Here is a 144,179-nt window from a genome sequence, read left to right as displayed (position 1 = left end):
GGGCCTCAAACAAATATTAAAACATATTTATCAAAGTAAAGGCAATTAGCTTCTTGGCAGGTATGGAAACATTAATTGTGCATCTAAGTGACCTGCTTACTTCTCTTTTCTCGTATTTGGAATTCACCCAAAATATAACTGGCAGATAACTCTTTATAATTATAATGTTTGAGCCACTTCCCTGTACAAGGACTTAAATTTGTCCTGAAATGTTTCCAGCATCAACTGTAGCCCTTATTCCTGGATGTATGATACATAATTTGTTCTAATCATACCTTAATAATAATCTAGCCTACTCCTAAAGAATTTTATTCCATATAGCTCTCCTAAACAATATCCACTTTGATTAGAGTCTTAACTTTTCCCCTTATTCTATTCATGTCTCCAGGCTCAGAATAATATTGCTTTATCTCTTCATAATGCTTTCCCTTATCTATCACTTAAATCTCAACCAATGTAAGAACTCTTCTTTCCTAGTGATCATCAGCTTCGAGGTCATGAGATAAGTGAGGGAAGGCAGATAGAGATCTGGTTTCAAGAATTTCAATAATTTAATTGGTCTTATGACTCTCCCATCAACAGAGCAAGCAATGAAATGGCCCAGCTGCAGTACAAATGCACTCCCGTGCAGCATATAAGATTATTTTTTCCATTGTCATCAAAGTTGATCCCTCTATAATTTTCTCTCTGAAGTCTCATCTATGACTAATAGAGTCACCATTAGTCATTAAAAACACATATCCGTAGATTTTCGATATGCCCAGTGATCTTTAAGGCACAGAAATTCACTGGTGATCAAGAAAGACCCCATCTTTGTCCTTCTGGAGCTAACATTTAATGGAAAGAAACAGAACAAATATATAAATAGGATAATCTCAAGGCAATTGTTATCTAATAAAGAGGGTGATACAATAAACATCAAGTTGGATAAAGGAGAGGTAACTCATTTAGTCACGAGGGCAGGATTTCTAAGGCTGTCTAATGCAAGCCAAGGCTTAAAAGAGAAGACACAGCATTTCTGGGACAGAATATTCTAAGTAATAGGACTAAGAAAAATAAAAATCCTGACTTTGAAGGACATTGGCATATTTGGGTAATAAGAGAAGTTCCAGTAGAGTCACAACTAGTAAGAAAAAGAAAAAGTATCATACGTAGAGGTAGGAAAGAAGGCAGGGACAAATTACCCAGGACCTTCTGGATCATGGTATAAGATATAGATTTCATCTTAAGGAAAATGGGAGGATGTCAATAGGAGATTGACCTCTAGCTTTCATGTCAAAATTACTGTGTTTCTTCCATGGAGAAGGCAGAAGAGAAAAGACAGTAATCACATCAATTCCACCTCGCTCCTACTTCAGACATAGGCTCTTGAAAAAAAATATTTAAAGATTTAGAATAAGATGGTCTTTACTGTTTGCCAGCAATTGCTAGAAAGTTTCTGGGCGGACTCACATTCTCTTGACATCTAATAAGCACTAAAGGTTTTTCCTGGGAAGTATCCCTCTTCTAACATCCATCTATCAAATGACTACCAAACATTCAAAATTACATATACAAGCAGATGAAGAAAAAAAATATCAAAACTGGAGTTTGAGATGAAACCAGATTCTCTACTTCTGCTGGCAGGTAGAGTCTGTATAAGTCACAGGCCTCTGCAGCTAAGAAAGCCTGTTTAATGTTAGCAACTAATCTCAGCTGGGATTGACTCTTGGTGTCAGCTCCAAGGGACACAGCTGGTAAAGTTGATTGTTCTCCACTACTATCGAGTGGTGGCTTATTGCAGCTCCTACTGGCGAGCTATGTCCTCCAGTGCTGCAGCAGATCCCAGCATGTCACCATTAATTTCTTTCTAGGTTCTTGTCTTGTGAATTCAAAGACTGAAATCCACAGATAAGGAAGAGTGCGCGTAAAACAGGATTTATTCAAGTGGGAGGAAAAGAGAGAACCTTCCCGAAAAAGAGGGACCCTATAATCTCCTTGAGTGTGCTAATCTAGGGAGTTATATAGCTCCTGGGTCAACACTACTGGTCCAAATTATGCTAATCATGTTTTGGGAAAGTACCAGTGCTACTGGTCAGCCCTTGAGTAACTTTCCTGCAATCTTCATTCAGGGCTGCCTTCATTTCTGTTTTCTCACTGCTCATAAGCCCTGACTAGGCCATCATGGTTGACAGGTGTGCATTTCCTGGTTTACCTTGGCCCTAGTTTGCTTTGGCCCTGCCTTACTGTGTTGGCATGGCCAGTGCTGTCATGGTGGGCTCTGCAAACCTGTAGCATGTACTCGCTGCCTGCCCTCCAGCCTGCCAGGGCTGCTGCTCTGCTGCTGTGAGACAAGGGTTTGGCTCTAATATAAAGAAGTTCAAATTACTATTGGGTGGACCAACTTACTGTATAAGAAAGTAACAGTGCAGAAATAATGCTTAATTGCAGAAGCATTGGCTAGGGCAATTTTAGCTCTAATTGGAGACCACAACATAGCTTCCCCTCTTCTGATTTACTTCCTTTCTACTACCCAAGATCTCCTTCATTCTGCAAGGTCTAAGTTAGATGCCACTGCTTTTATTAAGTTTCATCTTGTGTTTACAAACATTATCATAGTATGTAATGTTTTATGACTCTTAAAATGTATCTGATTTTAGTTTTAAGTCTCCATCTAATTTGGCATTTCCTTTATAAGGAAAATAAAAAATATTCCTTTATGAGGAATAGAAGAATGATAGACAAGCAAGGTAGAATTTAGTAAATATTTGATCTGTTGCATTTAAACTGATTAGATATGCATTCTTAAATTCATTGACTCATTTAACAAAATACAAAAATAATGCAATTTTTGGAAATTATTTTTGTGTGAAGCATTAGAGAAGAAAATTATGCCTATTGCAACATTCCAGAAAGTAAAATTAAGAATTTTGACAATTTGCTTTTGGCTTTGTATTGTCTCTCTCTTTATAATGTTCTGCTTACCAGTGCAGATTATATTCAGTAAAAGAAGTGAGCAAGGTTGCATTCAATCTGTTCAAACATGTTGAGAAAATAACATAATCCTACTAGGAAATCAGTACAAAATGCTGAATGACTATATTTGGCAAGATATTAAGCACAAAAGAGGGAAAAATATTAGAAAACTATCTCAGCTATGTAAGACCTAATATAAATGGGAACAGCAGTAAGATAGAACAGGCTAATAAAAATAATTTCTAACATCAATGGTTATTAACCTGATGAATAGAATGTAGGCAGACCCAAATGAATATAACCAATGGAACTTAAAGTTGATATTTTGCTTGGTTTTTCAGTTTCCTAATATCCAAACTCCTACTTCCTATTATCAGTTTATCTGCCTGTCATCAAAGCCCTATTATGTAGAGCTTTGATAAAAGGTAGTGCCCAGCCCCAGCAATGCCAAAGGGGATGATATTTCTTATTCCATATCACCATAGCAAGAGAAAGCTTGTAATTTGGAATTAATCAATTTGACTTTGGGGATCTTGACATAGTGAGTCTTGGTCGCATTCACTACCTAGTTTATATTCTCTGAAGTGGTCAGCTTCACATCATTAAAAGAATCTTGATATGCTTCCATTATCAAGCTTCTAGATCTCCCTTGGTCTTTGTCCATTTACCAAATCAAATTGTCCATGTTGCATAAACTTTGTGAGCCTCCAGTGTTTTCCAATAACTGTTTTGCTTTATTATCACCAAAATTTGGTTCTGATGTTTGAAAACAAGAAATATGATTAATACTTATCCAGGCAATATAAAATTTTATTTCCTCAGTGTCCAAACTCCCTTCAATCCTTCCCAATCCCCTTTCCCTTTTAGTGGAGTTATCTTCTATGCTTCCTACATCACCTCTTCTTCATCCCCAGACCTAAGACTAGGATATCGTACACTTCTTCTAACTTAGAACCTTCCACTAGGGCACAAAACAATGAGAATACTGAAGCCCAAGTTAGAAGAGCTACACTTAATTTTAGTATTCTTAAAGCAAGATGATGTATATAAAAAGCATGTTCTCTTGGGCTGGGAGTATAGCTCAGTAGTATAGCACTTACCTGTATTGTGCAAGGCTCTGGGTTCAATCCAGTACCTGAAGAAGAACGAAAGAAAGAAAGGAAGGAAGGAAGGAAGGAAGGAAGGAAGGAAGGAAGGAAGGAAGGAAGGAAGGAAGAGGGGGGAGGGAGGAAGGAAAAAAAGAAAACAAAGTGGTATCTGAGATTTTTAAGTGAATTATGGGGGAAGCCCAGAAATTGGTATCTTTTGCAAGAGTAACAGAATCAAGGAATTACTGTTCTATTGATATGTGTACCTATCTGTCTCCATTTGACTTAAAAGGAAAAAAATCCAACAATTCACAGTCAGGTGGTTCTCTCCTCCTCCACACTTCACTTCCGTTTATCTCACAGACTGATTTCTTGTACAATATGTGATTTCTTTGGCCTTCAATGTACAGCTTGCTATGATTTGTCTGTGTCTTGCTGGACATTTCTTGTGAGCCTTTAAAGTTTATTTGTTTATCTCATTGAAGTTTCTTTCTTCTTTCAATCAATTTTTGAGCATTTTGCAAAGGTCAGTCTAGTCACTGCTCTATTGAAACAGTATAAATTTTCCTGCTCAAAGAGTCCTCCCTTTAAGATTGGAGAATGGCAAACATTTGTCATTGGCAACCACTTGCCAGAAAGTCCTGTTAATAACTGAAAAATGTTCACTGGTTCAGAAGCATATAGAGCCCACAAATGGGTGTTTCCTCTTACTCCACCAAAAATGTAGATGATGGAAAACAAAGCATTTTCAAAGCAAATTAAAATCAAGCTAATTTTTTTAATAATCAAGTATTTGTTTTTCTAATAGAATTTCTGTGTAGAAGATAAAAAAATAAAAACATTTTTACTAAAATTCATATGATTTTCATATTAATTTTATTATATAAACACTACTAGTGGGGAATTGAAAATATAATTTTTAACCACAATGGTAATTTTTTTAAAAATCTAAGAATGTATTCAATTTTCTTACCTATTAGATATTATTCTCCCTGCCCTTCTTATACAACTACATGACAGAATAAAGCTTTGTAAACTATTAAAACACTCCAAAGCAGAAAATGCATGTAGTTATTATATATATGATTATATATATATATGGTACAAATATTGTCACAAAAATAATGCATCATTCAGTTTATTTGGCACTATTCTGAACATTGTATGTGTGTGTGTATATATATACAGAAAGGGAGTGAGAAAGAGAAGAGATGGAGATAGAAAGAGACACTAATTTAACACTCAAAACCATCCTGTGAAAATCATATTATTATCCTCAATTTTCAGATGGAAAAGCTAAAGCACAAAGAATTTGAATAACCTGCCAAAGGTCCCTCAGATATTCATAAGTATTTTGCACAAGTGCAGCAAGAATTTCAAAATAGTTTTTTAAATGAATCATATCATTGTGCACAAACATTTTAGAAATGACCTTGGTATCTTAATAGTATCATAAGATGAATATACATTTTTCTCCTTATGAAATTCAACAAAATATATGTGTGAGATTTTTTTAATATATTTTAAGAAGAATCTGTACTATTCTCACTTCGCCTTCACATCCTATGATTCCAAGATGATTGCCTGCGTTTACGCAGATAGCAAAAATAGCCAACTGGAATGCCATGCAATTGCTGGAATTTTAATTGGCTGGGAAAGAGAAGCATAAAATAGCATTATAGTCAAAGCCAGCACAGATTTAAAGCCAGTGACTATATAACTCTGTGATTTATGAGGCTCCTCTCTGATGTGTGCTCCTTCTTCAGAATCCTTCACCAGAGAACAACACTTCTACATCTTTTCTTACCTCGTCTTAAATTCCTACATCTAACATCATTTTTAACGTCACATCTTTTTACCAGATTTTTCTGGTTTAAGACATGAAAATCATGTTCATTATGTAGCACTGAATTTCTGATTAATATTAACCAGAAAATTATACTTTTGATAATTTTGTGATAAATTATTTTGGGCTGCTAGGCCATAACATTTAGCAAAGTCTTAGCAAAAAAATAGTTAAAAATATAAAATTTTATTTGTCACTTTTATTTCTGTCTTAAAATGAAATAATGATTGCCACTGTTGAATGAGCTACAAGAATAGTCAAGCTCAACAGGGGACATACTGAGTTCCAAGAGATGTCCTTAAAGGGAAGAGAAGAGAAGCCTGCTCTTTCTGTTTACTGAGCACCCACCAATAATGATTGCTTTCCATACTTTACAAGTTTACCCTTAACTGAAGCATGGAAGATTTGGTCCTAAGCATCTGAGACCAATACACCAATCCCAAATCTTAATTGGAGAGGAGGTAAAGGTACCTGGGTAGCTACACGAGGGTCCCAAGCAAAGGATGCCAGACTCAGTTGGGCACATAAATGAAGGCCTGTGGGCTGTGGGTCAGCACAAGGAGGTCAATATGAGGAAGCAGGAACATATTCAGAGAAAAAAGCCACTCTGAAATGAGATGTGTCCCAGACTCGGGGAATTTGACAGAGCGAGGAAAATTAAATAATTGTCACTTTTAGCTAGCTATATATAAGGCATTTAATTTTTGGCAAATTGTTTGCGATGAATTTCATTCTCATGGAATATTTTTCCACATGGAAGCCTTTTTTTATTTGGAATAGCTTTCCTAATATCTTCCTACTCATTGGGCAAGTACAATTTAATGATTAGTGAGTTTGTGAGGCAGAAATGATCAAGCTCAGCTCACATACTTGGGATCTCTCTCTTCCATACCTGTCTGCTTTTGGAGAGTGATTTACCTCATCTTTTTTTAATGACATAATAAATGGTCCCCACTTGCCCCTAAAGAAGAAGACTGTGGTCTTGCGTCTCATGACTAGAAGCATGTATGTATTTACAGAATAAAACATTAGAAGGCACATAGTGGCCACTTATCAAGGTCTCATTATCTCCTTCAGTCTTAGCAGTAATAACACTAGCATTCTAAATTTTCCATTTGTCTTGTGTGTCTTCTTTTCAGTCCTATATCTGAGAGATGAAATGGATATGATTTACTCCCTAAAACCCTCATACTTGTCAATTTCTTTAGTTCTTGTAATAGTATGTGTAGTAGTATTTTTTGTTGCTGCCATCCAGAAGATGTCTCAAACCAGCAATAGCACATGGAACCCTTTCAATTCTTTGAGTTTCTGACTTGCTTCTTCTCTACCTTTTTTTCTCTTATTTCTGGGGATCCAGTCTAGGGCCTTAAGCATGATAGGCCAGGGCTCTACCACTGGGCTGCATGCTCAGCTTGTGCCTTAAAAGTCTTGAGTGACTAGATTGGATGAATTTACATAATTCAGATCAACCTTCCAAACTTAAGCCCAAGATATTAGTAAGCTGAATTACATCCTGAAAGTCCCTTTTGTCATATAACGTAACATATTCAGGTGTATAACATCAAGGAGCCACAATCATAGAGAGCAAATTTCTGTTTGTCCCAGTTAAGTAGCTCCATTTTCACTTTGGAAATTAAAAAGTTGAGATTAAGAAAATATAAAGAACTTGCCAAAAAATTACAAAGATAATAAATGGCAAAGCTAGAATTAAAAGCCAAATCCATTTATGTTCAGGTTCAGTGTGCTACCTATGATCCTAGAACTCCCCACCCCTCCCTCCATTCATACTGGAAAACAGATACAGTCTCTGTGTTGTCAACACAGCTTAGAGGGACACACTCTGTATAATAGGGAAGACAAAGGCATGCTTATTGTACATCACACACGCCTCTTTCTCCACCTCATTTTTTTTTTTTTTTGTTCTACCTCCATTTCGCAAACTTTCCCTCTTCCTCAGAAAGGAGAAACAGAAAGAGGGTAAAAGGCAGATTTAAAACAAAACAAACAAACAATTAAAACACAAAAATAAAGATATTGAAATACTCAGAATTACATACTCACTGTCACCCAGAATATTGGTTCTCACTGAATGATTACTTAAAAACTTACCCAGTACTTGTTGCTCTGTTGGCCTCATGACTTGAGTTACCTACATCGTCTCTTTTGGATGAGTACTGATCATACCAAAAACAACTTCCCATAACATTCTGTCTGCATTCCTAGGCAGAGTCTGCTCATGGTTGACTAGGTCCCAAATAGACCGTACAAACTGGCATTAAACCTCAAAACAGTCTTTAACCACTTTATTATGTAAATAATTTGGGACCAGAATTTTTGCTTGAGGTCAGTCCATCCCACTTTGTGTCTCCTCCTGGTCCTATTTAACCACAGGCTTTAGTGAAAATTTCTGCCCCTTTCATTGTAGTGGCAATACAACTTTGCCCTGTCCTCCTTCTTCTGCTCCCTAGTCCCCACACTTGTTTGTTTTGTTTTGTTTTCTTATTACACCTTTCCCTTTTGTCTCCTGCAAGCCCCATTTCCTTGGAAATATATCCTCAACCATTTTTGGTTTTAACAGAATGTTCCCACTGCAGGCAGATCTCTCCAAATATGAATTCCTTTCACTACTTAGTATGTGGAGACACTGTTCGAGGGCCAGGAAAACAAAAATATTAAAGGACATGGTCATTGTCTTTGAAGATATTATAGTCTGACCATTAGGTAAGATAGCAAATGTAATGTGGTTAAAGATAATAAGAGTCACCATGATTTTCTTGCCCTCCATTGCCATCTCAGACCACCATGCCACCTCCAATAAAATCCCTTTCTTCAAATGCAGGGAATGCCAGCATATGAGGTCTACCCTCAGTTCTACCAGATAACATTCTAAATATCTCCAGTGCACTAATTTCTCTTTTCTTCTTGGGATTTTTTTGAGCTCTTTTAATTAGTTCAGACTGCTACAAAACACCATAAACTGGGTGGCTTACATACAACAGAAATTTCTTTCTCACTCTTCTGGAGTGAAGAAATCTAAAATCAAGGCAGCAGCAAATCTGGCCTCTGGTGAGGGCCCCCTTTCTTGTTAATAATGGCACCCTGTGGCTGCATCTTTAAATGGTAGAAGGGGCAAGAGATCTCTCTGGGGTTTTAATTATGAGGACATTAATCCCATTCATGAAGGCTATACTCTCATGACCTCTTAAAAGACCCCATCTCCTAGTACTATCAGGTTGGGAGTTAGGATTTCAACATATGAATTGGAGGTGGGGTCACAAACATTTGGACAATGTATCAATTTTTTATCCTCCTTATGACTACCTTCACTCCAGTCCTATCTATTTCATTCTCCCAGGTACTTAAACATTCTCTTCTCCACCACATAAAATAACTTAAATTATATTTGTACATATCCTTTTTTACTTCCCTCTTTTCTTATTGTAAAATAATCCTCTCTACCACAGTAAGGATAATTCTTCCTCCTGTTCTTTATATTTTATTGCATTTTACTTCTTAAAGCTGTGATTCATCATCAATCTCTGTTTCCTTCTTTGTGCAACATTTAAATATTGCCAAGTCCTGCCTATTCTTTAAAAACAAAACAAAACAAAACAGGTTAAAGAGTATACAAAATTTATTGAGTGTCCATGGTTTGGGAATGTTACACTTCCCACCTATCTTAAATATCATGTCTTTGATCCCAATTACGCCTGAGTCAGCTCCTCATCTCTTTCTTATAGTTTGCAATATCTCTTTTTAACAAAGTAGTATTCACTGCTTTCATTGCTACCTCAGCTCAAATTTGATCTAAAAACAAGATAGCGTAACTAATAATACTTCACCAAAACTGCAGTAGATGTGACTCCATAACTAGAGAGAGACACAAATACAGAGAAAATGGAACATCTAAGCTGGGCAGGGTGGCCCACGCTTGTAATCTCAGCAGCTCAGGAGGCAGAGGCAGGAGGATTTCAAGTTCAAAGCCAGCCTCAGCAAAAGTGAGGTTTTAAGCTACCCAGTAAGACCCTGTCTCTAAATAAAATACAAAATAGGGCTAGCAATGTAGTGCCGTGGTCACTCAGTGTGCCCGAGTTCAATCCCTGGTACCAAAAAAAAAAAAAAAAGAAAGAAAGAAAATCTCTTCATTTCTTCCAATGACCATTATTCAATAAAATTATAAGTCTCCAGGCAGCCAGGGTGTTGGGATGGCAGTTTTGCTTCCCAGGTTCACAATGAATCATAGGTTTATGGGATGCCTGGGAAACAACGTCTTTACCTATGTAAGTTTTTGCTTTTTTCTAGAATACCTCCTAATTTCTTACAATGATTTGGACATCTGTCTATCACTGCCATCGCATTTTGTATAAAATCTTATGCAACTATTACTAGATTCTGTGATTGGAATGGAGAATGCTAGGTCCCCAAAGAAGTTATGATTTAAAGGTGAATATAAGGTAGGAAAATAGATAATTGCAATGATGTATGTGATGTTTAGTATGAAGAATAATAGCAGAATCTAACAGGAAATTTTTAAAAATAGTTAACATTTGTTTAGTGTGTCACCTGTCTCATAATATCCTACATATTTTATATTTGTTATTGCATCTCATTTTTAACCCAAACTGTGAGGAAGAAAATATATGCCCATTTTATAGAAGAGGGAACTAAGACACAAATTTAGTGACTTGTCAAAGGAGTTGCAGTTAATAAGAAGTGAAGCCTTTTACCCAAGTGAGTCTGACTTTACAACATACTCTATTAACAAGCATATACTATTCTACTATGCTTAATAGTCTTTACTGAATGGTCAGATCAGCACCAACTAAGATCTTAGAGCTAAGAAGAGATGATTAGTTCAGAGTCCAGGAGTAAAGAGGATAGAAACTGAGGAGTGGTGAGAAATGAGGCTTCAAAGGTAAGGAGTGGGCCGATATAGAGATACTGGAAAATTTCCATAAGAAGTTTGCATTTCTGCATGGTAGCTATGGGCAGGCAAATAGGAGGCTGTGAATACGGTCTGATCAAAGAGGCAGAGAGAAGTAAATGGACCTGAGGTTAAATCAACTGCACTTGGTGACAGAGAATATGGAGTGTGGAAAAGAGAATGAGAAGTCTCCAAGTTCTTGTTAAACTAATGGCTGAAAGGTGATGCTTTTGCTGAGACAGAAGACCTGAGAACAGGAGCTGATCCCTAAGAAGAGAAGATAGTATCCATTTTTGACATGTTGAGCTTAGATGTGGTCTTTCTAAATGTCCAGAAAACAATATAACTATTTATGATAAAATTAGTACAAAGGAATTATTGATATCTGGAAGCCATCCATTACATGGATGAGAACTTCCTTTGATGGTAACCAGAGGCAAATCAACTCTAAGGAATACAAAGAGCAAGAGAATCTACCGTAGAGATTTAAAGAAGGCAGGATTTTTGTACCTATAATATCCCCTTTCAGTTTGCAAAAATCAGATAAATCATGATGGTTGATGATGCATTGTCACAAATTTAAACAAATAGTAGTCTCAATTGCAGCTGTTATGCCCGACAAAGTGTTTTTAGGGCAATTAACAGAGCCTCTGGTACAGGCTATGTAACTGTGAACTGGGTACATCCTTCCTTTCTCATTCATATAAGAAATAGGATGGGGCAGTTCAAATTCTATGTGATGGACAGATGGACAAAATTATACATTTATGATCTTGCTCCAAAGCACTGTTAATTCTCCTGCTATCATAATATAATCTGAAGAAACCTGAGCTTTCCAGACATTTCACAAATATATTATTTTAATCTGATGGGATAAGCAAGCAGTAAACAGTGTGCTGGAAGCTTAGTAACACATGCACTTCTTAGGACGGGAAATAAACCTCACATGTTTTAACAAATTGCCTTTCCAGTAAACATTTTATGAATCCAGTAATCTTGGATGTATGTCAGCATGTCCTCTCCAAAATAAAAAGCAACCTATTACATGTGCACCTTCTACCACGAAAAAACAAAACAAAACAAAACAAAAAAAAAACAACTTTGTCACATTTAGTAACTATTTGCAAACATGGAAACTGGAAATACTACTTGAATCCAGTCACTATGTGGCATGAAAAGTTCTCATCATTTAGTGAAGACAAGAACAGGACAGACTTTTGCAGGAAAGAACAAATGCAGGCTTTGGGACCAGCAACCCTGTCATTCTGGCCATACAACATGAAACTCTCTGGTTGTAGAACATATACCATGTGAATTTTATAGTAAGCCAACAGCAAAAAGCATCTAATTCTGAACCATCAAGTGACCACAAGGCCAGAGTTTTCCTCACAAGCTTCATTCTGTCAGAATCATCCACTCATAAGCTGGGAAGGGCCCTACAGCAATCTACTGTTAAGACGGAATTGGCATATTTGGAATTGAGCATAACAAGCTCAGCAAGAACAAGCAAGCCACATGCATGTGATCCAGATCCCCAGGCATTTTCCCTTGGCTCACTCCTTTAGCCTCATAGAAAGCCCTTTCAGACAACTACAGAGAAGTAAAAAAGGACAAGCATTAATCCAATGGAAGGATCAGTTGCTACAGTGAGTTCAAAAGTAAAAGTGGAAGGTTCTGCCTACACTCTGACTCAGGGCTGGCCTGCAAGTCACTGGTGACAGGAAATTCTTCCAGTGGGCAGACGTCCTGGTGGTGGGCCTGATTAGCCCTTTCCCTGGTGGAGAGAAATTATTTAGGAAGCAAGTGATTGTGAGACTCTCAAAGCACTATATGGCTCCAGTACTATCTACCCAGACTCTCTCTGTGGAGCCAATGACCTCATTTCTTCTATGGGAATTGCCATTCATCAAGGGAGGTGCCCTCAGTGGCAGAGAACTGCTGCACATGGGGCAACCTAGGCCAATGCCTGTCTGATGTTGGGTGTGAAGACCTGGTCCCTTCGTCTCAATGGGAAGAATTTGTTATGCCACTATAAGACCCACCAAGAGCGCAGTAGAAACCACATAGTAGATGCCCTCTTCCCTGCCTCCCTCACTTCCTCACTAATGTATCTTGTTCCAAAAAGCCTTTGGCATGAATTCTCTGTTTCAGAATCTATTTGCAGGGACCCAACTGAAGACATGGGGGCAAAAGACAAGCTGCTGTCAATGGAAGAGTAAGTGTGTGGGGGGCGGGGGGGTGGGGGGGGGTGGGGGGGGTGGGGGGGGAAATGCAAAAGGTAACTGGCAGCTCTTTCAATCAAAGGGAGGAAGGAACTACGTGGTAGTTCCAAGAAGCTGGTGAGGTTGAACTTTCTTATTGAAAGTTATAAATTATTAAAGTTAGGAGAGACTTAAGTATGCTTAAATGTTGATAGAACAGAAAGGGAAAAGCCGAAAGTATGGAAAGAAAAAAAAAAAGGTGAGGAAAATAAGGTTACAGAATTGAAAGGAGGGTGGGAATCATTTGCTGGAGTGGTAAGTTAACTTTGTTCTATGGTGTGATTTAGAAATCTGACAATATTTTGCAAGTAGCTAGTCATTCACATCAACCCTGTTCTCGACTAGTTCATTTTTTGTCCAATAAATACTGTTTTTATTACAAACTAAATCCTCATACATTCAGGAGCTTGTTTTTAGATGCTGCTATTTCATAGCTTCTTTATCCCTCATCCAATATTAAACTGATAAATAACTATAGTTTTTTATGTCATTTTGTATGCAGGCTGGCCCTAGAAGGGGTATGCCTTGGGCCAGGTGACTCACTGCATATGAGGCAATTCCTGGAGATTGCTGAGGCCTGAGGTTTGTTGATGGGGTGGCACACCCAGTCACTTTCCTGGCAGATGTGGAAATGTGTCACGTCTGAAAAAAGACCTGGGGGGGTTATCACATTATTCATCGCATTTCATATGTGAAAGTTGAGAGCATTTTTATGATTGTGCTTTTCTCCCATTTCTACTTCTTCTCCACTTTGGGGCTACATTGCATAATGTTTGTTTTGGTCTTTTATCAATAAATTATTTTTGTTATGTAGCTTTATTCCAAGAATTATGACTTCTATACTATTTTCTGTAATGATGTTCTGTATTGTTTTAGTATTCACTTTATGCTTTAATGAATTAAATATTCATAACTGGTATTTTTACATAATGACTTAAAATTAATGGTTATATATGTATTGGTGTATTATTTAGGAACACATGCATAATGTATATTTTGAGTACTTGCTCATTGAAGGATGTGTTTTTGAAAACTTAGTATCACATTTTTGTGAAATTTTTTCCTTCATTGTGTATCACTTCATTGATTTTTGATATAAAAATGGAGCTGAGAAGATATCTAAAGTGAAGGGAATTATGAAAATGTCTAAATAATCAACTCTTCTGGATCTAATATTTTAATATTTAAAACATAAATCTTTTATATTTGTAAAACAAAGGGTTCATTTAGGATTTGAGTGGAACTAAAGTATATAAAGTAAAAAGTTCAAGCCCTGGGGCTCTTACCTTCCTCACCCCAAAATGTACCATTTCACTAGTTTAATGTATCTCTCTCCATTTTCATGTTTAAGTCTATAAAATGTGATTATAGCACACATATTATGCTATAATCTATCAGAGGCATTTTCTCTTCCAATCCATGTAATTATTTTTTTAGTTTTTAACATAAACAAAATTTTAATGTAGTCACATCTATGTTTAATTATTTTGTGGTTTATTCCACCCAATTATTTATAAATACTTACATGGAAGGCACAATGTGTTTAAAAATTTCAGCAACATGGGACATTTGCTTAACTATTGAGAACAAAGAATATTGCTTTTTTATTTCCCTAAAATATAACTAAGATAAGAATTCAAGAGAAAATTGAAAAGAACCTAGTGTTTGAAAATCTGGTTCTGTGCTACTGTGATTATCTGGTTATGCTGAGCCACCAAAATTAATGATGGATTCAATGTTCTTGTTTAGTGCTATTTGTAAAGCTGAATATTTTATATCAGAGATATTCTCTATTTTAATACTTATTTTTGAAAGTGGCATCTGGCAGAAGAGGGTGAAGCTAACTGGAATCTTAATAATATACCTCTTTCTGTTTACTGAACTATTTAAGTACCATGCTTTTTGCCTTAGCTGCTATTTTCTCTCTGGGTTATGCCTTTAGCAGTCATGTATGTCTCTTGTCTCTAAGTATATTGTGTTTTTTTTATCATTACACAGCAGTGCATTCATTTGCCTGGTCAATGTGACATTTCCCTCTGTATGTTCTGATTAGATTTCAGTCTTCTTGACTTTTGCATTCTCTGCTGAAGCATGTCTTCTTCTCTTCAAGCTTCTTCTTACCCAACACAGATTTGGAAGTTCTTTTGTGATCTGTTTTTGCTTCCAAAGCCTACTCTTTTTACTATCATGTACACATATAAGGATAGTTTTCAGATACCCAGGCTTTTTGTTGGCTTCTGTTTACATGCATTGCCCCCAAACAAGGACTCCTTCACTCATCATCACCTTTCGTTTTGGCTTTACAAAGCCTCCTGATTTTATCCTTTTATTAGCCACATTAAACAATCTGATCTTATCCTGATCATTTCAACCCTATTTTTTTTTCTTTCTTTTAGTTCTCTTATTTTGTGTTCCTTTTCCCAGATCCTACTAACCCTACATATTTGGAATATGGCCAGGATTTAACTGATTCCTATGGCTTGGAACAAACTCTACAAAAAGCTTACCTGCACATCTTTGCTTCTATATGCATTAGAACTCAATTTTGCCTAGTCCAGTCCACTCCAGCTGTAGCTTCAAACCAACCATGGTACCAGCTAGAAGCCTGAGAATTCCACTTACTAGAACCACTACCAGGAGGAGTCAATTCAACTAATCAGAAGCACCTGCTCAAGATGTGAAAGAATTAAGTGAAGGGCATATTATCATTATTGGGTCAACAGAAAGCAAGTGTGTGGATATTGGCAGCAAAGTTGCAGCAGCTTCTAGGAATTTCTCCTGTGAATTCCCTGCCCAACCAGCACACCATAATCTAGCCCAGAAGTTCTCAAAGTGTCATTCCTGAATAAGAGCAGCAGGGGCAGCACCTGGAAACTCAATGGGGATGGCCCCACTCCAGACCTAGCCATTCAGGAGATGGGGCCTGACAACTTACAGAGCCCCCTAATTGACTCTACACACCAAAGCTGAGAACCACTGAAACTTTCTGATTCAACAGACCACAGCTGAGCTTTCAAATTGGGTTGGTTAATAGAATTACCAGGAGTGATTCTGAAACCTACAGATTCCTGGATCCCAGTACACACCTCCATATAAATAAGAATTGTCAGGTAATTCTGTATTTTGCCCATATCCCCAAATGAATCTAAATATTACTAATTAAGTGTAAGAAGTTAACCACAAGTATTGTTCTGTGGTCTTCCCAGTTTGTTGAAGCAACATTTTCTTCTACTTAGAATGGCAAAGGAAGGGAAAAGCAATTCCATTTGAATGAAAAAAAAAAAAAAAAAACTGAGTTGTTGGAAAAGTGTACTCCCTCAGCATAAACTCTCTTTCTTGGGATTTTATTTTATCTATAGTTTTGTATTTCTTAATCTTAACTAATGATGAACATGCATCACAAACATTGCAAGCACCTGTTGAGACTGCAGATATCTGGGTCCCAATCAGACTTATTGGACAGAATCTCTGGGCAATAGTGGACAAATTAGCCATCAATAAGCATTTTCCTATTTTATATTATACAAGGAGTATATCGGCAGACATGCTTTTTGTGCATTAGGAGTAAATATGATAAAGATATACCTACATTTTTGGTGTTAGCTTTGGGCTTCAGGTTCTTCATGTTAAAGTGAGTGTGTTGAATGATTTCTTGTTAAAAAATGCTAATTAAATTACTCATTTATGAATCTATACACATAGCTACTTTGAAGAAACAATGTTGAATGGTATTCCTCTGGGCTCTTAACTGTGTCATTTAAAATAGTGGCTAGAGGCCAATATTAAAGTTTATTACCCTTGTTGGCACAAAATAAGGGAGGATGAGAATGATGCTTTAAATATTTCATGTGTACTCTGATCTACTTATCGCAAATTTGTTAATTTTTTTTTTTTACTACAGGTATTCAAAACAATGATTACATTCTTGGGCAATCTTAGATGACTTAATTACTTCCTTTTACTTCCAAAGGCAAATATCAAATACTTAGCAACAAAAATTAATATGTAATAATATGTAATAAAAATTAATATGTAATACTGTGACAAAATACCTGAGATAATTAACTTTTAAAGAGGAAATGTTTATTATGTCTTACAGTTTTAGAGTTTTCCATCCATGGTCACTTGTCCTCATTGCCTCTGGGCCTATGACAAGGAAGCACATTTTGATGGGGAGGGTGTGGCAGAGAAAGCTTCTCACCTAAGACGCTTGAAGAGAAGAAGGCATGCTTCAACAGAGAATTCAAGAGTGGGAAGCAAAGAAAGACATAGGAAGGACCAGGTACTCATCTCAGTACCCACCTCAAGGGCACACACCCAATGACATAATTTTCTTTTACTAGGCCCCACCTGCTAAAGGTTCTACCAACTTAGAATTGTGCCACAGACTGGGATTAAACCTTCAACACATGAGCCTTTGGGAAGCATTCAAAATCAAGCTATAGCAATCCCATTTTATTTCAATGTCTTAATCACAAGTTTTCCTTGTTCTTTATTATAAAAATGCAATCTCTATAAATATATTAACAACCTAAGCTGTAATAATCAACCTAACCTGATTGCATGTTTAGTCATTCAGGTCTGGTAATACAGAGTTAAACAATGTCTTTTTAACCTATGAATAAGCATTGAGAGTGAAACCAAATCTATGCTGATTAGCATGTAGCCTATGCTTAATTGATAATCCTTGACTGGTGGTTAAGTACTCCATGAATTCTGGCATAAATAATGGTTTATAAAAATACTGTTTGCATGATTTAAATGATCATCAGTAAACTTTTCCAAAGGCTTATGGAGGCTTCATTGCATAGTTCTAAGATATCTTAAAATAATTTCTAATTACCTTGAAAAGTTGAACTTGCTCTGAGTAAATTATGAGTTCTTAGGGCATGTCCTTGGGGCATGTTCTCATAATAATTGGATTGCATAAAGGACATTATTTCTTTCATAATGGAATTTTCATAAGTACAGGGAGATCTTATTGAAGAAGGGTATGTCAGGAAAAACTGGGGTAAACATGAAATTTAGAGACACTCAAAATTTATTAAAAGTTCTTGTGTTGTTTGGTGAGTTAATGTGAAATGATAAAGTAAAAAGTGCCAGATTGTTTGCTTTTTCTTCCAGTTTTTAAGATGTACTCAAAAGCTAATTAAATAGTCACTTTATTTTTAGAGCATTCCAATCTGGTAAAATGTTATGAGTTAATAAAAAGGAAAGGACAAAACCATGGCCAGAGGTTATGGTCCACTAAAGCCAGGTCTGTGGACCTCAGTGTTCAGCGTACCATTCATCTCTTTAGCCAGATTCTTCCTAAATGAGGAGAAATCAATTAATGCCTTAATTCCATAATTGCATCAGTTTGTATCATTTGGATGGTTTATTTTTATATGTATAGTTTGATATCAGTGTAGTTCTAGAAGTAAAATGTATACTGAATAATTGTTTGGTGCTCTCTGAGTAGATTTCATTTTGTTACTAGTAAAAATAATACCAATGAAAGAAAATGTATGTATGTGAAAAGCATGCCATACTTATTTTGAAACATTTTTGTTTAAATTATTTAGTATCAAAATGCCTTGCTACCCATTACACTTTTTTTTCTTCACCAGTAGACATAAGAAATGTTATTAATGTGCTAAGCAGAAAGATAATATTAAGACCTAAGTAATTTGACATTTTGGCACTTACATATTTTCAAGAATGAGTTATTTTATGAAAAAAAATATTAAATTCCTGATCTAAATTATATTGGATGTGATTAAAAAATAGATTTTACTTTTAACAAAAACTTTGAGATGAAAGGTGTGCATTTAGAAATAAATCAGAATTGACTATAACACCAAGTTTTCCTTGGTAATATTTTCCATAAGAAAAGGAGTCTTTTATAAATTAGCCAAAGTTCTTGGCGAATCATAACAACAGAACAATTGTGCCATGTAACAGTAATTCTTAACATAATCAGACCAGATTATACTGGATTCTGATCCTGAGCTTGAGGACAGCAGCACAGTGGCTCTGGGTTTTGTCATGGTTTCAGACTCATTTCAGCAAGAACGCAGGTCAGACGATAATGAAGGATGAGCTTTTCCTAAGGTAGGAACAGTGGTGAACGTTTAGATTATTTTAAATGTTCTCTAACTGTACATGCCTTATTCTAAAAGTATGGGTTTCCTTCCTTATTTGAATCAGAATAAAATGTTTTAAAAGAAGGTGCTCAGCATAGAAAGTATGTTGAGGAAATTCTTCAAAGTCCTGTATTTCCTTCTCAAATATATAGTAAAATAGAAACACATCAGTTTCCTAATCTTTGTTTCCTTTAGTGTTTTTACAGCTCATATGGGTGAAACAAAAAAAGACTATCTATCCAAAAAATAAAAGAAGATCCTCCAGCAAAAAGGAAATTTTTCTTAAAGTTCTCATTTCCAAAATGATAACCTTATACCATTAAACTATTGGTTCTAATGCCTGGGCTGTGGAACAGCAGCAGTATCACCCAAACACTTGTTACAAATGTGTATTTTCAGGTCCCACAAGACCTACCAAAATATAAACTCTCAGAGTGGGTGTATCATTTGGTTTATTTTGCTTTTATATGTATAGTTTGATATCGGTTTAGTTTTAGAAGTAAAATGAGTTTTGACAAGGCTTCCATGTAATTCTGATGTCTACCGAAGTTTGAAAACCTTTGACTATTGGAGGTAAAATAGATAGGTCTGCTACAGGTGACACCTGAGGATGTTTTCAAGACACTAGTCCAGATAAATGGACTCAGAATCTCTGGCCTAGTGTCAGCATTTAAAACCTTCCTGGTGGGTCTCATGAAGGGGCAGGAGAGAGACCTGGTGAGGAGATGCACACACTTGTTCTCAGACTAACCCCCCGCCTTGCATTTACCTATTTTGTCCCATTGTCCCAGCTGAACAATATACCACTTTGCTAACTTTGAAATATTTATTTTTAGAGGTCTACTCCTTGGAGAAAAGTAATAGGTGAATGATTAGAGTGTTGGAAAAAATATATTTTTATATAAATATAAATGTATATATAAAGGATATATAAGCATTAAATTATGATTTCCAACCTATTTCAATGCACCTGCATCAATTTTGTTGGAATATTTGCAAAACTGAAAGCTTGGGACTTATTGGGTAGGGAATACCTGTTGCCCCTGCTTCCCTGCCACTCCATTAGCTGAAGCTGGGAGACAAAGGGTGTGGATCTTAAAGGTATGCTCATACATTTGCTTTTATTTATACACCTAGTTACTAGAGTGGTTTTCATAAATCGATCCCATTTTAGAAATGTGTTTAAAAACCAGCCTGCTGTCCTCCATTGGATTATTTAACAGACCCCCTTCCCAAATATTGCTTTCCATTTTATCCCTTTTCATTTTTCGTTGTAGTAAGCGGAATCTTTCTAAAATGTGAATCTGATCAAGTCTAAATCCTTAAAAGATAACTGACATGGCCTTGTGTAATATTCTTACTCCATCTATCCACTACCCTCTCCCCTAATCCCTCTTATGATGTTGTGTCACTAAATGCTGCATCTCCTGACACTAGTATCCTCTCTGTCTGCTCCTATGGGCAGAACATGTTGTTCTGTTTACTAGGAACACCACTTCTGACAATGTCACCTCACCTTCATGGCTTTTATGATTTCTTCCAGGGAAACCTACCTGATTGTGCAAAGTTGAGATGACATTTTCTGAGGACCCATAGGATCATCTTCCTAAAGACGTTTTGTTAGAGCTTGTTTACCTTTTTGAAATTCCCAGTGAACTGAAAGATTGTAAAAAGGCATTTTCTTATATCTATTGTTAATTTTATTCCTGACTAGAGCCTGCTCATAATATGTTTTCAATGAAGTAAATGAAAAGAACAGATTTAAAACAACCTAAAAACAGGTGATGCAGCCAATAAGAAAAAGAAACCATCAAGAAACAAAACAAACAACAAAGTAAAATAGAATCAGGAATGAAAGCAGTGCATTAAATGTGCTGTGATAGACGTGGGGCCTGGATGACTGGTCTCCTGGGTCTTTTTTCTTATAGGGTAACAACCTAAGACTGTAGTCCTTTGCTTTTTATCATGCCTAGAGCAACCATCTTCTGGCAAACCCTTTCAGAAGTGCTCTCACTAAAAGAATGTCTACACCTCTTAAATTTTTCAGCATTTCCTATTTGTGTTTCTTATGCAGCTGATCTGTAAGATGTTATTAGATGTTTCATAGTAAAGTCTGTCTGATCAAACAAGTTTGGGAAGTGCTGAGATAAATAGGCAGCCTTCTTTGATGCAGATTCAGAATCTTTATTATGCTAATATGTTTTGTAAATCTTCAAAAGGGAAAACAGTAAGCATTTCTTTGAAATATTTATAAAAAGACATCTTGCAGAATTGTCAGTGAAACAGTAAAGAAACAGCTTAAATGAATAAGTAAATTCCTCACTCTAAGAAAATGGAGTAAAATAGGGATGTCTCAGAGACCTTTCTCCTTTCAGAAAACTGATAGTTCTGAATGATTTTCTGAAGTTTATAAATTTTATGAGCTTAAAAAAAGAAAACTAGAACTTATTTATATATTTTCAAGGCTATTTTAGGTTTATATTAAATGCATATGTAAAAGTAGTCTACCTCATGCCTTGAATATAGTCAAGGATGGTTCCAGAAGATCTAAGAAATGGCTATCTCCCAAATTAACAAGTGAATCATAACCCCTCACAGAGAACACCTGAAATGAATCACTTCTTTAAAAACTCTCTGTTCTCCAGGGTGGGCAGAATCACAGCCTCTGGGACAGGAGTCCTCTGTGCTTCACCTTTGCTTGCAAAGCAATAAAACTTCCTTTTCATTTTTCTCAAAAACATGCCCTCATTATTGAATTGGTATCAGGGACAAGGACTAAGCTTTCAGTAACACATCCAGCATGAAATATGATATACATAAGGTATGGCTCGCTCTATAACTGCACTTTCTTGTTGAATATACAGTAGACTGTGATGTACATTTGTTTTGAATTGTAAAGACTATCTATACATAACAGTTCAAGGAAAAGTAACAATTTTAGCTGAAATAAACATAGAAAAGTTAAATATATAAGAGAGTCCTAAATACATCCTGAAGGAAAACAGCATGGGACTTTATTAGAGCCTTGGAACTTGGGGCTCAGATTATACTGAACTATGGAATGAGATTTTATTCATTTCCAAAATTAGGATCTGTGAGCTAGTGGGTGGGTTTAGTGGGCACCCCACCCCATGCGTGCATTTATATTTAGGAGCCTTTTTGGGGAAATAGCACTGACAATATGAGTCAATACTTTGTGCGTTTTATATAGTTACTTATTTAATTATTTAAGCTGGTTTGAGTTGGCATTTGATATTATTTTTTACTAAGAGGATTTTAACTAATGAACAGACTGTCCTTCTCACAGAGCCATGGATTTGATGCAGCACTGACTGATGTTTCATCAGAAACTTGTGGAGCATGTGAGACAGTTAGTGGCACATTCAGGAAGAAGTGAGTGACTTTCAGGTGAGCCATAGACTTGCAAAATTGCTAGGGCTTCCAGCAAAATTTGCAGTGACATTTTATGTCCAGTTGAATGAACCACGATGAAGAACAGTAATCAATCAAGCAAAATTTTGTTTGCAAAACTATATGAACCATGGTCAATGGTTGGAAGAAAGAGGGGGGCTAGAAATGGAGTTTGACCTCTAGGAACTTTATTTGAAGGCTTGCTCCCTTGGAGTTATGAAGGTAAGAGCAATGAGAAATATTTCATAATTCATCACAAGGAAATGTTGGAAACAACTAGAAAAGGGAAGTACTTGAAACTACAGGAATTTCAGTAAGCAAGGTCAGTGGGGGCTTGCAGCTCCTGTGATCTAAGATACAGTTGTTAAGTGCAACCTCAAACTACTCGTTTCAGAGAAGGAAGAGAGGTCATCCAGAGAAAGGAAAACATTTGCAATATATTGTGGCCTCTTCACAAGGCTAAACTGATGAGACAAGGTGAAATTTTGAACAGGTTTATAAGAAATATGTCTGGCTAGTTATAAAAAGCTTTTATATAACTTGTCAAAAAAAGTTTAAGTGGATTTAGTGTGAAATAGGAGGCAAAAACAATATTTTTATATTACCTTATAAAATGGACTTAGCATCACTTTATTTGCTTGCAGTATAAATACAATCAGACCTCTTGTTTTCCAGTCAATTTGAATTTTCCTTATATAACATGAGGTCCCCTATTTTCCTTTTTAAGATATCCTCACATACCCACACCCTAACCCCCAACTGACTTGTCCAAAGAACCAAGAGACTAACTCAATAAAATTAGATGATTCTACTTCCAAACACCAGACAGGAAAGGTGAACTGTGTGGTCAATTAGTCCACATCCACCATTGATTTGGTCTGTGCCTGTTCTTCCTGCTTGAATGCCCTTGCCCATCCAGATACCTGCACAGAATGGAGTGACTCCCATAATCCTGCTGTAAGGATACAGGTTTTAGGTACTTATGTTCTCAAATTGCTTCCTAAACCAGGACAGTATAGTAAGCTTGCTGGGTCTGAAAACTTGCAGACTCACAGGGAAGCAGCACAGATACCTTCCTAGAGGGGAAACTCAAATTTCCAACAAGCTCTATCTCCTAGAAGCTAATCAGGGAGCAAACTTTGCTGCCTTGCTTCAAATTGACTACAAGTTGAACAATAGCAAGTGTTCTTAATGATGTGAATAAACTGAAAATTTTATAAAATGCTAGTAGGAGAACCAATTATTAAACCCACCTTGAAACACAATTTCACATCCAGCAAAGTTTAGGTGTGAATGTTTGTGCCCAACAATTCTACTCTCTATCTGCTCAAGATGAGTGTGTTCATGTCAGTATTGCCCCCCCCATAGAAAAAATGATCAAAATGTCCAGTAATAGAAAAAGACCAAATTGTGATATAGCCATGCAATAAATTAAAGTTTGCCAATAAAATAAATGAAGCACAACACATGGCAACAGGTACAACTTTCAAATGATATCAAACAATTAAAAAAGCAAGTCATAGAAGAACACCTAAAGCTGAAAGCAAATATCAATGTTCAAAAATATGAGAAGTTGAATAATAAAGAATATGTATGCATGTAATAGGTCAATAAACACAAGTGAATGATGACCACAAACTTCAGGGTCCTGGTTAGCTCCACAGGGGACAGAGAGGTATGATCAGGTATAGATTCAAGGAGGGCTCCAAACTTATTTTAATTTTATATAACACAGAGAACATGTGTTTCTTTTATTATTCTTTAAATCATGCAGTACATATTTCACATACACATACATATATACCACATACTTTATATGTATCATGCATACCCAACCACACATATAATTTCATAATTAATTACTGTAAAGACCCACTTAAGTGGGCTCTTGAATCATGTAAGTGCAAGTCCAGTCAATCTTCATGACTTTCTCTAGACTCTCTGCCTCTTAACACTCTAAGGAGGTGAAGGCTGACAGAGGAGGAACAAACACCAGTTCTTTCCTAGCTGTCCTCTACAAACCACAGAATTTGTGACCTAATTAGTAAACATGGGCTATCTCCTCCTATAGGCTGTCCTGCAAATGACCTCTGGCCACTCTGGCTCCAGAGCACAGCCATCTACTCTGCACCTTTTGAATACTTCTTTTGTCTCCTTCTCTTCCTTTTTTCACTTTCCTATTTTTTCCCCTTCATTCCTTTCTTGCCAAGTTCTTAAACTCAAAATAATAAAAATGGTTAGAAAAAAGAAAAGTAAGCACTTTTTTTTTTTTTTTTTTTTTTGGTACCGGGGATTGAAGCAGGGGCACTTAACTACTGAATCACATCCCCAGACCCTTTTTTTGTGTTTTATTTTGAGATAGGTCTTGCTAAATTTAGGGCCTTGCTAAATTGCTGAGGCTGGCTTTGAACTTGTGATCCTTCTGGCTCAGTCTCCTAAGCCACTGGGATTACAAGTATGCACCATCACATTGGTGAAGTAAGCACTTTTAAAAAAACCTTTTTTTTTTTTTTTTTTTGATAGCAAGACTTATCAGACTCTTTAGAATTCTGAAGGATCTAGTAAACTGTTTATTTTCAAATTTGTTTGATTAAGCATTTCCCTGGTCTTCAAATACCTAATCTTGAAAAAGACTGTGTTCAGTGGAAAAAAAAAAAAAAAGAAAAGAAAAGAAAATGCTGAGTTTGAATTACTAACAAGAATGTTCTTAAATGTAAAGATAAGATAATGCTATTTTTTCTACATTAAATCTTAGTAATAAAATATTTTTATTGAATTATGGCACTCAACAATGAGTTCTTTGTTGATATGAATATAACAAATTCTCTAGGGTAAATATTACAATTAAAAGCAAATGATCTTTTAACATAACTGTTTTCCTAAACAGTTTACATTTTGCTTTCTTCCCCAAAACTTACTGTGTGCCTATTGTATAAGAGATTCTGTCTTAGTGCTTGGGACACAATTGTGAACAAGGTAGACAGCTATTTCCTGTAAAAAGTTTATTTGTAGGAAAATTAGAATTTAGAAATTAATCACCTCTCTATTAAAGGTAAAATAAGAAACATAATTTTAAGCTTGATTTAATGTGCTTTAATCCCTTGTTTTTTTCCCCCAAATTATTATAACATCATTCAAATTAAAGGTTGATTGGTTATTTGATTATTTACTATTTGAGCTCCTCATTGTAAAAAAATTATACAGAAAGAAAAAAGTTACATGATAAAAATTTCATTTAGAACTTTTGATTCAGTTAGTCTCTGCTCAAACATCCCTCCCTTATTACTAGAACATAGCTTCACCAATACTGCAACATCTTTGCTCTTCCAAGCTTTAATTATACTTGTGTAGTATTATCTGATGTATTGTGATTGAAACTATGAAATAAAATTAGAAATATTATTGTCAAAAGTAAAATTATAAATGTTAACATAGGATTTCACATAAATGAGGAAAATAATGTTGGATCTAGTCCCATAAGGAAATGAAGATCTGGTAGAATCAAAATTGTTAAAGAAAAAATTTTATAAGAATAAAGTAGAATATTCAGAAATAACTCTTTGTTATTTTCAGAAATAACTCTTTGTGATTATTCCACGAAAGCCAAATATGAGGGCAGTGATGCTCTATCACACTTAAAAAAAATATGATACCTAAAGATTCAATCTGCTTTATTCTTTGTTCAAGAAATTGGAACACATTTGGAGTTAAATTTGGTTGAACATAAGATATTCTACTATTTTTTTTTTAATTTGAAGATTCATATGCCAAAAATCAGTCAACCTTGTTTATCATTATTTATTTTAGATTTTTCCCCCTATTTTAAGAGATCGTTTTGATTTCCAGGAAGTTTCAGGTAATGAGAATTTCTTGCATTGGTATTCTCCTAGTTTAAACATACATTTAAAAAGTCACATTGAAGTTTTGAGCCCTATTTTCTCAGTGAGTTCCCAATTCTGGTTTTGGAAATTGGAGCTAAGTGACTTATTCTGTTCCTCAGATTGTTAAAATATCAAAGCTTTCAGTTTTAATAGAATGCCTTTGACTCTGAATACTCTGCTTTTGATACCAGAGCCATGAAAGCATGAGTCTCTGTGGCAGGTGGAATAATGACCCCCCAAAATGTTCACTTTCTCATCCTTGGAAGCAGTGGCTATGTTAACTTTACGTTGCAAATATGATTTTGACAAGTGGATTTAAATTAAGGATTTTAAATGGGGAGATTATCCTGGATTATGTAGGTGAGCCCAATGCAATCACAAGCAAAAATACTTGGTGGGCAGTCCCAACCCAGGGCTGTTTTTCAATGTAAATTTTTTTCAAATTTAGCAAAAGTATTCACTTAAGAAGCCATATAAGCTCTTTTCTAATTAAATGTTATCCCTCTTGTCCACAAATCTGTGGCAAAAATGCCCTTTCTGTTTACTGTCAAGGACAGTCAGGAAGGATTTGATCTGTTAAGGAAAACAGCCCTTCGCTCTTGAAAGAGAGAAGGAAACCGATTTCTTTCCTAGGTTTCAAGATAATGTGAAGTGCCATAGACCTGTTTTAGACTTCTACCTCACAGAACTTAAAAGGATAAAATTTGTATCACTTTAAGTCACTAATTTTCTGGTAATTTGTTATAGCAGCAAGAGGAAACTCACAGAATGTAATCTGGAACTTTTGCTTTCTATTTGGATAAAAACTCACCCTGCCAGTTCTTTTTAGTAGGAAGTGGCAAGGAACAGAGAATGGCTTTCTTTCTCTACCAGTCAGTTCCCAAGTCTTTTCCTCTATGAGACGTGAAATCCAAACTCTGGCCTCTGGTATCAGCCTGCTTTTATTGACAGTAACTTCAGGCCCTCTCTGAACAGGCAGTGGGATGGAAACAATTATGCTAGGACAACAGGGATATATTGAAACTGTGCTGTATCCCTTCTTATGTTTCTTATGTTTCTACTAAAGTACCCACTTCACTTTGCCTTTAATCACAATTAATTGCTTACATTACCTGTCCCCTCGTCTCCTCTTCATCTCTATTCTTCATGATATGTTCCTGATCATAGCTGCCATCCCTATCATGAAAATTATAACAACTAAAAATTTCCATCAGGATGTTGCCAGTCACATTATGTATCTTACAGAAATAGCTCATTTAATCCTTGCAACAGCCACTGGAAGATGGCCCTAATGTTACCCTCATTTTATAGAGAAATATTAAGCTGTGCAGAGGTCAAGTTGCTCAAGGTCACACAGTAGGCAGTGACAGGGCCAGGGTTCAGTTTAGAACAAACTAGTTATCCCTATTTTTCTCTCCAAATAGTACTTTTCATCTAGATAGTGCTAACTGTTGTTGTGAAATGCAAAGGACACTTAGGTTCACATGTTTACACACCCAATCCCAAATATTAGTGGAAAAAAGGACACAAACAATAATGTCAATAGTTTGTGTTCTATCCAAACATTTGTGGCAAACTATTAAAAAAAAAAAAAGCTATTCACAGAAAATGTTGTCCTTGGTCTTTTCAGATCTAAATTACAATTACTAGAATTTATTTAGGAAAATAAGAGTTATTGGAGGAAATACATACCTTTTAAAGTCGCTTTTTGATTACAGCTTTACCACAGTGTCTATAAGTGGAGCTGGCAGCTGTGTTTCCTTAACAGGTCAAATGCTTCCCGACTGTCCTTGACAGTAAACAGAAAGGGCATTTTTTTTTTTTTTTTTTTTTGCCAAGGATTTGTGGACAAGAGGGATAACATTTAATTAGAAAGGATAGAGCATTTTTATGGCTTCTTAAGTGAACACTTTTGCTAAATTTAAAAAAAAGTCACGTTGCAAAATAGCCCTGGGTTGGGACTGCCTGCCAAGTATTTTTGCTATTTAGCAAACAGAATAACATTGATTTTGATTATCCACACCCTTATGCCAAGAGAAATCACAGGCCTAAAAGATAAAGTTGGAGTCTAAGAAGTAAAGTTACAGCATTGATGCTGCTGTTTTCCCATGAAAACTTCTACTTCTCATGTGACTCATGATGTAATTAAACAAAGGTAAGTTACATTCTACTTATTTAATGATATGAGGGGTAAAAAAATAGTGGAATTACTTAAATGATGACATAAATACGAGCATGATGATTTGAGAAAGAAAAGATGATTTTCAAATATTAGATTCTTTGGTATAAAAATGTAATTGACTCTTAAGGCCTTTATAGGATAAATAATTGCTTAATAAAATGAGAACTGAGTTAACATAAAATCTTCTGTTTTTAATAACTGTTAGAAACTATCCAGGTTAATCATTTAGCCACTTTAAAACTTGAATAGACTTTTTTATTTGAGGCACATCTTCTCAGGTTGAAAATCATCATAGTTCCTGTAGTGTATTTACCTACCTACCTTCGTACAAGTATATGCACATATAAATATTAACTGTTCCATTAAACAAATAAACTCAAATTACGAAGTTTGAGAATCTAGTAAGCTTCATTTATGGAGTTTAGTAAATATGACTATTCAACCTTCAAGAACAAACCATTTGCAGTCTTCTGTCTTTATTGAAAAACACACCATGCCTCTAAGACCTAGGGATATTTGATACTCTGTCCTGAATTTAGATTCTGCAGACTACCTAATTCCTGTCCTCCTCCACAGCTCCTGGGAGCTGCTCTTTGTGAAAAAAAAGTTTAGAAGCTTTTTTCATGCATGACTGTATTCAGTCCGGTACTGTGGGAGGTGTAGAGGAAGAAAGGAATTTGGCTGAGGGAATTGAAACATATTAAGAAAACAAAACACAACTTAATAATAACACTTAAAAAATACCCAAAAAACTAATCTTGTGATTTGACTAAAGAGCATGAAGAGATAGGTTTGTAAAGTAGAGCTTAGTAACTTTCCAGTACCCCATGGGTCCACTCTCACTGTATTAGAACTAAAAATTTCAAACCTCACTTCTATAATATAGATTTTCAAATGAGCTTTGTCTCTTCTATTTCAGCTGAAAAATTTGAAGTGAAAAAGGGATTCATTTTTCCTTTTCAGTAAAGGACATATATTGAACCAAACAACAGCACTGAGAACTGGAATTGTCCAACCCTTCATTTGGGTCCACCATTTTCCAAGGGAGTCACTAAAGTAGTGAGTTATTCAAGGCACCAAGACCCAGATCTCCTACATTCAAATTTTAGCTTTTAATTTATTGTGTTTCCCTAAAATGTGAGAACTTTCCCATGAAATGCAAATAGAGTTGTTGTGGGATGGGAAAAAAAAGTATTCCCCTTTCTAAATAGAAATACCATGCAAGATACATGAATAATTATTTCTTCTAGTAACCACATTTAAAAAAAAATGTAAAAAGAAACAGGTGGGTTGGGCCTGGTGGCGCATGCATGCCTGTTATCCCAGAGGCTTGGGAAGCTGAGGCAGGAGGACCTCAAGTTCAAAGCCAGCCTCAGCAACTTAGCAAAATCCTGTCTTTAAATAAAAAGAGTGTGGGTTAGTTTGCTGGGAATGTGGCTCAGAGGTTGAGGGCCTCTGCATTCAATCCTTGGCACCAAAATAAATAAACAGAAACAGGTGGAATTTAAAATGTTTAACTTAATCCAATATGTCAAAAACACTCTCAGCTCAACATGTACATTTTTTTTTAAAGTCTTTGAACTCTTGTGTGTATGTCACACAAGAAACAGCACAAATTTGGACTAGCAACAATTCAAGTGCTGCTGTTGAGTACACCTCCAGTGTTGTGAAACATGGTTAATACCTATTAATTTCTTTACTGCTGGACTTTCCAGTCATTGATGTGCTCAAGTACATCAGGCATACTTATTTACATCTGCTCAAGCAACACAAATGGACTCATACTAAACTATGTGGTGTCCCTAGGAGAAGCTTCTTCATGCACCAGACTTTGAAGACAAAACTAACAAAGGACTTACATTTCTGTATTTCACTCCTATCTGTGACACTTTCTAGGTAGCCAACACTGAGTAATCTATTAATCTCTCTTAAATTTTTGTCCATATCTGGAAAATGGAAATTTTACTGACACTGCAGTACTACCTTAAAGAATAAATGAGAACATTAACAAGGAGAAGCCAGAAAAGTACCTGGTACAGGGCTGGCACAGAATGAATATATTATACACGCATTTTAATCTATATATTAAAGACACCACAAGTGACAGAGTACCTGTACTATATTTGAAACTATGTATGAGTTTATAGTTTTGAATGAATTATCTTTTATTGTAAAAATTTCAAGGGACTTTGGAACTATGTTGTTTCAAATCTGCACCTAGAAGCCTCAAGTGCAGTACATCAGAGGTGGGTCTTAGAGAAGAAAGGGCACATTATATGGGCTCCATGCTTCCACTCTTAACTTTAGTCAGAAAAATTCTTGAAGTCCTTAGGTAAGTTTCCATTTGAAAGAAAATATCCTTTTAAAGTTAATTTATAATCTATAATAGAAAATTTAAGGATGAAATAGAATGTACTCTCAAGTCTGAAAAAAGGTTCTATTTATTAAAGGTAAACTGCCTTATGAAGTAGATTGCTAGAACTGGTCACTATGGAATGGTAATGACTTGTATTTCGAAGTAAGGGAAACATATCTACTACTACAGTGGAGTGTTGCAAAGAAAGTCCTGTGCAAATCACCTTAGTGAATATTCTGCTGGTATAGTCCATGTTCTGCAAAACTGACAATGCAACACTATTTAGTAAATGAAAATTAAAGGCAGAATTGTTTGGAAGTAGCTTTGACTTGTCTTTTTTTGATTTTGAAAAGTGGGGCAAGGAGCACATTCTATAAAGTTTCCACAAAAATCATTATAATTCAAGAGTGTATAACAAAATTCCAAGTAATATCTGATCTTCACAGTGGTTTATTTTGAAGACTAGATTTCAGTGAAATAGCACAAGCATTTGCCAATTTAGTAAAACTAACTACTATACATCTCATTTAACAAAAACAGGAAATCCTGGTAAGACAGAGAATATACCCAGTGTGTTCCCACAGGAGTAAAATTTTATGAATCCTTTTTGCTACTTTAACAGAATGCTGAGAAGGGGGAATGCAGAATAAAGACTTACTTCTTACAGTTCTGCAGACTGGGAAGTCCAATGTCAAGGTGGTGGCCTGAGAGTCAGGTGCTGGAGCTCAGATCTCCTTTTTTTCTTCTTATAAAGTCATTAATCCCGTGATGGGGGCCCCACCCTCATGATATTATCTGACCCTGCATTCAAATATCAGACATATTTGAATTTGGGGATTAGTTTCCAGAACACTGACTTTTGATAAGACTTTTGACTCAGTTTGGGTCACACATCATAGCACCCTTCATAGAGAATGCAGTTGGGTAAAGAAGTTTATTAAAGCCTTTGGTGTCTTGGGATTCCCCTCTATGTACCTTCTTTTAAGTGATGCAGTACAGTAGCATTCAGGAAGAAACAGCACATTCCTTTATTAAAAGTGGCTAAAATAGTCCCCGCCTAGATTAGTCTTCGATGCATGTTTTCCTTAAATTATATCATTTAAAATCCATTACAATGCATTGTTAATCAGAAGAATGATCTCTTTGAAACCACAGTGTTTCATCCCCTTTATAGATGAAGACCCAGGAGGAAGGGAAAAAATTCAAAGAAGCTGGAAATTACTTGACCTTATGCATGGTGCTTGAGAAGGTTTATCACACATACTGGGGTTGTTCTAGTCAAGCAACCTCAGTTCTGTCCTGTACAACCACAGCCAATCCCTGTCTGTGCATATTTGGGTGTCTCTTGACTTGATTAAATGTGTTTCCTAACTTCTAATGTAACTAAAAAAATCCCAGTAAATAAAAGAAATCACAACAAACACCAAAGCAAGCAGTTATTGGTTAAGGAAAAAATGCCTGGGAAACAGGCCAGTGGAGTTGTGAAATATAAAACTCTTTTGATATAAATACATTTTAGCTGTTAAGACAGGGTTTTGAAGTGCAACTAAGAAAATTTCCCAAACTAACATTAAAATAAGTTTTCCTATAGTTATGGTTACCTTAAAATTACAGGGAAGCATCCTAAAGTTGATGCATTTTTCCCTTATTCACATGTTCCAGTATTTCTACCAGTGTGAGATGCTCCACAGTTTTAACTAAAGATGAAATGTGATAGCTATTTTGGTTTTGAGGCATTTCATACAAAATGCATATCAGTAACTTTCTTGGTAAATACAGATTACATCTAAGGTATTGTAAAAACAAATATTCTTTATAGTCACCACCAGCAAAATGTATTGACAGTGTACTACATGCCATGCTCCCTTCTAATCGCTGCACATGCACTGTGAACTTAAGACTGACTATAACCATTAAGATGGGCTACTGAATCCTATTTTTCTCAGATAATAAAAAGGAGGTACAGCATAATTAAATAACTTGCTTGAGGTTCACCAATTAAGAGAGTACCAGGATTTGAACCCATTCTGGGTGCTGAGATCTAGGATTTTCACCATTATTTTCTACTCCAAAATGACACACTAAGAAATGACCATGCTAAACATCTACAATATCGGTCAGGCTAATATCTGTAATATTGATCACATTATTCAATATATTCATTATGCAAGGCACCAAGGGTAGTTTTGCAGACAAAAAATGATATAAAAATTCATATAACTGTGCTCTCAAGTAGCTTCAAAATCTAATGGATGTTAAGATAACACAAACAGCTTTGATATAGCACATAATATGTACTTTTTTAAATGTAAAATTCAAATAAACTCAGAAAGGCTGAGTGAGATAGATGAAAGATCACGTGTACATTTTCTGGAAAAAAGAAGCATTCTTTGGAGTCCTCTGGCAGACAGGGGGTTAAAAGTCTTAAGTTTGAAACCTTCATCATGCTCAAGTTAACCTCTCTGAGCCTCTTTGATCTGTCTCACAGTTATTGTCAGCATTTAACAAGCATCCAATATCCATTCTATCCAACACTTTTCAGTTAAATTAAACATGATTGAAATAGATCAAGCATAAAAATAATTTTTTCAGAAAGGTACTACAATGAAGGGAACTATAGATACCACAAGAGTGTTAGGGACTTTAGGAATGGAAACTGGGGCTTTCTTTTCTTAATAGGTTTTTTTTAAAAGAAAATCAGTCTTTATTTTTAAGAGTGAGAGTAAGAAGATACAGAGATTTCTCAAATAACACTGCCCCACGCATGCACAGCCTCTGCCATTATTAATATTCCCATCAGAGTGGTACATTTGTTACACTTGATGAGCCAAGGGAATTAAAAAGAAATTGGGACTTTTGACTCAGTTTGGGGAACCTGGACCGGTCTGGCCTGCCATGTACAGCCAGGGAACTGAGAAATGTGACTGGCAACTCTACATAGAGGACCAAGTACTTCTCTCAAAAGGACAGAACAGATACCAGTGAAATCTAAAAGAGGTATCACAAACAAAAGTACTGATGAATAAAATAAAATTATTAACAGATATGAATGAAGACTTCATATGCACCAGGCAGTTTCAAAGCATATAACATGTACCATGTGGTATAATTCTTAGAGGAGAGAGCCTGGGCGATGAACAGAGCACTACTTGGATGTAGTATAGGAGGAGAACAGGGAGTAATGAAGTGGGCTCAGATGATGGAGAGCACTGAATGGGAGGCTAAGTTATATTTCATTTTATTGACATGTCAGAGACAATGCAGGTGACTGCACAGAATGCAAAACAGTCACAGCTCTTCATTAACTAATCTGAGTTAGAGGAGGAAGAAGTGGGAGATGGAATTTAATTTAGTTTGTCATCTCAATTGGGAAGTTCAGCAAAGACCTGAGTTCATCAGGTTGCTATGGGAATGGAAAACAGAAAAACAAAATAAAAAAGCCCAAAACATTAAAAGATGTCCTTGAGGGTATGCCCCAAATGACTAAGGACCTCTCAATAGTACCCAGCTTTCAGAGATTCTACCACCTCCCAATAGCACCATCCAGAGACCCATGACTTTAAGGATGGACTTTTGTGGGACACTCAACATCCAAACTACAGCAGTAGCTAAAATATCAAAATAAAGGGTGACAACTGGATTCGGAGGAGAATGATGATGAATTTAGTTTGGGGCACACTGAGCTGGGGCAGGTGACGAATTCTCAAAAGACTTTCAAGCAGGTAATCCCAAACATGGCATCATATTTCAATATGAGAACAAGTGGGGCAGGCAAACTCAAGCTTCTGAAATAGAATTGCAAAAAGAGCACTGTGAAAGAAGAAATGAATATACAATACAATGATACTTAAATTCTAATGCATATTGGGTTTAGCCAACAGGTTTGTAAAATTTTAAAAATTTAGATTTATTAGGATTTATTAGTAACACAATCACAGAGAATAAAGTTCAAGAATTCACCAATGATGGTCACCAGTATGTGCTTCTTTGTGGCTTTTAAAACCATATTCCTCATCATTCAAATTTATTCATAATTTAAATTTCATAGATAGCTTCACAATGTGGATCTTACAGGTCTTCCATCAGTAAAATTAATGAAAACATATCTTTCATGAAAGGCACATAAAGAATCTAAACTAACACATTTAAGGAATTTCGCTAACTTTGAATTTCTTTACAAAGGAAAAAAAATCCCCTAATGAAACAGATATGAATGTAGTTCATGGTTACCCATACACACACATATACACATACTTCAACAAACATACTTGAACAAAATGACAACACATAACTAAACTCAAGAACCACTTACCAGCAACACTTACTGAAAGACTTAGTTTTTCAGGATGAGTAAAAAAAAAAAAAAAAAGCAGGGGGCGGGGGAACGGGAGCAGGGAGTGGTGTTCATTTGGTTAAAACAAGGTCACAGAGACACCTTGTAAATAATCGAAAGAAAAATGATTCTACCAATGTTCAATATCTAGCTGATAATGTAACACTTATTTGACCATACACACAATCACTGATTCTGTTAAATACTATTACTCATTTTCTAGATGTTACTGTCCATTTAATTGTCAGAAATAACAGTATAATTTAAAAAGAAAAAAATATAAATTTCAACAAGAGAATTTGAGTATCTAAGAAAAAAAGTCATTTTAACATAGTGTTATAATTAAATTGGAAACAAGTTACATGTGTGAATTTAAAGCTTACATAAAATATCAGCAATAGAGTATTCAAAGATCTTTTGTGTTATCCTGCAAACAAGAAACTATTATGTATGCTAAGTACAAGGGATTTCCCAAAGGAAATACACAAATGAATGTCTCAAAATTCATTATGCTAAATTATTTTTTTACCCACAAAATGCTCTCAACATCCACCTAAACTCAGTTATAAATAAAAATGTAGTTATTTAAAGTGTATAAAATTAATCTGGCATCACCTTTAAGGTAATGCATGAATACTATCCAGATATTAAAATTCAAAGTGAAAACAAACCAAATGAATAAAAATTATGTGTTTATAAGTCTAAGATAGTATATCCTCAAAAATCTGAAGTTTTAGTTTTTCAAACTAAATCTAAGGTAGAATCAGAGCAGCATGCACTCATTAAATAAAAGAATGATTAAAATGCATACATATTGAAATAATTGATCCAAATGCAGGTATACTCATCCTTTTTAAGAACGTTTCAATAAAACACATTAAATTCAAAGAACAAATCATGTTATTAAAATAGTCTGTGCAATGTTTGTACAAATAACATTTTTATGAATCCAAGTATACATATAATCAAGATAAGGGGCTGTGACATTTTCTAATATCAATTATTGTATCTAAAAATTATAGGACATGAACATAAATAAAGCTTTTTAAAACTGGCAAATACAGTAAAAGTCTGTCATTCAGTACAAGGTACTTAATATTTATGTTATTTCCAAAGCCATCACACTAGAATTATAAGTTGCCACTCTTAAACCTAAAAGTAATGTGGGAAATAAAAGTTATAAATACATTATACATACATTTGCATATTTACACTTACACAGAAATCAATATACTAGAGCCCAGCGTTAACACTGTCCTTCATTTTCACATTCAGGACCATATTTCACAATTAAGAAAGGTCCTTCTGTTACTTTCAGGTAAAGAAACAAAACAGAACCACTTTGGTCAGATCCCAGATGCATCTGCTGTATAACTACATTCTGTGTTGCTGCAAGACTCTAGTCTAGAGAGATCCATACATAAGTACTCATTTGGTTTGAAAATGCATTTTACTATTAACTGCAAAACTTAGAAGAGACCACAATCTTTTAGATTATTTTTTATGATGACATCTGTTACAGCATCAAAAACAAACTGCACGTTCTTAGTATCTGTGGCACATGTGAAGTGGGTGTATATTTCCTTTGTGTCCTTTCTTTTATTGAGGTCTTCAAACTGACATTGAATATATGCAGCTGCTTCTTCATATGTATTTGATCCTGAGATGGGAAAAGCAAAGAAACAATGTAAAAAGTTAAAGTACTTACACTGCTAAGCAAAAGGGATCTTAGAATATAAAATTTTGACTCTGTAACTGCATTTTGCCTTAGAGAATGAGAGGACTTTTCTAAATGAAAAACACCTAACAACCTTTAAGGACTATAAGTTATCCTTAAAACTAAAATCTCCTTTGCACAGTATTCTATATTTGTTGTGATCTTTGTTCTGACCTCAATCTCCAAATGCCCAATCTTCTTTTTACTCTTATCCTCTATCATCTACAGCCCAAACTGAATCACTAGAGTGCCTGATGGTGTCATGCTATTGCAGTTCTAGTCCAGTGGCAGATCAATAATGCTGACAGAATGCTGATTTTTCTACCCCCTTTCTTATTTACACATTAACTAACATTTATCATTTTTTCTTTATTCAAAAATCATACAAACATGTACAATGTAGCTTAAGGCTGAGATTACAAATAGTGAATGACACACTCCTACTTTCAAGTTACTGACTAAAGACTTCAGAAATTGTTTGGCAATACTAAAGAAAACTGCATGCATGCTCTAACCCAGCAAGTTTAGTATACACTAGATACTACTATCTGTACATATTCATTAGAAGACATATGAAAAACACTCATAGTGGTACTAAAGTTCGTCAACTGTAGCTGGCTAATAAATTCTGGTATATTCATACAACATGTTGCCATACAGAAATGAGTGATGAGAACAAAAGTACCACAGGAACACAGAGTAACACAGATCAATCTTCTTAATGTTTTGTTCAACAAAAGAAGCTAGAAACAAAAACACTACATACTGTGTGATCCCACAAGTGTTTAGAAAATATTCAAAATACACAGAAGAGGACAAAAGTCAAGATAATGATTACTCTGCGACTGGAAGGATGAGAGGGAGGTACTTGATCAGTTAAGGCTGGGAGGAGGCATGAAAGGGCTTCTGTGACCCTCCAATAGTCTCCTAACTCCAGTGGTGGATGTTACTTCTCCACTTTTCACTTTGCAAGTTCACTTTTAAAAATCCAATACTTTACTTGTACTGTCTATATACATATAATGGTACTGCAATAAAATATATTAATAAATACAATATGATAAATAAAATAGTTGAATAAAATGGTCCTTTGAATACATAATTTAAATCCCTATTTAGTACTAATAATCCAAGATTATATGTCTGGCTTTCAAGGTCCTCTGTTACCCAGTCTGTTTTGGATTGCTATTCTGAGGCCCTCTACTCCCCATCTGACGCTCCCTTTGTTTCAGAAGGACCCAATATACAAACTGCCCCTTGTGTTGCTGAACGTTTTCCTCTGCACTGTCCTGTACCACCTGATTTCCCCAACCAGGCTTTCAGGTTTGCTCACGATTATCACTACATCTAACTTCCTAATTACCCCAATTCAGATGGGCTCTGTATCATTAAAACCCCCTAAAGACTGTGGAAACACTCTATTTCAGTTTTTGTTACATTGTTTTAACAGGGTCTCAAATTCCTTTTCAGCATTATGTCTCCTAACCAAGAATGTGAACACATCAAAGATAAACATCGTCTTCTATAGCTTGCTCAGTTCCTTTCATGTCTTACATGATACTCTGTAAATGAAGCATGACAAAATCCATAGGGATGCTGGGCTTACAGAACTCATTATATAAAGGACAAAGAAGTAGTAAAACTTGAATAAGTTTACATTTGAATTCTGATGTTGCTAGAAGATAATCATATATTTTAACAAATCAATTTTTATCTTATTAAAGCATAATAAGGTTAGTGCTCTGAAATTTTGAAGCAATGAACAGTGTCTGCTTGGACCAAGGAAATTACTATAACCCCTTCATTAAAAATATGTTTTGGAGAAAGAGCTTACACTAAGTGCTCATTAACTATAAATATTTAGTGTAGTTGGTTAAATTACTATACCAAAGAGCTACAAGTTACAGGACTGAGCCAATGAGCACATTTCTTAATCTGACTTTAAGTCTTAAGAAAATGACAGCAAAGTGTGTGCTTCAAGGTGATAGGTATTTTTGAACGTGTGACGGAACTTTCCTAACAAAAATGAGTATACAAAAAAGGAATAAGAACATTTTTAAGAATGAAGAACTGAGAAGCTGATGATATAATTAAAAGGGATCTGAGTAAAAAATATGAGCTTAGTTTGAATTTCAGGTGCTAAGAAATGTAGAGGGAACCCAGCAGTTGTTAATTCGAGCCTGGGGCTCCAGAGAGAAATTCAAGTTGACAAGAATGTGTCAGAGAACAGATAAGTCTGTGAAAAGGCAGAGTGCTGAAGGACTGCAGGACTGCAGATGGAAGCCAGTGAAATGGCAACACAGGAAAAAGAGGTAGAGGAAGAGAGCACAGGAGCAGGCAGAGGCTGGAGACACAAATGAGGGTGTGGCTTGGGGGCCAGATAGGCTTGTTCCATAGGAAGCAACAGCCATAAGAATGAGAGCTGAGGCTGAAGTAAGCAGCAACTGAATCAATACTTATAGCATGCAGTGCAGATTTTAAATTATAATCTTAACACTGAAAATATGAAATAATGATCTAATAAATCTTTGTGGGCAAAGATTCTGAAATCAGGAATTCTTGCTAATTTGACAACATAAGCAAAAATTCTTGAACACATTGTATACGTGGCAAGGAAAGGGCTAACAAGTACATGCTTGGTTGCTGTAAAATTGCTATAGGTATACAATATTTATGGACTAATTTGGATACTTTTTTATGAATTAATACATAATAGCTACTTCAACGTAAAAAAACAATAAAAAATAAACTGAAGAACATGTTCAAGTAAGGGAAAACTGAGCTACCTTATTCTGAATTACTCCAATCTTGGAATTTGAACAATAAATAATTTTATTCCTAATAAGCACTAAAAATCTTTCTGAATAAGGTAACTTAGGATAACGTGACTTTCCAAAAGCAAACAAGTTTTTAAGCAAGTCACTGTATAAAATTATTGTGAACCAAAGTATAGCTTCACAACACATAAAAAAGTGCTGTAATAATGAGCAGCATTTCCCTTTTGCTTCCACAGAGAATTTGATTAAATGTAGCCTCATTATTAGTGGTCTGGATGCAGGAGAGCAATCGACTTGGGTCTGGAACTAGCCTCTATGGGTTTGTCAAGCTCAAGCATTCACACTTATATGAACTGAGCAATCCAAGTACTGACATACTGGATTGCCTAATATTGCCTGGAAATGGCAGTTATTAATGGTACAACTATTAATTATTATTAAGATAGACTAAAAATGTTGTTTATAGTGAAATAGTTCTTGAGATTTCTTTTTTTTTTTTTTAAGCAGGAAAGACTAGACAAGGGTAAGTAATAAACTCTTCAGAATATTTCCATTTAGAGATCATTTAAGTCAGTGGTAGCTATAACTTTTGCAATTAAAGCACAGAGTTCTCTTTACTAAAATAAAATCTTATTCAGAAGCCCAATGTGTAAAACAGATGAGAACTGAATTACTCTGTAAGAGAGGAGCTGTAAGATGGTAAGTGTGGGAGGGTAAGTAGCTCTATTCCCAGTGCTCGCTCCTGATTGCAGGTTAGGAGGGGCCAGACTAGATTCAAAACAATGTATGAACCCAATTCCTGATTTTACAGATGGTATACTGAAGCCTAGATAAATTGTAAGTCTTGTTCAACGTCAAGGAGCTTGTTTTGAAAAAGCTAGGATTGTACTTCAAGTCTATTTTTTTTTCACTCCCAGTGCTTTTCCCATGGTAGTAAAATTAAAGCATCATCAACAGTCTCGTTATTGAAGTTTAGATTTCATAAGAAACCTTCTCTGATGAACCTTCTCTGATGGAACCAGAGTCAGCTGTCTCGCCGATTATTCCTTATACGAATGCCCATGTTCCTTCTTAGTGGTATGGTGCACTGCTCTTGTCTGTTTATGAGTATGTCAGTCTTTGAGTTCAGACAGAGAACAGAGACATGTTTTATTTATGTGCATCCCACAATACCTCTCATGGGATATGTTTCCTGGATGAACAAACCAATATTTTAACTTTATGAAGACTTGTAGTCATCACTGAAAATTATCTATCAATCCGCTTTTCCATAAAATGAACACATTTTCAGTAATCTCATCCACATCTTGTGCTCAAATGCAGTTTGATAAATAATATCCCCTCAAGGTATAAGGATTACCAAGTTGAGAGATTTAAATCAACTGAAATCTTGCCGTAGGGGAAGCTTTACTTAGAAATATATGACATGTTAAGTTATTCAAAGAAAAGCAAAATACCTGCGTATTCTGGATAGCATATAGTGAGGGGGCTCTTTTTGATTTTTTCTTCAAAGAGATCCTTCTTGTTTAGAAACAGTATAATGGATGTATCTGTAAACCACTTGTTGTTACATATGCTGTCGAATAATTTCATGCTTTCATGCATTCGATTCTATAATAAAAAATAAAATCAAGTTTTTATTAACAGCAAGGATCTGGATGACTATTTTTAGAAAACACAATGTTCAACAAAACAGGGCTTTTTAGTTGAAAAAGAGGTAACTCTCCACTAAAATGAATTTCTACCATTTCAGAACAAGCACACTTTGATGTTAGGCGAGACAGGTGTCTCATGGCTTTTTGCACTCAATAATTACTTGCTGAGTGTTCGCTGTGAGTTCTGTGCTATGCCTGGAAACATCCTGCTGCAGGATGTTATAATCTGATGCCCAACAGTGAACATCTGAAAAGAATTCATGATTATAGAGGTCATCTCTGTTTTCATTAAGAGGTAAGTGGAGCTTTTAAAGATTAATAAATTAAATTTAACAAGTGAAATTCAATTAGTCTAACACTCCAAAGAAAGAAGACTTCCAATTCTTGTTTCTTGCCCTTCCAGGGTCTGTATTCAGCAGGGACACTGAGATATTTCATAGAGCTGAAATGAAAGAAAGTATAGTGTTGCACTGTACCTACTGCATTATAATTGTATATACTTGATTTTAAAAACACAAACTGAGCCTATCTCTTTTTTATTTCCCCCATGTTGCATTAAAGTTAATTTAAAGTAATAGTTTAAATTTCTATTTCTACTTCTCCAAATTAATGGCAATGAAACATATCTAAAAATTACAAAGCATAGCACACATCAAAGATTACTAAACTGCCAGAAATAACAAGAAAAAATGAGTCTTGGATTATCATGGACCTAACTTTACTTTCATTTAGTCTGTAAGTACAGCATATTGGAAATGCACAGTTAAACATACAGGGTTGAGGTAAAATTGACTCTCAATCTCTTCCTTAAGATGCATCTGTGATTCTTTAGCATTCTTTCCTTAAATGCAAACAGAAAAGTTGAAGAAAAGAGCCTGAACTTTCAAATAATTTAGGCATAAGCAAGAATTTCTCAAGAATTTTTCTCAGAAAAGTTCTTGGCAACACCATCTCCAGCTCTGCATATTTCATGCTCCAGCTTCAAAAAGGGTTGTACTTGCCATTTCTTCATCTTCAGCTAGAACCAGGTCATAGTCACTCAGGGCCACACAGAAGATAATGGCTGTCACTCCCTCGAAGCAGTGGATCCACTTCTTCCGCTCAGACCTCTGACCTCCCACATCAAACATTCTGCAAGAGCAAAAATCATGGGTTGACATCCCTTACATGTTCAAAAGCTCTGAGGGGCTCTGTAAAAATGCTCCAAACAGCTGGAGGAATGTGGGATGGGAAGAAAGGAGAAAAGGACTGAGTGGGAGGAAAACAATGTCACAAATTGGTTTTCTCAAAGGGAAAAATGTCTGTTTTTTTTTTTTTTACATCTTTGATTGCAAAGTGGGTATCTCTAATAAAAATAAACACCCTCAACAAACAAGACATTCATTAACATATGAGAACACTTAGGACATTAAAGCAAATACAAATGAAAGGACTGTCCTACATGTAAACACTGAGAAGTCACATGAAGCAACTGGGGAATACAAAGATCAAAGAGTACAAATTCAATTTGCCAGTCATGGAACATTAGGGGCAGAGGGCATGACTTCCACTTCCTACTGTGAGTTTCTCTCAGAGGCAAGAGCTAGTATGTTATTACTTTCATGTAAAGGAGAAACAATTCCAGGTAGGAAAATGTAGGATAAGCAAATCAAATTCAAATAAGGGCAAAAAACTTGCCTAGATGAAAAAATAAAATTATGGTATGAAAAAAACGAGAACTGAAAATATGAAACAAATGGTGGACCTACTGAATAGTCATGGAATTTGGAGTGGGAAAAAAAAAAAAAAACCCTAAGCTTTTACACAATATACAATAGCGGACCATTACAGGTAAGTGAAGGAGGTAATAACACTATCAAACTGCATAGCGACAGTGGCCTTTTCCTCTTTTTCCTGGCAAGAGATTATAAAGTTAAGCAAAAGTTTAAATTTGCATAGACTACATTATGCAACCTAGAAATAACCACTTATATAATGGAAACACCATGCAAACTGGTACATTTTTAAAAGCTCCATTTATCTAGATGGTGCACTAATTAAAACAGTCCCTTGTTTAATTCCCAGGCAAAAAGAAGTTTCCCTACAGAGCAGTATTGGCCTATAAACCAACTCTGAGCACATCAACTACTATTGTTACTTATATCATCATTTAAAAATGCAGCCTTTGTTTTGGTTAGCCAGAAATTTTTCATTAAAGTGTGCCACATAACAAAAGAATTCTACCACATAAGTCAAAATGGATAAGAAACAACAGCAACAAAAAAGGATAGAATACAAAATGGATAAGATGCAAAAAAACGGCAATAGAGGTCAAACAAGAATAAAGTAAAAGAAAATATATTTATCTTAATTGCATAAACATTTGTAACATTGCTTTAGAACATGACTTGAAAATAATAGATAACCAGAGAGCTAGCCTTTTCTTAGAAAACTACTCTGATCAAATGTTACCTATTCTCTGTCTTTTCATTATAACAATCCACCTCAACCCATCCCACATTTTCTCTCTGTGCTGGTGACTTTTGTGTTATCACCTTGACTAAACTATTACAGTTATTTAATCAAACACTCCTCTAGGTGCGGCTGTGAAGGAATGTTCTGGGTGCAGTTAACATCTATAATCAGCTGACTTTAGGTCAAGAAGACTGTCCTCAATAATATGGACAAGTCTCTTGCAATCAAGTCAAAAGGGGCTAAGGGCAAAAACTGAGGTTTCTCAGAATAAAATGAAACTCTTCCACAAGACTGCACAATAGCCTGTCTCTGAGCCTGTAAACCTGCACTACAGGCCATCAGCATCACCACATGGAAGTCAATTCCTTGAAATAAACACAACTTATTGGTTCTGTTTCTCCAGAGAATACCAAAACTGGTACCAAGACAGGGGTGCTAAAAATGTGTAAGTAGCTTTGGAATTGGAAGATGAACAGCAAGTAGAAGAATCCTGAAGCACTTCACAGGGGGAAAAAAAGAAAAGAAAAAAAAAATCTAGACTATTTTGAAGATATGGGTAATAGAAATACAGGTATTAAAGACTCAGATGGAAGTGAACAGTGGGAAAGCTTTCATTGTTTTAGGGAATGCATATATTGCCATGAACAGAATGCTGGTAGACAGATCAACCTTGAGGCTGTTTTTAATGAGGTCTTAAAAAGAAATAAAAACACATTATATCTTGTAATCCCAGTGGCTTGGGAGGCTGAGGATCAAAAGTTTAAAGCCAGCAACTTAATGAGGCCCAAAGCAATTTAGTGTTACCTGGTACCAAAGGTGGGCTGTTGGACATGTTATACATTGTAAAATGACAACCAGTTGGCTGAATTGGGTAGAAGACAGAACTTGTAAGCAATGATTGTAGATGTACAGTGGAAGATATTTATAAAGAAAAGTGTGAAAGGTTCAATTCTATTTTTCTATTTTTCTCTGGTGCTCACAGTAAAACAAGAGCAGAAAGGTAAGCTGAGCAATGAATTATTAAGCAAAAAGGAACCACACACACACACACACACACACACACACACACACACAGGGAAGAAGGACTCCTGAAAACAGGTAAATATTGGAGTGACATAGCTACAAGCCAAGAAATGCCATGAATTGCCAGCCACTACCAGCAACTAGCTAGGAAGAGGAGAGGAGATTCTTTCTTAGAGCTTTGAAAGGGCACAAGGCCTAGCTGACATATTGATTCCAACTTTCTAGCTCCCAGAACTGGGAGAAGATAAATTTCTACTTGTTTTGGCACCTAGTTTATGGTAATTTGTCATGGCAGCCTGGGAAGTGAGCAGATCCTCTTACCAAGTATTTTTTTTTCCTATAAATTATTCTTTTCCCTATTGCTCTTCTCATCTCATAAATATTCAATTTGTATAATTTATTTTCTCTTCCACACCCCAGTTCTACCCCAAGAATGTAAAGATGAAGAATTTTTTTTTTTCTCTTTTTTGTTCACTTTACATCCGAACATTGAACACACATAGCAAGTACTTCACAAATCTTTATGGTCTGAATGAATAAACCATGCCTAAAGAATATTAACACTTTAAAGGAATAATAGACTTTGTTATGTTCAAAATGTAGATCTACCAGTTACTTTGTGGAAAACGTAAATATAAAAGAACTTTAGTCGTCATTTAATAAGTAATTTGACTCCAGAAGAAATCTCTTCAATGTATATATTTAATCAATGAAATATAACTAAATGAGGATCCTTCATGTATTTCTTATGAACAAAGAACTTTTGGTCTAAGCCAGTGATTTTCAAACTTCAGTGAATGAGAATCAATAGGTGGGAGACGCGATACTACTGGTCTGGGGAACATATGTTTGAAAGTCAATTAGTTCTTAAGTCAAAGAATAACAACTGGGAATTGAGATCAGAAATGACTGGACTTTGCTTAACAGTTCAGTGGCATTTAGAGAGAGAGAGATGAAGATAATCACTGGAAGAACCACTAATTTTTATCAGTCTTAAATGTTCCATGAAAAGGCAGATAAAATACAAAGCATTATTCACTGTTTGACAAAGAAGACAGAAATATCTTAATTATTTAATATGTTTTTTTAAAATTCTGAATTCCTCTATTGTTTAAAAGAATAACAAACAAAAAAGTAGTATGTTCTCCATAAAAAAAAGATAAGACTTTTGACTAGCATCAAATAGGGAATGAATTTGAGTTTTCACTGGGTTTCTGGAGAGAGGAATAGAGGGGAGGCTGAATACCCTGAGCTGTGTGCTTACCTGTCCTTGGACTGTCACCTAATACCACTGTGATCAAGACTGAGCAGTACAGAACTGACCAACTTGTATTTCACACTTATAAGCAGAACACTATATTCCAAAACCTATTACACATTTATAGTAAAGGAATATATATTTATTGTACATTATGCAAATTTTCTAATAGAAGGATGCATTAACACTGTATCTGAAAATGGTTTAATAAAACTGTTGATTCTTTAATTAAAGTAAACCACATGGGCATGGGTCATAAATGTCCATTCAGAGAGATGATAATATGAATTCTTAAATTAAAATAGATGCCCTATTGCCTCATTTTGAATTTGTTAATGCCAAACACACAAATAAATTTGAACCTTAGTTTACTCTTTGGTTAAAACCAAAGAATTATAACATGAAATACACTGGAACTACAAGATGATGACTGCATAGAGAGTTCCCAGCAGAATCATTCTAAACATGTTTCTGCCCTCATCCATTCTCCAATGAGGATAAAATAAAAAGAAAAGTTGGGCTGGGTGATGGCAGCATAGTGGCTCAGGAGGGTGAGTCAGGAGGATTTCAAGTTCAACCTCAGCAACTTAGTGAGGCCCTAAGTAATTTAGCAATATCCCATCTCAAAACTGAAAAAAAAAAAAAAAAAAAAAAAAAAGGCAGGAGACTTAGCTCAGTGGTCACATTGGTTAAACATCTCTGGGTTCAATTCCAGTACCAAAACAAACAAACAAACAAACAAAGGTTGGGGGAGGGGGAAGCAAAGTTGGAATCATAGATTAGCAATGCTAATAATTTAACAGAACTCAAATAAAGACAAAATTATCTGAAGTTCTAGAAAAACCTGTGTTTATTTTGTAAGTCAATAAACCAGAGCACTAATTACTAATTAAATACTTTCCATTAAAATATACCTCACCCAAGAAGCCCAAATGGAGCAACATAAATGGACTTCCTGGGAATCATGGTGAGAGTCAACTTCACTGATCTTAGGACATGGTTGATGTTGAAATGACAGTTTTAAAACATGCAGCTAGATTTTACCTAAATAAGTGAAGAGTGTGGTCTGAAAAAAAAAATACTTAAAGTACATTTAACTAGGATGAAAAATGAATTTCACAGTCAGCTTGCTCTTAAGTATCAAGTAACTGATTTAACATTTGCCATTATCCTTTGTCACCATTTATAGTTTTAACCTTTGTGATATTTTTTTAAATAGGCAATAATTTGCTTTATCTTTAAGCATTTGACCAAGAGCAAGGCTGTGATAGACTCTCTGTTAAGAATCCTTTTTTTTTGCGGGGGGGGGGGGGGGGGGGGAGTGTCCTGATAGAAATTCTAAGATAGTTTTTAAACTATAATTATTAATATATATTATTTAAAAATTTATTTATTAACACATAATTGTACAAATTGATGGGATACACCTGTATTAACTGTGTCCGTCCACCCTTCTTTCTATTCTTGGTGCCTCATTTTCCTCATTGGACTTTTTTTATTAGTACATATTTTTTATACAGCTACTTAATAGGAGAACTTAAGACCTAGAATCCTTACTTGCTTATCTATAAACTTATATCAAAATAATTTATAAGAACACAATCTTTAACAAGTAAAAAAAAAATCAGAAAGTAAGATGCACTAAATTTAAAAACGTAAATTCTCTTTTTAACAGTAAACTTCCTTAAAGTTAACAATCACTTAATAGTTTTAAGATAAATATGATGACAGTTCCCAGATCAGACATATCACATGGTCATTAAGCATCTGACAAGTACAGTAGTGTACCAAAAGACAGTAAGTAATTCAAGGAAAGAGAACACCAGTAGCTCAACATGACACTGGGGCTTAACAGTGAAATAAGCTCTGGGTGTTGTGGTGCACATCTGTAATCCCAGTGGCTCAGGAGGCTAAGGCAGGAGGGTTGCATGTTCAAAGTCAGCCTCAACAACTTAGAAAGGCCCTAAGCAAGGCCTTAGTGAGACCTTAATGAGGCCATGTCTCAAAATACATAAAATAGAAAAGGGCTGGGGATATGTGACTCAGTGCATAAGCACCCCCGGTTTCAATCCCTGGTACCCTTCCACCAAAAAAAAAAAAAAAAAAAATTAGACCGCTTCATGAATCAAGCACAGTTAACACTGCCAGAAAAACTAGCTATGATCTCAGTATTCATTTCAGAAAGCACAGCAATGATCTTTTTTTTTTTTTTTTTTGGTGGGTAAAAGAGGACATGGAAAACTGAAATGGAGCTTTTGTTCTCTAAAAAACTCAGTTCCTTGAACCACTGATAAATCAGTAAGAAAAGGAAGTAACAAGTGTATTCTCTTTCAGATAGCTGTGGAAGCAATCAGAGGTATAGTTGCAAATATTTAACAGTGCTTTCAGCTTGTAACAGTTAAGCTTTCTTTAGGAAGTGAACCAATGATTTTTATCTCTGGCTTGGAACATTTTGTTAATGTTTTTAGAAATTCTGCTTTACTGTCATTATCATTTCAGAGCATTAGTCTAACCCATAATTCATATTAAAGCCCTATTTTAGAACGATTATCTTGAATCAAAACATTTTCAATCAAAGTAAAAAAGAAGAGATAAAATAATAACAATATGGGATACTCTATTTGTAAGCCAAATTACTTTTTGACATAATTACTGAACAATTTGTTGGTTGTTTCTTTTTTTTTTTTTTTTACTTTTAATCTTTTGTTTTTCATTTTTGATTCTACATTTCTGGAACTATGGGGATGGAGAAGGATAAAAGCTAAGGGAATATATATAGTCTTGTAAAGTTTGAGTTTTTACAAAGAATATAAAAATCTTCAGTAACAATTTGAAAAACAAATCTATCACAAGTACAAAACAAATGATCTATCTAAACTCTTATAATATTTTGAAAACTGATCTCTAAAAAAAGACATGTAGCATAAAGATTATGAAAACCTTAAAACAGAGCACAAAGGCGTTTTGTATTTATTTATTTATTTTTTACAGGGACAACTGGTGCATGCTCAATTTGAGTCAGGCTGTCTGCAAAGCTCTGCAGGTGTACAGCAGCACCTGACTGCACCTTATGCATGACTGCAGCTGCAATCTTCCTGAAAATGAATCTCAACCTTCTTGGATTTAAAAACAAAAAACAAAAAAACACACCAAAGAGACAAAAACCTCTACATATTAAACTAAGAAAAATAATAAAAATAAAACCCACATATCCACATGTTTAATTTTAGCATTTTTTTTCTATCCAATACTATTTATTAGCTAATATTTATATGGATCAGGGAACATGTGGGTTTTCCTGAGTGTGAATAATGTGATTCTGTTGTGTTGGTGAGATTTAGGCTCTGACTCTGTGAAGGGCCTCACAAGCAAGCTGTTCAAGGGCTTAGTGTTCAGTTTCCCTTCTGCTGGGCACTTAAATGGCACTTAGGAAATGTGACATTTTAAATGAATTTGAATTATGAGAAGCTAGTTTTTTTTTTTAAACTTGCTGCCCTCTTCATATAGCTTTAAAGTATGGAAATGGATAATACAAGGGGGAAAGAAAGGAATAGCTATTTTTTTTTAAACCAGTATATATATATTTTTCAGATCAAGTAAAACCACAGTGGTCTGGGATTTTTATGAAAACAGAAGTTTTATGTCAGCAGAAAATTCTGTGGTGTTAAATCATTTACTCATGCACATATCTTTGTATAGGATATAAAACCTCATTTTCCTTTATCTTATTGTTATTATTTTAACTGGAATAAGGCGCATAGAATTGATGAGCAACAATGCACACATACAACAATTCTGACTGGGTGAGTTATGAATTATTAAGTGGAAAATTTAGATAAAATAGCAGATGACTCGACAGGGAAAACTAGATGAAAGTAACTGATGAAAAGACCTTACAGATAAAATAAGAATGTGCAAATTAAAACATTATATTTTCTTAAGTCCAATAGTTTTTCTCTTATCTTGAAAATAGTTATTTATTGGAAAAAGAGAAATCCAATTCTGTAAATTTGTATGCAATGTTTTACTGACCTTCCCTGAGCCTGGTTCCTTATAAAATGAGGGAACAGAACTAAAGGAACTCTAACAGCCCTTCCATTAAAAGCTAAAATTCAGTGCTTCTCTGTTCAGACCTCAGGAAGTTAATATTCAATACACTTTAAGTAAACATTTCTTATCATGAAATAGTGCAAATATCACTTGGCTATGAATAAGATTTTTCTTGAAAAATTTTAAAAGCCACCTTTCTTTTCAAACATTTCCATAAATAAGCAAATAGTCTATTGATAAAACCAGAGGGCAATATTTCCCAGTATTTTCTGTTCACAAATAAAAGCCAAAATACTATTTTCATTTACACCACTGTAAAAATTACGGCATTCATCTGGCATTTTTTCTTAAATAAAAATGAAAACATTCCTTATATGAATGCTTCTTTTAGACCTCTTTTTCCCCCCAATTATTTTGTTTAATCATTTGTGCAAAGTTTTTCTGACTGCAATTTCTAAGCATAAAAATGTTATGAACACTTACTATCTTTTATTTCTAAAGCAATGTGTTTTATACCTAAATTTATAAATAATATGTTTGGAAGCTACTCACTTAAAATGAAGATCTTTGAAAGTAAAATGGGTTTCAACAATCCCTGTAGTTTTCACTCTGGTTCTGAGAACATCTTGCTGAGTTGGGATATAATTTGGTTGTGCTATTCTGTCCAAATCATTCAAATAGCTGAAAAAACAGACAACAAAACAACATGTAAATCATAAATGTTGCCAATAAAGATAATCCAAAACAAAGACTATAATATCTTAATGCATGCCATACTGTGAAATCACTGGAAATGTTTTTTAGTTTCTGTGTAATGATGTAAAACAATCAATTTAGTCTTAGATCTTACAGGATTTCTACTGACTGAAATGAAACTGTTTATAATTCTCCAACCACCAATTTTTTTTAGTATTTTTAAAATGTGTACTTTCTCTTATAGGTTCAGTAATCCAAAGGAAAAAGAGATTTAAAAAAAAAAATCCCAAGCTAATGAACACCATGAATTTATGCTTATTATTCATTACACTTTTTTGATGAACTGTTCTTATCTTCTATATATTACTCTTCTGTTAAAGATTTTAAAAGTTTTAATTTTGGTTCAAGTACTGAGGATACCTTAGGCAAAGGTTGAATGAGATGCTGCTGCTTCTTAGTCTTATCTGCAGGATAAGACTGCACATGACTCCTGTAGTCTGCTCTCAAAACCAACACCCACATTATACTTCTCAATGATTTTAGTCACTCATCTAATACTCTCTCCAAAGGATGTCAACTATTTCATGATACAAAAATGTAGTGTCACCATATAATGCAATATAAAAATGAAAATTATTTTTTTCACTATTATGTGGTAGAGGCAATAACTAACAGAAAGTCCAGGTATGGAAGGTTAATAAGGGCCTGAATGTTAAAGGATTCATGGACAGTGATAATATACTCAGAAACATGAACAATGGGGTGAAAAACAGGGCATGTCACTTCTGTTAGAAGCAGTGGAGATGGAAACAGTGAGGTCTTAATTCTTGGAGAGCAGCCCCATTAACAGGCTGTGTACAACCTAAATGAGGTCAGCTGAACATGGTGGGCATCCCTGCAATGTCCTGAAATACTACAGCAGCACTAGACAGATAACTTAGAAATAATTTAGGCACAGAGAAACACCAACTACTGAAACTGCAAATTGGTATTAAACTCTGAACAGAATGCTTAGCCATTCAGAACAGGGTCTTAAAAACCAAAGGAGTTTGTTACTTTACAGTGCTAGGGATTGAACCTAGAGCCTTGTGGAAGTTTGGGAAGTGCTCTACCACTTGAGCTACATCCTAACTATTTGATTCATTCTGGATAGAGTTGAGAAATTATCCAAATCCTGAATTAGTAACAAAAATGTTATAAACAGTCAAGTGTGTGTGTGTGTGTGTGTGTGTGTGTGTGTATGTATGTATGTATGTATGTATGTATATATGTGTGTGTGTGTATGTATATATATAGATAGATAGATAGATAGATAGATAGATAGATAGTGTGGGTACTACAATACAGAGGAGATAACGCCTGTTACCTAAACAAAGCAAAATTTGTAGAACAACACATGCTTCAGATTCTGGAGTCTTTCAGATTCTGGATTTTTGGATTAGAAATGCTAATCATTTCTTGTAGACGTGGTGATACCAGTCAGTATTATATTTGCTGAATTTAAGAGAATCTTATCACAGTGGTAACAATACCCTTGTATTTTCTCTGAGCCTTTAATGCCATAAGTATGCTATATATTACATGATGTATAATATGCATGTATTACATATTATACATTATGTACCAATATATTATACAAGGTTACAATTTATCATAAGAAAATATGATTTAACAAATCAACCAAATGAACCACACCAACATTTTACTATTGACCCCTTTAAAATAGTTCTTATTTAAAATGTGCTTTGATTACTCAGATACATTTTTTATTAAAACTGCTATAATTCTAATAGACCCTAAAATATGCATACTCATATTTCAACAAAACGGAAAAGAAAAACAGGCATTGTAAAAAAAAAAAAAAACCTCCCACTGTGGGCTGGTGTTGTGTGGCTCAGTGGTAGAGCACTTGCCTGGCACATGGGAGGCCCTGGGTTTGGTCCTCAGCATCACATAAAAAATAAAGTTAAAAAAAAATCACATTGTTTTAAATTATCACAAGTTTAAACTGCAAATGGATACTTAGTCCTAATGACAGGATAACACCACCTCCAGTCCAGAACTCAGAACTAAAGATACATGTCAGCACTCCAGAGGAAAAGATTTCTCTGACTTCCTTCATTCTTGAAAACTGACTACATTATTACATATTAAGTTTAGAAAAAGCAAAAATAATATAACAATAACCAAAGCAACATGTCTTTCCCAACGCATGTCCAAACAGCATGCACTGGAACAGATGGTTCTTGGTCAAAGAGGATGGAGAGGCCTGGAAGTATCCCCACATTGTGAGGAAGAGGCCTTCAATCTATGCACCCAAGGAGTACTTCTTAGTTACTGAAGCAGCTCCTTTTGCTAAGCTTAGCAAAGAGCAATCTTCTATCTCTAATTGTCACTACAATTTGAATTTTTCAGCAGGTATTGATAGTGGCAAAGCAAATAACATGGCTTAAGAGTTGTGTTTTTCCTTTAAGTAATTTTTCTAATTTGTCTTCAACCTTGTGTGAAGTTCAGCTTATTAATTCATTTATTATTAAACAAGATCAGTCTGAGTGACAACTACCTGTCAGGCTATGGTGATATGTTAGGCAAAAACAGACATTACTGAATTCAGTGTAGTGGCAGAGACAGTAAATGATTAAATAGTCACTACATAACAAGAAAATAAAATAACCTCAAAATATTTGTAATTCTGAAGGAAAAGTACAGAGTATTACAAGTACCTAACAGTAGAGCAAGGATCTTCTCGAGCACCAAAGAGTGTTTTCTTGTAGAAGTGATGACACCAGTGAGAAAGGTGGGCTCATATTCAATAAGCCACACAGGTAACAAGGTGTTTGCACAAGTATGAAAGTTAAAGTATAAATTAAGAAACAGGGTTACAAAGATTGCTGTGGGTGATGTGATGCATGTTATTAATTCACATTAAATCACAGGACACACGGGGCACACTCAGATGTCCAAAACCATGTGATAAGACACTTGGGTCCACACCCCATTAGTCTGTTGCTCACTGTAACCACATGCATGCCATTTACCAAGAGCCTCAACACTTGTTCTCATCTAGCTAATCCTTACTTTGGTTCCTAACAGCCAACACAACTCTTTCAGCAAAACAGAACACTATCAGAAAGTAAAGAGTACATAATACATATTTTAGAAACCAATTAATGCTACTTGTGCAATATCTGACATTTCTGGGTATGTGACCCAAACTATGGAACAATCACTTGGTGTTTTCTTGTTTTTATATCATTTTTTGTGTGTGCTATATCACAATATAGGAAGTTGTCTGGGTTTTATCACAACTTGCTTTGCAAACTTTCAGGGTTCACCACCTGTAAAATTAGGGCAGGCTTTTTTTCTAAAGAACTTATATGTAAGTATCTGTAAGGCTATGTGTGGTGGTGCATGCCTGTAATCCCAGCGGATGGGGAGGCTGAGGCAGGAGGATCGCAATGGTGAGGAGCTAAGCAACTCAGTGAGACCCTGTCTCTAAATAAATAAATATAAATATATATATATATATACACACACACATATATATATACATATATATATGTATATGTATGTATGTATGTGTGTGTGTGTGTGTGTATATATATATATATATATATATATATATATATATATATATATAAAATAAGTATTTGCAAACAGTAGCTTATGTCTCAGAACACATACAGCAAACAACCTTCAGGTGTAGCGGTATTTTACTTAGTGAAAAAATATCTTGGGAACACCATCCAATACTTCAAAAGATCCCTAGTTTAGGTGCCTGTCACTGAACAAGTACACTTCTTAGGCATCATTAGCATTATGAAAAGCACCCACATCACTTACCCTCTCATTTGGCTAGCTTCAAGTAAATTAGACATATACTCAAATGCACCGTGAACTTTTGGAAATTCCAATTATTTTCTTGGAAATATACAAGATTCATTCCCATTATGCATGCTTCAATTAAAGTTTACATAAGCAAGAATCTCTTAAGGTACCACTGAACACACAGGAAATAAAAACATTCCTATCCATAAACATACAAAAAAGAGAAAGTTTTAAAATATTGTCATCCTGAGTTGTACAAGAATATGTCAACCAATTCTGCAATAAAATTGATTTGGAGGTATATTTGACTCACAAGTAATTATTCATGATAGTGCAGTTCAGAAGTTATGATTACTTACTATGCTGCAGAATCATTAAGCTGGTACTCTCGGGATCTGTTGAAACAGGCTTGTACACCGCTATCTTTCCACAATCTCTTTATAACTCCAGCAAGTTCTACAGTCATAAAGCCTTCTTCAGCAGCTCCAGCAAGCACAAAGAGTTGGCGGGCGTCATCCTGAACATTCAACAACCCATTTTTTAGAGAGTAAAAAGAGAGACATTAGAGATTAAAAAGTACAAATGGAGAGATTAGAGATAAAAATGCAATATTGAATTTCCTTATATTTTGATAGAAGTGTCCTAGCTTCTCTCTCTCTAAAACACCCTTAAGACATTGGCTTAACCAAGAGAGTATAATCATAAATCAGGAGCTTATGTTTTATGGTATTAGCAATATTCACCAAGGCACCAGGAAGCTGGCAGAATTTCTTCAGTTATGGTACATGAAGGGGACCTGAGTTAACTATCTACAGTTTTCTGCATACTAGATATGATCATTTTTGAGAAAACAGAGGAAGAGTCTTGTCTTGCTCCTTCTTGCTCAAGATGTTTTCAATCTAAGAAACATAAAACACCATGAATGATTACATTAAATAGAATCCATTTAAGTGTAGCTTTCTGATATAATTTATAGATGCAAAATATGTTAAGAGAAAGGAAAAAATCTATGTGGAGTAAGCAAGAAAGGTTTCACACAAAAAAAATGGTCTGTAGATTCACAGGAGACTTTAAAATGTATATACATCAAAACCAAAGAGGAAGCAGTTGGGAGCAGGTGTTTGCCAACTCAGGCAAGGAGAACAAAATAAGCACATCTTGGGAATAGAAATATTCAAGACACACACAGAAGACAACAGACAAAAAATTCGAAGTGAGAATACTGTCTATAAAGTTAGCTAAATTGTGCTTAAATATGAGGCTACTAATATTAAGTCTGATCTACAAGTAATCAACCACTCATGACCAGTGCTGTCAAAGAAAAAAAATGTAATGTAAGCAATAATGCAATCTAAATTTTCTAACCACCACTTAAAAGAAGGAAAAGCAAAAAAGGTCACATGAAAATAATTTTAATAATATGTTTTGTTTAACCTATATACAGAAATATTATAACTCAACATGTAAACAATTAAGTTTATGAGATAATTCAAATTTTTATACATATTGTCTTCAAAATGTGCTGTGTATTTTACACATACATCACATGTCAATTCAGAATAGACACATTTTATTCACTCAATGGTATATGTACGTAGAAGCTACCTACCATACTTGATAATATCACTCTATCCTCCAGGTAATAACACAGCTAATTCAAAGTGGATGGAGGAAGGGAGAAGCTGCTATCTTCATAGAGGTTTTCATTAACCTGAGACATGTTAACTGGGTGGAAAATATTATCATCAAGGGGCATTCTTCCAGATACAGATGGCCTTCAGTTTTCTATGGTTTCTGTACCGCAGATCTAACAAACTTCAGATTGAAGATATTTGAAAAAATAATTGCATCTGTACAAACTTTTTTCCTCAATCCCTAAACAATACTATATAACAACTATTTATATGACATTTACATTGTATTTAGGTATTATAAGTATTCTAGAGATAATTTAAAGTGTATGGAAAGATATGCATAGATTATATGCAAATATTGTGCCATTGTGTAAGACACTTCAGAATCTTTGGATTTCAGTATCTAATGATGGTCCTGGAACCAATCCCCCACAGATACGGAAGAATAAATGTATGGTACTAAATGCTTATAGAGAGGAGGAACACATTACGATATGGTATACAGAAGAAAAGATGCAGTTGGTGACACAGCTCATAGCTGACAATGTAAATTCATCCTGCTGCCAATTTGTGAAGCATTTCCTTTTCGGCTGGAACTCATCATGAAAAATAATTAAGTCTCAGCATGGGAACATATTATTCAAGCATATGTTCCCCTTTTTAGTAAATCACAAGAGAAATATGGGCAAGCAAGCAACATGTGCATAATATCCTTAATAAACCCTATATATCATGGTTTCAAGTCATTCTGAAAACCACTAACCCAATTCCATTAAAAGACTATTCAATTTTCTAAATATTTACTCATATGTGAGAAATTTCTACATTTGGCCATTTTTATTTATTAAACTACATCAAATAATCTCTGTTTTGGAAAAATGCTTTTCACTTAAGTATGCTTTTAAATGCATTTTGGTTATAGTATCTTTTTTCAATTTCAATAAATTTTTGAAAGAGAAAGACCAATGCCCTCCAGGATAGGTCAGGAGATCATTCTTGCCTCTAACTTTCTAGGAAGAAACCTAAAGAAAACGCAGAAGAAACTTTGGAAGCTCTATTTATAAACTGCACTTTCTGTGGCATTCAAAAATGTCTCTTCCTTTTTTTAGATTCAACATACAAGTGGGATCATGCAATATTTTTCTTTCTGTGTCTGGCTCATTTCACTTAGCATAACTTCCTCCACATTCAAATGAATGAACGAATGTCAAATATACAGAAAGACTTCAACAGCAGCGGGACATAGGAAGTGAGAAAGGAAATGAAGTGATGTAGTTCAAAGGTCAAAGGAACAGACATGTAGGATGATCAAGTCCAAAGAAATAATTACAACATGCGAACTATAAATAAACAAAAAAGTATTGCATCAGAAATTTTTGTTAAGTATATTTTAGCTGCTCTTGTCACAAAAAAAAATGTAATTACTTGAAATGAACGATATGTTAATTTGCTTCAGAATAGTAGCCATTTTACTATCCATATGTATCCCATAAGGTCAAATTCTAAACCTCAAAAATAGATAGTATTAAAATGCAAAATAGCTTCTACTGGAAAAATAACTAGAACATTCACCTCCATGTCAGTAGCTGAATGTTCAGATGCTGAATTTGAGCTGGAAGGTATTGTAGAAATTATTCTATGTAATCTTTTGTTTTGTACAAAAAGAGCCCAAGGGCACAGAGAAGTTAGGCAATCTGCTTAAAGTTTCACAGCTAAAAAGTCACCCATTGGTTATTTAAATTGGTAAGTCCTAAAATAGGACAAATTTCAAAATTGTAGATTGGAGGCACTGATTTTATCTTGAGAAGGAATGAGGTCTTCATAGGTTTGTATTAAAATTAATTAAGAACATTTATAAACACAAACATGAGGGTATCAAAAGAGTGTGGTACACAGTAGGAAAAGGGCAGGTATTACTGAAGACTGAAGTTTGATTAGGAGGTACAAAGGCTAGTAAATCAGTATACAGAAACTTTTTTGTGGTAATTAAAAAAAAAAAAGAGCACCTAGCAGGGGTGTGGCTCAGTGGCAGAGAACACTTGGCTTGTGCAAGGCCCTTGTTCAATTCACAGCATTCCCCTCTAAAAAATATAAATAAAAAAGTAAAGAAAAAGGAATATTATTTGCCAAGCAATTATTTGAGAGTAGCAAGGGGGAAAGAAATTCTTGGATGTAGCCAAGTTAAAATGTTTTTAAATTACTAAGGACTAAATGAAAATAAGATGGTTCAGAGAATGCAAATTCCATATAACATATACATATGCTATATGGATTTTGGAAACTCAAAAGAAGCTACAATATGTTATTGTGTCTAGAGTGAAGTAACCAGTCTTTCTCCGTGAAAATCAGGGAACACCTAGTATGCAGTACTTTCTTGCTGTTTAGTGATGTGCATTATATGTGCAGCTATCATCACTTGATCAAATCCACAAGAGTCTGTTCAGGATGGGAGATGGGGAGATGCTGAGGGACCACAATGGCTATCCTCTGACATACTAAAGATCATAAAAGGTAAGAAGGAGTAAAATTCCTGTTGAGCTTAGAGCAGAAAAAGGAGCATTCTTAAGACAAAAGATATAAGCTTTCAATTGAATAATGGGAAAACACTTTAACAATCACAGCAACCTAAAAGAATAAAAAATGGACAGAAAATTTCTCCTTTTTTCTTTCTGCCCCTTTCAGTTCTAGAGATTTAATCCAGGGGAATTTTTGACACTGAAGTATTCCCAGACTTTTGTTTGTTTTTTAATTTGGAGAGAGGTCTCACCAAGTTGCCCAGGTGACCTCAAATGTGCAATCCTCCTGCCTCAGCCTCCCAAGTAGCTGGGATTACAGGCATGTGTCACTGCACCAGATAATGCAGAGGTTGGGGGTTTAAACAGAAGCTAGATGACATAGCAGACAAAACTTATGGAAAAGATTGAGTTTACATAAAAAATATCAAAAAAGACATTCTAATGTATAGGCTAAATAATATTAAAAAATAGTGATATCTATGAATTTTGCGTCATAGGAATTAGAGACTAATGTCAAGGTTGACATATAGATGGATGTCTTGATTCAATGGCTTACCTTAAACCACACAGGATAAAAACTTCTCATTATTTAATTTACCATACTTCTATAGCATACTTTGTTACTCCAATAAATTTAAAACAACTGAACTGCTCTGTTGTATCCTTAAGGAAATCTTAAGAACTTTAATGTGTTCATCACACCATGACTCATGGTACCCATTATAAGATGTTAAAGGGTTTTTTAAGAAACAAGTATGTGTCAAACACATTTTTTTTGTAAAAACACAAATCTAAGTAAAAAAGACTTGAGGCAAGAAAATAGGCAGTCATTATTCTTTTTTTCCATAAGATTGTTTAAAAGGGGAAAAAAGCCTAAAAATAAAATAAGTTAATTTTAACTAAATTGCAGAGAGCAAAAATTTTAACTAAATTGCAGTGAATTTAGTATGAAGCATAAGCTTCATTATATCAAGAAGGAAAATTACTGATAAAATGTATGACACAAATATAACTTTTATGCCTATTCATGAATTTATATATGTATACATATTTTTAAAATATGAAATAAAGAAATATTGATACTTATATGTTCTTTGTATGAATAACAGAACCTGTTGTCAATGGAGATACAGAAGAATGTGGTAAGAAGTGAAATGAGGAAAGTAGAAATATGAAGTGCTAGAAGCACACATTATTTTTCAAGTAACTATCATTTGTGCATATATTGATATGTCTCAAATTGAAAACAATATAAAAGTATAAGTTCCTTCATTTATGTCTCAAATATAAATCAGGAACTATAATAAATGACTCGAATATTAATAGAGAAAAAACTGCAATTAAAAATAACTAGAGACATTTTGAAAGGAAAATTGGAGAAAGAGGGCTGATACTATTGGATATTAAAAGCCTATAATATGTAGAACAGTCTGGAATTAATATAGGTCAATAGGAGAAATAATTCCAAATCTGAATTCACTTTTATGATTAAGGCAGCAAGACAAGTCAATTGGAAAGCATATGATTATTCAAAATTAGTTATGTAAAAAGAAAAATATGTTGAACCTTATTCAATGCACAGAACAAATACAAGTTTCAAAGGGATTAAAGAACAAACACAAAACAATATTAAAACCCACTACTCTAAAACACTTTAAAAATATCATGCATATTTGGGAAATCTTTGATTGACAGAGGATGTTCTAAATTGAAGCACAACACAAGAAATAATAGGAGAGGTTATACTGGCCAAATTATATTGTTTGTTATATTGCCTACTGCATGCATGTACAAATATGTAATAACAAATCCTATCAATATGTACAACTATAATGTACCAATAAAAATGTGAGAAAAATTATATATGTATCCATAAGATTGAAGGCAATAAGCAAATTATGAAAGAAATTTCTATCACAGACAAGTGGTCAACACATAAGTATGTGCAAACAAGCAAATATTGTAACCAAAACACCAAGACTCCAGTGGGTAAACATATAAAACACAAGCCACAGAGAAATAAAATCTAGTCAATGAAGATGTAGAAAGCAACATAATTATATTAAAATTGAAAATTCAAATTAAATCAATGTAAGATTTACAAAAAGCAAATTAGCAAAGTTTGTTTTGTTTTGTTTAATATAAGACTCCTAAATTTTGGCTACCCCAAGTGCTTTAAGAAAAGGTACCTCATAGGCTGTTGCTTGGAAGGTAAACTGATAACAACCTTTCTCAAATGCAATCTGACAGACAGACATACACAAACCAACTCAATAAGGAAAATAAATTACAAAGTTATTACAGAAAAGTGAGCATTATGCAACAGAACACTGAGAATTGAGGCAGAAATGGATGTTGTTTAAGTGGATTCAAGGAAAAGTTTCTATTCCTTACAGAGTAAGGTATTCCAAGTGCTTTTCCAGCTGTTATGAAGGACAAGGCATGTATTTTGGTTTATCTTGTTTCCAATTTATTTTGTAACTAATACTGCTAGAAAAATATAATTAAAGAAATCTATATACATTTTTGTATTTTGTAAGTTTATGTATTTATATTTGTATGCTATTATTAATATAGAGATCTATATTATATATAACTGTCAATTTCTATAAATCCATATACATACTTACCCTTACTTCTCATTTTATACACACTCTTGGGACAGGCACTGGTCCACTGATCACATTTTGTGCAACAGTGTTCTAAGTAACCAGTACCTGAGGCACACTAATGACCCTCCAGCTTAACATTATTAGAAATATAACAGACTATACTGTCAATATGTTATTATTCAAAAACAAACCACCCTCATTTCAAGGAAATTTTAAAAAGACATTGGGTATAAAATTTGATTGCTCTATACCAGCCTTGAAAAATTCTTTTCTCTCATTTTAAATAACTAATGTATAATCTGCTTTGCAAATCTACTAACTGCCAAATATGATGCAAACCATAGCACATTAGTCATTATTTCTTAAAATTTTACACCTTTTTAGCCAATTCTCACCAAATCACTCTACATTTAAGATGTAATTCCAATCGAAATATCAACTGGGTTTTTAAAATGTTTTGTTTTCAAGAGAGTTGAGGAGAATTCATTCTCAAGTTCACATGGAAGAGAAATGCTTAAAAGCTTGATATCTGGTTAAAAACAACAACAGGATGAGGTGATTTTAACCTGCTAGATGCCAATTAACCCTATGAAACAACAGAAGTCAAAATAATGGGATTCTGACCATAATGACTGTATAAAACTTGTAAATAATAAAACAACCAACAAACATTTTATTGGGCATCTATTATGACCAGAATGTGTTAAACACTTGATATTCTTTTTGTCTTATTCCTAACAACCCTGCAAATTAGATGTTATTATTATTTCTCTTCTAATGAAACATGCTTAGAGAGGTTAATTAACTTAACTAGTAGATGACTGGGTAAAGAAAAAACAAATTATCAGTAGGGAAAAAAAGGTGTCCAAATCAAATGTTAAAGCAGCATTTTTACCTAAATGGGATGATTATTTTAAAAATGGCTACTGGCAAGAATCAATTAGATTACAAGATATATTCAGATCTTAACTACTGACAAACACTATTTCCATGGAGGTGTACAAAACAATATATATAAAAAACAAAACTAGGCATTCTAGAAAAATATGAAAATTTAAAGATAATTGTAACATGAAGACTATCTTTCTATGAAGGTCGGAACACAGAAGTTAGAACTGATTGAAAAACAAAAACAAAATAAAACCCCAGGTCTCTAACAAGAAGTTTTTCAAAAACACTGGATAAAATATTTGCCACACACACACACACACACACACACACACACACACTTGAAAAGGACAAGTAATTTAACAGAACAATGTAAGAAGACTAAGAGAGGTTAACAGGAGAAACAGTTGCTACAATGCTTCTGGTTGTAAAGCAAATCTATGGCACTGACCAGAATTCAATATCTTGTTATCCTTCAACTTAGGGCTAATACTTCTAGGAACTGATACTTCAGAAATAGGAATATATTCAGACTGCCTGTGAATAAACTGTTTCTTATTTGCTAATTGCTTTTTCCTTATTTTTGTCTAGAAAATTCTTACTCCTATTTCAATACTCAGCTCAACTTCCCTTCCCACCTCCAGTCCAATGTGAATCCATCTACACATCCCTGAGCATAACTTTGAGGGCCTAGTGGTTCTTCAGAGCCGTGTAGAGGCAAGGCAACCCAACAGGGAGGAGTCAAATCACAAACAATGTGAGGATAGGTGTTTGTGTGGATGAGTTAATAGGGACCACAAAGGCCAACAGAAGTAAGGGTCTGAGAGGAGGAAGAAATAGATGCAGAGCAGGCCATATTAGATTCCAAAACTGCAGGTAACCAACTAAAAAAGAAAAAGATAAGAAAAGGCTTATGGTGAGGGATTATGGTATGGTAAGGGATTATTCCTGGTCATTCCTGAAACTAAGCTGAAATTAACTAATTAATTTTTAATTAATTAAAAAGGTGATGGAGGTGTAAGAAAATAACATTCCTTGAGAGAGAGAGAATAATATATAAAAAAAAAAATCCTCTTTCAAAGTTGCTTGCACTAGCCAGGCATAGTGGCACATACCTATAAACCAGCAACTCAATTAAGGCAGAGGATTACAAATTCAAGGCAAGACTGGGCAACTTAGTAGAACTCCTATCTCAAAAAAAAAAAAAAAGGACTGATGATGCAGCTAGGTGGTAGAGTGCCCTTGTACTGAACCTTCATTAGCTCCCACCATATAGGGTACAAATCTTGTTTTCATAGCCATATACAAGATCTGAATGCAGAATACTGCATATATTATTGACAAAAATGTTTCAAATACCATAATTGGAACTGGAATTGGTATAAATTTTATTAATTCTTTCTCCTTAATCTAAGAGTAGAGTCCTTATATGTACTCCTTTTACACAAAGATTAAAAAGTTAAGTGTGATTAACATTTCTAAGATTTTAAGATTATTTTAATAGTTTATAACATTCTTCTGAATTTTTTTTGAAATATATGTCCAGAATACTGATACATTATTCAATGTACTGTCCTACTACTCAATCTGTAATTTATCCACTTATCATTTGTTCATTCAACACATGTTTACTGGACATGTGTTGAGTGAACAAATTATAAATGAATACATTATTTTAAATGACCTGCAGTCCTCTATTGTACATTGTATCTCCAGATTCCTTCATCCTACACATCTCCTACTTTGTCCCCTTTGACCTATGTCTCCCCTTCCCTTGCACCCAGCCCCTGGTGATCATTGTTTTATTCTCTAATTCTGCACAGATGACTTTTCTTGGTTTTAGTTCTACATGTAAATGAAATCAGGCAAAATTTTTATCTGTATCTGGCTTTATTTCACTAAATAATATCCTTCAGGTTCATCCATGTTGAGGAAAAAACTTACCGAAATCTGAACAATATTCCATTGTGTGTGTGTGTGTGTGTGTGTGTGTGTCTCTCCCCACATGTGTACACACATCACATTCTCTTTACCTATTTGTCCACTGACAGGTTGTTTCCCTATCTTGGCTATTTTGAATAAACAATGCAATGAACACAGAACTGCAGATAACATAATCAAGTGGTTATTTTGTCTCCTTTTGGTTTATACCCAGAAGAGTGATAACTGGATCATAATTTTTTTAAATTTCTTTAGAAACTTCCTACTGTTTTCATAATGGATGAGTCAATATGCATTCTTACCAAGAGTGCACTAGGGTTCTCTCTTTTCCACATCCTCACCAAAATCTGTTATTTTTTTCTTTTTGACAACATGAGGACTATAGCTAATTAAACTGAAAGAGGGATTTTTGTTAAATAAGATTGTAGCTGCCTCCCCCATCCCCAACACACACACAGTGTGAGATGATATGTAAGTTAATTTATTTCATTATAGTACCAATATTACTATGTATACATATCTAATAACAATGTCATAAATCTCAAAAAATAAAATTTGTTCTTAAAATGGATCTTAAAATCTATATGAAAATTTTAATTAACATGCTAAAGCCTTTAAAATTTTTGTTTAAAAGGAAAAACTGAGTAAGTTAACATGACTCAGTAACTTATAAGAAAATTTTAAAGTAACTCATAAACAAGCCCAGTTTATTTTAGATTTCTCTAACCTATATTTCCTAATACGGGTTTTATTCATTTTCCTTTCTTATTAAGCATGAATTTCGCTGTATGTTAAAAGAAAACAACAACAACAAACTGTAAGACAGAAAGTTATAGTCTCTATGCAGAAAATCTTAATGGTATTAGTAAGGAGACATATGTGTGTGCTTGTGTGCGCACACACACAACATAAAAAGATAAAAGAACTATAAAAATGCAGCACAGTATTATTAATAATATACATACTTTGTGCAAAAAAAAAAGCTAGGCTTCAGTTAAAGGTTTTTCATCAAGTTTTATAACAGTTACTAAAAAAGAATCAGTAAAGTACTCAAATAGCAAACAATCAAATGGGAGCTGGGGAAAAACAATGTTTTGTGGACAGTACCAACCAGTATTGCTTTGAATCAAACTGAAAACAAATTACTGGGTCAAAGAAAGAAGCACAGGCACAGAGCCTTGATCATTCTAGATTGTAATATTTCCTGGGTTTCAGTTTTTCTTTATTAGGAAAATAAAGGAGTGAAACTAGCTTGTCTTCAAAGGTCCCCTTTAGCTCTTAAATTTGATACATGTTTTTTAGTAGCCAATACTTTCCTATTCCAAAGATAAGCAAACTTTTGCACTGTTTTCATTATTAAAGATTAGATTTCTTTATAGTCTGGGCATGAATATAAATAAGTAGGTCATTTCAGAATTCTAAATTATAAGAACAGATTTTAAATAGTGTTAGTATAAGCAGTTTACAACGTATTAACTACAAAAATATTGTTATGGGGACTGCTACAGTTTGTATCTGAAATGTCCCCTAAAGCCACATGTGCTAAAGGCCTGGACCCCTGCCCATGGGGCTATTGTGAGGTGGTGGAACAATTGGGAGGTAGGGCCTAATGGGAGGTCTTAGGTTACTGGAGGCACGCCCTTAAATAGGATCATGGAAAACTGATCTTTTCTTTTCTCTCTTTTCACTTCTTGGCTGCCATGAGGTGAGTAGCTTCCTTGGCTACCTGCTACCACCACGATGTATTTCCTCACTATAGGCCCAAAGCAATAGGCCAACCATACAAGGACTAAAATCTCTGAAACTGTGAGGCAAAATAGACATGTTCTCCTTTTAAGTTGATTACGCCAGGTATTTTTTTACAGTAATAGAAAACCAATGAATACAAAAACAGAGGTACCTGATACATGTTATATAGAAAGTATTGCAGTCAATAATAATTATTGAATTATCCAAATTACCTGATGGATAAGGTAAGTATAACCATGAAGTATAATTCTGTATATGTTCATTTCACTCACTTCTAAAGCTCCTGACTCACGTCTATCCTTTTGACTCCTTGTATAAAAGAGTCCTGATTAGTTAACAAGTTATTCTTTTTACTTATCAAGCCTACTCCAATAAAATAACTTACCGCCCGAGCCGAGTCACCAAAGTCTATCTTCAACCGCCCCATGGCCCTAATGATAGCAATGATGGACTGGATGGTGTTACTGTAGACCACTGCTCTGTACTGCTTACATTCCTCCTCTGAGTAGCCAGCTTCATGGATAATTCTAATGAAATGAAAGCAAAGAAAAAACACTTTCTTTGATGAAGGGTATACTTAAAACATAAAAAAAAAAAAAAAAATTCAATGTTTTAAATCTACTTACTTCATCTGCTTCACTATTGTACTTTTCCCTGATTCACCAGCACCTAAAAAACAAAATAAAGAATTTCTAATTTCAACATTCAACTTAAGTAAATCCAACTCCCAGAACACACATATACACTATGGATCTCTTAAGAAAATGAGATACAAAGCAGCAACTACATAGGATGAACAAGTGTAAGACCCACTATACAACATGAGTATTACAGTTCATAATAGTGTAGTATATTTGGGATTTCTTTCTATTTTATTAGAAATTTGTTTTGTTTTTGCTTTTGTGGTACTGGGGACCAAGCCAGGGCCTTGTGCATGTTGAGTAAGCGCTTTAACCACTGTAAATACCCATCCCCGTATTGAGAATTTTGGTCAAATAAGTGAATGACAGTTGTTGTTGGCACAGGAGAAAAATGTATAATTAGATAAGCTGATAAAAATATTATTTTTAACTGTATTAACCATTTGAGACTCTGTGTGTGTGTTTGAGAGACTTAGTTATGTGCCATGTAGTATACCTTAAAAATACACAATAAGATTTATTTAAAAAATAAGTGAGCTTTATTAATTCAAAATATATGGAAACTTTTTCAGATGCAAGTCCTGTTGTCTCTTTCTTCATAATATACTCAAATTCAATAAACTCAATTGAAAAAAAAATCCTTTCATTGTTGTTTGTGTATATCTTCTAAAGCTCTAACAAGTTCCATCTTGTATTAAAACTGAAGCACTATAAATGAGTTTCATTCCAGGTTTTAGTCCATATCAGCAGATGTTTTCACTGCTTGGCCAATTGGTTTTAACTTTTGGCTCTTGTGAAGTAGAATGGCAGCGGTACTGAGAAAGTGCATATAAAGTTTAAAACACAAATAGGAAAAGAAGAACTCAAATTATCATTATTTGCTGATGACATGATCCTATACTTAGAGGATCCAAAAAAATTCTACCAAAAAACTTCTAGAATTAATTAATGAATTCAGCAAAGTAGCAGAATATAAAATCAATACCCACAAATCAAATGCATTTCTATACATCAGTGATGAATCCTCTGAAAGAGAAATTAGGAAAACTACCCCATTCACAAGAGCCTCAAAAAATAAATAAATAAATAAAATGCTTGGGAATCAGTAAAAGAGATGAAAGACCTCTACAATGAAAACTACAGAACACTAAAGAAAGAAATTGAAGAAGGCCTTAGAAGATGGAAAGATCTTTCATGCTCTTGGATAGGCAAAATTAATATTGTCAAAATGGCCATACTACCTAAAATGCTATACAGATTCAATGTGATTCCAATTAAAATCCCATCGTCATCCCTTATAGAAAGAGAAAGCAATCATGAAATTCATTTAGAAAAAGAAGAGAACCAGAATCGCCAAAGCAATCTTAGCAACAAGAGTGAAGAAGGAGGCATCACAATACCAGTACTTAAAATATACTACACAAAGCTCTAGTAATAAAAAAGCATGGTATTGGCACCAAAATAGACATGTAGACTAATGGCAGAGAACAGAAGACACAAAAACAAACTCATACAAATACAGTTATATGAGATAATTGGACAAAGTTATATGAGATACTGGACAAAGGCGCCAAAAACATACATTGGATAAAAGATAGCCTCTTCAACAAATGGTAAGAGAGAACTGGAAATCCAAATGCAACAAAATGAAAATAAACCCCTGTCTCACCCTGCAGAAAATTCAACTCAAAGTAGATCAAGGACCTAGGAATTATTCAGAGACCCTGAGCCTAACAGAGGAAAAAGAAGGCCCAAATCATCATGTCAGATTAGGCCCTGACTTCCTTAACAAGACTTCTAAAGCGCCAGAAATAAAATCAACAATTAATAAATGGGATGGACTCAAACTAAAAAGCTTCTTCTCAGCAAAAGAAACAATCAGCGAGATGAAAAGAGAGCCTACATTCTGGGAGCAAATTTTGCCACAGGCATATCAGATAGAGCACTAATCTCCAGAATATATAAAGAACTAAAAAAAACCTTAGCGTTAAAAAAACAAACAACTTGATCAAGAAATGGGGTAAAGAGCTGAACAGACACTTCTCAGATATACTTTTGATCAACAAATATATGAAAAAATGTTCAACATCTGTAGTAATTAGAGAAATGTAAGTCAAAAGTACTCTAAGATTTCATCTCATGCCAGTCAAAATGGCAGTTATCAAGAATACAGACAACAAATAATGTTGGCGAGGATGTGGGGGAAAAGGCACACTCATGCATTACTGGTAGGACTGCAAATGGGTGTAACCACTCTGGAAAGCAGTATGGAGATTCCTTAGAAAACTTGGAATGGAACCACCATTTGACCAGCTATCCCACTCCTCGCTCTATACCCAAAGGACTTAAAAACAGCATACTACAGGGACACAGCCACATCAATGTTTATAGCAGCACAATTCACAACAGCTAAACTTTGGAACCAATCTAGATGCCCTTCAATAGATGAATGGATAAAGAAACTTTGGTATATATATATATATATATACACACACACACACACACACAATGGAATATTACTCAGCATTTGCAGGTAAATGGATGGAGTTCAAGAATATCATGGTAAGTGAAGTAAGCCAATCCCAAAACACCAAAGGCCAGATGTTGTCTCTGATAAGTGGATGCTGATCTGTAATGGGGGAGGGTCATGGGGAAAATGGAGAAATTGTGATTGGGCAAAGAGGAGGGAGAAGAGGGAAGGGGCATGGCAGCAGGAAAGATGGTGGAATGAGATGGACATCATTACCCTAGGTGCATGTATGACTGCACATACGATACGATGCTACATCATGTACAACCAGAGAAATGAAAAGTTGCGCTGCAATTGTATACAATGAATCAAAATGCATTCTGCTGTCATATTTTAAAAAAGATTTAAAACATCTTATGTCACTACAGCTCTGTCTTATGCAATTTATGTTCAACCAGCACCCCTAAACACTGTGGAACCAATATAGATGCCCTTCAATAGATGGGCACTCTGCGGGGATGCAATGGTATGTTAGACAAAAAGTCCACCAGGTTTTTTATCTTCCTTTCACACAAGTCAAAAAGCCTTTCTCAAAACTCCTTCACTCTTTACACATGCGGGTCTCTTAATGATGAGTCCCTCCCATTGTACTACTCTCACATGAAAATATTACTAATAAAATGACCACTTACAAAGTCAGTGTCCTCTTAAATACCCTTCCTTCCCACTTAACAGTAACTGCTATCTTTATATTAAATTAGACCAATTTGTCAAACCACTCAATTGGTGGATATTGAGAACATCTGAGCAGAGACCAACAAAGGTAAGACAGGATGAGCCTGTTGCCACAGGTACACACCCTGCAGGAATTTATTACTGTTTGAGGGACAGAACTCAGGATTTTCATCACCTGAGCCTCATTTCCCCAGCCATTCCTACAGTGTTTTATGCTGAGCATTACTGAGCACTGCTGCTGGCCATGCAACAAGCCTTCAAACATATTGTTTCCCCTGACAAAATACACTTTCTCTCTTCCTCTTGTCACCTGGTGATCCTCTATCCCCTGTGTCAACCCTCCGATCCACTCCGCACATGTGCCTTTCACTGTGCACACATTCCTATCTGATTTCTCAGCTGCTATCTTGTGCTAGACACAGTCAACCAAACAGAAATGCTCTTAAGTTTATTTCAGCTATTTGTGATGGACAAAACTAGATGGTAACACTCCAGGCTTCCTCTTTCCCTTTGCCCCCTTTCTCCCTGGAGCCACAAACACACATGCCAACATACATTTAGACAGATAGACAGACACACACACACACACACACACACACACACACACACACATATATATAAAACATCAGAGGCCTTGGAGATGATTTGCAGCCACAGGTTGTAGTTAAATGGCCTCTAAAAAATTTGAGGCAAAAACTGCAGAAGATTTACTTGTGGTCTGATATTCAAGAAATTCACCCAAGATACCCTCACATTAAATAGAAAATTAGGCACTGAATAAACAATAAAGGGCATTCTTCACTTACAGACAGCTTTTGAATCTTTCAGAGCATCTGCCAATATAAACAATTCCAAGATAAACAACCCATTATTTATTAATCAACCACAGTGTAGTTGGCTCTGGACACAGCACAATCACAGGCATTATGGCTCCCACATCTCTCTGTTTGAGGGACAGAACTCTCTAAGCAAGGGGCGGTCCACCAAGCCTGCAAGGGCAGGCAGTTTCCAGTAGGGTTGTCTTCAAGTGGCCACCAGTTTTTGGAGTACTGAATGCTGAGTCAGCAGCTGCCATGCTGGGAGGGGGCATGTTAGATCCTAGGACCTGTACAGAGGGAGATGATTCCACATCCACCAGGAGCCCCAATGAATAGTCCACCCTTCCAGTGAAACCACTTGGAAGCCCAGAGAAATATTTGAGAGAAATAAGCTCAAGAGGTTTGAGCTACACAGTGGGGGAAATCAGAAATTGTAAAGAACTACGCTGTTCCCAGTTAAACTATGTGTACACTGATAAGTTTTAAACCTGAGAAAAAAGTAAAATATTCTGAGATTAGATATTACCTTTAAATTCATATTTGCTTTATATCTCTTTAAAATAACTGACAACATGGGACACTTAGCTTATTTTGCAATAAGCATCGCGTCTGTGACTTGTGGTTCAAAAATTCTGAAATTGGCTTAACATTAAAGAGAAGGGATACCAGTCTTATTAACTGGGTTCCTACTTTCTTTTTTACTAATGAGGAAGTACTCTGTGGAATAGATAGCCAGAGGCAGACACCCTGCAAAATCCTCTCCAAGCTTAGCAATTTATGTAATTTGTTTTCTCACTTCCATATGGAGAGATTCCTAACAGGAAAATTAGAAAAGCTGCATGGTGAAAGGTTCAACATGCTTAACACAGATGGGCTTTCCATAGAGCACTTAGGAAAGAGTTCAAAGATTGTTTTCCACAATCACAGTCAGAACTGTCACATGACGGACAGGAAGCAATTAAAAAAAAAATATATCCATGAAGGGATGGTATACGGACAGGGGCAGGGAGAAAGGGGTACCTCTTTCCAGAAAGTACTCAGTACTCAGCCAGGAGGCTAATACTCTTCCCTTAAATCCTGAGCGGCATAAAAAATGTTCCTACTCCACCAATAGCAACTTCAAGAAGAAGCAAGAAATCCTTACACAGCATGTATCAGTTAGGAAAGATCAAAGTGTGTGAACACTGGGATCATAAGGGCGGACCAGTCAAGGTGACTATATGGCCTATAAAGCTGGTTGCCATGGAATGAGGTAGCCTTCAGGGGAGGGGAAGGGAGGCTTGAGGCTCCCAGAGGCTGAGAATGTGGACATATTGCTCCTAGCAGGCCTGTGGCTATAAAGCCCTAAGGGGGAGCACTGAGGAGCCCTCCCTCAGGTCTCCTTTGAGGAGGAAGTAGCTGACAAAATTTCATCTCTGAGAGCAAATGTGCAGCCCAGCAGGTGTGTGAAGTGGAGCTCAGCAAAACAAACACAACTGCACACACAGATGCTGGAAGGGCACAGGAGACAGCATAGTAATACCAAGAGGGAACACATCTGCAGTTTGGGGTCCCAGAGGCACTGCCTACTAATGGGATCCATAAGAGGGAAATCTGGAGAGGGAGGACAAGGGAAGGCAGAGGGAGAGGGAAAATGAAAAACAAATCAAGCTAGATCCCAATTCCTTGAATAGAGGTATATAATTTATTACTATAAAGATGACTATCAAATAGTGTCTCTGTCCCTGATTTTACTAAAAGGCAATATAGGAGGCTTTAACATTCTAACTGATGGCAAAGGTTAAAAACAAAACCAACTAACTAAACAACAACAATAACAACAACAAAAAACCACTGACCTTAAAAAACAAATACATTTATTTTTTTTAAAGAACATCCTTTGTCCAACTCTCTGCCTAGTATCACATTTAACATGGTGATTTAGTCAAGTAATTTGAATTCCTGACACCACCACTTTCCTTCATCAAATTCTAATTATTCATATAGAATTTAACAACTTAAAATGTTTACACTAAATCAAACTAAATTTTAATTTAGTTTAAATGGAATAGATTACTAAATTACAAGTGCATTTAAAGTCATTTCTATTTATCATAGTTCTTCTATAAGAATAGCAATATCAAGTTCTTTTTATTTAAGAGACAAGCAAATAAAGGCATAATGTGTATAATAGGAAATATAAATTAAAAATAAGAGGTTTAATTCTTCCAGTTAAAAGTAAGGAAAAAGATTCCCTTTTCTTTAGAGCATTTACTTTAGGAAGACTATAATTAGGAGTAGCTTTCCTCTCTTTGAAATATAAATATGTATATATGTGTGTGTGTGTGAGTGTGTGTGTATGTGTGTGTGTGTGTGTATCCTTTTGAAAACTAAGCAGTCCTTTTGCCAGCTTGATGATGTGGAGTATCTTTCTCAAGGCCCGGGAATCCATGTTCATGCTGTCAACAGGTATGTAACAGGTTGTACGAGGTTGGCTATACAAAGGGCGAGATTACTTTCTGTCTTTACAATCTCTTAGCAAATTGCCTAGGAGTCATACCATCTTCTGATGTAATGTTTATTCAATAATATAAATGTTTTAATTCTCTATTACTTTCATGAAGAGGAATTCTAGGATGAGAGAAGATTTTGTTTTTAATTGTAATGCCCAAGCAGGGGAATAATCTAGGATCTTTTTTATTTAGCTATAAGAAGCTAAATAAAAAAGGGAGGGAAAGGGAGAGAGAAGGGAAATTGCATGGAAATGGAAGGAGACCCTCAGGGTTTTACAAAATTACATACAAGAGGAAGTGAGGGGAAAGGGAAAAATCATACAAGGGGGAGAAATGAATGACAGTAGAGGGGGTAGAGAGAGAAGAGGGGAGGAGAGGGGAGGGGAGGGGGGATAGTAGAGGATAGGAAAGGCAGCAGAATACAACAGACACTAGTATGGCAATATGTAAATGAATGGATGTGTAACTGATGTGATTCTGCAATCTGTATACGGGGTAAAAATGGGAGTTCATAACCCACTTGAATCAAAGTGTGAAATATGATATATCAAGAACTATGTAATGTTTTGAACAACCAACAATAAAAAAATTTAAAAAAAGAAGCTTAAAACTTATATTTAAATAAACACATGTATATGAATATGTACGTATACACATACATGTATGTGTATGAGTGATATATCTGAAATTCTTGGATATATAAGAATAATTTGACAATACTCATAGAAACATCAAAATCTAGATCCTCAAGATGATCCACTTTCCTCAATCTTAACTCCTCACAAAATGACATGCTAAGTCATTCATGCCTAAGATAAATATAATACCTTCATACATATTAGGAATGAATGTACAGAAAAGAAATAAAATCAATGCTCAAAAACTATGTTTACTGAAGAACATTTGTAATAGTTAAAAAATTAAATCAATCTAAATATTTGAAGACAGATAAGTATATAAATAAAATATGAGGATTTTATTTTTGAAACTTTATCCTCCAGGACTGTGGAAGAATAAAGTTAACGTGGTTATATTTGGGAGAAAAAAAAAAAAAAGAACAAATCTGTACACAAGACTACTAGAAAGACAGGAAAATTTCATAAAGAAAAAATGTGTAGCACTTGAAGCTCCATCCTGGCAGCCTTAACAGTCATGATTCAGTAAGCCTAACTGGTAGACCAATGTTTTTCCACAATTAGGGTCTGCAGACCCAGAAGATGAGGGTGAGGAAGAATGGAACTGGAGGCCACAATGGTGGTAGTCCAAAGTTTTCTGCATCAATTTTTAATTCAGTGTTTTTATTTGTATAGGAATAAAAATGAGAAACTGAGTCACCTAGATGACTTCACATATCCAACAGTCATACAATGTTAACATCTATATCTGAGTTTGTATTTACAGATACTTATAAATATATCTATAAATACATATTGATATATATCAATATGCATTTATAGATAGACATAAATATGTATTGATGTGTATTTATGGATACATTAAGATCCTTAAGAAGTGTCAACAGTATGCCTTAGGGACCCTCCTATGCACAACTTTGTCTGATCTGCTTATCAATCACCTGACTTTTGACCACCGAAAACAACAGCTGCATCTCCAGCTGGACCACAGGAATATGTCATTGGGAGTGAAATTCCTTATGCTTATGGGTCTTTTATCAACCATTAAACAATACATTTTATGAACTAGGATGTGTAAAACCTCTCTCTCTCTCTCTCTCTCTCTCTCTCACACACACACACACACACACACACACACATACACACACACCAATCACTTTTGGATACAGCAAATTCCTCCCCCTATTCCCAAGAAAAGAAGGACAATAAGGAACCAACCAGATTCCTTTTCTGGTCTCTATGTGAAAGTTATCCAGAAAGATCACAGTGCTAAAAGTATGATGTGAAAAATGGCCCACAAACACCATTTTCCATTATCACGTCACAGAAAACAATATTAAAAGATGAGGCCCAAACAGGAAAGTGGCACTGAGAGGCTATGAGAAAGCTGGGATGAGAATTTGGACAGCACTGGTTACACCTGTCAATGAAATCACAGTTAGGGGAAGATGTAATTACCATCCATCTTAGGACACTTTTGAGGTCAGGCAGATTTACTATATACTATAGATATTAAAATAACTGGGAATTCCTAAGTTCAGGTTCCAGGACTGACATAGGCAAGGCAGGAAATCTATGACTGGAGTCATAATCAAGGAACAAGCCCTCCTTGATTTCCAATTTGCGAGAACCAGATATGAATTTGTTTCTGTCCCATGGACCCAAGAGTTGTGGACTAACCCTGTGCCAAGTAGTATTACTTTAATTATCCTGAGATAATGAGGGAACAACAAAAGAGGTTAATGATGCATTTGCACCAAGTGAAGATCAAATGATAATCACTACACACTTCACAAATCAGAGCTACAGTAGTTTACATAGTGGAAAGATGTGGGAAAATTAGTCATTAGAAGCCAAATGTAGAAGTGGTATGCCAAAAAAGACTCACACTGCAAGTGCAATTCACTGCAGCTAACGTGTCAGTAACTGTAAGATTACTTTTACTTTTAAAATTTGCTCCCTATGACAGTTTACACATTTATGAAAATAATTTAGAATCACTCAAGGGGGATATGTTTACTTCATTGGGGAACATATGCATCACTCTGTCCAAAGTCAAACTGTTCTTGCTTTTGCTAAGCTATTTACTATTAAGGACTGGTAAATAAGCCACAGATACTACCAGCTTTTCTTAGGTCAAATTACAATTTTTGATGGGCCTCTTGCATCTGTGAACATGTGTGAGCAGAGGACTGGCTGCCTATGTTCACAATTTCCTCAGAAGAGTGTGTGTGTAGAGAACAGCCTTGGGAGATAGAGATACTGTGTTCCACTGGAGCAGAGGAAGGTTTGTTTAGTGTCCAGTATAATAAATGTAATGTATCCTCCAGAACAAAGGTCAGGCTGACTTACTGTGCATTATATAAAAAGAAAATGAGGAACTCCCTAGTTCAGGACTCCTCAACTATAATACAACCTAATGCTGGTGTAGCCATCACATGGTTCTCTCATGTCACCATCAGAGAACTGAGGCTTGTTACGACTCCACAAATGCTGATTCTGGAGACTGCAATGGCTGTACTGAAGTACTTCTTGCCTATGAACTAGGAATCTTCTATCTTTTGCCAACACCCATGATTCTAACAGGTTCCCAACTGTTCTGTGTCATTTTTAATTAATTCCCAAATTTCTGGTAACTAAGCACACTTCTAGCCATTGTCTTTAAAACTGTACTACTTTGAAATTCCAAAGCCTTTTTTTCTTTCTCCAAATGGCATCTAAAGTAGGTTAGTCTAACAAATCCAATGAAACAGATATAATAGGGATTCTTATAAAAGCATGGTAGCAGTACATAGCATCTGTAATTTGTTAAAACAAGCCAAAACTTACTTATAAACTCTGGAAATGGGATCTAGAAATCTGTAACTTAAAATCCCGCCAAATGATTTTGAGGCAAGAAAAATATTGAGGACCACATCCTATTTTTATTAGTGATCAAAATATATTCATTAAGTTGCTGACTAGATATTAAAAACCAAAACATTATTTTATTTAAAAAATTAGATTTTTCCTTCCTTCACCCTCAAATATACAACTAACAAGTAGCATTATTTTACTTTTTTTGCACACTGCTTAATAAAAGACATCTGGATTCTCATATCTACTTCTGCACTTCATATGTCATAGTACATTACTGTGGCTGAAGTATACCAAGAAAATTCATTTCCACACAATTATATAATAGATAAAGTATGAGTATTTTAACAGCATTTACAGATAACCGTGGATAGTCTTTGATTTTATACCCAAATGTGAAAAGGGGGTACCATCCTAAAGTGTTGCTATAATGTGAAATTTGAACCATTTCTATAAACTTTTCATACTTCAGTACATTAAATCCACTGGTCTATCTTTTACTGAAATAGACATTTTGTTAATTTGTTTTAGAAATTGATTCATTGAGTTATGCAGAGCTAAATATTGACACAGCCCATGATATTACTATACACACACACATATATGTATATTTAAGTTGTCTTTTTAATGTTACCCAAAATCTCATCAGAAAAGGCTTAAAATCTTGGGAAGACTTCAAGATTCCAGTGGCAGAGAGAAGTTTCGTGTGTGTGTGTGTGTGTGTGTGTGTGTGTAATTTTTTCCTTTTTTTCTTGAAAGCTTATTTCACTACTGACACATATACTGTTAGCTGTTTTCCTCAGAGTGAAAGGCTAATGCTGCCAAAACCCCAAGTCAGACTAACCACAGCTTGCCATCCTTTCAAGTAAAATCAGTTTCCCAATAAAAGGACAATTACCAGTTCACAACTCATCATACAACCTCTCTCCTCAGGAAAACTACCATGCTTTGGTATTTAGCAGGAGTACTTCAGGTACACTTCCTATTTGATCATGCAGAATACTAAAGAGATTTGTGCTTAATTTTTCCTGCCTCTGCTATTTTTCTTTAAATCACATGTACGAAGTAGTGAAAAAAATTACAGTAATAGTAGTACAATTTGGTGTTACTGACTTTATTCCTGCTAATGTGCCAGAATCCTGACCCATTAGTACTTTGGTACCACTGGTACAAGTAACATCACGATAGAAAAAGGCAATCAATCAACATCCTACTATTATTAAGAAAATGGTATCCTAGACTGCCCCTAAGGTCTGTAGGTCATTCCAAACACTGATGATTTAATGTCCTTCTCACCCACCTGAACATAAACTAGGTGGGGAGTAAGGTCCCTTGGTTTTTATACCCATGGTATTCCCAGGGAATACATCTATTGTCTACTATACTTGGCACATTGCAGGAGCTCAACAGACTGGTGGGGGTGGGGTTGGGGCGGGAGGAAGGTATTCCATGGTATTCCACAAAGCATAAGAAAATGTTAAGTGAATATTTACATAAACTATGGGAGGATATCCAGAATTCTGGCAAAAGACAGATGAAACAAAGAGTGGTAGAAACTTATGACTGTCCACTAAAACTTTCTCTTCTTTCACTTACTGAATAGAAGAGTAGTGGCTGGGGCAGGAGTGTAGCTCTGTGGTAAGCACTTTCCTAACATGTGTGAGGCCTGGGTTCCAGTGATCCCCAGCACAAAACAAGGACAACAAAAAGATAGTGGCTGGGAGCATGTCTGCTAGAGACAGCAGCACGTCTCACCCTCTCCTGCTGCTGGGTGGAGCCACATCCAGACATTTCTCACCAAAGTCACATGATATGTGTGTGTGTGTGTGTGTGTGTGTGTGTGTGTAGAAGAAAAGGGCAGCCATGCTCCTTCAGGTGAGAATGGGTATCACTATGGAGTTGTTGTGAACATGTGGATTAGGAAAATGCCCAGGAGACGGCTGAGCAAGGAGAAGACAGGAACTTGGGTCCCTAGACCATAGGGGCAGAACACCTCTGCACTACTTAACCTCAGCTATCTTACATGGAAGAAATAAACATCTGTTTTCTTTAGGTCTCGGTCAAGTTAAATTTCTTTGATACAGAGCTTGGTTTTTTGCTGACAATATTTTTAAAAGGTGGCTGAATTTAAATATATGAACATACACACACACAAACACACACACACATACATAAACAAAAAGTTCTAAAACCTACATATGTTTAAAAAACACCATGAATAAAGTAAAAAGGCAAAACTACAGGCTAGGGAAAATATTCACAATTAATGAGTATCAAAGCACAGATTTCTTTAATACAATGAGAACTATCATTAATTCATAAGAAAAAAAATGACCATATTCATGAATATGGGGGTTGATTAAAAAAAAATCCTGGGGTGATGTAGGTATCACTTGTTTCCCAGGAACACTCCAGGGCTCTGGATAAGTTTAATCACTAGCAAACATTTATTCAATATTGACTGTGTGCCAGGCACTATTCTAGGCACCTGTGATATTCTGAAAGAAGAGCAAAAACCCCACAAAAACCACCAATAGAGGCAGAAAAAAAAGAAAGCACATAATTTTAAAATTATCTATAAATATACATATATTCATGCACAAGAAAAGTGCATGGGAAGAAATACACTGAAGAGATGTTTATAACTGAGTAATGCAATTTTATTCCTCAAACATTTCTGCAATTTCCAAATTTTTACATTGTACATAATAAGACTGAATCAAAATTATATAATTTATTTAGAAAAATTCAGTCACTTCTCTCCCATGATTAAAGCTGAATAAAATCATCTTCTTTAAACTCATTTGCATCTACCCACCTTCCCATCACATCACTCATGCACATAAATCTCACACTCAAGTCATAGCAATTTACTTTTACTCTCAAGTTTCAGGATCAGCCCTGTCTCCCTTCCTCCCCTGCACTTTCTCCCAATTTGAGCCACTTATAAACTTGGGTCCTAAAAGGGGACCATACCGTGTTTAAGCAAGGGTGCCTCTGGGGGTCCAATTTTCCCAACCTAGTCACCTCCAGTTTTCAGAGACTACAGTAACTGAGTTGACACCAGGCTGTTACATGGCCCAGTATGGCAGGAGGAGTGACAACCACCAAGACTACAGCCCTACACAAACTTACATGAGATCTGAGGCTGTCACTTAGAGGGCACTTGGGCAAGCAGGCTTAAATCACAAGCTGCAGCATGGTGATTTTGGCTGTGATGCCAGGGGCATCGAGGAGAGAGTCATCACCTTCTAGACCAGAGGAAGCAGAGCACATCACATCCAAGGGACCAGACTGTCCTTGACAGAAAGGGCTCACGGAAACCACTCTTTCCTCCTCTCCTGCCTCCCTTTGTCCCCCTATAGTGATTAGGAAGAACAGCAGATGGGGAGCATGGAGAGAGACAAAGCATTTTAATCTAAACACTACATTAGTGGACTGTTTATATTATCAGACCTAAGCTTTAAACATTTTGAAATTTGTTAAACATTTTGTAGTTTTTCCCTATTGATTGTAGGAGACAGCCTGATTTTAGGCTAAATTAAAATAATTTTACCCCTCTATACCCAAGCAACAGTGTGAATCAACTCTTGAAAGCCTCCTTATTAATCCCTAACTAATTGGTTTTAAAACATTTAGAAAGAGGTATAAATACTGTGCTTTTGCTTTGCCATCTTCATGACATGACTTCCATTTCAGATGCACATTTAGGATCCCACTGGCATATGTGTCTTGCAGTCAGTAGGAGGGAAAGAACAAGCAAGGGAATTGAAGGGATGCCCTTTCCTCCTAAGACAAGACCTAAAAGTTCCCACTGCTTCTACTCAGGCCCCCATGGCTAGAACCTAGTCTTTTTGTCTCAAGAGGTTACAAGTAAGGCTGGGAAGGAGCGTCAGAAGCTATGTGGGGATGTGCCCACAAAATAGATAATGAAGGACAATATACATTGGGGGATAACCAGAAGTCTCTGCTGTACTCCATAAGCTTATTATTAAATTTCCTTTCCCACTGTCCTACTTTAATCTTTAAAAATTAAATATTATGCAATTTGATACATGTAAAAATGAAAGAGCTGGAGATCTGAGGGTTTTTAAAACTTGTTTTGGTTTCCCTCTGCAAACTAGTTGAATGCCTTTGAAAAAGAACAAATTAGACAAGTTGTTTAAAAACAAAATTATTGAATTAAGGTGAGGAAAAATGGTATGCAGGGAGTTAAAAGAAATTTAAATTTTAGAATGATTGTTTGGATTGCTTTGCAAATATATTTTCACTCACTTGAAAGAAACATTAACTGGAAATAAGGAGTCCATTTTGGATATGCAAACAGTAATTAGTGAATAATATTAAAAAAAAAAAAGCCAAAAGCCATGATCCTACATCAAAAGATTACTAGACAAACAAATATGGAAGGGGCTGGGGTTGTGACTCAGTGGTAGAGCGCTCGCCAAGCATGTGTGAGGTACTGGTTCAATCCCTAGCACCACATAAAAAATAAATAAAACAAAATAAAAAAAGTATTTTTAAAAAAGTATTTTTAAAAAAGTATATGGACATGTTTTCAACTAAAATAAAATCCCAAGGTATATTTACAACTTTTCTTTTTTTTTTTTAGAATTTCCCCCTATGACAGGTTGTTGTTGACAGATTTCTGATCCCATCTTCATACAGCAAACTTCTCTCAGCCTCAGTCCAAAACTTAACCTCCATTTCCTCTCAGAAGTGTTTTTCTAAAATATTTAAACCTCTATCAATTCTATTACCACAAACTTCTTTGTAAGGCGTCTAAGCATTCTAGGACTTGGATCCAACTGTTTTCAGCCTCACCTCTTTTTACATCCTCCAACCCAACTGTCCAGTCAACTGATTCTTTCAAATGATTCATCTACTCCACAGTCAGAACTTTAGCAACTTGGGTCAAGGAATGTGTTAAGAATATATTGAATAGAATATAGATCCCCTAACTCTCTGAAGTTCAATGCAGACTACAAGGAGAGAGACATGCAAACGAATCATCACAATATCTAATGCCTCATTCAAAAAATTAGATTAAATATCTGCTAAATGAAAGGCACAACGTTAGATACTGAGGACAGAGTTAGTGGGAACAAGAGCTGTGGTCCCTGCTCTCAGTGGGGGAGGAACAGGTGGCAGGAAACATTTCAGATTGTGTGGTAAGGAAAGGAAGTGCTCAATTCATGTGCATGGTTTACTTAATATATCAACACTTGCTATTAATATATTTCAACAACAAATTAATATATGTAGTAACTCACCATGAGGACTAAATTAATGAAAAACAAGAAAATGACAGTAAAGAATTACAAAATTTGATACAAATAAAACATGTGCAAGCACGTAAAATACCAAAGTATAAGAACTATGGCCCTACTATACTTTTCTTTGGTCCACTAATATTTTACACCATTTTAAAAACCATCCTTGTAGGAAGGACACTGATAAGTAAGTTTACATCAAGGAGATGATGTAGAAAGCTATAAACCATTTCATTTGAAAAATAGATGAAGGAGGGAGGGAGGAATATTTAGGGGGAAAGATGACTAGGAGGAAATAAGATGTGTGATAAATAACTAGTGAGCCCTCATGCACAAAGGGAAGTTGTATCATGTGACACCCAGGAGACTAAAATTAAGATCAATAACAGCAGTTATACAGAGGTAAATCTGGCTTTGGAAAAGAAATAACCTATTAATCTTATGCCAGAATCTATAGAACTACATCATCTGTCAATAGGATTGCCACCCCCACCCAGTCCATTATTGTAGAGAGTATATGCATAGTGTCTGTAGTTGTCATTTCACATTAAGATGTAAGTTAAAAAGAAAGGGGAAGCAAAATGCTGCTAGATTACACTGCTGCAAATCATTAACACTGTCTAACCTGTTTCATGTAGTTATTTTAAAATGTAAGATTCAGAGATCAATGAGACTACTGGGTTAATATTCTGGCCATAGTCAGTTCTTCAGAGGGTCAAAGTCCAAATGAAGATCAATAGACAAGCCTTTCTCATCACCTGTCTCCACCCAAGGAGCATGAGACTGACAATGACAGATGATGGTGTATCTTTAACTAGCCTCTTCTCCCTTTCAGGTAATAAACACAGAGATCTAAAGCTTATAAAGAAGAATATAAGCAAAAAGTCAAAATAACCAATCAATTCATAAGTTTTCACTACAAGGAAATGGGAGTTCTTTTTTTAATACAATGAGGATAAATATTGCATCAAATCCCTCCAGACCGGCTAAGAAACGATAATTTTTTTTTTTTTAAGTGTCAGGTATTGGCCACTACTCAGAAAAGGTTTATGTAGATAAAGAGACTTCACACCATAAATTATTTAACTACTTTAGTCTGATCAAATATACGAGAAGAAATCATTTGATCCTAATTTGAGAAAATTTTAGTTTCTAGTTGTACAAATTTCTCTAGCACTATAAAACCAGAAGCAACAATGGAATCTTTATTATGGAATTATTTTATTCCACATAAAGGAAAAATGTACATACTGACCCATGCAGAATCAAATAGATTTCCTTTTTCAAAATGTCTCTACTAAAGCCAGAATGAACTTGAGATGATTACAGTAATATTAAATGTGAAAAATTTATATCTCAGAAATAACAAAATACCATGTCTCCTTGATCCATCCTAAAATCTAAATGAGAGGTTAGAGCTTCCATTAAGGATTTAGTATGCTTAAGTTTTAAGAGATAATAAAAGTTAATAAACCTGATATTTTACTCAGCATTTTCGCTGCCATGACCAAAAAGACCTTATGAGAACAATTAAAAGGAGGATAAGTTTATTTAGAGCTCACAGTTTCAGATGTCTCAGTCCATGAACCACTGGCTTCATTCCTCGGGGCTCAGGGTGAGCAGAATGTCATGGTGGAAAGTGTGGTGGAGGAAAGCAGATCAAGACATCACAGCAGGAAGCAGAGAGAGAAAGACCCCCTTCACCACCCATAAAATATAAACCCCACAGGCTCTCATAACCCAATTATTTCACCTCTAAGCCTTTCTACATCATCTCAAACATAAACTTTTGGGGTACACCTCACATCCAAACCATAACAGCTAAAAAGATACTTAAAGCCATTAGAGAAATGAACACCAACACAACAATAAAGATGCTACTTCACAGTAGAATGAATTGGACCTAACTTTCCTATGTTCATATATGACCAGCATCACTCCACAGATGTATAATATGTCAAAATGCACTCTATTGTCATGTATATCTAAAAAGAAAAAAAAAACAGATACTACTTCATACCAGCTAGGATGGCGAATTCATAATCAAGTGTTGGAGTCCTCACACACTGACCTCAAGCATGTGAAACAGTACAGTTACTGTGAAAAACATTCTGGCAGTTCTTCAGAAAGTTAAACACAGCGTTACCATTTGAACCAACATTGTCAATCCTACTTTATACCCAAGAGAAATGAAACAGAAGCCCATCTAAAAAGTTGTGCATGAATGTCCACAGCAGCATTATTCACGTAGCCCAAAGATGGAAAACTCCAGATGTCCACCAACTGATGAATAACAATGTGGCCTATCCACACAATGGAATCTTTATTATGGAATTATTTTATTCCACATAAAGGAAAAATGTACATACTGACCACATGCAGAACATTGATGGACCTTACAAACATTATGCTAAGTGACATAGTTAAACACAAAGATTACATATTATTATATATGATTTTATTTAAACAAAATGTTCAGAAATGTCAAATCCATAGAAAAACAAAGTAGATTAGTGGTTCCTCAGTGGTGTGTGTGTGTGTGTGGGGGGGGGGGATGGAGCCTAAGAAGAAATCAGAGGTGACTCCTGGAGGGCACATAATATTTATGAAAATATTCTAAAATTGGTCATGGCAATGGCTGCATGACACTGTGAATATACTCAAAAAAACAACTGCATACTTTAGGGAAATTACATGGTTGGTGAATTATATTTCAAAGTAGCTATCTATAAAAGTTAATAAATGCTAGGTGAAATAAAACAATTCCAAAAAACCAAAGGCTGAATATTCTGACTCATAATGGGGCAGGGAGGGAATAGAAGTTCATTGGATTAGACAAAGGGGAATGAAGGGAAGTGAGAGGGATTGGGAATAGAAAAGACAGTAGAATGAATCAGACCTAACTTTCCTATATTCACAACCAGTATTAACTCCACATCATGCACAACCAACCACAATAATGGGAAGTTATACCCCAAGTATGTATAAAATGTCAAAATACACTCTATGGTCATATATAACTAAAAAGAACAAATAAAAATATAAAATGTTAATAAATTTTTAGTAATCAATAATTATCAAAATAGTCTATGAATGATATTTAAAATCTTAGTAATAGTTATTTCACTGTTAGTCTTTCCGACAAAATCATCTTGAAACATGACCACACTTGTTTCCTTGATCAGGTAAGCTAGACTGAGCTTACCTCTCCTTCTGTTGAATGGCACTTGTGACCAAATAGTATGCTGAAAAACTATTCATACAAAGTAGGAGTCTAAAGATTTTATACTAGCAGATGAGTGGTGTTTGATATGAGAGAATAATGTACTTCTATTACTTCAGTATGACACTACATTAGTAAAATATTTCCTTGGGAGGATGTTTTGGCCTGAAGTATCCAGACTTGCCAAAGTTCAGAGGTTTTAGGCCATGAAGCAGTCATGACAGAACTTTATTAGAGAGATCCAGGAGAGCTGCTGTGAGGCAATGGATGAAAAGCCACCCCAAAACCTTGTGTAAGAGGTAGGATTTCCTTATAATTGTCATGGTTCTGGCTCTCTAGTTTGAAATCGACAGTATTTTAAAAGGGAAAAAAAATCATAAATCATTTTATTGTAAAAGAATGATAAAAACAGAATCAAATCAATAAAGAACAAACGTACAAAAAGAGGGTGGTGAGAAAGATGTTTGCATGTAAAATTGGAAAATGAAACCAACAAGCAATAAAGACAGAACAAGCTACAGTAAATGGAAGCTTTTTATTTGTAAATAAATAACAGAGGAAACATATGAGATACAAGGCCCATAAACATAGAGACAGCTGATGTCATTTATGGTCAAAAAAATCCATAGTAAAATATCTTTGGTCAAACTAGTATGCTAAACTATTGGCAATGGTGTGGAAGCAGGAGCAGCTCACACACAGTTACTGGGAGCAGAGCTGCTGCAGTCTTTCACAGACAACTGACAATACACTTCCAAGCCTTAAAAAAATATTCCAAATCCAAACGGTTCGGTTCCTTTTAGCAATTGGTCCTAAACGCATTTAACAATATGAAGAGAAACTAAGTTACCAAGAATAGGAGAGTCATTAAAGAAATTATCATATGGCCATATACACGCAGTGTATTTTTATAAAGCATTAAAAATGTGACAATTCTGCATGAGTCAACACAGAAAAATGTAGAGGATACAAGCTATAAAAGTATGTGAATAGATTAAATGTATGTGTATAAATATATACATATACAATCATCAGTTTCTGAAAGGCTATATACCAACTAGTCATCCCCTGAGGCTTGGGATAGTGTTTTTTTCATTTTCTCATTTATATACCTTCTCTCATAAGTTCTTTTTATACTTACCAGATATCACTTTATAATAAAAGCAGTGATCTTACAATGAAAGAACAGCATTCAAAGTCAGTAATATATCTAGTGGGCTAGTGAAGATAGTTAGGAAATGTAGTGTTTAAAAATGAGGAAGAATGAAAAAGGTTTGTTAAAAGAATGGAGTGATTTTTACAAATAAAATGTGCACATATTTGACAATAAAAAATGAAGCATAATGCAAATTAAAAAACAAGTAGAAATATAGATGAAGTAGGAAAATTTACATATGACGAAGGGTTTAAGACATTAAAATGGTAAGATATTAAGCCTGTAAATGTCAACTTTCAAAATAAAGTTAAAAATCCAGTAAGTTAGACAACCACACATAAAAATAAGAAAGCTGAACCTTTACCTTATACTGTATGCAAAAAGTTACTTAAAATGGACCAGAGATCTAAACATAAGCAATAAAATTTACAAAACAGAAAAAATATAGGAGAAAATGTACACAACATTGGGTTTGACAGCTATTTCTTGGATATGATGTCAAAAGCACAAGCAATAAAATAAATTATAGTATACTGGACATCAAAATAAAAAAAAACTGAATATTAAAAGAAAATGAAAAGGTAACCTGAAGAGTGGAAGAAGGTATTTGCAAATCTTTTATGTGATGAGGGATTAACTTCAAGAATACATATAGAACTCCTGTAGAGCAACAATAAAGCAACAAAGAACCTAATTTAAAAATATACAAGGGACATGAATATATACATATCTCCAAAGAAGACATATAAACAGCAATAAAGCACATGGAAAGATACTCCATATCAGTAATAATTAGGAAAATGCAAATCAGAATCACCATGAGACATTACCTCCCATATATTAGCATGGTTGCTATTAAAAGAAAAAAAATATGTTGGTAAACAAGGATGTAGAGAAAATAGAAACCATTTACACAGTGAGTGGAAATGTAAAATGGTATAGATGCTATGGAAAACAGTGTGGCAGTTTAAATAATAAATGTAATCAATTAATAAAAATATAACTTTTATTCTAAAAAAAATAGAATTAGCAAGTGATCCAGCAATTCTACTTCTGGCTACATACCCAAAAGCAAGATCTCAAAGAGACAACTGTACATCCATATTCACTGCAGCACATTCACAATAGCTCCAAATTGGAATCTACCCAAATGTACACTGATGGATGAATGGATAAACAAATGTGGTGTTGTATATAAATAATGGAATTTTGGGGGCCTTCAAAAGCAGGAAAACTCTGATACATGCAACAAAATGGACACACTTTGCTGACCCTAAGTGAAATAAGCTACACATAAAAGGCCAAGTGTTTTTGTATGATTCCAATAGTTATGAGTTACTCAGAACAGTCAAATTCATAAAAACACAATGTAGAATGTCCATTATCAGAAAGAGGCAATGGGGAATTATCATTTAATAGGTACAGAGTTTCAGTTGGGGATGATATAAAAGTTCTGGAGATGGATAATATTGCTGGCTGAACAACAATGTAACCATAGTTAATTCCCCTGAACAGTACACTTAAAAAGAGTTAATATGGTAAATTTCATGTCATGTATATTTTGATACATGCACACAAAAGTGAATGTGGTGTTCCAGGTGTGGCCTCTGTATATATTGTCTTTTTTCCTAAAAAATAATCTAATCTTAAAAAAAATCTTAAAAAGTAATCTAATAAATCATTGAAAAGAGGGATAAATACATGAATGGAGATTTTTGTTATTGTTGTTGTTCTTTTCAGTTATACATGACAGTAGTAGATATTTCAACATATCATACAAATATGGAGTATAACTTCCCATTCTTGTAGTTGTTCACGATGTGGAGTTAGACTGGTCGTATATTCATATGTGAACACAGGAAAGTTATGTCCAATTCATTCTATTATCTTTCCCATTCCCATCCTCCCTCCTTTCTCCCAATTTCCCCGCTCCAATCTGGTGAACCTCCACTCCCTCCCTATTCTTCCCTACTGTGAGTCAACATGCGCATATCATAGAGAACATTTGGCCTTTGGCTTTGTGGGATTGGCTTATTTTACTGAGCATGATATCTTCAGTTTCATCCACTTACTGGTAAATGCCATAATTTCATTCTTCTTTATGGCTAAGTAGTATTGCATTGTATATATGTACCACATTTTCTTTATCCATTCATCTACTGAAGGGCATCTCAGCTGGTTTCATAGCTTAGCTATTGTTAATTGAGCTGCTATAAACACCGATGTTGCCACTCACTATAGCATGCTGATTTTAAGTCCTTTGGGTACAGACCAAGGAGTGGGACAGCTGGGTCAAATGGTGGTTCCATTCCAAGTTTTCTGAGGAATCTCCATACTGCTTTCCAGAGTGGTTGCACCAATTTGCAGTCCCACCAGCGATGTATGGGTTTACCTTTTTCTCCATATCCTTGCCAACATTCATTGTTGCTTGTATTCTTGATTATGACTGGAGTGAGATGAAATCTTAGTGTATGTTGATTTGCATTTCTCTAGTTGCTAGTGATGTTGAACTTTTTTTCATGTATTTGTTGGCCATTCATATTTTTTTTTCTATGAAGTGTTCAGTTCCTTTGCTGCCCACTTACTGACTGGGTTATTTGGGTTTGTTTGTTTGTTTGTTTGTTGTTTTGGTGTTAAGTTTTTTTTTTTTTTTGAGTTCTTTATATACCCTGGAGATTAATGCTCTGAGGTGCATGTAGTGAAGATTTTCTCCCATTCTGTAGGCTCTCACTTCACATTCTTCATTGTTTCCTTTGCTGAGAAGAAGCTTTTTAGTTTGATACAATCCCATTTACTCATTCTTAATTTTACTTCTTGAGCCCTAGGAGTCTTGATGAGGAAATCAGTTCCTAAGCCAACATGATGGATATTGGGCCTACTTTTTTTTCTGTTAGGCTCAGGGTCTCTGGTCTAATGCCTAGGCCCTTGATCTACTTTGAATTGAGTTATGGGCAGGGTGAGAGATAGGGGTCTAATTTCATTTTGTTACATATGGATTTCCAGTTTTCCCACACTATTTGTTGAAGAGGCTATCTTTTCTCTAATATATGTTTATGGTGCCTTTGTCTAGTATGAGATAACTGTATTTATATGGGTTTGTCTCTTGTGTCTTCTATTCCATACCCCTCCCTGGTCTTCATGTCGCTTTTGGTGCCAATGCCATGCCATTTTTGTTACTACAGTTCTGCAGTAATGATTTAAGTTCTGGTATTGTGACGCCTCTGCTTCACTTTTCTTGTTGAGGATTGCTTTAGCTATTCTGGGCCTCTATTTTTCCAAATACATTTCATGACTGCTTTTTCTATTTCTACAATGAATAACATTGGAAACTTAACAGAAATTGCATTAAGTATTATAGTGCTTTGGGTAGTAAGGCCATTTTGACAATATTAATTCTTCCTATCCAAGAACATGGGAGATCTTTCCATCTTCTAAGGTCTTCTTCAATTTCTTCAGTTCTCAAGTGTTCCATAGTTTTCCTTGTAGTACTCTGTAGTTTTAGTGTTCTGTAGTTTTCATTGTAGAAGTCTTTCACCTCTGTTGCTATACCAATTGCCAAATATTTTATTTTCTGCAAGGCTACTGTGAACAGGATAGTTTTTCTAATTTCTCTTTCAGTTGATTCAATTAATTAATGTATAGGAATGCAACTGATTTATGGATAATTTTATATCCTGCTACTTTGCTGAATTCATTTATGAGTTCTAGAAGTGTTTTGTTGGAGGTTTTGGGGTCTTCTAAATATAGAAAAATGTCGCATGACTGGAGATTTCTAAACCACCTTTCAAATATACAGGTTCATGTTAATTTTCTGGTGTGAGATAGCTTCAAGTTGCTATTTGGAGCTCTAATAGAGTCAGCATAGGGCAGTGAATGTAGTGGAAATCTGCAAGGGAATCTTTGGTGACTGGGGTCACTGGGTAAACTATGACAAGATATAAAACAATCCTACCAATGAAGTACTGCCCTTAGGTTGTACAATTTTCCTATGACTCTCTGGATATCCTGTTGGTAAAAAGAAAATTTTTGTAATATCTAACTCCACTTTGCATATGAACACAAAGACCATTTTGCATAGCTTTAATATACACGGAGTTGTTCCATCAATGAAACTACTGCATAAATGAGATAAGACAGCAGTACCCTTATCTTCTGGAATTTCTGGAAAAGCTGAGCACCATGTTTTCAAATCATATTCTCAGTGGCAAACCTACCGAAGCTTGCATGTGAACAAACTACAAATGATTCTAAGTATGAAAACAAGTGTCTGACTTTTAAACAAAATAGTTGTGGCTGAAAAGCCCTTACATGCTGAAAAAACATAAATTACAGTCAGGATATGTCATACCAATTGTCTTTTATAAATAAACATTAAGAAAGATTATTGCCAGATGTGGTGGCTCACGCCTGTAATACCAATGGCTTGGGAGACTAAGACAGGGGGATCACAAGTGCAAAGTCAACCTCAGCAACTTCTCAAGCCCTATAAAACATATTTTTTAAAGTGGGAGGGCAGGGGTTGGGGATGCAACTCAGTGGTTAAGCACCCCTGGGTTTAATCCCCAGTACCATAAGAAAAAAAAGGATAAAGAGAAGTTTTTGTCTACAAATTCTGTTTCAAAATATTATAGCAGGTATTAAAATTATTTGTTACAAAAGGGAATACTGGATCTGATGAGGATGGGAAGGAACCACTGTCTGCAAATCTTTTCTTTAGCCAGCCATCTGACTCCATCTTCACTTTACCAGCAACTAAGTACAGAAAAGTGAGTTATGAAATACATATGCCTTCTGTTATACATTATAATACACTGTAAATGCCTGTTTTCCACAGAATGCTAAGCACTATAAGAAAAAAGCCTTCTTCTCTCTCATCCATCCATGTGTATTACTCTTAGGGGATGGATGCCCATCAGTTAGAAATGTAGAATGACAAAGGTCATTCTCACATTACCTGCAAGGCTGGACTAGGGTCAACTCCAGGATTCTTTCCAACTCCAAGAAATCTATGAAACCACCAACGGCTCTTCCATGACTTTAGGTTATGAAACACTACTAGGAAACATCTGTGAATCAACCTACTCACTCTCACTGGTTATCATTTATAAAGCTGCATCTACCCATCAGCTCTCCAGGCAACATGACACCCCCAGGTAAAATACCCTTATGAGGACAAAAAAAAAAAAAAAAAATCTGCCATGACGAAGATGCTCTATAGATCTTGTTAACATATAAACCTGAACAATAAAAAGTAAAGAGCAACCTACTTGGAAAACTAGAACAAATCCCTTTCAGGAACCACAGCTTACACTATGCATAGAGCCTTGTGCATAGGAGTGGATTCATTTGTAACATTTCATCCCCAACATTCCGATTATTTTGTGGGGAGGAAGAAACTGAAAATAGCCTTATAAATACAGATAATACTGTCAAAACTATCTTTAAAAGTAATTTATCTGTGTAATTTAAAGAGACTAAAATGAAATTATCCAACACAAAGTTAAAGAAACAAATTAGAATCGAAATTCAGTATGAGACTTTAATCCTAAAGTCAACCAAAACTATTAAATTAATATCTGTAGGTAAATTCACAATGGAACTGAGAGTCTCTCCTCTTCTTCCAGCAATGGTCTATGTACAATCATTTATACTCAAGCGAACGAAAACTTCATTTCCACTATTAACCTTATGATTACTTATAGGAACAATGTATCATCTATTTTGTGTGCAGGAAATAATCTAAAAAAAAAATACCCTTCTCTTTTTCAATAAACCAATTTGGAAGTTCTGTTTCACCCAATAATGAAGTTATTATCCAACCCTACTTTCTGAAAAGTTGTAGTTCTATGTATGCTCCCTCCTTCCTCACAATTACAAGTTTCCAGCTAAACACCTGATGCAAGCATGAAAGCTCCCTCACAGAAAAAGCCCAGTAAACAGAAGTAAGCAAAATGCACCTGTTTTAATTAATGCCTAAAAATAATTACCTTTAAGCTAACAAGCATCTTGCCTTTACTTCACTGTATTATAAATGGTAACACTGAATCTTAAAGATTAAACAAGTTGTCCAAAGCCACACCATTTATAAATGGAGATCTAGAAGTCAATTTTTATGTTAATTTACATTGTTGGTCATCAATTCACACTAAAGTACAAAGTAAAGAGAAATGGGATGATGCAATCCAAATGGCACAGCAACTGTTATGGAAATAATTACTTTAATACTTTATATAATACTTTCTCTGTATCTTCATTTCATTTCCAAATCAGAATCTTTCAGGGATGATATTTTCAAATAGCATTTTTCTTTTGGGACAGATAGGATGACATGCTCAGTAATAACCTAACTTAAAAGTATTACAGTAAAAAACCCCTAGCTACTGAATATTTTAATCAAAGAATTAAGTAGTAATGAACTGTTTAAAAGAAAATTTAAAAGCATGGCATGTTCAATTTCACAACAGAAAAAAAAATTTCTGCCAAAACTCTGAAGGCAAACTGCAAAGACTGTCTTTTAAAATAATTTATCAAGTATCTCATGCTAATTTTTAAATTACTGAAATACTGCATGAAGCATTTATGTTTTCTATAGACATACGAAATAGGGTTTTATTTTTACACAGAACAGCACACTAAACCACATGGTCACTTTTCCATTAGCAGATTCATGACAGAATGTTAACAGTACTTTAAAAGGCAGAAGAGAAAGAACAAAAGTGAACCTAATGCAACAGAGCTCTAGATGTGCGGGAGATTTGTGAGAAAAATCACTGAGCCAGGAAGGGCTTGTGAAGGTCACCTAGTATCTGCTAGCCTCTGGGAGCACTTAAGACTCCAACGTTACTGAGAAATGAAAATTTGTGTTATTTTTAGAGACTCTGGAGAGGAGAAAAATCACAACTTCCTCCAAAAAGTCACTTCAGAGATGAACAATATTTAGAATCACAAAATTCCATTTATACTCAATATAAATCCTTGAATACAACTTAAATCCATTTCCTTTTGTTTGGTCTCTGTGGAATGTGCAAAACAGCTGGCCATTACACTACATTCTCACATCTAAAGTCTTCAACTTTCCATCCTTGGGGGACAAATAATACCTTCTTGAGCTTTTTTCTCATAAGCTTTATTTTCTGAAACTACTGCTTTTCTCTGATGTCTCTCCCTTATTGTTTCAAGGCCAAATAAAAAAGCAGGTGGTGCTCTAATGCTAGGAAATGTCAACCAGCTATTATTAAGTCATCATTCCTGCTTCTTGAATTGACTGGTCCCTTAGTAAACTCATCAAATGGAATCAGAAAAGTCATGGAGCACATTACAGAAGAAAAAAATGAACAAATGCCCCCAATTAAAAGGGAGGGGTCAAACTGGCTAAAGCCTAGAGTCAGGTTCTGGCAATTTTGAAGACACCTCATTAAAAGGCACATTCTGAGTGCTCAAAAGAGAGCACTGGAAGTAGCAATAGGTTCACTAAAAAGTATCAGGCCAGATCAGCTAGGATGCTTAGAGGAAACAGCGTGAGAGCATCTGAGAGCTAGAGCAGCCTAACTTCAGCAAGGCTTTCCTGTATGTTGCATGACGTTCCTGCATTCTAGATAAGAATACAAGGTGAGACTAGTTCATTCAGGCAAGTCTGTATCTGGTGGGATAACTTTATTTAAAGAATGTGGTTTAATGAGCTGATGCCACCACATCGATGATGTGCTAAAGAATTTATACTCTGACTACGAGTTAGACAAAAGATGGAAGGAGGACTAATCAGTAATATTACTCAAAAATCAGTACTATTTGGCTAAAATAAACTATCTTTACATGTATTAAAATTAATATAAAATACACTCAAATGCTCAAGTACATACTCAAACATATACAAAATGCCCAATCTCTCAAATGTGTGTTACTGGCTTAACTAAGTAGTTACATAAGTAAATTCCAGTTGAATACAGCTAGGGTGCCAACAGTGAAGAGCCTGATAAACACAAAACAGAACAATGGAGAATTTACTATAAACAGACCATATTACTAAGAGGACTCTATATGAGACCAAGCAAGGTGAAAGTGCTCACCATTATTCAGTATGCATTTGGATTTTATACGATCCTACCTAAAGAAGGGCCTGCATAGTACTGAGGGTTCCAGGGTAATGCAATAAGGGTGATTATAGAACTAAAGTTATTTAGCTTAAAATGTTGAGGAGGTTTTGCAATAAGAAGCATTCTGTACCTCTAATATCTAAACTCTTTCAGATGCAGAGCAAAAGAGAACTGATGCCGGGGTACGGTGCCAGGGGAAATAAACACAAGTCAAGTGAAAGGCAGACATGTCAGCCTCCCTGGGTGGCCCCGGCGAGTCTTCTGAGTCTCCCTTGAAGCTGCAGGAGACTTTGGCCACCTTCCCTAAAACAAATCTAGCTTTGCAAATTATTTTTTAAAACAAATATATAATAAAGATTTTGTTGGGAGACTAGGAATTACATTTACATCACACAATGCTGAGCAGAAATCTATCAATACTACCCACACATATCCATATTTCCTAATGGTTGCTCTCCACCAAATTCACCACAATTCTCTTCAATCTCTTCCCACACAGTATCTCAAAACCTACCCACTGTGCTCAGCCATGAAGTCCTACTGTGAGCCTGAACAAGGACTGCTTATTACTTCTCCCAGGTAAGTGTCTCGAATATGTCCCCCCACCCCCATCTCAAGGAGTTGTTCAAAGTATTCATGACCATGAAGGGCTTCTTTCTGGGTGGAGTGATTTTCTGTTTCTCCTGAAGCAGAAGCTAAGAGAGTAGAGCTTCCCCTTTGAAACATAAAACTGAAAAGCTTGCAACTAATTTTCCTGTGCCTCAACAAACTATAAAGATGTAGGATGGTACTTTTCCTGCTGATTGTATTATCCTCAACATATGGCTGTGTGCCATCAGTTTGGGAAGCATGAGATTAGTCAAGTATGTTTCCTCATCTATAAAAAGTATAATACAAACTTCCTTAGTCAGTTGCTATAGTATTAAATAAAATGCCTGAGATAAAGAACCAAACTTCCTGGCACATTAGCAGGCTGTTGTAGTTGGGGCTGCTACACACCACCCAATAAGGTGGCTTCTACAACAAGCATTTATTTCACCCAGTTTTGAAGGCTTGAAGTCTGGGATAAGATTACCAGCATGGTCAGGTTCCTGGTGAAGTCCCTCTTCCTGGTTACAGATGGCTACTTAACTCTCATGGTAGAGAGAGTTCTGGTCCCTTCATCCCCTGATATGGTCACCAATGCCATCATGAGCCTCCATTCCATGACATCATCCAAACGCAATTACTTCCCAAAGGTTCCCAACTTCAAATACCACCATATTGTGGGTCCAGGCATCAACAGCATTTTGGCGAATGTAAGTATTCAGTTTATAGAACAGACACTCATGTCAACTAAAGAATCTGATATCTATAAATCCCTAGGACACTGTCTGGCAAACGGTAATAAAGAGAACAATTTAGTACCTTTATAGTGAATTCCAATCATGCTATACAATTCTATGGTCCAGTAGATTCAAGGATTATTTCAGTTTTTTTTTTGTTTTTTTTTTTTTTTTAATTGGAAAATGAACCAAGGAATGCCAAAAATCTCTTTGGTCTCAGTTTGCTACCAGTCCATGATTCAGGGTATTTCAGATTGTGGAGCTTCCACTTTAGAAGCAAGCATAGCCTTATGCAACAATAACATTATAGATTAATGCATATTTAAATTTAATTCAATAGGAACCTAGAGCATTTACATTGCAGAGTCATAATGCAATTCTAAAAAATATATGACATCTAAAGAAATTCTTTCTTGTTTTTACAAACAGAATTAAGGAGTGGAAAATTTCACTAGCATGCCCAGTGGTAAATAGCTGACATTCTTAAACTCCCAATTCTCCAAATCAACATCCTCTAACAGATTTCTCTTTAATCACCAAAGCTGTACTCAATTAACTTCTCAAATACTTCTCAAAACAACATGCTGCTGCTGATTTAAGATCTAATTCCCTTTTCAGCACAAACTAATCTCCAAGTAATAAGTATGTGCTTTCATAAGGTAGTCACAATTTCTCAGATGCTTGCATACCTGACCAGTACAACACCAAAAACAGGGATTTGAGCATCAAATGAGGTAATAATACATCACTACTTGATAAACTGCAAAGTACTATATGAGGAACTTCTCGACAACTGTATTCTTGGAACACTAATATGAAGAATGCCAACAGGTGCTGTGTGGATAAGTTATTAGTCCCCTGAAGTGTATACTATACTTTCTGAGAATTCATATAAGCAGATTAAAGGCAGGAGGGCTTCCTATAAGCACAGATCAATTAAAAAAAAAAAAAAAGGAGCAGAAGCAACCCACTTATTTACTGATGGTTAATGAGGGATCCAACCAACTCAGAGAAGGTAACATCAGCACCACATAATGAGCACCCAGCATGTGCCCTGGACCAGACACTAGTCTCTAATCCTCCCACAATTCCCATGAGACAGGAGTTTCCTGCTAACTTCACAGATGAGGAAATTGAGTTCCCCAGAATTTTAGAAAAGTGCTGCAATCACACCAGCAATTAAAATGAAAGCACTCTAGTTCAAAATGAATTCTACCTGCCTGAACACTGGACTCGTTCAGCACAAAAAAAGTAAAAGAAGACATCTACCTAGATGTAATCACAACCAAACATTTTCCACGTATCAAAGAGAAAACAAAGAATATTTTTATGTTAACAAATGACTGAAAGAGAAAACATTAAATAGAAATGTCTTGCTTGAACTTGAGCTGTGTTCACGTAGGAATTAAGTTTTTTTAGACATCTTTCAAGAGAGGTAGGGTGTCTATCCACATAGCCTGGCTCAAAAGCAAAGAAGCAGCCTCAAATCTACGGTTCTGAACATGGTGTCACTCAACCCAGCCAAGCCCAACCGGACTTGGACTGGTATACAGCACAAGGGTATCACAATAAACAACAAGTGAACCCAAAAGAACTGTTTCACAAGTCTTTGTGGGCCTGTGGGAGCACAAGGCACTAGAACGTGTTCTAGCAACACAGGGTTTATTTATTTATCATGTGGCCCAGGATAGAACTTTTGTGAGGCTACAAAACAAACACAGCAAACCCAACCCAAGCACCAGCAGTCTCAGCTTGTCAATGGAGGGCAGTGGGCAGTGACAGCAACATCTACAACATTCTCTAACCTCAACTTGAGCTTTAAAAGAGATCGCCACTGTGAGCCACAGTGAGAGAGAGGGGTGAAAATGATGGAGTGTTCATTGAAGTCAAGAGGTCAAAGATTACTATTGCGAGATCCTCCCTAACAAACCCAAGATGAAAGCATTCTAAAGAGATGGATTTCCAGGCTAGCATGAGTAAGCCTGATGCAAACTAAGAGAACAGTATTTTTCCATTTGCATTGTAACTGGTTTATTGTGTTTTGTTTTTTTTTTTTTTTTTTTTTTTTTTTTTTTTTTTTTTGGAGACAGGGTCTTCCCAAGTTGCTTGCTAAGGTAGGCCATGGAACTCACAATTCTCATGCTTCAGCCTTGGGCCATTGCACTCAGCTTTGCTCACCTCGGAATGAGACTTTTATACACACCTCTCTAGGGAAGGGGCAGTGCCAATCCATACCAGCTGACTCAAAAGCAAAGGAGCAGCCTCAGAACTAAGGGTATGAGCCCGGTCTCACTCATCCCAGCCCAACTCATCTGGACTTGGATTGGAATTGAGCATGAAAGTATTGCAGTAAACCACCAAGTAAACCCCAAAAGAACTGTTTCACAAAAGTCTCTGTGAGACTTTTTATTTAAAGGTCATCTTTTGGTAAGAAAGAATTTTAGTAAATATACTGAAACACTGTTAAACATTAGCATGCGGATTTAAGCATACAAATACCTCATTAAGAATTATGCGATTAGCAGGCAAGTTGTTTTGCAGCTATCAACAAATTGATTCTAAAGTTTATACCTAGAGACAAAAGACAGAATAGAAGACATAGGGAAGAGAATACAGTCGGAGGTCTGACATCACCTGTCCTCAAAACTTACTATAATGCTCCCATGATCAAGACAAGAGTGGTGAAAAAACACACAGAACAATGGGTTAGAATGCAGTCCAGAAATGGAGTCCAGAAATAGACCCACACAAGTATAGTCAACTGATCTTTGACAAAGGAGCAAAGGCAATACAATGGAGAAAAGACAGTCTTCAAAAATGGTGCTGGAACAACTAGACATCCCCATGCAAAATAAAACAAAACAAAAAAGAATATAGACTCAGAACTTCAAAAAATTAACTCAAAATAGAATACAGACCTAAAAAAAAATGCAAAACTACAAAATTTCTAGAAGATAACAAAATTTCTAGAGGAGAAAACCTAGATGATCTAGGGTTTTAAGATAATGCTTTATATACTACACCAAAGGCATGATCCATAAAAGAGTTGGTAAATGACCTCATGAATGTTAAAAACTTCTGTTCTCTAAAAGACACTGTCAAGAGAATGAAAAGACAAAATTAGAAGAATTATTTGCAGAAGATATACTGACAAATAACTACTATGTAAAATACACAAGGGTTTTGTCAATTTAAAAAATAAAAATTAAAAAATACATATACAAAAAACTCTTAAAATTCAACAATAGACATATAAACCATTAACTAAAAAATAGGCCAGAGACTGTAACACCAAATAACTCACCAAAGAAGATAGATGGCAAGTATCCAGAAATGCAAATCAAAACTACACTAAGATTTCATCTCACTCCAGTTGGAATAGCAATCATCAAGAATACAGGCAACAATAAACGTTGGCAAGGATTGGGGTACGGGGGAGGTAAACTCATACATTGCTGGTGGGACAGCAAATTGGTACAATCACTCTGGAAAGCAGTATGGAGATTCCGCAGAAAACTTGGAATAGAACCACCATTTGACCCAGTTATCCCACTCCTTTGTTTATACCAACAGGACTTAAAATCAGCATACTATAGTGATGTAGCCATGTAAATGTTTATAGCAGCTCAATTCACAATAGCTAAACCATGGAACCAACCTCAGTGTCCTTCAATAGATGAATGGATAAAGAAAATGTGGTATATATATATATCCAATGGAATATTATTCAGCTTTAAAGAAGAATGAAATTATGGCATTTGCCAGTAAATGAATGGAACTAGAGAATATCATGCTAAGCAAAATAAGCCAATCCCCAAAGGCCAGATGCTAATTCACAATAAGGGGGGCACTAGAGAATAGTGTTACCTTAGATTAGGTAGAAGGAAGTGAAGGGAGAGGAGGGAAGAGGATGGGGGAATAGGAAGAATGGTAAAATGAAACAGACATTACTACTTATGTATATATATGACTGCATGACCAATATGATTCTACAACATGTACACTAAGAAAGAAATTATATTCTATCTATGTATGTCAAAGTGCATAAATGCATTCTACTGTCATGTATAACTAATTAAAACAAATAAAAATTAAAACTAAAAAAGACATTGTGTATCATTAGGGAAATACAAATTAAAACCACCATGAGATTCCACTCCACAGGTATCAGAATGTCCAAAATCCCAAACACTGACAACACCAAAAGCTGGTGAGGATGCAGAGCAACAGGAACTCCCATTCAGTATTGGTGGGACTGGAAAATGACACAGCCACTTTAGAAAACAGTTTGTCAGATCCTTACAAAACTAAATCTATTCTTAGTATACCATCCAACAATTGCACATCCGCACAGTATCCTGCACATGGATGTTTGCATCACAAACATTTATAACTGCCCAAACCTGGAAGCAACCAAGATGCTCCTCAGCAGGTAAGTGAACGCACTGTGGTAGGTTCAGACAATGAAATATTATTCAGCTTTAAAAAGAAATGAGCCACCAAGCCATGAAGGAAACAGAGGGACTCTAAATGCATATTAGAACATGAAGCCAACCTGAAAAGGCTGCATACTGTACAATTCCAACCATATGACATTCAGGAAAAGGCAAAATTACAAAGCAAGTTAAAAAGTGATTTTTAGGGATTAGGTGCAAGCGAAGTACAACAGAAGGAGTACAGGGTAGTGACTATTCTGTATATAATGATGGAAAATTTCCTTTATGTATTTGTCCAAACTCACCAATACCAAAGGTGAACAATATGAACAGTGAACCCTAATGTAAACTATGGACTTTGGTTGACAATGATGTGTCAATGTAGGTTCATCCATTTTTAAAAACATGCCACTCCAGTAGAGAATGCCAAAGATACATAAAGCTGCACATGTAGGTTGGGGACAAATGGGAACTCTGTAGTTTCTGCTCAAAGGTGATGTAAACCTGAAAGTGCTCTGAAAAAAAAAAAAAAGTTTATTTCTTTTTTAAAAAGTGATGGAATTAAAAAGCAATGATTCCATTTCAGCACACTGCTCAAACTCCCTCCTTTAAAATAAGTGGACAGATAATAGACACTTGGGAGTTTGTTCCACCCTACAGAATATCTTAAATCTTGCACTGCTAGATCCAGAGTCCCAGATCTTCTCTTTCCTTATTTCTTTTACTTCTTCTAATAACAGCACACAGAGCACATGGTAAGTGCACAATAAACTTAAGGAATACAAGTTTGTTAAGTGAGGAACAAAGGGAAGATTATGCAAACAAATACAGCATCCTTAGACAACTAAGGCCTTCTCCAACAGTTCTTGGTTTTTAATGCCACAAGCAAGAGGGGCAGACTCACCTGCTGACATGTACATTCATTTCCTAATAGTCTGTTCAGTGACACACTATTTTTTTTTTTTTTTTTTTGTGTGTGTGTGTGTGTTAAACATCTACTGGCACAGCTCTGCTATCATTCCTCCTGGAATACCACTGCTACTTGAAATTTCAAAACCTCAATTATAATCACTGATCTTTAATAATAAAGACACCAGCCTACTCATTGACTTTGACACCTTAATAACTACGAGTGCAAAGTCTTGAAAACTAGACTACATAAAATATTTAAAGAAGGTAAGCGCATAAGAGTTTTTGCTTAATTCTGATGAAATTATTTGATTCCTGAGTAAATAAAAACAAAACCTTTAATGACCAAACTCTAAAATCACTTTCAACTATCGTAAACCTTGCACACCCTAAAAAATAATTTTATGCATTATAATTGCACTGTCCAATAGAAATACAGAATTGCAAACTATTTAAAAGCATTAAGGTATCAAAGAAAGTTTGTTTCCTTGTTTATGTAAGAAAAAAGCACTTGACAATGCTTAAAATATCCAAAGATAAAATAATTCATGTGTTTAATATTAACGCAAAATTGTTCTTAGTCATGTAACATAAGTATAAATATCATTAAACTTTCTTTTTCCAAGAAAAGCTCAATAATTCAAACACTGTACAATCCCACATATTAAATCAATGATTTTTAATAATCTGCACTTTAGAGATACAATATTTATAATATAAACCACACAATTAAAAAGGAGTTCCAAAGCAAGCTAATATGGAATAACCAATCTATTATTTTATTTTTTTCTGTAGCATGTAATAAGGTATCAGTCCTGTAGTAACACATTTCATTGAAGATGAAACTACATTTCATACAACAATAACCTACTTTTTAAAAATATTGTACCTGTAACCTAGTAAACTGTAAATCCAAGTCTTTCACAATTGTATCCCTCATATAATACTGGAATACAGCCCAGAAAGCTATTGCTGATCCCAAAGCTCCAGTTACAATAATCGAAACCCTTCTAAGTTCTTGCAACTCAGGGACAATCCTATTTTCAAGTGAATCTTACGTTTTTTTCCTCAAATGTCAAATGTATTTTTCATTTCCTACAATATGGATAAAGAAAAACAAACCTTGAAAATGACATAAAATTTGAGCTTTGTTATTGGTAACCATGAACCTAAATAAAATTATTCTAGGAAAGAATACAAATTATGTTAGTGGGGTTTTTTTTTTGTGTGTAAGAAACACCAAATAAAAACTGGAATGCAAAATAACTTTGGTCTGGAAATTAATATATGCAAAGAGTGTGCAGAAACATGTTGCCACTCTTTGGGGGGAGGGACATAAAATTCTACAAATTGGAAGTGGTGTAGGGCTTTCTTCCTAAAGTTCCTGATACCAAGTACAATCCTAGTTTTCCTCAACTATAGAAAACACAAAACCACACAGTTACTTAAAATTAAACACTTAACAAAATGCTTCCAACCCGGAATCAATTAAACACAAGACATTTTAACCATGATGCTAACAACTGAAATAAATGTGTGCCCTTATGTTTATTTCTTTAAAAAAATATCAACTTGGTAAGTATATCAGCCTAATTTCCACTGAAATTTATGCAACCTGATTGCCTAAAATACTTGTAGGAGGAATTCTAAAGAAAATAAAATAGAAGTGACAGGAGATAAGATTAGGAAAACAACATAATCGCTGACTTGCAAGAAAAAAAAAGTATTATTTTCTGTCCATTAAAATGTTTTCCTTCTCTTCACTGTGAAAAAAAGATTATATCTCTTCTTTATGGATTTTGGAAAAAAGCATCCAGGAGCATGATTCAGAATGGGAAAGCCATTAACAAACATGACCCCTCAAAATACACTGAACAGGAACACTTCTTTGTAATAATTACACTAAGTGAGCATTTGGAGATTAACAACATACTATCCCAGCCACCCTGACTTAAATTTATTAATAGCCTTACTGTTTGTCTCCTACCTTATCACAGAAAAACACCCTCAACAAGTTCCTGGTTAACCTGTAGTGTTAGAAATGGTTTTAATTTCTATTTAATAATCAAGACAAATCAGTGCTCAAACACATATAAAAAGCTATTGGAAAAATATAAGCATTAATTTCAGTTTACTAATTTTTAAGATAGTCATTTTAGAATGAAAAATTTAAACAAAGGGTTTTAAACTATGTTACAGATATGCCAAAGGGGGGAAAAAAGACACAAAATTTCTTCGAGATTCTATCATAATCTTGCAGCAGCTGGCAGGTCAATGACAGGGACTCTTCTACATTCTGGTAAGACCTCACAAATTTAATATTTTAGTTAGCTTGTTTAATGGAAGTTACTGATGTTAAAAAGGAAAAAAAAAAACTTTGTAAAAATAGAACCATCTACATCCTTTCTTCGGTAAATATAGTGTATTAAGTATAATTAAGTCTCCCCTAAAAGATTCAGGACATCTAATTGCCTCAGGTTTTTTTTTTTTTCTCTCCTTTTAATAAATTTCACTTTCCATTTGAAATATTTCAGGCCTATACATAGTAGATGTAAGAGATGAGGCTGAATTTATACTAATCCCAGATTATATCTGGAAGCTGGTATCTTACACTCTTAAAAAAAAAAAAAATAGTAAGTCAGGCACAGTGGCTCATGCTGTTATCCCAGGGCTTAGAAGGTTGAGGCAGGAGACTTCCAAGTTCAAAGCCAGTCTCAGCAATTTAGTGAGGCCCTAAGCAACTTAGAAAGACCCTGTTTGAAAATAAAAGTTTTTTAATAGATCTGAGGATGTGGCTCAGTGCTTAAGTACCCCTTGGTACCAAAATAAATAAGTAAATAAATGTTTAAAATAGAAATACACTATTTTAACATATATGTATAATTCAGCCCCACTTTTAAAAATATTTGGTTAAAACACCTGATTAGGTATAATGGATAATGCTGGCATGATAAGTTATAGTTAATTTATTATCTGAGCCTATCATTGTTCACATACTCAACAATATTTACTTGGTGTCTATTCTATCAGGCTCTATTTAATTTCACAGGTGCAAAGGTCCACATGAAATAATAGATAGAAGTATTCTTTGGATTCAAGTATAAGTAAGTACTAAGAGGCAGTATAATCAAGAGAGTTAAATGGAAATCAAACAACAAGAGGCAGAAGAAGACCCAGCCTGCCACTTACTAACTGTATGTCCTTGAGCAAATAACTTACTTATCAAAGTCTGGATTTCCTGATTTGTAACATGAGATTAATACTTCTTACTTTAGTTCTAGACAACTCAAGGAAATAGAGTCTATGAAAAAGTAATGAGAAGAGGCAATAAACAAAGAATAAAATATAAAAATAGAAAAGTCAACTCAAAATAAACAGATCTCCTATTCTTGATTGTGCCCTTTAACAGCTGAAAGGGCTAAATAGTTAACAGCTCTCAACTTGAAGTTCACTGCTCCCTATGCAAGTCCAAATCTCATTCCCAGCATTCATCCTTCCAATAAATAATTCATTTTTTTCTTTTGCTGTGAAGCCTCTTGAGGGCAGGATCCATGTTAGATTCATCTTTGGATGCATATAATCCTTGACACAGGCCTTAGCAGACAGACAGAAGATAATTTAATATTTAATGAATAATTACCTGAACTTAGGCAATTCTAACTTCTAATTCTAATTCTAATCCAGATGTTTTATTTTTTCACATATAAAAGCAGTTACTTAATGGGCACACTAATTAGCCTTATGATTCATGATACCACAGATAATGCCTCATGGAAGAATTCATTCTGTTGAAGGTGAGACCATTCCAAGAATGATGGTTTTGCAATTAGAGCAGGAGGATGGGAGAAATGAGACATCTTTTGGCATTTAATGGTAGACATGCCCAATGCAAAGCACTCTACTTGGTTGGCATCACAAGGACCACAAAACAACTAATGTTAATGAGAACTGTATTTGTTTGGGTCTTGTATATAATTTTGGGGGGAACTTTGTGGTTACCTAAGTGGAGACTAGGGCTAAGAAACTTGTCTAATTATATCTTACATAATTTTATACCTTTAAGAGATACTGAAATACATTTAAATTAGGAATTGATAAAAATTGCTTTATGTGGGATCCAGATATTATTGAGTTTTGAGAAAAAATATCCCAAACTCTGATCATGGACATACATGGAAAGAACTGAGAACAAATAAGGGTGGAAAGGCATTCCTAGCAAAAAGGAATAGTATGAGTAAGGTTACTGAGATGGGAAACCAAGGGAAGCACTGATGATGGGAAATACAGAAAGGCTGGGTGGAAGCCAAATCACAGAGGTTCCCAAACACCATGTTAATGAATAGGGTGGCCCTTCTGTTACAATTGGAACTACTGATAAGATCAAAGCTATCATTCAGGAGGCATATATAGACTGAAGGGTGGAAAACTATGTAGGTAGGAAGACCAAGGAGGAGGATATTTCAACAGACTGACTTATGTGAAAATGGAAGAAGGAGGATGATGGTCAAGGCAATCTAAATTAAGAGTGATGAGACTTAGGAAATAATCAGATGTGAAAGCACAGGAAAAGAAGATGACAAAGTTGACATGTACTGGCCTACATTAATAAATTTTTTGTTTGTTTATGAAATATTTTTGTCCTGGAAAAATAAGATGATAAAGATCTAGGCATCCAGCAACATGCTTAAGAATTAAACATTACAGTACAATGGATGCCTCTTCCTGATCTCCTTATACACATGGTAGGCCTTAAAACACTTAAGAACTTTTAACCAGTAACTTAAGTAAATAATAAGGAACACAGACAATAATATATATAAATACACATATTAAATATTACCCACATAATATTTAAGGACTAAAATTGTCATAAGTCAAAATACCCAATCTTAACTTTCAGAAATACAGGTAAGTCTTAAAAATAAATTGTTTACAGAATAATAGCACTATATAATTCTAAAATATTAAAGTTTAGCTCTCAACTTACATATATGCTTATGTATACGAACAAATTCCAGAAATGCTTCACAGCATTTTTTACTTATATTCAGAAAATATTAAGTTTTTTAGCTCATTCAGAAGTTTGAATTTTATGAGCTCTTGTTTTCATGTTTTAATGTTAAAATAACATTTGCTCACTGATGAACAAAAAAAATACACAAATAGCAAAATACAATTCAAATCTATACAAGTCAATGAATTATACAACATAAATCCTTATTCTCCAAAAGAAGTCACTATTGAGATCTCATTAAGAGTTTTATATTTTATTCAGAATCACTCTCTACATTAGTTACTTTTTAAACTAGGGCTTAAGTCATTTTAGATGTCACCACTAAGTCGACAAAAATGGACTATATCTTTGTTGGTTAATAACTATTTTTTCGTTGGTTAGTAACTTTTTCAGGAAATTCTGAAATTCTAAATATCACCATGTGCACAGTATGAATTTCTGTGAGATGTCACTACTTAGTTTTTGCTCTGAGAATCCTGGAGTAGCTTTTAGCAAATAGAAATAAAATTTAACCTGACCTACAAAGTGTAGTCATTCAAAACAAAGTTAAAATAACCTACTACAAAGGCATACTGAGATAAATGAGATAGGAAAGTACCAAGAACCCATTTTTTTTGTTTTGTTTTGTTTTTTGTTTTTTTTTTTTTTTAGTATTTATAACTCAACAATCCAAAATAACCACATTGTTGTACCTAATGGCAAATGTTTAAAGAATATTTTCTCTAATTTATATCAGCGTCACAAAGACTGTTCCTGTTCCATATCCAGATATCTAGAACATGTAGTCCATAGAGCTGACATTCTATAAATATTTGCTGAATGAATTACACATGTTTCATAAGAACCAGATGTTATGACTAACTTCAAGTAAGCCCAACCAGCAAAGGATACTATAATGAAAGAAAGAAGTTGTGGAACACTTAGGCCATGTTTAATAACAAAACATTTTTTGTGATTACTTATCACTAAATATTAACAGGAAGATGAATTTTCTAAGATCGGAATTCCCTTTTAAAGGCAATGGAAATTCCATTGCATGTGGCTTTAGATTAGGAGAGCTGAGGTTATATAAAAGTAACATGATCAATTATTTCAAGTCCAATGACTTAAAATGTTATCAAATGGTTCTCTCTAGCATCTTCACACTTTACATACCTCATTTAGTCTGGGCTACTAAAATGTCATATATAGATCAGGTGTCTTAAAAACTAAACATTTATTTCTCATAGTCCTGGAGGCTAGAAATCCAAGATCAGGGTGCCAGCACCATTAATTTCAATCCTATCACAAAGGCCCAACCCTCATGATCTAATCCAACCCTAATTACCTTCCAAAGTCCCCATATTGGGGATTGGGGTTTTTTGGGTGTGGGAGATGGGTTGATTAGGATTTTAACATATACTTTTGGGGAAGATAGAAACATTCAGTCCATGGCAAGCAACCGCACTTTATTTACTTCTGACGAAGAAATTTTATCATGAACATTCTGAGATAAAAACAGTCATAAAAACACTATTCTAGGTACACTTTCAACCTGGCCTGAATAATCCTGTCATCAAAAGAACTCCACTTACAAAGTTCTTGCATACATAGAAATACTAGAAGATTCATTATCACTCACAGCTTCTGGTCACACCTCAGGCAGTGCACGTTTCCATATAAAATAATACTGAATAATTTTTCTCAAAATGCACTGCTGAAACAAGGTTCCAGATTAACATCAGAAGCTTAACTATAGAGCAACAACATCAAGTGTGACAGGCATTACATGCGTGTGTGGGGGGCATATATGTGAATGTATAAAACATAATGAGTGCTTACTTCTGGCAAGGCACCGTTTCAAACACTTTTTTGGTAAGATTATGGGAGGTTTCGTGAATGTGGCTAAAAACCAGTGAAAAGTGCTTACAAGTTGATTAAAAAAATAATAATAAAAAAAAAAGCCAGGAGGATCACCACCTCTAGGATGTTGCTTCTCAAAGTGTGGACTAGACTGTGGACCAGCAGCACATTCATCTCCTGGGAGTTTGTGAGACATGCAAAATCTCAGGCCCTGCCCTGGACCAACTGAACAAGAATCTGCATATTAAAAATTCCAAATTATTTCTATGCATAGTAAAATTTACATTAAAGAAGAGCAGCTCTAGAAAAAGTAAACTTCACAAATGTGACACAACCAAAGCAATGCAAACAACTGGGGAGAAAAAATTTTAAAACTCCAACTTCAGAGCAAACAACAAACATGGAAAGTGAGACATAGTTGGAAGCCTACTAATGTGCTTTTTGCTCTCTTGTACTTGCATGGATAATGGTAGAAAAGTCACATCAGTGTCATCCAGATAGAAATGGAAGGGTACGAGTGACTTACTTCCCCAGGCATCCCCTGGCAAAGCCTAGGAAACTGGGAGGCACTTGGGCAATCAGTAAGCAGCAACTGCCAAAGGCAGGTGGGGTAAGGGAAACAGAGAGGCAGAACTCTTTATCTTGATTGCCTCTCTGGGCAGAACCAAGTTCCAGAGGTAAATGGTAGGTTGGGGAAGATGAAGAGACTGCTAGAGGCAGAGGTACCGATTTGGGGTAAGAAAGTCTCCCAGGGGCCTGGTGGAGAAGTTGGCTAAGCAGAAGGAACTCCTGAGCTCATTTCACCCTAGCATATTGACACCTCGGTGCAACTGATGCAACGCGAAATTTTCCTCATGCTTGAAAAGACTTGAGAAGGCAGAGGACTCAAGATAGCTCAAAGCCTGGCTCCTGCATAGTGGCTCTGCAGCAAAGGATTGCCTGGAGAAAATGGTGACTGGGAGGGCCACAGCACTCACGAGACACAATAGTGCCAAGACAGTAAGAGACTTGGTCCTGGCTGTGATAAAAATGAGAGACAATGGGCTAACAAGTACACTCACACTTCAAGAGCAGATGCCAGCAGGTAAGAAATAAGCTGACTTATAAGCACACCATGAAAGTCCACAAGACGCCCAGAAGAGTATTAGGAAACCCTTCAGGGCACGCATGCACTCACTTTCTCTCTCAAACACACACAAGAAACCATCAGTTCTGTGTTACTGGATCATAAAATGTGAGGCAGGAAAATGAGTAAAATGTTTAGAATAAATGAGGCTTTTGATTTATCCGGTGTTAAGATAAATGAGATGACAAGGATGGAGGGTGTCAACTAAGACAGATGAAGCATGGAGAAAGTAGTTAACCCAAGGATGAGAAATGATGCTTTCAGCTTTTATGCTGTGTTAGGGTAAGTTAGAAATGGACCTGTCCTCCACCCCTACCCCACGGGACTGACAGGAAAACGGCAGCCAACCCAGTGTGCACAGGGTCACACAGACAATTCACTGCTTAACATAGGCTCACAATCAGGAATTACAAGAGGATACTGCCATGAGAGGACCAGACACCCAACCGAACCCAACCACCTGGAAGGGTACACTCTTCAAACTAGACAAGAGGCATAGTAAGACGAAAGTAACTAGAAAATAAGGGGAAAGAATGGTAAATGAATGTTAAAAGATGGATTAGAAATAACTTCCAGATATAAAAATGTCACCGTTAATATTGAAAGGTCAATATGTTAAAAGCAGATTAGGTTATTAGCAAAGAGACAAATGGACCTAGAAGATATATAATAAATAGCACACAAGGTAAAGAAGTTTTAAAAGAAATAAAACAGAGGTTAAATAGAAGGTAAAATGAGAAGCCCAACCTACATACAAAAGTATTCCATAAGGAGAGGAGAAAGAACAGACACAAGATGTCACCTCTTTAAATAAATATAAACAGGTATTATGGGTTACATGATTGTCTCCCTATATTTCTCAACACATCTAGTTCCATAAAAAAGTCTACATTTTAAAGTCTATTCTGTGTCTATGAAAAAAACATATAATTTATAGTAAAACATTTTTTCAAGTGACTAAAAAGTTTTTAAAAAAGAAAAACAGCCTAAAAACACCATTTTTTTCTAATTCTTAGTCTATTATATTGAACTTACCTGCAACTTTATTGACAAGTTCCATACCTCTTAAATACCATGAAGAACAACATTAGTAAACCTTAAGAAAAGGCTGTCATATAAAAGGCACGTGTCCAAGAAAGAAAAAATATAATATGGATTAGACAAGTAAATCACTAGAAAAAGCTCTTGGACTATACCTTAGAAAGACGAGGCAACAGAAAGAGGCCCTGACAACTCAAGGCTAGGTCTTAAGGGACTGCTTTTAAATTTTATTAAAAGGTACAAACACTATCATGGATTTAATGCCTCAGTGTTTCTAAGTCAAGGTTGGTACCGCTTTTCAAGAGACACTTCTCTTAAAAGTATAATCAAGGTAACTAGAGTTTTGTTAGGCATCTCCTGAGCCAACAATACGGAAAGCTTCAGTAAGATTTTAAATTTTGTGGGATTTTGAAATCTTGTGCCTGAGAAAAAGCACATTCTTTTTAAGTAACTCAAATAATGTTTCATGTTTAAAAAACTAATAGCTTTTATTTGCAAGAAAGTGCAAATGAAAAGTTCAGAAGAAATCACTGAATTTATTCCAACAATGAGTAATAAAATACAGAGAAAATTATTTTTAAATGATTTGTATAGTTTTCTGATTGCTTAAAATCCACTCTGTATATAATTCTTAACATAGTACAGATATTTACCTGGTCTAGTCCTAATAAGGAGCCTGTTACCAGAAATTCCAATTCCACAAGTAATCTAGGGTGGGATCAGAAACTAGTAATTAAAATTGATTTTGTACTTCTTGAAGTCTTTGCCATACACACACCCTTGCTAAGAAAAGCCAACAAAGGGATTAACGTCTATGACAAAAAATGGATCAAACTGCAGGGAGGGCTGATCTCAAAGTCTCTAAAGTGTTTATAATAACAGCTTATATTTATTAAGTACTTATTGCCACATTCTAGTCTCAGTACGTCAGTACATTAGCTTACTCTGTCCCTGGCCCTGTGAGGTAGATACGTTTATCATCCAGCATTTACAGAAAAGAAAACTGAAGCTTAAATAATGTGGATAACCTGTCCAAGGTCCCAAGAAAAAACATTTTACCACCAGAGTTCTAGGTCAACTGCTTTATCCCCTATCGGGAGAGTTTCCCTACAGAACTGAATAAACCTTGGAGGATAAATTTCCTTATGCAGAAAGAATAGAAGAAAACTAAATTCACCATTCACTAACAGCAGAGTCTCTTCTAAACTGTATTTCTATACAACATAGAGTTTACAGTCAATTAGAATTAAAGAAACAGCTCAGAAATACATGAAAGAAACTGACAGATTTAGAACCACAATAATTCCTGAGAGTCATTCTATGTCCACCTCTACCCCTGCCCCACAGGACCAATACTAAGGTACCCAATACTGAATCTCATCTCTCTTAGTGTCTATTATCATTTTATTACTTCCCCATATGCCATTATGATGAATCATTTTCATGCATCTGGTTTACTTCCCTAAGTAGACTGCACGTTCTCTTAATGATCTGGTAAGCCTAAGGCATAGCTGGACCTCCCCAAAGCACAGAACACACTTTACAAATGCAGCCAAGGATTTCCACCACATAAAGGCTGGCAAGACATAAAACACACTGGGGATGAGCACCCTGCTGGCTCCTGAAAGCCAAGGTTACCAATAATCACACCATCCTGTGTGATATACACAGCTGTGAGAACACAGCACATGCCACACAGAATTGGGCATTTTAAGAAAGTGTTCAAATGTGAAGCAGCAATGAAACAATACTGAAGAAAACAAAGTACTCAAATGGTACATATGAAAATCCTACTTTAAATTAGCTGAATCACAATTTTTTTCTGATCATGCAATAATTTGTCATGCTGATTAACTTAATTTTTGAATGAATGTTAGGAATAATATAGGTTTTAGTTACTCTAACAACCAAGATTTTTTTTAAAAAAAAGTGCATATATTGTGGCAAAATTCACTTAATTACTCAAAGTACAAAGAAAATAAATCAATTCTCTATTTCTGAAGGACAAAATTAATGTTCACTATGGCATTCATTCATTCAAACAACATTTATTTGTGAAATGGATACTATATGCCATTCCATCAGATGATAAACAAGTTCTACAGGATTCATGTTCTAAGGGAGCTGATGCCATAGAAACAAACTATTAGAACAAGTAAATGCACAGAATGATTTTAGTATGGTGTAAGCAGGAAGGGCAAGGAAGAGTAATTTTGGCTGGATGATCAAGAAAAACTTCACTGAAGAGGAGACAAACAAAAGCATTTCTCTTTCACATCATGACTTGAGTAAAATACCAGGGGTTCAATATTAAATGCCAGAAACTGGTGATTTTAGGGTTACCATAGTTACATAAAGTATGAAGGATTAGAGAATATAAAATTATAATCATTATGCTTTCCCTAAAGTATAATTCATGTGATATCAATAAAGATACCTGGGAGAGGGGGCACTGCTTTAACAAACATTTAAAAATGTTGAAATGGCTTTGGATTTGGGAAATAGGCAAAGGCTGAAAGAATATTAAGGAACATGATAGAAAAGGCCTTGGCTGTTTCTGTAACTGTTAGGAGAGACCTGATATTAATGCCTCTCCTCGCGAGGGCGCAGAAAGAACTGAGAAGCATGATGGAGGAAATTTATTTCATCCTAGAAAATACCTAAATTACAATGAAAGACTGTGGGAAAGAAACAAAGGCTTTAAATGTGCTGCTGGTGAGAAAGGAAGGGCATCTCACTAGAAATCAGAGGTAAGGGAACACTTGTTATTCAAACGCAGAAAGCTTAGATGAATTGTGTCCTGCTATTATGTAAAATCAAACCTTATGACCCATGAACCCAGATACTGAAATGAAGACATTTCCAAGTTAGGTATTAAAGATGTGGTTTTTCCTTGCTGGTTACATTAAGATGGGAAAAAAAAAAAAAAAAATATGAGACTACAAAATGAAATGCTGTAAGACCACCAAACTGCTATGAGTAAGTACTAGGTTGACAGACTACCAGCTGAGTACACATCCTACCTTTCTTTAGAAAGATAAGCACCCAAGGGCAGAGTCCAGGGTGGCAAAGGCGCACTCAAGTCACAGAGGTCTATTCCTAGCTCTTGAAACCTAACGTAGTTTTGGCTGTACTTGAGATAGATAATTCTTTTTTCCTTTCCATTTTCTCCCTTTTGAAATGACAATGTCTGTAATTGATAACCTGTGCCTGTCCCACCATTATAATCTGGGATAATACAACTTGTTTTATAGTTCACCAGTTCACAGATTAAAAGGATTTATCCTAGTACTGATTAGACCCCAAATTGCACCCATTCCTGAGTTAGATCCGGAGCTTTGGAATTTGAGTAGGTTCTATAATGAGTTGAAGCTTTTGCAGATGTTGGAAGGTGGTGAATGCATTTTTTCATGAAAAAATGGACTTGAATTTTTAGGATCCAGATGGTGAACTATGGTAGGCACTATAATAGACCCCAGAGAGACATATCCTCCAATCCCTGAAACCTGCAAATATGTTACCTTACATGGTAAAAAGAATATTACAGGTATAATTTGATTAAGAATTTTGATGTGGGGCTGTTATCCTGCAAGGGTTCTCATAAATGAAAGCAGAAGTCAGGAGAGGGAAGCCAAAGGAGGGAAACCACCAATCACAGTTGCCTCTGAAGATGGGGAAAGGCACCATGAGCCAATGAAAGCAGGCAGCCCCTTAACAGAGCCTGGGGAAGGGAAAGGGACTCTTCTAGAAAGTGCAGAAGAAAAGCCCTGATTTTTAGCCCTGTGCATACCCTCTGTGGATTTCTAAACTCTAACTATGTAATAATATTTTTTTCAGAAGTTGCTAAGCATATAGTAATAAATATTCATTTTAAAATTAGTTTGTTATTTATCTTAGGGTTTTTAATTATAGTTTAATAAATTATACCAGAAAACAGCCTAAGATTAGGTACTGTTAACTTTAGTTCACAGGCTCAAATGCCATCTGGGATCTGAACTTCACCAATGTCATACTCTGGGTAGTCACACACTGAGTAAAATGCAGGCCAGGACATGTGATCAAGAAATACGTGACCTAGAAATGCGGCCAATACACTCAAGTCCCCTTGCATGAATCTGCTCTATCTTAAGTTTTCCAGGGCAATGAGAAGTGTGTAACAAAATAAGAATGTGGCTGGATAGTTCATTTTGGTTTAAAAAACTATAGCAATCTTTTTCATGTTTAAATAACATCTACTAAATCCTGTAAGCAATTATATTTCCTACTATTTTCCACTAAAACCTAAAAGGTAGGCATTATGTTTGCTATCCTTGATAAATTCTTTATAAAAGAGGCCAAAATAAATTCTAGAAAATGAGATATACCTTCACCAAAAAAAAAAAAAAATTAAGGAAAAACATCACAGCTTCAACAGACATAGCAGATTCCCCATCAATAGAGATTTTGTCTAATTTTTTGTCAAAGAATATAATGACTATGAAAAACATTACATATGGAAAATAAAATACTAAACCAAATTGCTTGCTTTTATTTTAATTTTGTTTCTATTTGCTTTTAAATACCATTCATTAACTTTGGTCATCATACATGTTCTTCTATTCCCTTTTTCTTTCTTTCTTTACTTTTCTTTTCTTTTGTTTTTTTTTTAAACACTGTTTGGATAGTTATTTATTCCGATAAATACTGAAAATGGCAGAGTATGTGGTTTATATTCCAGAAAGCAGAAAGATAATTTTACATCATTTAGAGCACATTTTACACATGACAAAGTAGAAGCGTTGCTAAGAACACAAAGATGAAGATTCTGCTGCTAAAGTGCTCACAGTAATAGCGAAACAAGCAGGGCCTAAGTCTCAACTGCTAGGAACCAAGACCAAAATAGCTTTAACATATGTTAACTGCTCCTGCTTGGAGGAGAGCACCCTGAGGAAAACAGTGTAAAACTCAAGAAAGCCAGGTCTAAAAGAAAGTTTTTGATCAAGCTAGTATTATGATACCAGAAGAACAGGCTTAAAGGAAAGACTAGAAGCAGGAGAGCCTACTGGAATCAGGCTGTCAGAAGGAGAGAACCTGAACTATGAATTTGAGAATGAAAAACAGAAGATGCAGAAAAATCTCGAATCTCAGCACATAATTTTATACCACCTGTGGCTTCTATCAAAAGTATCTAATAATACAAGATAAACCAGGCAGAGAGAAGCACACAACCCACGTTTAAATACCAGATCCATTGGTTCAAGGAAATAGGTTTGCACTACTTAAGATCCTCAGCCAATTGGAAGGAAAAAAGCTAAAGCAATGAAATAAGTCCTGCAATGCCATAATTTCTCAACTAGGGAAGTCACACAGGACAAGTTCAAAGAGAGTGAAAAGATTAATGATGTAGCATCCCAAATAGCTGGTTTATAGTAGCAATGGAAAAATATGCAGGAAACAGAAGAGCTGCAACTTCTCATTTATTTTTTCCCAACCCTGCGATATTAAACTAAGCTAGAGAAGAAGATGAAGGTATGGATTTTTGTTTGCTGGTCTGGTTGTGGAGATATACGGAGTCAAGAAAAGGACAAAGGTATAATGAAGTACAAACATTTGAAGTGATATTGTGATTTAGGAATAAGCTAATTCATGAAAACTGTAATTTTATAAAATCAGTAGTACACCATAGTCTTACTGAAAAGCATTTGAAGACTAATGACACTGACCTTAAAAAGATGGTAAGTTACATCCTCAAAGATACAACAATACAAATATTTTCCTTTGTTAACAAGTACCCATATATAATGGAAAGAAACTTTTCTTTTTATTTCTTTCATTAATTTTTCTCTATTTAGGATTATATTATAACACTATGAAACCTGAAAATTAGACCTGAAAGCCTTAAATCACCCAAACCATGACCTAATTTCGTTTAGGTCAATGATTAGATGAGGTCCTCTCTTTTTCAAGCCCTAATTTACTGTGCTAAATTAGGATAGTGAAATGCCTCTGATATAAATTATATATATTAGACATCCCAGCACCAAATCTTTACTAATAATGTGCAAATCTTATTCTTTAATCTTTCAGTCCAAATATCTAAAGACTATATATTCTCTAGCAAAAAACACAACATAATGAACTATTAATATACCATGTTGGTACTCTAAAGATATTGTACTTTAAATAAAATTTGAAAAATCATTTAATGAGAAAAAACAAAATAATTGATGAGGAAAAACAACTGATGTAAATGTAAGTGACATTGTTATAGATTATCCAGAATCCATTTTACATTTCTAGTTGATTCAATTGCTATGTTTTAAATGGAATGATTCCATTGAGCTGCTTACACACATAGCCTTTAAACATCCAAAAATGAACCAAAGGTCGCAATTCACTGCTAAAGTCAAATTAGGGGGGAAAAATGTTTTCAAGCCTTTCAAGAATTAAGATTTATGAAATAAGTAAGCCAGCATTCTGTTTATAGGGTGTTGGAAGTCTGGGCAAAGGGTAGAGTGGAGTGGGGTAAGACAGATGAGAGTGTTAGACCAACAACAGTTAGGGAAGTAACTGGATTCCTGTAGAAAGAAGAGATGCAGGGAAGTGCAAAAGCCCAAGCTAGATTAGACAACTGAAGGAAATCAGTTGCCTAATTAAAAAAAAAAAAAAAAAAAAAATCTTTTTGGAATCTTTCTAATGTCACTGGTAAGAAGAAATAAAGATTCCATAATTTCTTCTGAAAATCAGGACTCTCCTTCAACTTCCTCATAAATCACCATAGATGACTGTAGCAATTCAGCTTTAGGGTCTACACTGTATTAAACTATATATGTTAATCTAGAACAGTAGTTCTCAATGAAGGTTACATTTTTCCCCAGGAGACATATGACAACATTTTTAAGGGTCACAGTTTGGTATGGGGAGCAGCTGTTGGCATCTAATGGATGGTGGCTAAAGATGCTGTAAACATCCTTACAGTGCACAAGATAACCTGACTGCAAAGAATTATCAAGTTCAAAATGCCAACAGTACTAGGTTAAGAAACACTGATCTCTCCTGAATACTATTCAAGCAACAACCTACTTCTTGGACCTTTATCCTAGCCCATGTCTAACAGTTAATTAAAGGACTAAACCACCACCACCCAAAGACCCATTTTTCAATTGGTTTAAACATGGTGGATGGTTGGTTCCAACTAAAAGTCACACAGAAATAAATAGAGATAATGTATCAGAGCAGAAAACCAGAAAAAGAACTTTTAAATCCTTTCATTTCATTTCTGTCTAGAACGATTCACTTTACAAGAGGAGCATTTACATGGTTCCATTATCAAGCTGTGTGTCTTCTATAGCCAATACTCTGAAAATTCACTGGCGTCGTCAAAATACAATATATCTTATTAATTAAAAACTTAGGTTAACAGTATTTACAAAGAAAGATTTATGCTGGAGGCTGCGGAGGGTGAAAAAGCCACCAGGTCTTTAAAATGCAAAGTTATTTCACAGTTTGCTTGCAAAATGACTCAGATCATTATTACTTTTAGTCATGCCAAGTTTGCTTCTAAGCCTACTAGTAATGGAGAAAGAAAAAAAAAAAAAAAAAAGCCCACCATTTTTTCCTGCAGTCATTAAACCAATAAAACTGGAGCTTACTGAAAATGAATTTAAGCAATATTTCTCTTTTATTATAACTTATATAAAAAAATACAAGCTGAAAGTGCAAATGAAGATTTTAAGAAACCTTTCATCTATCTAATACTTAGAGTGTGGGAAGAAATCAAACAAAAGGAACCCCTAACTCAGAGATTTAAAGATCTTAAACTGTGAATATTATCACAATGTTTCCCTCAGTCAAGTGTCCCTGGGTTACTCTAATTCTCTTCCCGTTCAAACAATTGGAAAAAGATCTCCACGTCGCACTTCAGCAAGAGAACAGGGCTAAGAACAAATCAAAGCCTGGCGTGCACCTGGCAAACCCCATTCATCAGAAACCATGGCAGTAGAGAAAATCCTGTTGTTCCGGTGACCCCTCTGCACCTTTCACAGCGGTTCCACCACTGAAGTATCCTCCTTACCTACTACTGGAGCAAACGCAACCCAACTTTGGTGGTTTCCCTACCCCCACAGTGATAAAAATCAAATGTCCAGCATAGCTTATTTCCTTACGCAGGGTAAACATAATCGGTGCTTTTTAACACTCACTGAGTCGCCATAGGAACTTGACAGTAAAGACACATTTCAACCCTACAGAGGCCCCAGGAAAGGTGCACTGACTTCACCAAAAGCGGCACTCCTGGTGTGAGAAAAACCACAAACGAGAAACCACCCTCTGGATGAAAGGTTTTCCGGGAAAGGGGCGGGGTGTCTTTTATTTTCTTGACATGAATACCCCTTCGTATTTGTAAGGCTCAGCTAAACTTCAAAGAAAAGGGTTTACACGGGATCTGCCGCCTCAAAATGCAGCTCGGCTTCCAGTGGGGTCACTAAAGCACCGAGCGCAGCGCAATGCCTGCCCTACCGCGGGGAGATCTCAGCGCCTGGCAGGAGGGCGGAAGGGGACCTAGGAGGGGACCCGCCTCGGCTCCGCACCGCAAGGGCCACACTCGCACTCCGAACCAACCTCGCTCGGGCGCTGCCAGACGCGCCCTCGCCTGCTGTCACGCGTTCCCTCCGGTTTCCCGACGCCGAGGGGCCCACAGCGGCCCCCGCCGCGCCCAGCCCACTCGCTCATTCGCCCGCCCCGGCACCTAGCCCTTCGGCCAGCCTCACCGAGCAGCAGCAGCTTGACCTCGCGCGCCGCCTTCTCGCCATCCTCGCGGAGGTTCCGGTCGATCATCTTACTCCTCTCCACCGCCGCCTTGTCCTCGGCGCTCAGCGTACAGCCCATGGTGCCTAGAGCGAGAGCCTGCCGCCGCTCCCTCCGCGCCCGCTTGCTGCCTCGGAACACAGGTGAAAGCTCTCTTTCGAATACCTCCCAACGCCGGCCACACCACCCCCACTACGTCCTAAACGGAGTCCAGAGAAACGCTTTCCGCAAACGAGCAAACAGCCCTGGGCGACTAGTTCCCCGGCCGGGCTCCGCTTTTGGCGCCGCTCAGCGCCGGGAGACCCAGGTTTGATGGCTCTGGCTTCAGAGGCTACCGCCCTCCAGCCAGTGGCCGAGCCGCAGCCTCGCAAAGCTCAGGCGAGTTCCGCGTCCGCGCGCCGCCGCGGCCCCGCCCCTGCCCGCCTCTCCCGCCACCCCGCGACCAGTCCCAGAGCGCGCTCCCGCGCACGTGCCCTCGGACAGCGCCCCCTCCGAAGGGCCGCGCGCCCGCGTGGCCGCCGACCACGGCGCCGCGCACTGCGCGAGGGCCCCGCGCCCCCGCGCGCCCCCTGGAAGTGCCAGAGAGCGAGGAATTGCCCGAGGGGCTGTGGCCTCAGGCCCTCGCGCTCCCTAACCCTGCGCCCGCGGCGGGAATGGGGTAATTTCTCCGGGTTTACTGATACCAAGGAATGTGTGCGTACCTGCCCCTCTACCGATGGGGATGGGAGAGCTGCCAAAGTTGGAAGCCCAGAAAAGCCTGTCCAGGGCGTTTGAGCAAACAAACAAGGGTTTTCAAAATGTAAAACGGTGTCGGCCGGCGTTCAGGGCGGTGGGAAAGATAGGAAGCTGCAAATGGAGCCGCGGTGAGACCAGAGGTGGGGACAGTGGGAAACAGAAGTCAGGAGATGGGGTGGTAGTGGGCACCAAGGTCAACTTCCTTCCATTTTTCTTTCTTTCCCTTTTTCCTTCCTTTGTCGTCTTCCTTTTCATAAACAGATTATAATTTTAAGGATTTCTTCATAACCTTAGAAAATGTGAGACCAAAAATCAAAGAGTATATTTAAAAATGACAAGAGCAATAAAACACACCCACACAAACAAGTCGGCTCCACAGCGGTAGCAGATCTCTAGGGCACATGTAAGCTCCCATGCCAAGTTTTGAACCAGTATTTATGACCATGACCCTAACTCCTGTGCCAATGGGCATGCCATTCTTTTTTGGAAGCTATGGCTTCCTTGCACATAAAATGAGGAGTTGTGCGATATTGTTTCCTCCTTCCAACTCCGGCAGGCAGGGATGATGCATTCATCCACCCAACACCAAATGGATGAGGATAGATTTAATGTCTCATTTCTCAATGCTTATTGTTCTAAGTTTTTCCTTACAAACACCACAGGAAAAAAACCTTGACTGATGGAAAGATGAAACTAGTGTCAAAGAAAAATGTCTTCCTTGATGTATTAATTTTTTTTAATTGCTTTTAGGTTTCCATTCAGAAGTCTTATTTTCTAAAAATCATTTGAGAAAACCGAGCTTGAGTTTTTCTAAGAAATTGAGATTGAATTGATGACACGGGTAGAGGGCAGAATACTTTTAGGTTGGGTCATTCAGACCAGGCCTGTAAGCTAGTTCTGCTCTACACCCCACTGGCCATGCTTGTGCTCCAAACCATGAGAGCGAGTTGGATTGTCAATTCCTTCTATATGGGACCTGCCCTTTCCTGTTTTCCCCGAAGTCATACCTGCGATATGATTTCAAAACCTGCCTAAATTTTCCTATGGCCTTTTGTAATATAACAACAAAAAGGAGCAATCTTCAATGGTACATAATCACCTTCTACCCTCATTATAATTCCTGGCACATTACATGTCCATCAGGAACTCTGAAATTAAATTTAATGAAATCAACTTTCAACACAGTATTTCCGTATTAGTCATTTGGGCTGATCTGTTACTATCTTTCCTATAAGCTTCAGGCCAGATGGAGTGTAGGATCAACAGTTTTAGCCAAAGAGGAATCAATTATGACGGAGTACTGGTAGAAACCACTACAGAACTTGTGTTTTGGAGAAATGAAGTTGTAATGAAATTATACACATTATCTCTATCAATTTGGAAAGCTTGTCAAGTAGTTGAGTAGCTTATATGTAGTACATAGACAATTAAGGACTGCAAATTAATCTTATGTGAAATAAAACTTCTAAGAGGATACAAAGTAATGAAATAATCAGTATGGAAGGAAATTCCAAGAGAAAAAAGTTTGAAAAAAATATTGAAGGAAGTGATAACAGGATATTAGAGGCGAGTTTGAAGGAGAATATATTAGTCAGTACCATCTGCCAAAACAAAATACCATAGACTGGATGGGAATAATGTCTCATGTTTCTGGAGGCCAGTAAGCCAAAGATTAAGGTGTCAACTGATTGAGATCTCTTGTGAAGCCCCTTTTCCTAGCTTGTAGATGACTGCCTTCTTTCTGTATCTTCACATGGTGGAAAGTAAGAAGCTGGGGAGGTATAAGAGAGAGGGAGAGAAGGGAAAGGGAGAGAAAAGCCATGTTTGCTTTCTCTTCCTTTTCTTATAGGGTCACTAATCTTGGCATAGATATTCCACCTTCAGGACCACTAAACTAAATCAGCTATCCAAGGTTCTCCCTCCAACTACTATCACATTGGGGTTTAGGACTTCAACATATGAATCTGGGGGAGATATACACATTCAGTCCAGAATAGTGAATTTTTGTTTCAGAGGAATGACAAAGTACACAAAAATAGTGATTATTTAATAATTTAAAGGTAGTTTGGCTATAATGAATGATAAGATATATATGGGACAATATTGAAAGAGCTTTACATCTTAAGGTATTAAGAGCTGGACTTGACACAGTGAATACTAAGTGTCCCACACATTCTCCTGAGTTGGGTAATAGATGGTTAAGAAAAAATAAAAACCCTCTTACCATATGTGTAAAATAAATGAGTTACCAACAAGTGCATGGTATTAGTAATCCAAACATGGGGTGATAAGAGAGTCATTCAGACTAATAACTTACATAGTTATGAGGTTGTGAAATATGATTCAACAACCTTTTCAAGGAGGTGGAGCAGACATTATTAACTCATCTATTTTATAGAAAGTGAAAGAGAGAAATTTAAATTGCAGAGGTTAAAGCATTCTACTTCAGAATAGTGTTTTTCCTTATGAACATCATATGTTTCTTTAACCTCTTTATTGAGACATAAATCACATACCATAGAATTTACCCATTGAAAGCATACAGTTCAATGGCTTTAGTATATTCACAGTTGTGGAGCCACTACCAAATTGTAGAACATTTTCATCACCCCTAAAGGAATCCCTGCATCCATCCCCATCATTCCCCATCGTTCCATTCTGCTAGTCCTAGACACTACCAATTTAAATTCTGCCTCTGTATTTGCATATTCTAGACATTTTATATAAAAGGGATAATATAGATATCGTCTTTTGTAATTGACTTTTTTCACTCAACATAAAATGTTTAAGGTTTATTCATGTTGTAGCAGGTCTCATTACTTCATTTCTTTTTATTGCTGAATAATACTGAGCATCATATGTTAAGAGAGTTAGACATATGTTAAGAGACAAATTGGAACACGTTCAGCTGAAAGCATCAGGCTTTAAGTAACTCAAACTGTGTCATAAGAATAATTGGAGAAACTGGGGATATTTATTGAAGGAACAAGAAGATACAAGTGACTTGACAGTTATTTCCAAATGACTGAAGAGATGTCACAAATCAGAGGAAAGATACACTTTCTGTCCTGCTTCAAGGTCATACATAGACTTAGAAGTACTAAAGGAAAGCTATGACAAGCAAAATTTTATCTTGATGTGAGGAAAAATGTTACACAATTTCTAGGCAGTGATACCAACCAATAGACTAGTGTATGTGCACATGTGAAATAGGCAATCTCAAAAACATTTGACTAAGATGTAAAACTCTCATATTGGGCACAATCTAGAGCTGGGTGAACTCTTAGGATGACTCCCAACTATGAGATTCTATATTATTCAGACATCAAATGGGACTGGTATCAGAGGCTGAGATTGTACTACTTGTAAACTCCTCTGGCCTCAAGTGTTTTCCCTACTCATACTATCCTCAGATAAACACGCAAAAGTGGGAAAGGATAGTTTGAGATATCTTGGTTTGATCTTTTGATGGATTAGCATGAGAATAAAGAGGAACATTGGAAAGAGGATATGACCTGGTAGGTGAAGGGGAGGCAAGATCAGAAGGGCATTGCATATCTTTGGCTAGTTAAGCTGCTAACCAATGTGGCATGTTCACATCTCTTCATTACTGCATTGATGTTTTTGCTTTCTAAAGGAGAAAAATGTTTTGGCACAAGCTAGGCATATTTAGAAAGATAGAGGGAGCAACATGGCATCTATAACCTTCTGTAGAATGATATAAGGCCCCAAACTCAAAGCATTTTCATTAGAGATATTGTGAGATTCTAGGCAAAGCTTGAAAAGCCAAAACCCATGGAGGGACTTTGCAAAACAAACAGCATTCTTTGAGTACTCAGGTTATATATCACATTGGCAGAGAAATCCTGTGTAGCCATTGACCCTGCGTGTAATATATAACCACTCAGGCATCCAAGCATTGATGAACTGAAGGAAAACATCTAAAGACAACACTTTGAGTATGGACATTTGCATTCTGCTGATGGGTCCTACACCATCAGCAATACTCAAGTCTCCCTCAAGTAGCTTCATAGACAGTGGCTACCACAAAAAAGAACTGTAAAAGAGGGGGAAATGGAAAATACTAGGCAGTGACACCAACCAATAGACTAGTTCATGAGCACTTGTAAACATGATACCACATTGGAGGACTCAGAAATATCTAGGGAATAGGCTGGAGAGATTTAATTTTCTACTGAAGCAGATAAGTCTTGAAGTCACTGTTGATGGGGCAGAGAGGGCAACCTGGCCTCATAAGTAAAGGTGGGAGAAGTTTAAAAAAAAAGAAAGAAATATGTGGTTTTCAATGCATCAAGAGAAAATCACTATGAACAAACATAAAGAAAAGGAAATGGTGGTTGTGGTATAGGGAAGAAACTCTAGCCCAGAAATCAGGCACGCTTATAGCAATTCAGAATTCTGTCTTTAACTCCATATCTGTCTTTTGAAGTCCTTTATCCTCTAATTGCTATATTCCTATCTATAAACATGAACTTATTGAATTAGATCATCAAAACAAAGTTCCAATAATTCTGAATTTGTATTAGGTTGTCATATCATTCTATTTCTGTCATGACTACTCTTCTCTAGTGTCATGAAGGTGGAGAAAATATTATTATGGTACAAAGGAAAGAATATAGTTATGCCACTTTCTTCCTCCACCTCTGACCTGTTCATCTCACTCCTGTTACCTCATCACTATTACTTCTTTAATCCCAAGAGACCTTCCATCTAGTGATCATAGGTCATTTCCCTGAGCTTTATGCCTTCTCATGTTCTAGTTTTTCTCCTTATTCAGCTTATCTTCCATTTTTTCATCAGGATAATCATTCCCTTATATGTACCTTCAAAACATCTCTGCCACTGTAGTCACTAGGAAATACCTAAAATCTGCTTGAATCTACTCTTTGCTTATCTGTGTCTGTACCTATACAGCTAAGTTTCACTGGAGGAAAACACAGTAATCAACAACTCCACCCTTTGATTTGTTCAGGTCAAAAACTTTCAAGTCATCTTTGATTGTTTCCTTTTCTTCAAAGCATATACATTCAAGTTGTCAAAAAATCCTGTCAACACTGTCTTCAAATATATCCAGAATTTTATCCATCTAGACTAATATACCTGAGTTCAAGACATTTATGGAATACTATAATAGCCTGATTTCTGGTCCCTCGGTTTCCACCTTTATCCCTTATTATGTTCCACATAGTAACCAGAGTCATCCTTTCAAAATATCAGAGTTATTCATTTATTTACATGTTGGAAAAAAATCCCAAAGTTCTTATGATGTCATAAAAGGATTGACCTGATTCAACATGCCCACCCCTTTTACCCATATTATATACTATCACCCTCCCTCTTATTCTCTATGGTCAGTCTCTCTGACCCTAGGCTATTCCTTGAATTTGCCTTTGCACTTAAGTTCCACGTACCTAGAACACTACTCAGCCAGATACTTGCTTGACTCACTCCCTTATTTCATTCAGATCTCTGTTCAAATGTCACCTTATCAGAAAGGTATAGTCTCTCCACCCATCATCCTTCTTTATTCCTTTACTATGCACTACGATTTTTTTATAACTCTCATCATAAAGCATATTATTTTTGTGATTACTTATTGCCTATCTTCTCTAATTGAGTATAAATTCAAAAGGTCAGAGGATTTGCTCCCATTGTGTACTATTTTGTGTCCAGTGCCTAAAACAGTAAAATTTATAGTACATGAACAAAGAGGAGGAACAGGATTTAGAGTATAAATTAGTTTTCTAAATTTATTAATACACTTACTCAACAATATTAGTTGAAGACCTATTATGATCCAGGAAGTGTTCTTAACACTGAGAATAAGGTAGTGAATAAGATTAAATTGAGATGGAGATGATAGCAGTGTAGAAGGAAGATATTGAATAAACATGTAAGTAGATTCATTAAATGGGATAAAATAAAAATTGTCCTACATGCTATGAAGATAATAAAACTCACAAGAAAGTACAACAGTTCAGTGTTTTGAGAAGTGGATGTTAAAGCAGAATTTGATGAGATTCTTATTTACTGGGAGATATGGTCACAGAACACAAAGGAGAAAGTGCACAGAAGTAGGGAATACAGCCTTGAAACCAGGGATACAGCTTTGAAAACAGGGCAAGAGAGAAGGAAACACATTTTGTGTCGTAAGAGCCTCTGACCCCGGTGCCACTCTGAGAAGGTCTTAGCAAGGCCTATAAGGATGTCTGCAGAGCCTATCTTGAATGAATATTGCTCATGAGGGGCAATATTATTCACTGGGCAGAAATGGATAAAATGGTCAAGGTCTAGTGTCCCTGCCTTGCAGCCTTGGGTTGGGGGCAGCCTCCCTGGAGTGAGGCCTCGGGCCTAGCTGTGAACTCTGTGGTAGGTCTAAAGATGGGCATTTGGAGCCTGTAGGCCACCTATACTATCCTAAGTGGTGAACTGAACATGCACCTAAGTGGCCACAGTAAGGAGTAATTCTGAAGAAGAGTTAGGCAAATTCACCTGAATGTTCATGGAGGTTGTTCTAAGGAGATGACATGTTTGAGCTGAAACTAAATAACAAGAAGGAAACAGATTTTGCGTGAAAAAGATTTCAACCTCTCTCACAGACAGAGTGCAAGGGCAAAGTCCCTAAGGTAGGACTGAAGTTAGCCTGATTAGTTCCTAGTTCCTCAAGGAACCCAGAATTTAGTAATTGAATATGCAGTAGGAGACAAGAGAGCTGAAGGCTGCCTGGTCAGCAGGGACTAGGTCCTTAGAGCTGTGTAGGCCATCTGAAGGTAATCAGACTTCATTGTAAAATCATTTCCCATTTATTTTAAATTGATATTTTTGTCAATTTCTTCTTCAAAACTGGAGGTACCGGCAATGTTGCACTGTATGAATAATATGATGCATAACTGTTCCTAGCACATCATGTGCTTATAATTATAGTACTGTTTTCTTTCTGCTTTGTGAGATCAGAGTAAGAGCAAAATAGAAGGAAAAAGGAGATTAAGGTAAAGAAATATCTGAGGGCTTTGAAGGGGGATTAGATCCAAAAGGGAAAAATTGCTTTGTACTAAATTCATGATACAATATACACTTGTAGCTTAATGGGTAACAAAATTATGTACGTATACATATATGTATATATTTCTGTGATTCCTATAGGCCATGTATCTTCATGATTCTCAAACTTCCTGCTTTTCTTTGTGATAATAAGGCTAAGCAGGAGGACATGTCTTCTCTTGCTCCCAATATTTGTTTGACTTTACCAAAATTTCATAAGAACGGTCCTAATAAAGAATGAAACCAACCTGGAGCGAAGCTTGAAGCAAGGGCTAGCTTCTCAAGGAAAGAGTTACCTGGCTCTACTAATGCCTGTTTACTACATTGGATTAAAACATAGCTATATTGACACCTCCCCCTCTGTTTATGCTTCCTGCTGGCTCAGCTGTTTTTCCACTCACTGTAACTCTTTGTTTAAGCTGTGAAGCTGACATGTGTGTCTCTTGTTCAGCTCAGCAGGAACTGCAACAGAAGGGTTGATAGAGGACTGGGCCAAAGGGATTCAGAGAAGCACTATTAAGAGCTTTTCTATCCTAATTACTATTAGGAGGAATGTTATTCCAAATAATGGTATTAAGGAGTTTGGCAAACATTTGCCAACAGCAGTACCTTATTAGATTACATATAAATTAGGAGCTAAAAGGGACAAGATATGTTTTAAGATTTTTTTTTTTTTTTAAATAAAAGCTCTTTGTAAGAGTTTAAGATCATTGAGTGGGAGAAAAATGGCATGTGAAGCTTTAAGGCATGGGATTATCCACATTTTCCATATACCATACCAGCCAGCAAAATGGAAAGTCAATCAGTCAAATGCTGAAGATTATATCCTAAATCTTCTGCAAAAAAAAAAAAAAAGAGACAGGGACAAAATAGATCTAATGAAATAAAATCCATGGTCACCTCTCCTGACCTGGCACAGTATCTCTGTACATATCTATGGCACATATCCCTTTGATTTCCAGTTTACTGTTACCCTAACATCCAGGAAGATGCACTAATCAATTCAATAGGCCAACGCCCTAGACATGGAATGGGTCCCAGAACATTGTCTTGTAAAGAGGGGCTCCGCTTACATGTCTTGCTTCTGACCTCCAAGGGTTGGACAGACTCAGGTAGGGCCTCTGTGGGGCTTTCTCTTCCATTTGATTCACCCTAATGGGAACACAGGCTCAAAGCCTGCCTGGTTAAATGTTTCTTGTTGTTGTTGTTCCCACAATTCACTAGGAGGTGCTGCTTAGTCCTCAAACTTCAGCCATACATTCACCCTCTTGCCTTTACTGAGGCTGGACTTTGGATATCTGGGGAAGCATGGTTATTGACAGTGGTACTTTGATCCACAAAGTACTCCTGCCCATTTTCTAAACAGCTCCTGAGAACTCCTACATAAAGAAGAGGCTTTCTGTTGACAGGCACTTTGGAAGCATTTCTTGACCCTACAAAGAAAAGTCAAAATAATTATCTATGTTTTACCTTAATCTCTAATAATTTATAAAACGAAGGTTGTCAATTGATCCACAGGAGGCTGAGCCACTAATAATTGCTTTTTCAACAATAACAAAAAGTTTATTACGAGAATATAGCTAAAAAATAATAAAGTAGAACCAGAATGTTGAAAAAATGGAGAGTAAAGAAAGGCACAGCTCTCTCTTAGAAATTCAGCCTCCCCAAGACTGCTGAGACTGCTTTTTAACATAAGGGAGCTGACTGAGGAAATGTTGGATAGCACAGGGGAGACACTGAAAAGGAGAAGGTAGTGACCTACTGTGATTTCTCTGTGTTCAGTGTTCCTTTTGATGTTGGTTTTATTGTCCTTGTACACAGACAGAAATATTATGTGGTTAGTTTGTTTTAATTCATACATGAAATTCACCACTTTAAAGTAAAGAATTCAGAAAATTTTAGCATGTTCATAATGTTGTGCAACCATTGACAATAATTCCAGAACATTTTCATCACCCCCAAATGAAATCTGCTACCGGTTAGTAGTCACTTCCAATTCCCTACTGTCCCAGCCCATAGCAACCACTAACTATTTTCTGTCTTGTGCATTTGACTATTCTGGACTTTTCATATAAATGGTATCATACAACATATGACTTTTTGTGTCTTCCTTTATACTGTTTCAAACTTCCTCAGTGTGGTAGCATGCATGGGAAATTTATGCCTGAATATATTGCTGAATATTTTTCTATGTATGGATATGATACCTCTTATTTATCCAGACATTAGTCAATTTGGTTTGTTTTTACCTTTTGGCTATTATGAATAGTGCTGATATGAAAATTTATGTACAAATATTGATTTTAATACCTGTTTTTATTTCTCTTAAGCATGTACCTAAGGAGGAGTTGCTGGGTCATATGCTAACTCTTTTTAGGTTTGAGAGCAACTGCCAAGGTGTTTTCCAAAATGGATATATCATTATATTCTCCCTATCAATATATGAGGTTGATGTGGCTTGACTTGAATTCTTAGTCACCTCTGCTGCTAGAACCATAATCAGACTTTGTGTGTCACTGAAATTTCAAAAAGTACAGAAAAAAGAAAAAAAGGAAGTAAATGCCGTGAAGTGCTTGGCCTTCCATTATTATTTAGTGTTTTCATAATTTTAACATTCACTTTAGTCAGACCATTATTACTCATAAGCAAAGGACTGGCACCTATCCTGCTACTGGTTACAGAGTAGGAATTTAGGAAATATATATTCAATGAAAGGAACAGAGAGTACAAGATAATCTTACTGTTTTCATTAAAAACACTGAAGGCATTCATTAAAGGAATGTCTTCTTGATTCTTGCCACGAAGGTATTCTACCACTGTTCTGTCACCGTCATACTATTTGAAGGAAGGAAGTTTAGTGCAATAATACAAACTTCCCTGGGAGGGAAGACATATAGGCTTTATTTCAGTTCTGAGACTCATTTGCTATAAGACATTAGGTAAAGGGTTATCTTCAGTTTCCTCATCTGTTAAGTGGTAATGACATCTGTTGCAGTTACTTGACAAGTTGTTGGGCAGATTACAGGAAATAATGCATTCATAACTCAAATTCAGCTTCTGCCTCCCTGCCCTTGGCATTCGGAGTGGTTGAGTGATGTATGCTCTGCCTCCACCTTTGTTTTAAAACATATCCCCTCTGTTCTATGCTGATCTGGTCCAGACACACTGAATTTATACACACACACACACCTTTCTGGTTCATGCAATGTTCACAGAGAAGACAAAGAACCAAAATTACATGGAAGCAACTGAAACTCACACGCTGGGTATTTTTTAACTTAAAGGTATTTTTTTCCGTGTGTGTGTGTGTGTGTGTGTGTGTGTGTGGCGGGGGGGGGGGCAGTGGGGGTTGGTTTACTGGGGCCGATACTGGAGATTTTTACCATGGAGATTTTTACAAATACTTTACTCCATCAGCATTGATGCACAACACTTTGCCTTACAGATTCCTCTTTCCTGCCTCTTTGTTCCCCAATCCTCTTAGGAGCAGAAGCCAATGCCTTTAGTTTTCTGCAGCAGAGCACCCTAAGCTCTTTTGTTCTTGGAACTCAGCTGGTACCAATGCCCTCAAGCTATCACTTCTCTTTCAAATGGTTTGCCAAAGTATCTTTTTTCCCTGTCAACCAAAATAGTTTCATCCCTTAGAGAAATTCTGTTTCTATCTGTTAATATAATACATTTCCCCCTCCCCATTTCATTCACATGTGAACGTGCTTTGGAAATTTAAAGAGAATAGTAGATACCTAAGGGATTCCATATTCGATGACCCCTTTGTAATAGTAGATTGGGGGATGAGCTCTCTTTCCAATATATTGGAACATAGCAGTACTCATTCAGCAGCCATTTGATTTGTTTCCTCCTTGATCATTCATAATCTGGCAAATTTAGATGCCCTGTGATTTTGTAGTTGGAAATAAAAGAGAGATCATTGTCTGTAGTTGACTGGATCTGTAAAATGTATGCTATGAATCTGCAGGCAGTGACATTTTCATTCAAGAATAAGCAGAAGAAATCCATCTTTAGATTTAAAAAAAAAATGCTTTAGACAAACCGAACAAATAAAAGAGAGGAGAGAGAGCAAAAGTAATTGGTTTTGGTTTTTTTCCTGGGACCTTGATGTGCTCCTAGATTTCGCTGGCAGGAAATGCTTTTGTGTGCTTATAATACAACCCTGTCTCCACCTTTTGTCCCACTCAAACTAGCTTTAGTTGATTTCTATTGCTTGTAATCACAAGAGACCTAATAATATAAAGAACAGATACAAAATGAGGGCTCGTTATTGTTATCAGTATTAAAATTGTTATAGGCTTCCTGGAATAGTCGGTCTCTCTTTTCCATGTGTTTTGAAATGTTTTGACTCATTTGATTCTCATGACAATCCTATGAAGTAGATGATAGCATGGGATTCATTGTCCCTGTATTATAGATGAGAAATTGACTTGCAGAGGAATTAATTGGCATGTTCTCGGTTACATAATTAGTACTGATAGAACCAGTAAAAGAGGACAGAGCTTCTGGGTGCTTCTGGAACACTATAGAGATAACGCAGACAGAAGGGCCTACTAACTGAATTTCTAACTTAGTTATACAAAAGGGGTAAAGGTTAGAAATTGAACATTGGTTATATCTCACTATCCATTTAAATTGAGTGAAATTATAGTAAAATTCCAATGGAAGACCTAGGTGACAAAAGAGTGAAAACTTTGTTAACAATGGAAAATTATGGAATTTTACTGCTCTTAATCAAGAAAGGCATTTGATTTAGAAGTCAAGTGGCATAACTATAGGAATCTAGCTTGGCATGACTAAAGCCATCTTGGTCATAACTGCCATTTTGCCCACCACCATGACCCTGTCACATATGCCCTTAGGACAATGTCAGTAATATATATAGTCAGTAGAGTGTGGTGTTCCGGCCACTGGTGCCTGGACTGTTTCTTAACTGACTTACAGATGCTGACAGTTATTTGAGAAAGGTCAGGTACATTCTGGTTATCCACACCCACCTTGTCTAGTTGAGCATATAAATCCTTCCTCCTGCCTTGAGGTGTGGGGGATCCTTCTGTCTTGCTGCTGCCCAAGACATGTTTCTGCCCCTAAGTCCCCAATAAATTGCACTTTGTGCAGTCCTGGATATGTCTGTCTGTTTCATGGGTCTCACTGCCCCTATAGCCTTTGGTGGCCAGTTCCCATACACTGTGACTGGTTTGTTTTAAGAAAAACAACTGATTCAAATTCTAAAATTCTTTTTCTAGCATTACTAAATATAATGTTTATCTTATTTTTTTTTACTTTAATATAATACCATACAGTATTTTCTTGTCTATATCTGTAATTTTCTCTGTCTTAAGCCTGAATCCTTTGCTATCTTGGAACCTGGTTGTGGCCTTAGATACTGAAATACATATTGAATATATATAATACTGAAAGATTGAGCATATAATATACTCAAAACACTTAGACAATTGATACAAAGAGTCCTACTTCATTTATTTCCTCTAATATAGAGTATATTCTGATACTCTAGGGATATTGTTACAGATTCTGTTCATGTGGAGTAGGTATAACAGGTTAAGTGTGAGGGATAAAGGTCTTGCCACCTGGCCTGAGAAGTATTCAGTTCCACATGTCTGCAAACCCTGACTAGAACCTAGATGGGCGACATCAGCATACAGATGACAAGCACGTTCTCAGGAGGACTGCTCCAGGAACCTGTTCGTGCAGGCTGTTTACAAGAGGTTGTACTCAGGGCATCTTCTCACAGACAGACAAAAATGACAGAAATAGGTCAGAGATTTCAGTAACTTATATCTGAGGGTTTGTATTTTATTTTAAATAGCAATATTTCACTTATTCAAAATTATAAAAAGCATTCTTAGGTAAAATAATCATCATCATCTTTTTATTTTTCAGAAAATTAAAAATGTCTTAGCATTAAGAAATTTGTTATTGATAGAAATCTATGCATTTTATTATTAATGCACTTTATAAAATATGAAAAGCTAGGGACTAGGGTTGTGGCTCAGTGGTAGGGTGCTCGCCTAGCATGTTGAGGCACTGAGTTCGATCCTCAGCACAATGCAAAATAACGATATTGTGTCCACTTGAAACTAAAAACTAAATATTTTAAAAATATGAAAAGTTATATGATCTGTGCTTTCACAAAGCAATGTAAGCTTATGTACATCATAAAAATGATTTTCCAAAATTATCCCATAGCCTTCTCAAATGTTTTTAAATGTTAGCCTAGAAGATACTTGATCTTTATAATCATTCCCCATCAATAAAAGTGCCCTGTACTCTATTTATACTGGTGTTAAATATAAAGGTGAAAATTTAGAAACCACCTAAACATTTACTAATAAAAAATCTATAATATTTGTCACAGTGAAATATTAAATAATTATTCAAAAAGGCCAAATATAAATTTGTATTTATTTACTTCAATGATTTTATGATATTGCTAAGAAGTGGTTTATTTAATTAAGTTTCATTAAAAACCCAGATATGTGTATATGTATATCTATTGCAATTCAATAGAAATATAATAAACTACATGTAATCTAAATTTTCTGGTGGCCACAGTAGAAAAACTAAAAATAAATAAGTTAAATTTATTTTTTGAGGTATGTTTAACTTAATCCATTAGAGCCAAAAATAAGACCATTTAAACATCTAATCAACAAAAACATTAAGATATTTTGCATTCTTTTGTACATTTTCTTCAAAAATCCTTCAGATATTTTATATTTATAAAATATCTCAATTTCAGGATTGCATTATTTTTCTGGTGGGGATGTGTGTACCAGGGATTGAACTCAGGGGCATTTGACCACTGAGCCACGTCCCCAGCCCTTTTTCGTATTTTAGAGTCTCATTGAGTTGCTTAGCACTTCACTTTTGCTGAGGCTGGCTTTGAATTTACAGTCCTCCTACTCAGCCTCCTGAGCCAGTGAGATTACAAGCGTGTGCTGCCGCAGTCCGGCTGCAGCAAAATAACTGGGGGGTGACAAGCAACTTGTGTAGATTGATACAGCAGGAGTGGGAGCCCTTTATTGTAGGACAGGAGGGGTATATATATACATTCCACACAGCTTATCTTAATTTACATAAACTAGATACAGCAGTCAACCCATAAGGAATCTCCACAATTAATGGCTCCCTGGCGTTACTTCACAAACCACTCCCTCTGCAAAATGCCAGGCGCCATCTTGACTTGTTTACAGACTCTAACAGTGTGCCACCACACCTGGCTCAAGATTGCATTTTCAATAAATGTAACTGTACCAAACAATAGAGTGGTGTTTACTGGAAAATATTTCTTAAGTTTTTAGTTTTATTAAAAATAAATTAAAATTAAAATTCAGCTTCTCATTTGCACTAACCACATTTCAAGAGTTCAGTAATCATACCCAGATCTCCATAGGAAAATCTGGGAATTATATAATGTACTAATTGAGATTCTAACCAGATGAAGGAAGTTCAGGTACCTTACATAATTATCTAAGATTTCTATAGTTATATATACATTGCTGAATAGTTTCTCAGAAAAAGAAAGAAAAACTGTCCCTATAAAAAATGTTTATTTTTGTTGTTTTCAACTCTGCTGTTGTTCCATGTCCTCTAAGGTTTTGAAATATTTTCTGAATTTTCTAGACAATTGATGTTGGCAGATCATTTATTTTGAGTTACGTTGTGATGTCATCCAACACCATAGTCTTTGGCCTTTTCCATATAAAAAGAAGCTATATAAATAATCTATTCATTTGAACATTCATTTGAACTTAGAAAACAATTATCTGTCCACTGCTATATAGTACAAGCACTTTTCTAGAACCAAAAGAATACAAAATACAATGTCCCTGTTATGTTTCAGTGGATATTCAAATGATTATCAATAAGACAAATTGGATGTTTTGGTGTGATGCAGGGCCAAATAAACAGAATGAGAAGATAAAGAACATAAGGCAGAGTCTACTTTAAATGGTATGAAGAGGGAAGGACTACGCAAACAGAAGTTTGAGCTCAAATCTGAAGGATGAGAATTATCCAGGTGAAGAGTAAGGGTGGAAAGAAGAAGATTTCAAGCAGAGAAAGGTAACCTGGATATTGGAGAGCATGGAGCATAAGCAAGAGATAATATGGGGACCTGTGTTGCAGAGGTAAAAAGAGGAGCAATGGGAACAATCAAAGAATAAACAGAGAAGGGAAGTGATCCAATTTATTTTAAAAGATCACTCTTGCCACAATGTGGAGAATAGATGAACTATTAAAGAGGGATAGTAACTAAGACATTCTTACAGTATTTTAGAAAAGACAGGAAGATAATTTAGAATAGGGCTGTGGCAGTTCAGAGTTAGAATCAAGAGGAGCTGATGACCAATAGGATGTTAGGGATGGTGGTATAGAACAGAGAGGAACCAAGGATATATTTTAGATTTTTCTTTTAATTAATTAACTAGCAGGGTCATTTTATAAGATGAAAAATATGAGGAATGAGTTGCCAAAGAGAATCACCAGCTACTTTTTGAACATTTCAACCTAATTAGGTGTCTAAGATGTCAGAGAGGCCGTTGAATATATGAGTTAAAATTGAGATTAAGGGGATAGACCTCACCTCAGAAAGTGAATTGTGAATGGGAGCACAAAAATGCTACTGAAAGCAACAGGAGAGACAGGGATAACTGAGAAAAAATATGTGAATAGCCATGAAGAAAATGGGTCAGAAAGAACAGGACATAAATTAGAGTTTGAGGAGACAGTAAGGAAGGACGAAAAGCCCAAGACTATGAGGTCAAGGAATCCAGGAGAGAAGGTTTCCAGAAGAACCGTGCAGCCAGTGGGTGAAATGCTGTTGTCAGGCCAAGTAGGCTAAACATAGAGAAATTCCTCCTGGAATTGGCAACTTTGACCTTGGTGATCTTGGAAAGGATAGAATCAGTGGAAAGGAGAATCATGTCAAGTATGTGTAATTTAATGTGTGAATTGTAGAAATGGAATTAGAAAAAGTAATCAAGGCAACTAAACAGAATATTTTTTCTGGGAAGAAGAGTTAAAAAAAGAATAGAGCACTATCTGAACCCCCCAAAATCAAAAGGCAAAATGTTTTCTCTAATATGTGAATGCTAATTCACAATGTGAGGGGGAGGGCATTTGGGAAAAATAGAGTTACCTTAGATTGGGTAGAGGGGAGTGAGGGGAGGGGACAGGAGGGGATATGGGAATAGGAAGGATAGTAGAATGAAACAGACATTATTACTTTATGTATATATAAGACTGCAGGACCAATGTGATTCTACAACATGTACAATCAGAAAAATGAGAAATTATACCCCAACTATGTATGATATATCAAAGTGCATAAATGCATTCTACTTTCATGTACAACAAATTAAAACAAATTTAAAGTTTTTTTTTTTTTTTTTTTTAAATAGAGCAGCAACTGGCAGAAATAAAGGTTTAGGGGAGGGCTTTTAAAAATGGAAATAGAAAATATCTGTATGCTGATAATAGAGTTAATAGGACAGTGAGTTCTTTTGAACCTGTAGGAGTGAATGAACAAAAAATTAATAAATCTGCTTCTAGTAACTTTTTCAGTGAACCAGGAGGTAGGTTGTGATATCGATATCTGCTAAGAGCAAAAGACTGAGCTGAGCAGAGGCAGGTCTGGAGCAAGAGGAAGACCTGAGCATCAGTTAATTGGGGATGGGATGGGGAAGAGGATGTTCTCACTAGGAGCAATGGAGGATGTTCGTGTTGTGTTCTAATATCACAATGAGTGAGACATGACATGAGAGATGAGCGATCAAGTAGTCTGACTGACATATTTTCACAGGTTCAGAAATTAAGGCCTCATATTAAGTTGAGATTCAGCTTTCTAATAATTGTTATAATCTAATTGATTGTGTTTCCATTTAGCTAATTTATTTTCTGTTCTGCTTTTAGTTATCTGGGAAGCACTTGATTAGCTACACTGACACCTAGCCTGACTAAATATCTAAGTGTCTTCAATAAAGAGAGGTATTTAGTCATATGTCACTAATCCTAGATTTGGGAGATGAAGCAAGTGGATCACAAGTTTGAAATTAGCCTGGGCAGCTTAGCAAGATCCTGTGTCAAAGTAAGAAATCAAAAGAATGGGAATACCGCAAAGAAATACAGTAGCCTAGTGATCAATCCCCAGTAAAGTGAAAAAGAAAAAAAAAAAAGAGAGTCAGGTATTACTTAGAGTACCTTGAAAGTAATGAGAAATCCTGGAAATACCAATTCCTGCCCCATAAATTAAGTTGTTATATTATTGCAGGAATCTACATCATATTTTCCACAAGTATTTTCCATAATGTACACATATGCAAAAATTTCTTTTCAAGATATTCAAACAAATAAGATTAAACTAATATAAAATAATTTAAGATCTTAAAGATGGGAAAAAAAAGCATGAATTTTAGTAATAAGATAATGCAAATAACCTAATTAATACTAAAGCAAAAATCAAGTGTCCTATTACATATATTGGAAGACTAAAAACCTTGATCAAGTTAAAATTTTAAAATAGTCTATTGTTTTTAAAACCTTTAAAATGCCCAATCACTGGTACAACCATTATGGAAAGCAATATGGAAATTCCTCAGAAAACTTGAAATGGAACCGTCATTTGACCCAGCTATCCCACTCTTCAGTTTATCCCCAAAGGACTTCAAATGAGCATACTACAGTGACATAGCCACATCAATGTTTACAGTAGCTCAATTCACAATAGCTTAACTATGGAAACAATCTAGATACCCTTCAACAGATGAATAAATAAAGAAAATGTGGCATTTATACAAATGGTATATTATTCAGCCTTAAAGAAGAATGAAATTTGGCATTTGCAGGTAAATGGATGGAGCTGGAGAATATCATCCTAAGCAAAATAAGCCAATCCCCCAAACCCAAAGGCCAATGTTTTCTCTGATATGTGCATGTTAATTCACAAAAAGTGGGGGACTAGGGAAGAATAAAGGTACTTTGGATTACGCAGAGGGGAGCGAAAGGAGGGAAGAAAATGGAGGTAGGAAGGATAGTAGAATGAATTGGACGTTGATACCCTATGTGCTTATATGATTGCATCACCAGTGTGATTCTACATCATGTACAACCAGAAGAATGAGAAGTTACATTCCGTATATATATGATGTGTCAAAATGCATTCTACTGTCATGTGTAACTAATTAGAACAAATTTTTAAAAGGGGGGGAAAAAGATGGAATAAAGAGCAATAACAAAAATAAATAAATAAAATGCTCCATTGCCCCAGATTTATATATCACTTTTAACTGAGGTACTGTATGGGCTGTGAGTCAATGCATGTAGCATGTATACCTTTATACACAACAAAACAGTATCTTTTATGAATAATGAATCGATATTGAATGAAAATATGTTAATTTTTAATTACTTTAGTACACTAAATTCCAATGGATTTATTGTCTAGTTGAATTATACATTATGTTTTCAGGATAAATGTAATTATAAAATTACTTCTCAATATTATCTTGCTGAACTCTTCACTGATTTACCTGGTATAAAAATTTTAACACATGATGAGTATTTTTTTCTTATTACTATCTGCTTCTTATTCTATTCTACCAAGATAAATACAGAAAATGTTATTTTTTTCTGTGATATGTTTTCAAAACACCTAATGTGACTATATTCAGAGATTTCAAATGAATAGAATTCAATACATTCGATAAGAGAAATGCCTTTGATGCAGTCACTTGAGGAAGAAGTTGTTCCTTCAGTTTACATCCATAGCCAACACTTCTCCGGGCTTCAGACCAATGGGTAATATTTCTTGAAAATCTCACTTGAAAACTAATTACCTGACAAACTGTATCTTTTTTTTTTTTTAATCCCTTGAAGGCCAGCATCTACTAACCCACTAGCCACGTAGTTTCACTAACTACAATAAACCTAGGAGTGTCAATGTCACAGCCTATTGATTTTACTTCTTAAATAAAATTAAACTCTATCTTCATTTCTCTCTGACAAATACCATCTACCTAGTTTAATGTACCATTTTGTCATGTATAGGCCTCTGAAATATGGGTTTGACACCTTGTTTTAAGCCTTTGAATTGGCATATTTTAGGGGATTAAAGAAGATCCAAAATAAATTGCATATATTTTTAAATGTTTCTCTTTTTACCAGTAAAAGACAATGATTTTAGTATAATGTTCAAATTATAAAATAATTTGTAAAAAAAAGAAATAACATATACATATAATCATGGTCAATAAAGAAAATTTTAACATTGATTTATATTGATTATATAAACATTTAAAATGTAAGCAAAATAATTATTCTTAGAAAATACTCTTTAATCAGTTTACAATGTATATTTCTGTATATAATACCACTAATATTTTCTTATGTTTTTTCTTTTTTTTTAATTTTTTATTGTGGGTTGTTCAAAACATTACAAATTTCTTGACATATCATATTCCACACTTTGATTCAAGTGGGTTATGAACTCCCATCTTCACCCCATACACAGATTGCAGAATCACATCAGTTACACATCCATTGATTTACATATTGCCATACTAGTGTCTGTTGTGCTCCGCTGCCTTTCCCATCCTCCCCCCTCCCCCCTCCCCACCTCTCCCCTCCCCTCCCCTCCTCTCTCTACTCCCTCCACTGTATAACCCTGAGGGTCTCCTTCCATTACCATGCAATTTCCCTTCTCTCTCCCTTTCCCTCCCCCCTCTCATCCCTGTTAAATGTTAATCTTCTTCTCCTGCTCTTCGTCCCTACTCTGATCTTAGTTACTCTCCTTATATCAAAGAAGACATTTGGCATTTGTTTTTTAGGGATTGGCTAGCTTCACTTAGCATAATCTGCACTAATGCCATCCATTTCCCTGTAAATTCTATGATTTTGTCATTTTTTAATGCAGAGTAATACTCCATTGTGTATAAATGCCACATTTTTTTTATCCATTCGTCTATTGAAGGGCATCTAGGTTGGTTCCACAGTCTTGCTATTGAGAACTGTGCTGCTATGAACATCGATGTAGCAGTGTCCCTGTAGCATGCTCTTTTTAGGTCTTTAGGGAATAGACCAAGAAGGGGAATAGCTGGGTCAAATGGTGGCTCCATTCCCAGCTTTCCAAGAAATCTCCATACTGCTTTCCAAATTGGCTGCACCAATCTGCAGTCCCACCAGCAATGTACAAGTGTACCCTTTTCCCCACATCCTCGCCAGCACTTGTTGTTGTTTGACTTCATAATGGCTGCCAATCTTACTGGAGTGAGATGGTATCTTAGGGTGGTTTTGATTTGCATTTCTCTGACAGCTAGAGATGTTGAGCATTTTTTCATGTACTTGTTGATTGACTGTATGTCCTCCTCTGAGAAGTGTCTGTTCAGGTCCTTGGCCCATTTGTTGATTGGGTTGTTTGTTCTCTTATTGTCTAATTTTTTGAGTTCTTTGTATACTGTGGATATTAGGGCTCTATCTGAAGTGTGAGGAGTAAAGATTTGTTCCCAGGGTGTAGGCTCCCTATTTACCTCTCTTATTGTTTCTTTTGCTGAGAAAAAACTTTTTAGTTTGAGTAAGTCCCATTTGTTGATTCTAGTTATTAACTTTTGTGCTATGGGTGTCCTATTGAGGAATTTGGAGCCCGACCCCACCGACTGTAGATCGTAGCCAACTTTTTCTTCTATCAGACGGCGTGTCTCTGATTTGATATCAAGCTCCTTGATCCATTTTGAATTCACTTTTGTGCATGGCGAGAGAAAGGGATTCAGTTTCATTTTGTTGCATATGGATTTCCAGTTTTCCCAGCACCATTTGTTGAAGATGCTATCCTTCCTACATTGCATGCTTTTAGCCCCTTTATCAAATATAAGATAGTTGTAGTTTTGTGGATTGGTTTCTGTGTCCTCTATTCTGTACCATTGGTCCACCCGCCTGTTTTGGTACCAGTACCATGCTGTTTTTGTTACTATTGCTCTGTAGTATAGTTTGAAGTCTGGTATCGCTATACGGCCTGATTCACACTTCCTGCTTAGCATTGTTTTTGCTATTCTGGGTCTTTTATTTTTCCATATGAATTTCATGATTGCTTTCTCTATTTCTACAAGAAATGCCATTGGGATTTTGATTGGCATTGCATTAAACCTATAGAGAACTTTTGGTAATATGGCCATTTTGATGATGTTAGTTCTGCCTATCCATGAACAGGGTATATTTTTCCATCTTCTAAGATCTTCTTCTATTTCTCTCTTTAGGGTTCTGTAGTTTTCATTGTATAAGTCTTTCACCTCTTTTGTTAGGTTGATTCCCAAGTATTTTATTTTTTTTGAAGATATTTTGAATGGAGTGGTTGTCCTCATTTCCATTTCAGAGGATTTGTCGCTGATATACAGGAATGCCTTTGATTTATGCGTGTTGATTTTATATCCTGCCACTTTGCAGAATTCATTTATTAGCTCTAATAGTTTCTTTGTAGAGCCTTTTGGGTCTGCTAGGTATAGAATCATGTCACCTGAAAATAGTGATAATTTAAGTTCTTCTTTTCCTATTTTTATGCCTTTAATTTCTTTCGTCTGTCTAATTGCTCTGGCCAGTGTTTCGAGAACTATGTTGAACAGAAGTGGAGAGAGAGGGCATCCCTGTCTTGTTCCAGATTTTAGAGGGAATGCCTTCAATTTTTCTCCATTCAGAATGATGCTAGCCTGAGGCTTAGCATATATTGCTTTTACAATATTGAGGTATGTTCCTGTTATCCCTAGTTTTTCTGGAGTTTTGAACATAAAGGGATGCTGTACTTTATCGAATGCTTTTTCCGCATCTATCGAGATGATCATATGGTTCTTATTTTTAAGTCTATTGATGTGGTGAATAACATTTATTGATTTCCGTATATTGAACCAGCTTTTCATCCCAGGGATGAATCCTACTTGATCATGGTGCACAATTTTTTTGATATGTTTTTGTATCCGATTCGCCAGAATTTTATTGAGGATTTTTGCATCTAGGTTCATTAGAGATATTGGTCTGTAGTTTTCTTTCTTTGAAGTGTCTTTGTCTGGTTTAGGTATCAGGGTGATGTTGGCCTCATAGAAAAAGAGGGAGAACTTCCAAATTCATTCTATTTCCTGAAGTAGCTTGAAAAGTATTGGTATTAGTTATTCTTTAAAGGTTTTGTAAAACTCTGCTGTATACACATCCGGTCCTGGGCTTTACTTAGTTGGTAGTCTTTTGATGGTTTCTTCTATTTCCTCAATTGATATTGGTCTGTTTAGGTTGTCTATATCCTCCTGACTCAATCTGGGCAGATCATATGACTTAAGAAATTTATCTATGCCTTCACTATCTTCTAATTTATTGGAGTATAAGGATTCAAAATAGTTTTTGATTATCTTCTGTATTTCTGAAGTGTCTGTTGTGATATTGCCTTTTTCATCCCGTATGCTAGTAATTTGAGTTCTCTCTCTTCTTCTCTTCGCTAGCATCGCTAAGGGTCTGTCGATTTTGTTTATTTTTTCAAAGAACCAACTTTTAGTTTTGTCAATTTTTTCAATTGTTTCTTTTGTTTCGATTTCATTAATTTCAGCTCTGATTTTAATTATTTCTTGCCTTCTACTTCTTTTGCTGTTGTTTTGCTCTTCTTTTTCAAGGATTTTGAGATGAAGTATGAGATCATTTATTTGTTGGTTTTTTTCTTTTTTTAAGGAATGAACTCCAAGCAATGAATTTTCCTCTTAGAACTGCTTTCAATGTGTCCCATAGATTCCGATATGTTGTGTCTGTGTTTTCATTTATCTCTAAGAATTTTTTAATTTCCTCCTTGATGTCTTCTATAACCCATTGATCATTCAGTAACCTATTGTTCATTCTCCAAGTGATGTATGCTTTTTCCTTCCTTCTTTTATCGTTGATTTTCAGTTTCATTCCATTATGATCAGATAAGATGCATGGTATTATCTCTACTCCTTTATATTGTCTAAGAGTTGCCCTGTGACATAATATATGATCTATTTTTGAGAAGGATCCATGTGCTGCTGAGAAAAAAGTGTAACTGCTTGATGTTGGGTGGTATACTCTATATATGTCAATTAGGTCTAGGTTATTAATTGTGTTATTGAGTTCTATAGTTTCCTTATTCAACTTTTGTTTGGAAGATCTGTCCAGTGGCGAGAGAGGTGTGTTGAAGTCTCCCATGATTATGGTATGGTGGTCTATTAGACTCTTGAACTTGAGAAGGGTTTGTTTGACGAACATAGCTGCACCATTGTTTGGGGCATAAATATTTATGATTGTTGTCTTGTTGGTGTATGGTTCCCTTAAGCAGTATGTAGTGTCCCTCTTTATCCCTTTTGATTAACTTTGGCTTGAAATCTATTTTATTTGATATGAGTATGGACACTCCTGCTTGTTTCCGAAGTCCATATGAGTGATATGATTTTTCCCAACCTTTCACCTTCAGCCTATGTATGTCTTTTCCTATCAAATGCGTCTCCTGTAGGCAGCATATTGTTGGGTCTTGTTTTGTGATCCATTCTACTAGCCTGTGTCTCTTAATTGGTGAGTTTAAGCCATTAACATTTAGGGTTATTATTGAGATATGGGTTGTTCTTCCAGCCATATTTGTTTATTTCTGTTACTAAACATAGTTTGTTTTCCTCTTTGATTATTTTCCCCCCCTTTACTGTCCTACCTCCCACTGTTGGTTTTCATTGTTATTTTCCATTTCCTCTTCCTGTAATGCTTTGGAGAGGATGTTTTGAAGAGATAGTTTTCTAGCTGCGAATTCTTTAAACTTTTGTTTATCGTGGAAGGTTTTAATTTCATCTTCCATCCTGAAGCTTAATTTTGCTGGATACACAATTCTTGGTTGGAACCCATTTTCTTTCAGTGTTTGAAATATGTTATTCCAGGATCTTCTAGCTTTCAGAGTCTGTGTTGAAAGATCAGCTGTTATCCTGATTGGCTTACCCCTAAATGTAATCTGCTTCCTTTCTCTTGTAGCTTTTAAAATTCTCTCCTTATTCTGTATGTTGGGCATCTTCATTATAATGTGTCTAGGTGTGGATCTCTTATGATTTTGCACATTCGGCGTCCTGTAGGCTTCTAGGATTTGGGATTCTGTCTCATTCTTCAAGTCTGGGAAGTGTTCTTGTATTATTTCATTGAATAGACTGCTCATTCCTTTGGTTTGGAGCTCTGTACCTTCCTGTATCCCAATGACTCTTAAGTTTGGTCTCTTAATGTTATCCCATATTTCTTGGATGTTCTGCTCATGGTTTCTTAACAGTCTTGCTGAGCTGTCTATGTTCTTTTCCAGTTGAAATACTTTGTC

The 144,179-nt window shown here is 35.7% G+C and overlaps 1 protein-coding gene across 1 annotated transcript; it reads right to left on the bottom strand.

The window, feature by feature from the left end:
• Nucleotides 1-35,380: 35,380 nt before the first annotated feature.
• Nucleotides 35,381-119,423, bottom strand: Gnai1 (G protein subunit alpha i1). Its single transcript, XM_027926518.2, has 8 exons — nt 118,993-119,423; nt 66,787-66,829; nt 66,546-66,687; nt 55,180-55,337; nt 50,849-50,977; nt 42,513-42,642; nt 41,314-41,467; nt 35,381-37,022 (listed from the first exon to the last, which is right to left on the bottom strand). The coding sequence occupies exons 1-8, from the start codon at nt 119,108-119,110 to the stop codon at nt 36,832-36,834; spliced, it is 1,065 nt and encodes a 354-aa protein (XP_027782319.1). The 5' UTR covers nt 119,111-119,423; the 3' UTR covers nt 35,381-36,831.
• Nucleotides 119,424-144,179: the final 24,756 nt, after the last annotated feature.

The sequence above is a fragment of the Marmota flaviventris genome, chromosome 1, assembly GCF_047511675.1.
Source record: "Marmota flaviventris isolate mMarFla1 chromosome 1, mMarFla1.hap1, whole genome shotgun sequence".
Taxonomy (NCBI): domain Eukaryota; kingdom Metazoa; phylum Chordata; class Mammalia; order Rodentia; family Sciuridae; genus Marmota; species Marmota flaviventris.
This window is presented reverse-complemented; position numbering and strand designations above follow the sequence as displayed.

Bases quoted from the DNA above. Each gene is read 5' to 3' on its own strand.
- Gnai1 (XM_027926518.2), bottom strand. From the start codon at position 119,110: ATGGGCTGTACGCTGAGCGCCGAGGACAAGGCGGCGGTGGAGAGGAGT. The intron at 50,978-55,179 runs GTAAGTAATCAT...CTGTTTTTTCAG, and splicing joins CTTAATGATTCTGCAGCATA to CTATTTGAATGATTTGGACA. The intron at 42,643-50,848 runs GTGAGTAGCTTC...TTGCTCTTGCAG, and splicing joins TTCAAAGATCTTCATTTTAA to AATGTTTGATGTGGGAGGTC.